This window comes from Ricinus communis, chromosome 2, assembly GCF_019578655.1.
Source record: "Ricinus communis isolate WT05 ecotype wild-type chromosome 2, ASM1957865v1, whole genome shotgun sequence".
NCBI classification, from domain to species: Eukaryota; Viridiplantae; Streptophyta; class Magnoliopsida; order Malpighiales; family Euphorbiaceae; genus Ricinus; species Ricinus communis.
The window spans coordinates 7982115-8121705 of record NC_063257.1 but is presented as its reverse complement, the minus strand read 5'-3'; the positions used below and the strand labels follow the sequence as shown (position 1 = coordinate 8121705).

Sequence of the window (139591 nt, the reverse complement as noted above, 5' to 3'; positions counted from 1 at the left end):
AGATGAGACATAGATTCTTTTGACTTGGAAATGGAATCTACCAATTCTACCAAAAATACTTCCTTCTGAAGAAGCTCTGATTGTGAGTAGACAACACTTACAATACTCACCTATAAACTCATAAACCACCACAAACCAAAAAGAATATTAGTTCGTTCAGCACGATTTTGGTTTAGCAAGGGGAAAAAGCCAAATCAATTCCGACATTTACAAAAGGCATAAATGACAAAGACTTCAATCCTTGTTAAGCCAAAGCTCAGGGGACATGAAAAGTTTTGTGCGTGAAATCATAATACAATTAATGCTAAAGATAGTCGTCGCCCAAGTATAGCAACAGTGCCATAGTTGGCTATGACAATGTTAAAGTAATTTTACCACAATCACCACTGCTTTCTATAGCCAATTATGACACTGTAGCTGCAGTTAGGCTAATACCATAGCAATACTAAGCATAAAATTAACTCAGAGACACATAATATGGTATCTCTTTTAATTTAAAATAAATAAATTTTCCTAAAATGTAAATCAAAATTCCAAACCAACTGTGATTCCTAAGAATTTGCTTTCTTTGAAATTTCAGTGAAACAGAATAAGAGTTTAGTGAATTAAGCAAAGTAATTATAAAGTTTTTTTTATTAAATTACCGTTTGGGAATCGAGAATAAGAACTTTCATGCCGGAAATGTCCTGTAGCATCCGGTTAATGTAATCGCGTACTGCCGTTACCAGCACCATTTTCAATAACGGAGGAAGATTGATCCTTTAGATCTACGGCTGTGATCGTCGTGGTAATGATGATGATGATGATAGCAATTTAGAATAAGTTGTTGGTTCAAAAGTAGAGGAGAGAGAGAGACTCCGTCAGATCTGTGTAGAGGGAAATTGGAACCCGGGCTGAGAAAGAAAGATACGCTGAAGCATTAATACGCACCGTTTGGCGCCATTTAGCACCAGCAGCTTTATGCTTTCAAGTCACATCAAAACGCACCGGTTTGCTTATTTCTTTTCTTTTCTTTTTTAAATATTCTTTTTCATTTTTAGTGTTTTTTCAATTTTTTTAAATATTCTATTTTTAGTGTTCTTTGAAATGATTTTCTTTTCTTTTTTAATTTATAAGTTGAATTATCACATATGATTTCTTGTCTTAAAAAAATCAATTAGCTCCTATATTATTATCAAAAGATTCATTCTTTCGTATTTCATTAAAAATACAAAATGGTAAAGAATTAAAAAGACCAAGATGTTAAAAGTTGATCAATTTATTTAAAGTGATTAATAATTCAACTTATGAATTAAAATTAAATCTTTAATATTTATGTTTTTTAAGATAGGAAAATAAAATGATATAAATAAACTTAAAATTTTTAATTAATCAGAAACTACTTAAAATAGTGACTCAAACTAACTAATTTAAGTTTTCTATTTAAATAGTAAGTTCTTTGATCTTTTTACTAAATTAAGTTTTATACGCTCAATGCATCTTTCAACATAAATAAAATGAAAATTAAAAATTTACTTGACTTTTATGCTCTTAAAAAATATTTTAAGATATTATAACTTTTTATATTCCTATTTTTATATATTAATAAAAAAAATATTCTTGTTATATTTTCCTTAATTTTTCATTTTAAGTAATTTTAATATATTTCTAGAGACTAATTCAATAATTAAAATTATAAAGTTAAATATATTTAAGTAAGACTCTTAATTCAATAATTAAAGGATCAGATTTAAAAATTAATTATTATATTTAAATCTTAATTTCCAATTTTATTAAACGTTATTTTAACTATCCATAACCACCATGTGCAAAATTGTCTGTCATGTATCCCTCGCGTTTAAATCTGTTCAAGTTATATTGATGTTATCCTATAAAAAAAAGAAATAAACATGTAAAGAAATGCTATACTAGCTTAACAGATTTTCTTTTATTTCTTTTTTTCATTTTTTAATCTTTTTCATTTTGGATGGTTGGGTTTTTACAATGGACAAATTTATAAATGACCATAATACATATAATCATTCAAGCAAATAGAAAATGGAAAGGACATAAAAGGATTTTGAGATAATATTATTACTTTTTACTTATTAGAGATTTAATCACGAATAGATAATAAAAACATCACCTTATTGTTATTAAAAGAAATGATAGACTCTCATGATACTAATAAATAATATGATTAGTTTTAAAGAATATTATTTAATAAAGCACTATTGAGCTTAGGCATATGAAAATTTGTTAATTCCTCTTCATAATAATGTCATTCAAGATGCCATTGCTTGCTTGAGGATAATATAATAACTTTTGAACCAAAAAACAACAAAAGTATGCCATCATTATTCTAATGTATCATCATTTGGTGTGTTGTGTTTGTTAATTGAAAAAAATATTTACCATAAAAGCTAAAATAACATGGATATTTAGTACAACTAAATCACAGTATAAGACTATTATATTTGTTAATTAAAAAAATTCGATAGAAATGATAATTTGATCAAGAAAGATAAATTATCAATAAGGTTTTCAAGTCTGATCCGAGCTCTGATATACCTAAAACAATAGTTAGAAAACGCTAGACGGGGTTGTCTGTCCACTCGCTCCGATAGCTAAGTTAGTAATGGTTTCAAGTTACAAAATATATAATAATTGTAGAATAATAAATGTATTTGACATATTATATCACTGTTCTTTATATAGATATTGAACGTATTCTAGTCCTATAAGAAATAAAATTTTGTAAATGTAAAATCTAACAATTCTAATAGGATTAATTTTCTTGGTCATACAACAGAATCTTAGATCGGGTTGAATTTCTAACTAGAGTTCGACTAAAACTTAATTTTCAAGACTTTTTATTTGGACGTGGTCAACCCCGTATTTCTTGGTTATAAGTTATAATAACTCAACATGCAATGCTCAGTTTATTCTTTCATAATCGGTCTATTCTTCGTGCTCAACCTATAATTTGATTAGTTATCAAGCTAAACACATTAACATATATATTTAATGAAACTAAATCATAATCTAAGACTAGTATTCTATCTCTATTTATGTAACTATAGATTTAGTACGAGAATATATGAATATGCATATATGTCAAAGTATCCAACTTATTTATAATAATAATAATAATAATAATAATAATAATAATAACAATATAATAATAATAATAATAATAATAATAATAATAATAATAATAATAAATGCAACAACAAATTTTACTCTCAAATTAGGTAAATTGTAAAATAAATAAAGGGGTGAAACTAGAAAAGAAAATAATTGATGGGTTAAGATTTGACTAGAAGAATTAGAAAAAGCTTTGACTAACCATACAACGACCAATAAATTAACCGCCTCACACTGTCTGAACTCTTTTTAATTTAACAACACCAATTACAGAAGGACTTAATTATGTTGCTGCTGAATAGATTCTTAGTTCGCTAGCTTCTCTTTCTCTCTCTGTTTCGCATTTTCGGTTTCCGCTTGATAATGAAATCGTAACCTAGAAGAAGAAGAAGAAGAAGAAGAAGAAGATGAGAGGATCTTCATCCTCGTCCTCATCATCACCTATTCCTACAATAGAGCCGAGACACCGACTCTCTTCTACCGCGTTAGTTCTCTCTCTTTGTTACTTGTTTATGTAGCTAGATTCAAATACTCTAATTCACTAAGATCTACCTGTTATAATTTAATGTGCTTGAAATGTTTAATTAATGTGTACAGAGAAGAGATAAGTGGCAGTAGCAATAGCAGAAGGAAGTTTCTAAGAGAAAGGGGTTTTAAAGATGTTGAGAAGGCACTTTCAGGTTCTTTCCAGTATCGGAATTTGAAGTGCAAGATTACAACATTGAAACTTGTGCTTGTTGTTATTGCATTAGCAACTTTGGTCACTTTCTTTCACTCTCCACCTGTTTATATTGCAGATCACCCTTCCTCTTCTGCATCTAGGTATTTTATTATTATTGTTATATATATGCTTTCTATTTTGCCTTACTTCTTATATATTATGCTGCTTGTGGACAATGAATAATTAGCTCCAAAAAAAATAAATTTACGAGCTTTACAATAATGCCTAGTTAAGCTCAATTTATGCCCAACTACTGACATTGTTGGTTGGATGTGAAATTGAGCCTAAATAGTCTGCTTGTAAAAAGTTATGGACTAATTAGCCAATAAAAATCAATTATGGAACAAATTGTACTTCAGAGAGCATTTTGTTATTGAAGCCGTTCATATACTACAAAATATTAGTTTCCAGCTCATAGAGTTTGGAAAGCCTAAAAATGTAAATTTAAAATTCTATTTAGTTAATTCTTATGTTTGGAAAGGTAATAATTGCCAGAACTCAGTTCTTTCCAATTTAAATAAAATATAATAATAAGGAATTTAGAAAGAAATGAAATCATGCAATACATTATATGATTTTGCTATAATTTGATTAAATTGAATTCTTACACATGATTCATCCTGAAAAAGGCCATTTAGGATTTTCATGCTGATGTGTTTGATTTCTTTACTCAACTTTACCGTGTATGGTTCAGCATTTATTTTCTTCTGTACAATAACTTCATTGAAACATGTATTGTATTTGCAGACCGGGTTATCTGTGGATAAGAGAGGATGCTGCTGATCCTCGTTATGTCTCAATTGCAGATGTCGACTGGGGTCAGATTTCTGATATTATTGACAAACTAAATGATAGTAATGGCTATCAGGGAATTGGGTTGTTAAACTTTAATGATAGTGAGATTGATAATTGGAAGCAGCTGTTACCGGATATTGATCATGTAGTTCTACACCTTGACCATCTAGCAAAAGACATAACTTGGGAATCCCTATACCCTGAATGGATAGATGAAGAAGAAGATTTTGAAGTTCCCACTTGTCCTTCACTGCCCAAACTTAAAGTTCCTGGGAAACCACGGATTGATGTTATTGCTGTCAAGCTCCCATGCAACAAGTTTAAAAGCTGGTCAAGAGATGTGGCTGGTTTGCACCTGCAGCTTGCAGCAGCAAGTCTTGCTGCTTCTGGTAAAAGTTATCATCCGGTCCGTGTACTTTTGGTGACTGAATGCTTCCCAGCCCCAAATTTGTTTACTTGCAAGGACCTTATTTTGCGAGAAGGGAATTTATGGCTGTATGAACCCAACCTCAATAGGTTGCGAGAAAAGATACAGCTCCCAGTAGGATCTTGTGAACTTGCAGTTCCTCTCAAATCTAAAGGTTAGTTTTCAATTCTGTATGCTTTTTTTTGTCATTTTTATTTCTTCTCAAGTTTCTGCTGCATTTCAAACCAGTTGATCTGATTTTATCTGCTTCTGTTTCCATATGCTTCCAGAATCTCTTTGTTAAGTGAAATTTAACTTTATTTAATTGAATATTTTGGCTAGTGCACTGGTTATTCCTACCAGCCTATATTGATATGGATACTAGCAAGATGGGGCATGTAAAACCAATAAATATAGAAAATTAGCACAACAGTTTTATAGTTTGCGTCTGTAAAACAGCATACTCAGGGTGAAGTCAATTACTTGATTAAATAAGCTAACTAAATGTTCTTTAACAGAGAATTTCTATTCAGAAAGAGCAAACAGGGAAGCATATGCCACAATCCTGCACTCTGCACATGTTTATGTGTGCGGGGCAATTACTGCTGCTCAGAGTATCCGCATGGCAGGTTCAATACGGGATCTTGTGATACTTGTTGATGAAACCATTAGCGAGTATCATAGAGGAGGCTTAGAGGCTGCAGGTTGGAAAATCCATACAATCCAAAGGATTAGGAATCCCAAAGCGGAACGAGATGCTTACAATGAATGGAATTATAGCAAATTTCGTCTCTGGCAGTTGACAGATTATGACAAGATCATTTTCATTGATGCTGACCTGCTAATACTGAGAAATATTGATTTCTTGTTTGAGATGCCAGAAATAACTGCTATAGGGAATAATGCTACCTTGTTCAACTCTGGAGTAATGGTGATTGAGCCATCAAACTGTACCTTCCAGCTGTTAATGGATCACATCAATGAGATTGAGTCATACAATGGTGGAGATCAAGGTTACCTGAATGAAATTTTCACTTGGTGGCACCGGATTCCTAAACACATGAACTTCTTGAAACATTTTTGGGAAGGTGATGAGGAAGAGAAGAAGCAAATGAAAACTCGTCTCTTTGGAGCTGATCCTCCAATCCTCTATGTCATCCACTATCTGGGCTACAAACCATGGTTATGCTTCCGGGATTATGACTGCAACTGGAATGTAGATATTCTGCAGGAATTTGCCAGTGACGTTGCTCACAAAACATGGTGGAAGGTGCATGATGCTATGCCAGAAAACTTGCAAAAATACTGCTTGCTCAGGTCCAAGCAGAAGGCAGCATTGGAGTGGGATAGGAGGCAAGCCGAGAAAGCTAACTACACAGATGGTCATTGGAAAATCAAGATACAAGACAAACGTTTGGAAACCTGCTTTGAAGATTTCTGTTTCTGGGAGAGCATGTTATGGCACTGGGGTGAAACAAATTGGACAGATAATGCAACTGTTACCCCATCACCTCCTCCTCCTCCTGCTATTTTCACCAAATCTCTCTCAACTTTATGATTGCTTATTCTTTTATACTTACAATTTTACGTACAGTTGACAAACATAATCCAATATATTGAGAGTTGAGCTATGCTTTTGGAAATTGTATCAACAAATAGAGGGTCAAATCAATTGCTGTTAATTCGATTGCTTTGTAACACACTTTAAGCATATGATCTAGTTGCTATCCTGTAAACCTTTTTCTCTACCTAGTTAACGTTTCTTAATTCTATTATTCTGTATAAACTTAACCAAGTTAGGATTGAGATTAGGGTTTCTGTTTGGGGAGTTCTTTGTTTCACTACTTAAAATCCCATATGCTACTTGCTTATCCAAGCCAAGCCTACCTAAAACCTTGACCGGTTCCAACGGCGTCGTTTGGAAAGAAATTACGCACGGGCGACGTCGTATTCGAGGAGACTATTTACCTTCTTCCACATGGAGCATACTGAAGCTCTACAAACTTCCATATCTTCCCTTAAATATCAAAACTTTCAATTCCCTGAGTATTTGCTTTCACTTTTTCACACGGCCTGCAATAAGGGGAGAGGGAGAAAAAGAGAGGGAAAGAAAAGAGATAACAAAAGCCCACTTCTCAAAAATCATGGATTTGCTTTCACCTCGGTGCATGAGATTTTCTCCACCAAGCACCAGCTTCACATACAGGTCTTCTCTTTCAAACCACAACTTCCCATTCCCATCCTGGAAACACCCATTTCTTGCAATTCCAATAAAGTCCTTCACACTTCATGCCAAGAAGAGAAACTCTCAGCCTGAACCAGTTCTCAAACCAACCATAATTGAAGAAGTATCAATGGATAATGAAGATGAAGAACAGCTTCTGTTTGATGACCTTGGTGATGGTACTTAGCTACCCATTTGCTTCTTCTTTTTTTCCCTTGCATTAATGAGTGACAGATATAATTTTTATATGCAATTCTTGCTTTTAAGAAGTTCGAGGTAGTTAATAACTGTTTATGAGACGAGGTTCTTTGGCAGTTTCTGGGTTTAACTGCAATGCCTGTTATTTGTAGCAAGTGTTTGTTAGGATCAAAGTAGTGGAGCTATTCTACTGAGTTAAAGATTGCAAATTTCTCTGAATGTGATTAGTATCTAAATGCAATTTTCTTTGTTTAGAGGCATTGATTGATGGAGAAGATGAGGATTTTGAGGATGAGTACCTGGAAGATGAAGCAGAACTCTACGTAAGTTTTTTGCAAAATCTAGTTGTACAACTTATTAATCTAATAGCTTGAAGTTAGACATTTGCTCATTGCTTTCTCCATTTTTTGAAGGTTGGAGATGGAGCTGGAGGAGGTGGAATTGCGCTTGCTGGGACATGGTGGGATATAGAAGTACTAAGATTAGCTGAAGAAGTTTGCAAATCTTTCGATGGTGAGCTAAAATTATATGCCTTTAAGACATTGTCAAATTCTACTATTCAAGTGCGCATTGAAAGGCTTACAAATAGGTATGCCTGTTTGTCTTTCTAGATTGTGGTTTTCCACTAATTTTTTTTCTGTAGCTGCTATGAATTATTTACTGAGCATGTGTCAGTTAGTATCAAAGTAATTAGTGGTTTGAGAAAAATGTATGTGAACTCTTCCTATGCCTTATGGAATATCCAGCAAATTAGAGAGTTAAATTAGCAGGTTGATCAGATTGCATAATACATTTTAACATTATAAGACAATCGTTGCAGTCATTTAGTGGGGATTATATCTCTAAAAAATTAGGAAAGAGATTTCAGTCAGTGTTCACACACACACACACACACATTCCACTTCCTCTTTTTGAATAAGCCTTCTGAAATATCTTCCTGCTTATGCCCGTAGCCTCATGAAGTTATCCCTTTTATATGGCCCTAGCAAAGTCGTGCTAACACAAGTCAACTTTTCATAGAATTATCAATCAATTTGGTTGTGTCTTATCAAATGTGAATTTCGAAGTACCTACCTAATAGTAATTTCTTATATTTTGAACAAAATTTTTGAATTTCAGTAAAGTTCTACTGAATTTTGATGGTAAAACAAAGGGTTGTACCCAATAACAAAATATTACTTGATGAAGCTTTTCTAAATGAGAAGGTGATTGCTTTAATTTAGGATTTCTTATTTTTGAAAAAAATATCAGGTCTTCTACGGCACAAAGTTTCTTAGGATTCCCGCCTACTACTTACTATTTCTATATTTTACTTTAGCAACTGGAATAAGTTTGAGATATAAGTCCAAATCTGATTAATAGCTTTATTTGGTTGCTTGATGATTCCAAATGTTTGTATTTCATACTCGTCACTAGGTGGTTTACCAGAAAGTAGTTTTAATATGAAGCAACAACAAACTGGTTGCATCTATGGAAAGTTATGTATTTGACTTGAGGGTGGAGACGAGACAATTGTTGATACTTCTCATTTAAAAAGTTGTCTCCTCACTATGCACATTTTTAATACACACTTTTTCTTTGGGAAAATTGTTTTGAAACTGGTTCATAGAGTTAGTGAGAGGTATAACTAGCTTTTAGAACTGTAACTCAAGCATGTACAGAAAAGGTGCATATGGAAAAATCACCTAAATTTTTTAGTTATCAATATTATTATAATTTTGTTTCTACTTGGAATCTCATTATGTTAACCATTTCTGGTAGTCTTTCCTATTAGTTATTCCTTTTCAATTATGTATGGTGTTAGCTTCTATGGAATGCTTCTTGGGGTTTAATTCAGAAAGATACATCATAGGTCTGGCTCCCCCACTATGGAAGATATTGAAGCCTTTTCCACAACCTATAGAACATGGTTGGATGAAGCCGAGCTTGCTAAAACCATACCAACTAATATAGCTTTGGAGGTAATGGATTTTACTAATTTTTCTTTTTCTTTCATTATTGCATATTGTAGAGGATGGAGTAGCTCCTTTTCAGATGAACCATATATGAACTTTAGTGTGCATATGCTTCAAGCTAACTTCATTTTTTCCCCTGAGAAGTGGATGGGTATTGAACCCATGTTCCCCCGTGGAATAACCTCTGGCATAGTGACTGAATAATTCCCCGTTGGCTGACCAATGATATCTTAATAAGAACAGCAAGTTGCTTACTTAAGCAAGGCTATTGAAATTAAATTGAGCTGATGACAGTAGATATACTTGGTTTTTGATTATTAAGTGGATCCTGTGATGGCTAATGCTTTAACGCCGAAACCAAAATGATGTTTGCATTATCAATAATTTGCTAATTTTAACAACTTAAAGGTCTTAAAAAGCTGTGTTTCATTTCAGGTGTCGTCTCCTGGTGTTGAAAGGATAGTTCGAATTCCAGAAGAGCTGGATCGGTTCAAGGATCGGTCTATGTATGTGAAATATGCCAGTGAAACATCTGGGATGGAATCACCCTCAGAAAATAATGGTGTTTTCAGACTCATTTCTTTTGACATAGAGACAGAATGTTGCACTTGGGGTTTGGCAGATGTGAGGATAAATAGAGAGAAATCAGGGAAGGGAAGACCACTTAGCAAAAAGCAAAGAGAGTGGCGCTTGAACACACGCTTTGATTCCTTGCTTTTGGTCAGACTATATTCTGAAATTTGAATGATACTGTTTCTTTTCTTTTTATCCCTGATCTTGTGCATACCTATAGGAAACTTCAGCATTACTCATTTAGCATAGTAATGGCTATTTCAACACAAAAATGTAGTTCTCAGTTGGCTGTGTCCCTGTATGATATTGTCCAATCTGTATCTTAAAATCTAAATTATCAGATATACTGATTCTATTTACTGTACATGTTTGAATAGAACTTGGTATCTTCTTCTTCTTCTTTCCTTTCCCCCTTCTTTTTTTTGTGTGTTTGTAGAGATGATTGTTACACAATAAAGTGAGAAAAAAGTTGGCAACCATGAGTAGAAAATCCTGGCTACCTAACCATGTATAATTTGGAGATATTCTGTGCTGGAACTGGCAAAACTCTTCTGAGCTTAAATGTTGTTCCCAGTCTTGCCAGATATTAAGAGAAAAAGCTTCTAAGAGTCGTCACCTGTTTCAGATCGAGTATGAAAACATGTGTATATTACTGTAGCCTGGTTCATATGAAGGTGTATACATTTTTTTGTTTGATCTTTTTTCTTATAACAATTTCTATATCAGGAGAATGTTCATTTTTCCAATATTTTCCAATGTGGAAATTAATATGGTGTATTTAATGTGGATGCTGATCTTTTTGTGATTTCTTCAATGAATCTGCTTGAATACATTCATCTCAACATGAGCTTGGTTTCTATATTATTAGCTCGAATAAAGGTTTCGCTCGTCACTGATTATGCATGGTCCAAGATTAGCATATACATCCTGGTAGCCACTCAGGTGGAGTATGGGAGGACAGGACTCGTGTTGCACTTGCACATTGTTGTCTAGTCCAAGCAATTCCAAATCTTTTTATGTTTTCGGCTTTCAATTGAAGCTAATATGCCAGTTTGGAATTTGGATCTAGAAATGTTTCATATTCCTGGGCCAGATAACATAATCTCCCAGATACAAAGATTCAACTGTGTCCTCATACATTAACGCTTTAGTTGGCCATGTCTACTGGGTGTTTTTGTTCTTGCCTCATTTCACTTTCCAAAAAGCAAAACACTTGTTTCACAGACATTTTTCCTGGAAACGAGTTCATTTCTGTTGACCAGTTGCAGGTTTCTTTTATTGATTATCTGGAAGGGATCATTCTGTTTTATGAGTGAAAAGTAAGATGCAGACTCTCGTCCTTCAATCTTAAGGTAAGATCCAAACAGGTTCATGTACGAGATGTGATGCTCTTTAATTTTCATTGTTGATGGCCTGGCATACTGTTTGTAATTAATTATTTTCTTTCCATTTTCCTTCTGTATAGTATAGCTGCATTATACTGTTAAAACTTCAGATTTTGATTACCTTAAGGGTTGGTTGTACTTGCATGGTGGCTGAGATGTGATGGTTACTGCCTATATCTAAGTTACTAATGCATAGTCAAGAATTACTTTTTCTCACCAACTTAAACATTTGCACATCAAATCCTCAGAAGTAATCGTTGTTCTTGAGATTGAAATTAGCCTTTCACTTAATAATCTCTCTCTCTCTCTCTCTCTCTCTCTCTCTCTCACACACACACACACACACACAAGCCCGCATGGACTGACACAAAGAGATACAGACACACTCACTATGTGGCCATAAAAATAGTCATGCTCTTACTGGTGCTAGAAAGATGAGAGAAAATTCCAGTCTTCCATCACTATCAGCTCAATCTCTTTAGGCTTTTTAATCTGTTGCATCAATTTTCATTACTGTTGTTCTCTCACACCAGGCATCTGTCAACATGCTACCTAGACTGAATTAATATATTATGATGTTTATGTTTGACTGAATTAGTTTTCCATTTTCCATATGCCCTTTTAACTTTTTAACTTTTTTGTCTTTCTTTTCCACTAAAATAGGGTGCAACTACACTTTGAACAGGAATGTTTGCTTAGGACTGTGGAAGGAAAGGAACAAAAAAAGGTGAACCATCTGCACTAAATGTAGGTCTTGGATGTAACCAATTAACCCTACAGCTTTATAGGATTCTTATCCACACCTCTGATATTCATTGTTGCTGATATCTGTTTCAAGCTATGCACGCTCATTCTGCTGGAAATGATTTTTCTCCCACTTGTTGGAGCCATTGAAAGTGAAAAGAAGAACACACACCTCATCCAATGTCCTGAGTCTACTCCTATCATTTTCCTAGGGTTCCATTTACTGGTGGTGGTGTTAGTGCCATTGTTGGTGCGATTGTTGTGGTCATACAGATGTTATCATGGAGACTCCAGTTTGCAAATGGCTGCCCAATTATTGGGGTCACCCATTTTGGCATTTCCAACCAAGTTGAGGAGATATTAACATGAATTAGAATACAAGTAAATGATTTCACTTTACAATTAGAGTAACAAGTGATTGACTTACTATTGGGTTAGTACAAGGTACCAACTAAGTCAGGGCTTATTTTTGAAAAAATTACTTCTAAACAAACATGTTTTGCTTAAATCTTTTCCAAAGATAAATAAAAAATAGAAAATTTAAACAATAACAATTGATAAATAATAGTACTTAGTTTAATTTATCCTTTTTTCAAAAAAAAAAAAATGTTATAGTAATTTATCTAGACATGCAAAATTTATTCTTCACTTAAAAAAGCAAATTGGCTGTTCATATTTCTGGAAATTCTCAATACTTTGTTTGCAAATTAATACAGTGATAATAGATAAAAGAAAATTAATATGGCATGTGTTTTTAGAACTGAATGAATGGCAGTTCTGGTGGAGTGATTAATGAGGTGCGATTTTCTCACGAATAGCTTACGTATGTGAGTGTCAGCAGAATCATCCTCAAATTATATGCAAATGATTCCAAATTCTGCAGAAGCTTCCAAATGGGAATTTCCATAATTAATTTATTATAAATATCCCCTCTCTTCTTTCTTTTTCCTCCTTTGCTCTGTCTGCAATTTATTTTATTTTTTCATACATTTAAATTTTTTATCAAGAAACCTCAACAAAAAAAAAAAAGATTGCAAAAATTGTTTTAATTTTTTAATTTTTGTTATAGGTAAAAAAAAGAAGAAAATTATATGGTTTTGCGATGAACCATTTTGACTTACGTACGAGTGATGGGCATGGGAATGTGATGCTTTCAATGGAACTTTGCCGCTTCTTTGCCATATTTTTAGGAGGTTTGTTATCTTCTACACTGTCCAAACTTGACCTAATCAAGTCAAACAAAATCACAGCCTCAGTCCTAAATTAAATCAATTGATTTTTTATTCGATTTTAATGTTAATAAATAAATAACAAATAAAAATATAACAATTAATAAATAAAATCGCATATTACTATGCTATTTAGTCTATGAATAGCGCAATAGACTGAATGTATTTAAAAATTCTAGAAAGATATTTATTTTGATATAAACATTAATTCATATTTATTAGATTTTACTGTCTAATTAAGTAAAATAAATGTTTTTATGTTGAGTAGGAAAGTTTAAATCGATCTAAACTGAACTAAATTATACACCTAGAGTTTTAATAATTTTTTATTTGCTCTTAATATATTTCACAACCAAATTGAATCAAATCTTTTAAATCTATTACCATTACTGAACCAATTAAGTTGCATGATTACATATTTGCCAAAGTTTTTTCTTTAAAGAATATTCATAAAAGTTTTAAAAAGTGCCAATGTGGATACAGTAAAAAAAATTTATAGTCAGAATTTAAAATCGGATTAAAATTATAATTTAATAAAGATTTGAGTATGAAAACTTTTTTTGGAACTTAATACTTATTATGTCAGTGAGATGACAAAATCTAAAAATAAAATATATTAATATCTTGTCATATTATATAAATAAAATTGTTGAGGTAAAATAATAATATAATAAGATAAAATATAACATAATATATATTCTTAAAATAAATATTACTAAAAATTATTTTTTAAGATGAAAATTTTAAAAGTGTATAATTTATTCTTATTTATAATTATTTTAAATGAAATCGAAATTTTATTATTACTATATAAAAATTATTTCTATATTTGATTGTAAAATATTTTTACTAAATACGTTGGCTGTTATCTTGATAAAATGCCACATATTTATTGTTAATAACGTTGAAATTCAATATAATGTCAGAATGCTATTAGCTGTTTTGGCTTTTTGCTGACATGATACCTTACATTGCACATTTTTTTGGTCATGTGGACATATCTTTTATGTTGCATTTCGTCTGTGCTTTATATATATATATATATATATATATATATATATATATATATATATATATATATATATAACAATTAATAGAGAATTAATATATATGTATATTTTATTTGTTTTAAATAAATATGTATAAATTTTTTAGACGTTGATATTTTATGATTCATATATATTTAATTATTTAAAATTAATAAATATATATTAATCATTATCAATTTCGTATATATATGAGATATATATCAAAGGCAAAAAAAAATTTCTAAGCATAAACACAGTCCATTTATATGTACCTAACGTAAATGCCATGTTTGCAGAATTAATATATGGCTACAAATTGTTTTTCAATAACCATGTACAGTAAAATTTATTTATATTCATACATTTGAAACTAAATAAAATTTATAATTATGAAGAGGTTATAACTTAATAGAAGTTTGAATATTAAATTTTTTTAGACTTAAAATTTAATCTTGTTAGTGAGATGATAGCAACTAGAAATACAGTACGTTAATATCTTACCACATTATACAAATAAGATTGATGAAACAAAATAATACTATAGGAAGATAAAACATAACATAACATATATTTTTTAAAATTATATATACAAATATTACTATAGATCAATATTTTCTTAAGACGGAACATAGAAAATTTACAATTTATTAAAATAGAAAATTTATTTCTATTTATAATTTGTCCAAATTGAGACCATAATTTTGTATCATTGTGTAAATATCACTCCTATATAGAGTATCATTATAAAGAGATTTTACTATATTATATAGATTTTCTTTAAAAAAAAAACATATATGAACACATAATATTTTGTTATAAAACTAAGTTTATTAATTAATAAAACTTTAAGAAACTAATTTTCTTTTTCATTGAATAATTAATATACTTTAGAAATATTATGAGTATCTATTAATTATTAGAAAATATTTAAATTGAAGATACTAAATATTTATATATTTTTTTCCTTTAGTGTTTATTATTTTGATATCAATACTTAATAGTAACTTTTAAATTTTAGAAGTTATTAAATAAAATTTTTTTGTAGATATTATAATATGCAAAGAAAGTTACTTTTTAGCATATGTTAATAAAGAAGTAAAATGAAAATTATAGTAAAAAAATACAGTTATTAGAGCATCTTTAATGGTATTTTTTATTTTAAAGAGCATAATTTTTATAATAAAAAGTATTTTAAGAAATATTCAAATTTAACAAGTAAAATATTTTATTTAAGTCTAATAGATTCTTTATATTTTATATTTTATTTTATTTTTATTTTTATAAGTATTAATAATTTTAATTTCTTTCTTTAATTTTTATTAATAAAAAAAAATTCAAATATCAATTATTTAGATATTATATATATCAATTAAATCAAATGCATAGAAACTTGTATACATTTTCTAAATATAGAATAGAGAGTGAAGTTTGACTCTCTATTTTATATTTAAAAATAAAGAGTGCATTGAAGTATTATTTTATGCTATGACTTTTTAAAATAAAGAGTTTAATATATATAAAGAATGCATTGCAGATGCTTTTATTAAATCATTTTCGAGCAATCATATAATTACTTGTTAAATTGAAAATTAATTATTTAGCTTATATTTTTAAGAGTAAACTTTAAAAAACTATTATGTTATTTGGCGTTTTTACATTTGAATGATAGAGATATTTTATTATATCAAAGAAGTATTGTATTTTTTTTGTATGCATTAATTTTTTTATTATATTAATATTTATAATTTAATAGTAATATATATTACTCTTTTAATATAATAAATACTTTCGTCCCTCAAACGTAAAACGCTAAACCACATAGTAACTCTTTTGAACTTTACTTTTTGTTTTACCATAGTAATTTATTGATTTTATATTTATATATGTGATTTTGTTCTTTTTTTTTTTCTAATTAAGTTACAAATAGATGGAGAAAAACTCACATTTAAAATTTTATTCAAATTCACATATAAGCACGTCAACGATCTAAATTATGAATGCTTATTTTGAATATATCAATTTCATATAATTTTTATATTTTTGAACTTAATAAATTATCTAATAATTTTGCAATCAACCAAAATTTACATTAATTATAAAAGATTCACCTATACATGTATATTCAAAAATTAAATTTAGCATATTAAATGATTCTTAATCCACTGAAAATGTGAAATTTTAAGAGTGTGTTGGAAATTTCATTCTTTTGAAATAATAATAATTAATCTAAAGTTGTTGAGATGCACTTTGCTTTATTATTAATAATAAAAAAATTATTTTATAATTGATTCATCTAAAACTAATTTAATTTATTTAATAATAAATAAATGCTTATTCTTTTCTATTTAATTATATAGCACAATTATTCGCGATATTTATTCATATTATATAAAAGGACAATTAATAATCGTTTTTCTGGATTTTAGATTTGCTATTCGATTTTGTATAATTTCTCTATTTGTTGATAGTATAATTTGAGATATTAAAGGAACTCAAATTCAACAAATTTAAGGAATTAAGTAGGCAATAAATAAATAAATAAATTATCAAGCAATTCTAAGCTTGGCTAGCCCTTGTCCTTTTGCTATATTACAATTAGTATGACCATTGAAGAGCTGCCTTAATAATTAAAGTGTTTAGAGTGTACCTTTTTTTTTTTCCCTAATATCTATAAATTATTCTGAGCATGGTTTTTAAATTAAAAAAATACTGTCAGTTTATTATTATTATTATTATTATTATTTCTGTCTGCTTGTGCTGTTGGTTTATCTCTAGAGAAGAATACACACAAAGTTAACCAATTAAGTACTCTACCAAACACTGCATAGTTTACAGTTCTTTCTTAGAAAGAAGTGCCATTAAAGGCTAATAATCAGGCTTTTTCTTTAAATAAAATATAGCTTTCTTTCTTTTTTCTTAAGAGAAGTTAATTAGAGGTTTAATGGCCGTCTTCTACACAGTCGAGTTACCTCATTAATCGCTTCACTTCAATTCGACCCAATTATTACTTAAATTATTTGGAGTTTTAATATTTTTTTAATATTTTAATTAGTATTTTGGTAAAAATGAGTATTTTTAAAATGAGCATTTTAAAAATATTAAAATAATTATATATTTTTTAAAAATATGTTATTTACCTTAATTTTTATAATCAGTTCGATTTTAAATTGAATCAACCTTTTTTCACAAATGTAAATGAAAAATTAATAAAAAAACCTTAAACTTTTAAATCTATCAAAATTGTTAAAAATGGAAATATCAATTTATTTAAGTAAGTTTTCTTCAGGGATTAAATATAAGAACTTTATTCCAAAAGAATCCGAAATGCAAATAAAATAAAAATTATTTAGTCAAAATTCACTTTCAGGACCAACCAACTCAACTTGGTTTGGTTTGGTTTGGTCGCTCATATTTTCAATTTGAGCCCCGCGCGTGCATTTATCCTTACAAAAATTTGGAAACTGGGTTCCACACACATCCCTAAAAGCCATCCCCACAAACAATAATAATAAAATAATAAAAAGAATTTATTGGCACAGCCAATAAGGTGAAAGCTTTTATTTTTTTTCTTTTTAGGAAAAAAAAAAATGTGGCGACTTCCCATTTAAAAAGTGAAAAATCTATGGAAGAGAAGTAGAGATTCCGCTCTAAAGTTCTATCTCCACTCATTATCCCATGCCCCACGTTAGCATTTGTTTTTGTTTTGACTGCAAGTGATGAGAATTTTAGGAAGACTCGCTTTATTTGTTTATTCTTAATTTTATGTGGGATAAGATTTGAAATTTTAATCAAGTCTTTTTATTATTATTAAAGAGTACGGAAATTGTAATGAAATGGTGAGGATTAATTTAAATTGCAGGTAAATTTAATTTTTTGCTACAGTGTTTAATGTTCGATTCTGTCGTAGGCAACAATTAGGTAATACTATCTAAAAATGAATGGATGGATGGAGAGTAGACTTGCTTAATGCCTACAATTCTGCTTGACTTTGAGCTGTGAACTCGTCATGTGATGATTCTTATCAATATTTAGCAGATCCTTCAAATGGATTCTTTTTGTTATTTCAACCTAAAATCTTACCTCTTTCACATTCCCAACGTCTCTCCCTCTCTCTACACAGCAGAAGATCTCTCCCCCCCCCCCTCTCTTCCCTGCCAGCCTCTGCACAGTCATTATATATACATTATAAACATATACAGTCAAATTCCATGTATAGATAGATAAAGCCCTGATCTTGAGCTATAAATTACATGGGGCAGCCAGCAGCCTTTTAGTTAAAGCAACCTTCAGAATTCACGTGCCTTCTCTTTCAAACAGAATTGGTTTCATCCTCGTCATAATAATATTACAGATAGGTAAAGGAAAAGTACTTATATTATCAGCAACACTCTACATGCAGCAACAATAGAGTACTATCATTATCAGGAATTCTCCTTTTCTTTTCTTTTCTATCTTGTTTGTTCTTTTTTTTTTCTTTTTAAATAAGAAAAGGTATTTTCTTGGAATGGATAAAGGGTGTGGGACTTCTACTACAACTACAACTATTACTACTGCTGCTAGTGTGACTTTCATGGGGTTTCGTGAGATGGGTAGGTGGTGGTTGAGTAGTGGTGGGGCATTGATTGTTCTGTTGTGTTTTGGGTTTTTGGTGGGTTATGAAGTGGTTGAAGGATACCCAGTTGAGGATCTGGTGGTGAACTTGCCCGGTCAGCCCAAGGTTGGATTTAGACAGTATGCTGGGTATATTGATGTTGATGTCAACAATGGAAGAAGCTTGTATTATTATTTTGTTGAAGCTGATAAAGACCCTGATAACAAACCTCTTGCTCTCTGGCTCAATGGAGGTTAGTTTGGTTTTAGTTTTATCCTTTACCTTTCTTTCTTTTTTATATTTCGTTTTTGTGTAATTTCAAATTTTGGTGTTGTTTGCTGTCTTGTCTTGGTAACGGGGTTCTTCTATTTTGTTTCCTTTCACTCACTTTTTAGCTCAAGATGTTTTATTTTTCTTTTTTGACTGTACTTGTTGTTGGTCTCTTGTCCTTACTCCCTCCCATTTTTTTTTTTTCTTTCTCTATATTTGAGTTAGATTTTTTTTTTCTTCCTTGGTTTTCCTGCTTTTCTAAATACATGATGTGCCAAATCTTTTAATTCTGTTATGTGCAAGGTTTATTTGTATTTCCAGATTCTATAATTTCGATACTTCTGAATTAATTTCTGGTCTTAGCTTTAAAGAGACTAACTGCATATTTGGATAATACTGCTATTCAACTGCTGTGTTTGATTTCTGATGTTCATTCCAAAACCAACTTTCACAACAGTACATCACAATACTGTTTGTAATTTTCAAAAATTTGTTCAAATTAGCCATGAAGCAGCTTTATTCAAAGCAAAGGTAATAGCTTTATTCTGCTTGTGTTGGCCTAAGATTGATGTTTAACTAAATATTAGAAAATAATAAGCTACGGTGTTGAAAGGAATGCATTCGTACATAAATTCAATCCAAAATTGTAAAAGAATGTACAAAATTATAATTTTTGCTGCGAAGTCCAAAAGTCTTGAACTTTCACGGATAACCTTTTTCTTCTGTAACTCTAAATATGGAAATTATTGACAGTTGGATCCCATGTTTAGGTCCTGGTTGTTCCTCCATTGGTGGAGGTGCCTTCACTGAGTTGGGTCCATTTTTCCCCAAAGGAAATGGCCGAGGGCTTCGAATAAATTCAATGTCCTGGAATAGAGGTAGCTTAACAATCCAATTTAAGCATCTGAGTTTTATTGACTTTGAAAATTGCATATTTCCTTTTTCTTTTTCTAATTTTTGTTAATCTTTGCAGCATCAAATCTCCTCTTCGTTGAGTCTCCTGCTGGAGTAGGATGGTCATACTCAAATACAACTTCAGATTACACTACTGGGGATGCTAAAACTGGTATAAGTTACTGCTTAATTACTACATTAATTTTCTTTCAACATATTTAAGCTTGTAATTAAGGAATTGAAGGACAATGGTCTGATGCAAGGAAAGAAGAAGGTTCTTGGCTCGTAGGTTCATGTAAAATACTGATATAAGATTCTCTGTACGTTTATTCTTTACAGCAAAGGATATGCACATTTTCTTATTAAAGTGGTATGAAAAGTTCCCAGAATTGAAATCAAGAGAACTGTTCCTTACTGGAGAAAGCTATGCAGGTTTGTCGATTAGCAACCAAGTTTCTTTTTCTGTTTTCTACCAAATATGGAGACTAAGTTTTTCCAAAAAAGCAACCCTTATCATTTGTTTTGAGAGAGAAGAATAGGGTAGTCTACCACAAAAGTTAAAATCATGACAACTCGAAAATGACTTTTCCATGAGGAGGGATCAATTCGAACTTTGTACAGGAAATGCAACTAAATCTGTTGACCATTAGCAAGATGCATCTTTTTTGGATTTCCCCTTTTTCCTCTTATTAACTGCTTTCTCCATCGGTTTTAATAGTTTTTCTGTTTATGAAATTTGTTAATAGGGCATTACATACCACAGCTGGCTGAGGTTTTGCTAGACCATAATGCCCATTCGACTGGTTTCAAGTTCAATATCAAAGGAGTTGCTGTAAGAAAACCGTCACTTCCAATATTTGAATTCAGTTTTCTGGTGCTCTTTGGTGTGTGCATATATATATATGCTGTTTTTTGCAGTTTCTCATCTGACTTTTGATTTCCTATGCTTAGATTGGAAATCCGCTTCTTAAGCTTGATCGAGATGTTCCTGCAACATATGAATTCTTTTGGTCCCATGGGATGATTTCTGATGAAATTGGCCTCAAGATCATGAATGAATGTGAATTTGATGACTACACCTTTGCAAGTCCACACAATGTATCAAATTCATGCAATGATGCCATATCTCAAGCAAATAGCATAGTTGGTGAATACATAAACAACTATGATGTGATCCTGGACGTTTGTTACCCATCTATAGTACAGCAAGAGCTGCTATTGAAGAAAGTGGTATGTTCTCTTTTCCTGTTTACTTACTCGCTTTATCATTCTTTATTGGAGGCTCATCCATGATATATCCGTCCCACTTCCATTTCTGAAACTACACAGGTTACCAAGATAAGTGTTGGGGTTGATGTGTGCATGACAATGGAGAGAAGCTTTTATTTCAACCTCCCTGAGGTTCAGAAGGCTCTTCATGCCAATCGAACTAGTCTACCATATAGATGGTCCATGTGCAGTGGGTAAGAGAACCTCACATTTTGCTTCCTATCAGCTTTAAGAAGCAAAGGATTCTTAAAGCTTCTATAACTTGTCCAAAATCCTGAAAATTTTTTGGTTATTTTCTTTCTGGTAAATTTAATCTGCGACATGATTTTTATAGTTTTAGTTACTCTATGAGCTCTAGTTTTTGTTATGAGTCATATCCTAATGCATGCATACTGGTTCACAGGGTAACTAATTTTTAATCTTGGTTTTTCGGACAGTGTTTTAAATTACAGTGATACTGATGGTAATATGGACATACTTCCCATTATCAAAAAGATTATTCAAAATCATATTCCAGTTTGGGTGTTCAGGTAAGTTTTATACGGTACAGGATCAGTTATGCATTCTTTTTCTGTGACCTTGTTTCACAATGTGGCTATTACATATCATAATACCATTATCGAACTAATCAAATGCAGTGGTGATCAAGATTCTGTTGTACCTCTTCTGGGTTCAAGAACACTCGTCCGCGAACTAGCTGATGATCTAAAGTTCAAGATTACAGTCCCTTATGGAGCTTGGTTTCACAAAGGCCAGGTACTCAAAAAACAAAAAAAAAAAGAGATACATAGTTCCATTACCATTTTCGGTGTGATACTAACGATCTGTTGCTGCTATGCTTATTTTCTGCAAATAGGTTGGAGGTTGGGCAACAGAATATGGGGACTTACTGACTTTTGTTACTGTAAGAGGCGCTGCTCATATGGTTCCTTATGCACAGCCATCCAGAGCCTTGCATCTATTCAGTTCATTTGTGCGTGGCCGAAGATTGCCAAGCACGGCACGCACTCCAATAGATGATTAAGAATTGTTTCATTTTCCTTTACATTGAAAACAATAAAAGGAGTGACCGGTTTTCCAAAGAATAATAGTTTCAACAAAGAAATAGGCAATTTTAATTGTAGTTAAATAGGGGGGGGGGGGGGGGGGGGGAGTTGATCATATTTGATTTTCATTTTCTGGTACTTGTTGTATCTAATTGGAATGCAAAATCATAATTGGATTTGATAGAGTTGAAACTTTAGTTTCAGTTTCTTGGTTTAGTCAAGGTGTGCGTGTGTATGTGTGTTTGAATATGTTTTTGAAGGGTTTTCTTTTAGATCTCAGAACCCTTGTAAGCTTTGCAAAATTGCTGTTTGTGCTTCACTAGTGCTGGTTTCTATATTCTTTTTCAAATGCATATTGTTCAAGTGTACTGAAAACTAAAGTTAACTAACTGCTTAGATATAAATTGAAGATTTATATTTTTAAAAAGTGTAAAAATCAAAAATTATTTATATGCGAGTTTTCTTTTTGAATTTTATGTTTAAATGCATGAAAATTTATTTATTTTTTTAATGTCTTCATAAATAAAGAAAGTTCTAAAAACTAGTGTTAAAAGTAGAAAAAAAATATGAAATTATTTTATAGACATGCATTAAGTGAAAAGTTCAAAAGAATAGTGCTAAAAATAGAGAAAAAAAGAAGAAAGTTAATCCTAAAAATAGGAATATATATATATATATATATATATATATATATATATATATATATATATATATATATATATATATATAGCAAAATCTCAACTCTTAATATTTCATCTATAAATTCAATAATTTTTGATTTAAAATATCTTTTAGTTGTTTATCAAAATAATATATATTTAAATTCAATTTAATTATCATCTAATTAAGTTTCAACTCAAAATAATGAATCAAATTAGCCTCACATATTATAATACTCAACTCAAATAATGGTAAGTTTAATTGAATATTTAATTTTTTAAACTATACTTAAATTGTATTTAATGTAAAATATTATTTGAGATTACCTGAATATATTCGAATTAATACGAGGTCTAATTTTAAATGAATAATTCTTTTTATAATTGTTCATTACAAAAATGGAGTTAAGCGAAGTCGAACGAGTTGAAGCGGCAAATTTTTGAATGGAGACCTGACAGTGGATTAACTCGAGTCGGGTGGTATACACCGCTGCGTGTAATGGCGGTCATCAGCTGTGTTCTCTATTTCCAGGCAATATTATTAATCGGTGGTCATCATTATATCAACTGACCTGTGGATGTCTTACATTAGAATCATACACCATAGTCAATGCGTCTCAAATTTTTCTTCAAAATCTCTCCGGCCTCCAGCCCACATTTTTGCCATCACCAACTCACCCTTTCAACTTTCTCAGTCGACGCAACTCACCTTCCTCAGGCCCCTGAGTACTACACATATACTCATATCTTGCGGTCGTGTCTCAGAAAATGCCAGAAAATCAGAAGGCACTGCATGTTCGACGAAATGCCTCATAGACTATCTCGCTTTTCAACAACCTGCAAAATTATTCATTCTCAAAGCCTTAAACTTGGGTTTTGGTCAAAAGGGTCTTTAGGGAATGAAATTCTTGATCTTTATGCCAAGTGTGGAGATGTTGATTTTGCAGAGAAAGTGTTTGATAGGCTTGGAAATAGAGATATTCTGGCCTGGAACTCTGTCTTATCTGTGTATTCTAAGTCTGGGTTTCTTGATATGGTTCTTAAGTGTTATGGGTTATTGTGGAGTCATGGGATGTGGCCTAATGAGTTCACTTTTGCTATTGTTCTATCTGGTTGTGCAAGGTTGGATAGTGTTGAATTTGGTAGACTAGTTCATTGTAATGTCGTTAAGTTGGGTTTTGAGTTTAGTTCTTTTTGTGTGGGTGCTCTTATTGATATGTATGCTAAGAATAATAGGATGAGTGATTGCAGAAGGGTCTTTGATGGTGGAGTGAGTTTAGATACTGTTTCTTGGACTTCTTTGATAGCAGGTTATGTTAAAGCTGGTTTGCCTGAGGAGGCATTGGAAGTGTTTGAACAGATGAAGAAGGTAGGCCGTGAACCAGACCAGGTGGCATTTGTGACTGTCATAAATGCATATGTGGCTCTAGGAAGGCTTGATGATGCACTGGGTTTATTTTTCCAGATGCCGAACCCCAATGTTGTAGCATGGAATGTTATGATTTCAGGGCATGCTCAGAGAGGTCATGAGACAAAGTCTATTGAGTTGTTTTGTAACATGAGGAAGGCTGGTATTAAATCTACAAGATCCACGTTAGGAAGTGTCTTAAGTGCAATTGCAAGTTTAACTGATCTGGACTTTGGCTTGCTAGTTCATGCAGAGGCAATTAAACAGGGATTAGACTCTAACGTATATGTTGGGAGTTCACTGATTAATATGTATGCTAAATGTAAGGAGCTTGAAGCAGCAAAGAAAGTTTTTGACCCTATAGATGAGCGAAATGTTGTCTTGTGGAATGCGATGGTCGGAGGGTATGCACAAAATGGATATGCTCATGAAGTCATAGAATTGTTGTCTAATATGAAGAGCTGTGGTTTTCATCCAGATGAATTTACCTATACCAGTATTTTGAGTGCATGTGCTTGCTTGGAGCATGTGGAAGGGGGTCGGCAATTGCATTCAATCATCATAAAGAACAAATTTGCCTCAAACTTATTTGTAGGAAATGCATTGATTGATATGTATGCTAAATCTGGGTTTCTTGAGGATGCAAGGAAACAATTTGAGCTCATGAAGAGTAGAGACAATGTTTCTTGGAATGCAATTATTGTCGGATATGTGCAGGAAGAAGATGAAGTTGAGGCATTCCTTATGTTCCAAAAGATGCATTTGGTTGGGATTCTGCCTGATGAAGTATCTCTGGCAAGTATACTGAGTGCCTGTGCAAATGTTGAAGGTTTTGAGCAGGGAAAACCGATACATTGTCTCTCAGTGAAATCTGGTCTAGAAACAAGTCTTTATGCTGGAAGCTCCCTTATTGACATGTATGCTAAGTGTGGCGATGTTGGTTCGGCACAGAAAATTCTGAAAAGCATGCCTGAGCATAGTGTGGTCTCCATAAATGCACTTATTGCAGGATATGCTCCTGTTAACTTAGAAGAGGCGATAATTCTGTTTGAAAAGATGCAAGCTGACGGGTTGAACCCATCTGAAATAACCTTTGCAAGCCTTTTAGATGGATGTGGTGGGCCTGAACAGCTGATTCTAGGAATTCAAATCCACTGTCTTATTCTGAAGAGAGGCCTTCAGTATGATGATGATTTCTTAGGTGTCTCACTGTTGGGAATGTATGTGAAATCCCTGAGGAAGACAGATGCACGCATTCTCTTCTCAGAGTTTTCAAACCCAAAAAGCACTATATTATGGACTGCCATGATATCAGGACTTGCTCAAAACAATTGCAGTGATGAGGCCTTGCAGTTTTATCAAGAGATGCGTAGCTGTAATGCTTTGCCTGACCAAGCCACATTTGTTAGTGTGCTGAGAGCATGTGCTGTCTTATCTTCTATCGGAGATGGTAGAGAGATTCATTCACTCATTTTCCGTACAGGGTTGGACTTAGATGAATCGACATGTAGTGCACTTATAGACATGTATGCTAAATGTGGGGATGTGAGGAGCTCCATGCAAGTTTTTGAGGATATGCATAGCAAGAATGATGTAATTTCCTGGAACTCGATGATAGTTGGATTTGCTAAAAATGGGTATGCAGAAAATGCTCTAAGAATCTTTAATGAGATGAAGCAAGCACATGTGATACCAGATGATGTCACGTTTCTTGGTGTCCTCACTGCATGCAGCCATGCAGGAAGGGTATCTGAAGGCCGTCAGATCTTTGATAGTATGATTAACTACTATAAGATTCAGCCTAGAGTGGATCACTGTGCCTGCATGGTTGATCTTCTAGGAAGGTGGGGTTTTCTTCAAGAAGCCGAAGAGTTCATCTACAAACTTAATTCTGAACCTCATGCCATGATTTGGGCTACAATGCTTGGGGCTTGCAGAATACATGGGGATGACATTAGAGGTCAACGAGCTGCCGAGAAACTCCTTGAGCTTGAGCCTCAAAATTCTTCACCTTATGTGCTTCTTTCTAACATTTATGCTGCATCAGACAACTGGGATGAGGTTAATAGTTTAAGGAGGTCAATGAAAGAGAAAGGAGTGAAGAAGTTTCCTGGATGCAGCTGGATTGTGGTAGGACAGCAAACAAACACTTTTGTTGCAGGAGACAAGTCTCATTCTAGTGCTGGACAAATTGAAGTAGTTCTAAAAGATTTGACAGTTCTCATGAAAGAAGATGGATATGCTACTCTAATTGATTCTTTTCTCCATGATGAATAGTGAAACCATCTTTTGTCACCGCCCCTGCCTGCTTAGTTAGAGAAGAAGTTCTTACAAAAGCTTATGCCAAAATGGTGGAGATATTTCGGTGGATAGAGAACAAATGGAGGCTGTCAAAATACTATGACTGGAAGGCTTAGAGATGGACTGTCAACATTATTTATTTTTAGAGGTAGAAATCTGCATGAAGTCTCCAAGAATAATCGACTTTTGGTCATTCAAGTGTACCGTTTGAGCTCAAGCTTTTGTAGGCATGGGCTTCTCTTTCGCTGGGGCATTATTTGAACATGGCTGATATGTGGTCACTAAGATGAATGACCAATTAATTTGAGCTCACTTTAATAGGAAGAACGAGTCCAGAAAATGCAAAGCGGTTCAGTGTCAACTTTCCAGTTGGCTATTCTTTTAGGCAGACATTATTTGGACGGTTTTTAACATGGTGCAATGAGTACCATAAAGAATATTTTTACTAATCTATTTATGTTTGATGAGATGGATAGGTTACTGTAGGGGTGAGTTATGTGGTAGGGAGCTACCCAATTGAGGATCTGGTCATGAGCTCGCCTGTTCAATCAAATCTTGGGTCTAGATAGTTTCCTTGGTATTCTGACCTGGATGTCAATAATGGGAGGAGCAGTTCTATTTCTACTGTTTTGATGGGAGGAGCAGTTCTATCTCTACTGTTTTGGCTAAGGACTTGATAAGAATGGCTTAATGAAGGTTACAGTTTCTCATTCTCAGGTTATTTACATTTGTTAAATGATTTTGACCACACTGGGTTTTTGTTAGCTGGCTGGTGGGCTTCATTTATTCTTTTCTTTCAGTAACTCTCTAAGTCAAGTTTCGTTCTGATTTTATTGGTTGTTTCTTTCCTTGCATTTCACTTTCTACATTCCATACTCGAGTTGTTCAATTTTAATTTTCCCTCTTTCTGTTCTCATCTTTTGGTTTTGGAGCGTTCAATTTTCAGTGTTGTTCTATGCAGCTAATGTTTTTTATCAACTATTATTTCATTTTGCAGAACTGTAGAGTGAGACAATCTTCAAGTTTGGAAAAGTGAACGAAGTTATCTCTGCAACCTGCCGAGCATTTTGGATGAAGCTAAGCTTGGTAAAAGCATGCTCGAGAATATAGCTTTGGAGATTTTTTTTTGGCAAAAGGTACTAAAATGCCCTTGAACTTATTAGAAAAGTTTAATGAAGTTCCTATTCTTTTTTTTTTGGGCTTAATTAAACTCATTGATTTTTATAAAAGATCCAATTAAGTTCCTATCCTATTTCTTGGTTCAATTAAACTCTGTTATAAAAGATCTAATTAATCCATAATGTTAATAGCGTCCAAAATGCCATTAAGTGTCAGGATCCTATTATTTTGAGAGCGTGAATAATAACCGCTCTAAATATTTTGAAGTCATGCTTATATCACGTGAAGGAGAGAAAACTATTCTTCTTTTTTATTTTTGTACAATTAGCATCTATAAATCCTAATTTACAAAGAAAACTAGTGATTTCTTTCCTCACCTAAAATTGTTGCAATATTTTTATCTTTTTTATCAAACTCATTTTTTGAGAGCGTGAATAATAACCGCTCTAAATATTTTGAAGTCATGCTTATATCACGTGAAGGAGAGAAAACTATTCTTCTTTTTTATTTTTGTACAATTAGCATCTATAAATCCTAATTTACAAAGAAAACTAGTGATTTCTTTCCTCACCTAAAATTGTTGCAATATTTTTATCTTTTTTATCAAACTCATTTGTAAATAGAGGTTGAGGGCAAATTATTGAGTTAGATTACATCTCACTATCTCTAATATTTTTTGCAATAAAACCACAAAGATGTATATTTCATGGAGGGAGACAAATCCTGAAAGGATGTTTTACAGTTGTAAGAGCTATGATGTAAATTAAATAAAGAATAAGTGGTTTTTTATCCCTCACGTGATGTAAGCGTGAATTTAAAATATTCAGAGTGGTTATTAGTCGCACTCTCAAAATAATAAGACGCTTACACTTAACAACATTTTGGACGCTTACACTTAACAACATTTTGGACGCTGTTAGCATTATGGATTTAATTGGTAAAAAAAAGATGAAGATTTAATTGGAACTTTTATAAAAATTAATGAGTTTAATTGAGAAAAAAAGAAAAGAAATTTAAGGGCTTTTTTATACGTTTTGCCTTTTTCTTTTTTTAGCCATTTGATATGTTCCATTTGTTTTTCTTATTATTTTCACCAGCGCATGTGGTACGAATGAGGACAGCCTGCTTGCGCCTATTGGAAACTTAAGGGGGCACTATTACCAAGCTGCCTGTACATTCCAATAACATTCTAACGTCAAACATGAGTCCCTCATTAGGCAAGGATTGATAGTAGTACGTAAATGCTTTTCTAAGCTAAAATCTGAATTATGTCGAGACATCTGTGTTCCCAGATGCAGTGATCTTGGAAAATGAGAACGAAGGCAGAACATGAAGGAACTAGAGAAAAAGTGAAGAAGGTGGCTGGATGTTGTTTGGTCGTGAGGGGACAAAAGACAAACCTTTTCTTTTTCGTTAGCTGAAGACGAGTCTCATCCGGTGCAAGTTTATAGTTTTATAAGAGTTGAGCAAATTCTAGTGCTGGGTTTAGTTGAGAAATCAATGTCCAAACCAACCGGCTGTTAGATTACACCAGTCTATGGCTACTCTTACATAGTTTTCATTATTGTGATTTTGTCCCTAAACACGCCTTTGCGTGTGCCTGTGGCCTTTGCTCTTTGCCAGTTATAATTATTCAGCAAATCAACTAACCGAGACTTTAATTTATAACGCCAAATCACAATTATTAGCTCTTTTGGCCACATTGCTATTAAAGTGTCTATTTTTTTCTTTCCAATTTATAATATATCCTATTTTTCGTTATATTAATGATGTGTTTGTTTGGAGCTTTTGATGATTCAGCTCTATTTATAAATTAATTAAATAAAATTTTTATTTAAAAGGTTTTGAAATAGTTAGATAAAATTGCAGAGTATGCAATTCAGATTTAAATGGCAATTAAGCTCATCTTAGAACCAGAAATGGACAGAAATCCAGTGTAACCATGTTTAGATGAACGTGAGGGCTAAGCGTTGGTCTTGTTAGTAAACCAAAGACGCACAGTTGACTTCTGTGGAAGAGACGAACCAATCGAAACACGTGTCGATATAACAACATTTTGTTGTTTCTGACTCGATTCACCGACAACCTTCTTTTGTGCTTGCAGTTGAACAGCTTCGGCCATTGCTTAAAGTCCATTAGATTTCTGTCCAAAACCAAACCATACAAGTTACATTACTTAAATGCTGCAGCTGCAAGAAATTCCAACTCACAAACTTTAGTTTCTTGCAGAACCCACTTCCAGAAACTGTAAGCTCTCTTTTCATTCAGTAGTTCAGAAAAAAGACTACTCTTTTACTTAAGCTTATCGTTGCCAAAGGTTCTATTTTTGATCTGATTTCGCGAATATATTGGTTTGTATTGCACTTTTGGAGCTCATTTTTGGCGAGTCATTTTTCATTTTTGTGGTTTATCTATGATTACCAATTGAAGTTCTTTATATATGTATAAGCTTGTGACAGAAAGAATGATTGAGATTATTGTTGGTTTTATCCAAAGTTCAGTTTCCCATTTGAAGCCCTCTTGCAAAAGGGTTTTGATTTTTGGCAAGGGATTGATAAAGGGTCATTGTAAATTCTGGATCTGTCAATCCTTCAATGGAGTTATTGCAGTTGGTTCGTTTTTGTCTTTCCTAATTGCCATGGCATGCACTTATTTGTTTCTGTTTCCAAGATTTCAACCGGTGATTCGTGATTTTGAGATTCCCAGGTCCAATAATGTTTCAGTTAATGAGTGTAATGTTTTTAAGGGAAGTTGGATCCGAGACGAAAGTTACCCTATTTATAATGCCTCGCAATGTCCTTTTGTGGAGTCTGGATTTAATTGCTTAGCTAATGGGAGAAGAGATAGAGGTTATACAAAATGGAGGTGGAAGCCTAAGGATTGTGATATCCCGACGTTTAATGTACATCATATCCTTGAAAAGCTACGTGGGAAACGAATTGTTTTTGTTGGCGATTCATTGAGTAGAACACAATGGGAGTCTTTAATATGTATGCTCATGACTGGTGTGGAGGATAAGAAGAGTGTTTATGAAGTCAATGGGAATAAGATCACTAAACAAATTAGATTTTTAGGAGTAAGGTTTAGTACATTTAATTTAAGAATTGATTTTTACCGATCTGTTTTCCTAGTGCAACCTGGTCAGACACCTAGGCGTGCTCCTAAAAGGGTTAAATCAACACTTAAGCTTGACAAGTTGGATGATATTAGCAATGAGTGGATTGATTCCGACGTTCTAATATTTAATTCAGGGCACTGGTGGACACCAAGTAAACTATTTGAAATGTAAGTTATATACTTCCTTGATGATTGATTCGGGATATTTGCTAATGTTGCTTGTAAACATCTTTTAGGATATCGATTTGGCTGTAGTAGATATAAAGGACTGTGAATTATTTGTGCCTTCTAATTAATAATGTGATACATGGATCAATAAATTTTATTCTCTTCTTCTATACTTTTGTTTAAGCCTTTCATAATGATGACTTCTTCAGTTGCATTTTGGTTTCATTAGGAAAATTCAGGTTACAGAATACAGTATTGCAAGTATACCATGTCTTGAGGGCCATTAGCTAGCTATTGCTGTGTTAAATTTCTTAACATGCGGGATTGAAGAATCAGAATTTTTCTTGTTTAACTTTTGGTTATTTGGAGATAAAGAAGTATCGTAGAAGATGGTGATTTTTCTTTTCTTTCTCCTAGATATCTCTTATGAATTAGAAAAGGTCTTGGACTGGGAATTTAACTTTATTTCTTGGTGAGATGAGAACCTCTGAATATATAATTTCATTTCAGTTAACCTATATGTATGAAACTTATTGTTAGTCTCCATAGTGTTTCTGGATGAAATTTTAAATGCCTATACTTAGCCTCAGCGATTAATTGGCAGAGCAATTCAACCCCTCTGATATTTGAAAGAGATGCCTGTGAAATTGAGTTTAAACATGTATTCTGATGACAAATCATAATGTGAGGAAAAAATTTACTTTTTGTCAATTTATTTGCAAGAAAATATAGATACAAGTTCAAGATATTTCCATCCAGGGTGACATAATTCATCCTTCATTCTCCAATTACTGCTAAACATGTATGATGAAGGTCTTATGTGCCTCCCTTGTTGCGTGTATAGCTGCCTAAGTAGCATCTGTAGTTTGATGACATTCTTATTCGAGACAAATCACTGGATATTACATTCTTTGTTTTATCTATTCCCCTGTTAATCAATGTGCGAGGATAGGATATTTTATGCATTTAGGGTTTCTTGGATCGTCATGCCTTAGCAACATACCATTGTCTGTCCAATAAGCTCTATATTTCTAAACCTAGAGAATCATTAGTATGTATTTTGCAATTCACAATAAACTTTGGTAAATATGAAGTGCTTCTAACATGTTTTCTCAGACAGGGGCTGTTATTTTCAGATTGGTGGTTCACTGATGCTTGGATTGCCTATCACTGCTGCCTTTAGAACAGCTTTAAGCACGTGGGCGTCCTGGGCTGAGAATTTCATCAATGCAAATAAGACAAAAGTATTCTTCCGGACTTTTGAATCTTCTCATTGGAGGTATGCTATCTTTAATTCTATTTGCTTCTGATTTTGGACTTGGTTTCTATATTTTGATAAATTGTCTATGGTTTTAATAAATCTAACATACTGTTTTTTGCTGATATTGTTTATAATCTTACTGCACTTGCTGGTTTAATAAAATGTTGGACTTTACCTTTTACTTCTACTGATGATCTATTCTCTAAAACTGTTGTATTTTGAACTTTTCTAGGAGAATTTCAATAAAACCCTAAAAAGCCTCTACCAAACAAAGAATAATTCCCTCCCGTTTTGGCCATTGCATATAGTAATCATATTCTTTGACCCAGAAATTTTCTACGAGTCAGTGAAAAGAAGCATTTCTGGATTCTCATAGATAGGTAAGAACATGCATATCCTTTGGCTAGTCCATTTTGATTTTTGATAGTAACTTGCAAAAAGTTTTCTATTTACTTTAAGGCCTAAACCTCAAGGGTTTGTCCTCCGTTTGCTTTTCCTTTTGATCTTTAGTTGACATTATCTATATAGTAGAAAATTCAAATTGTGCTTTTGTAGTATGATTTTCCCTAAAATGCTGTTGTTTTCATTGATCAGCATGAATATCATTATTCATGACTTTTTTCTGACCTGTAACATTATGTATCATATTTGTTAATTCATGGATAAGTCTATGCAAAAGTGTACTGATGATATTGGTTGTTCCTGTGCTAGTGGCCGGCACCGTCTTTCTTGCAAAGTGACGAGGCGCCCTTCATCGAAAACTGGAGGGAGGGACCAGAGCCCAGTTTCAGACATAATAATCAAGGCAGTGGAGAAAATGATTGTTCCTGTAACAGTTCTGCATGTGACACCCATGAGTTCATTCAGGAGTGATGCACATGTCGGTACCTGGAGTGACAATCCGTCGGTGCCTGATTGCAGCCACTGGTGTCTGCCTGGGGTGCCTGACATGTGGAATGAAATCCTCTTCTTATATCTGCTGTCCAAGAACGAGCTATTTGCTCCGTAACAACCAAAGCATGTCTGGCTCCTATACTTGTAGAGCTTCTATCCAACTAATTTCAGCTCACTCAAGATTTGAAGGACAGAAAGTTCAATAAAAATGAACCAATGAGCAATTCTGGAAATCCTGAAAATACTTGTATATTCCTTTGTTGCCCTTGTTCTTTTCATGATTGAGATGTTATTCCCACTCGGAGCACATTGTAGCTTAAGAAATGAGCACAATGCTGTTAAAGATTACTGCTTAGAATGGAGGCTGCAAATGGTTTGAATTATGTGCTCAGACTAACTTCCATACTATATAGAAAGGTTCAATTCGGAAAATGGGGCAGGTCTGTAATGATTGTATTAGTAACAGAAAACTCTTCATTCTTTCTTGAAATAAAAATTCCTTGGAATATTGTCTTGATTGTTTACTTGAATTTAGAACATATGTTAAATATGTGCGACAACGTATATCCGGTGTTGGCTACACCTTTACGGGGGAATTGGGATGGCTTGAAGTTCAATGAGAGTTGATATTTCGTTTGTTTGAAGTAAAAGGAAAAATGAGGGTGAAAAACAAAAGAAAACAGAACAAACGTAAGAACGTTGATCTTCAATCCAAGTATCATGCATCACTTCCACGTTGGTACAGGTAAGAAATGACATAAGGACACCTGAGAGCTTATAACCACAAAGGTAAGAACATTAATCTTTAATCCAAATATCAGAAAATGCATGGTTAATCGAGCTAATTTAGAATATATCAGAAAAGATCTTCATGAATAGTAAAATATTATCTCAGAAGTTTTAATTAATCATTTCATCTACATATTTTTATTTTAAGTACAAAATGCATACTAAAGTGCATATACCAACAAATTGAGAACAGTAGAGTCTTCCACATGGCAATTAGGAAATAAGTCAGCCACCAATTAGATTTAGCTGGATTGACTTCCTTGTACTATAAACAGTAGAGAATCTGCGAGCCATGTCATAATTTTAGAGTCTTGGATTGCTATAACCATATGTCTATCCCATCACCAACTGGACTACAGAACATAACCAATTCCTTTCACAAACTTGCAAACTAACATTTTCTCTGGAGACAAAAAAAGAAAACAGAAAGTATATTAAGATCCTTATAATTTGGGGTACAGAAATAAGCTAAGCTTGGGAAGAAAAAAAAAATCAAGGAATTAGAGCAGCAGTAGGGAAACAAAGAAGTGTTTTCCAATGCAAACAATCAATTGCACGAAACTTAGAATGAGAGCCAAGTCATTTAAAAACTTGTTATGAATTTTGACACTAATAAAGTAATCCAAACCCTTTCGCTACAAATAGCTGCTGCGCCAACACATTCGAACCATCTTCTTCAAAAATATCCAACAAGTCTAGCCGGTTAACTACATTTCACTACTATCCTTAACATGGCCTCTTCCAATAATTTTGACTTTCCTCGTTTTCCTCCACCACCAGCTCACTTCCAGCCACCACCACCTTCTCCTCCTAATGTACGACCACCTCCACCACCCCCACTACCACCTGCACCATCACCAAGCAACAACAGTACCACAGTCGTACTAGTTGTGTTTGTCTCGCTTGGTGGTGTTTTCTTTCTTGCATTCCTTGCTTTTGCTCTTTGTTGCTTCATCAAGAAAAGAAAGAAGAGGGTTCAAGAAACTGATGTTATTCAAGTTGATGAACACCTGAAGGTTAAAGAAGCCATCGTTGAAGGACCTAATGGTCCGCAATCTGTAGTGCTACAGATTGAAGATGATGTTCATGTTAATGAAGTAATCAAAAAACAAAAGGAAGAGAATTTTGGCGATGGTTTACATAATGCTAAAAACAAGTCTCTGGAGATTGGAGCATTGCCCTCTTCTTCTGCTTCTAGTACTCATTCTCAGCTTCAAAACAAGGCCTGATCATTACTTAATACTATTATTTATTAATTGATTCCTTTTAATTACATTGTTAATGTTGTGCCCATTTGGAAAGATTGTGTAAAGGCCGCTACCCGTTTGTAAAAGAAGAAAAAGAAAAAGATTGAAAATAAATAAACAAAAAATAAACAGTGACAGGCTCAAGTATATATAGTTCATTTGTGGTCAATTGAGTATAAACTCAAAATCTTGATGCTCTCTCAATTCATTGGGCCAGAAAAGAAAATCAACAATCAATAATCAATAATCAATTACAGTAAAAAGTAATCGTCATCACTGTCATTGGCACATAATTAAATTGTTGCACTTGCATCTGACCAGTGGTAAATTTAGACAAGTTTATTAAATGGGAGCAATAGTATATATGTATACACATTCACATGTATTACTATATCTATGCATATTTAAAAATAGTTTTATAATTTTTTTTAATACTATTAAATATTTCTTACAGATAATTATAAAATATTATAAATCACATTAAATAATTAAAATGTAAAATAAATAAAAATAGGATATTTAACTTTTTTTTAATTATAATCGGTAATAAAAAGGAATAATTTAACCTTTAGTATAGCCTAGTGTAGAAAATTGAGATGATGAATTGTTTGATTATATAATTCTGATCTTTTACAATTGATTGTGTTGGTATTTATATGTACATACACAACGGTAGCCTATTATACTTGGTTGCCTTGGTATCTCTGTCCAACGTCCCTTCCTTTTCTGGGAAAGGTTGGAGTGGTCTTACCCTGTCACAGGAATGGTTGTTCCCTTTCTCAGGGCCTGTGATGAACTGCCCTGCACAGACTTTTCTGCCTATGCAGTGTCTGAGGTCACTCTTTCTTCATTTCTTCTTTCAACACTTCCCCTCATGTTGGGTTCGTAGAGGTCGATCGAACCCATCTTGCTGGGAATGGTCTGATGACTAAGCTTATTTAGGGCTTTTGTAAATATATCGGTCAATTGATCATGACTCCTGACAAATGGAGTTTTTATTTTGCTTAACTGTACCTTCTCCCTGATGAAGTGACATTCTACCTCAATGTGTTTAGTACGTTCATGGAATACTGGATTGGATGCAATATGTTGGGCAGCTTGATTATCACAGTACATCAACATAGGTTCTTTATGATCAATCCTCATGTCGAAGAGTACTTGTTTGATCCAAGTAAGCTCGCTTGTTGTGGAAGCCATAGCTCTATATTCTACCTCTGCACTTGACCTTGCCACTACACTTTGCTTTTATACTTTTCCATGTTACCAGGTTGCCTCCTACAAATGTGCAAAAACCCGTTGTTGATTTCCTATCGCTACTTCCTGCCCAATCTACATCAGAGAAACCAATTATAGTTTAGAGTGATTATTTTTCATCCAAATACCTTGACCTGGAGTGCCTTTGAGGTATCTAAGGATTCTATCAACAACATCCAAGTCGCTGGTACGGGGAACATGCATAAATTGGCTTATCATACTTACAGCATAGGAGATATCAAGTCTAGTAACAGTTAGATAAATTAACTTTCCTACTAGCCATTGATAGTGCCCTATGTTATCTAATGGATTACCATCTTCTAAGTTGAGTTTGACATTAGTTTCCATTGGAGTGGACGTAGGCTTAGCTCCTAGTTTCTCTGTTTCTTTTAGGAGGTCGAGTACATACTTTCTTTGAGATAGAAATAGACCTTTTTGTGATTTGGCTATTTCTATTTCAAGAAAGTATGAGAGCTGACCAAGGTCCTTGATGTCGAATTCCCTTTTTAACCTTTCCTTAACTTTTTCAATTTCTTCATTGTTGTTCCCGGTTATGATGTTGTCATCAATATAAACCAAGATAATAATGGTGCATAAGTGACTGTGTTTAACAAACATTGAGGAATCTGAGGTACATTTATTGAAATTAATATTAAGGAGAAAAAGACTTAGCTTGACATACTATGCTCTTAGAGACTGCTTTAAACCATAAATTGCTTTGTTTAGCTTACATATCAATGATGAGTCTGAAGTGGACTTGTGACCTGGAGGAAGAGTCATGTAAACTTCTTCTTCTAAATTTCCTTGGAGGAAGGCATTCTTTACATCCATTTGAAATAGACTCCAACCTGAGTTAGTGGCAACAGATAATAAAATATGAACTGTGTTTATTTTTGCTACAGGAGCGAAGGTTTCCTGATAATCGACGCCATAGGTTTGAGTAAATCCTTTGGCAACTAATCTGGCTTTATATCGCTCGATTGATCTGTCACAGTTGAATTTTATCTTGTAAACCCATTTACATCTTACAGGTTTTCTATTTGATGGTAAGGGGACAATTTTTCAAGTGTTATTTTTTTCTAAGGCAGATATCTCTTCCTCCATGGCCTTACACCATTTTGGGTTAGTATTGGCCTCATAGAATGAGTTGGGTTCTTTGTGTGCCATGAGATTCCCTAGATAGGCTCGATAGTTATGAGACATGTGATCATAAGAGATGAAGTTGCAAATTGGATATGATACCTTATGGGATACGTAATCCCTTAACCTGACAGATGGTCTAGTTGTTCGAGTGGAGCGTCTTAAGGCAATCGCTTCTTGTGGAGTTGTAATTTCTATAATTTCCTCACTTCTAGCAATAGTGTCTCCACCTGAAGGGATTGGCCTTAAGTCGGAAGAAGGAGGCTCCCCCTCTAGATGAGGGTTCAGACTGGAACTGCTGAGATCTTAAAAAGAAAAAATATGCGGAAATAATGTGGATGGCCCATGAGAATGCTGCGGGTTAGTACTATAAATATCATGAGATTTGTAATATGGTTCGTGTTCCAAAAAGGTGACATTCCTGGAAACATAGACTTTGTGAGTGAGGGGATCATAACATTTGTATCCTTTCTTGTCAATGGAGTAGCCTAAAAAGATGGTTTTGGCAGAATTTTTGTCAAATTTGTGAAGGCGCTTAATATGAACAAAGGCAGTACATCCAAAAATACGAATGTGCCCTAGCTCAATTTTTCGACTTTTGAGGAGTTCTAAAGGGCTGAGATTGCGGAGTTTAGCAGTTGGAAGACGATTAATAAGATAAGTAGTAGTAAGGAGAGCATCGGATCAAAAAATAGAGAGAACGTTATTTTGAAAGAGTAGAGTACGGGTGACATTAAGCAGATGCCGATTTTTCCTTTCAGCGATCCCGTTTTGTTCAGGGGTATTAATGCATGTAGTCTGATGAAGAATGCCCTCCTTTTTAAAGAAGTTTTAAAAGTGATGATTGATATATTCTGTACCATTGTCAGATCGAAAATTTTTAATACTAGCAGTGTATTGAGTTGTAACAAAGTGGAAGAATTCTTAAAAATATGAGAAAACTTCATTTTTACCTTTTAATAAATAGACCCATGTCATGCGGGTGTAATCATTAATAAAGGTGACAAAATACCTAAAATGATTGTAAGCAGTGACGGGAGCGGGGCCCCAAACGTCAGAGTGAATTAATTCAAACGGTTTTTTCAGAAGTGCGAGATGAGAGAGGAAAAGGAAGACGAGTGTATTTGGAAAATTTGCAAATCTCACAATGACTGGAATTTAAATTATAACAGAATAATGTATTCAAGACAGACTCGGACAGATGTCCAAAATGTAGATGCATTAAAATGCCCTGATTGTCCCTTTTTGCAGACATAAAACATTGACTGATGGAGTTCTTAAGATAGTATAGACCATTGTCATAAGATCCTTCACCAATCATCGTCCCTGTAGTGCGATCCTGAAACATAACAGTAGACGGTGAAAAAATAACATTGCATTTGAATTCATTAGTGATCCGGTCGACGGATAAAAGATTAGATTTAAAGGCAGGAATAAATAAGATATTGTTGAGAGTTTGATTGAGTAATGCAGTATTGTCGCTACCTTGGATTGGAATATTGTGTCCGTTAGCGACTGTCACATGCTGAAGGGTTTTCCCGGGAGAGAAATTTTGCAATTTCATTAAATCCCAAGTCATGTGGTCAAAGGCACCGGAGTCAATAATCCAATCAGTAGAGCAGTGAGTTAATTTTGTTGGAACAGAATTAAATGAGTTAGATACCAAACCTGACCCACTGGGTTGTTGATTCTGAACCAGAGTCTGGATTTGAGACAGTAATTGGTTCAGTTGAAAGGAGATAGTCGGGTCGGGTTCATGAGGGCGGGTCAGGTTAGAATTGGAAGCAGCAGACAGGTGGGTCGGGTCGGATTGCTCGCTGCCGGGTTGGGTCGTAGAGTCGGGTCGGGTTGCAGTGAGGACGGGTTGGATCATGGAGTCGGGTCGGGTTTGTTTATTTGACCCGGTATGTATACCTGACTCCCTTAACCTAAAAGAACACTCTCGCTGCTCCCATTCTCACTCTCGATATATAACCTTGCTCGATGGTCTCTTCGGCCGCTACCACCCCATTTCTCTCCTTTGCCCCCTTTCTTCACTCCCCCAGGTCCTTCCCACCCCCGAGATGGCCGTAGGTGGGGGTAGAGGTGCCAACAACCATCGCGGGAGTGACCCTGCCTTTGGCAGTGGTCATAGCGTGTGATGGCGCTCGGTCCTCCCCTCGCCCGGGCTGATTCTCGACGGATGGTGAAGGCATGGCTATCTGCGAGGTCAGGACAGGGTTCATAGTGCTCCTTCAAGTCTCCTCACGTTGTATTGTTGCGATTACATCATCGATTTTGGGGAGTTCTCCTCCAAGGAGGATCTGTGATCTCAAGCTTTCGTAGCTTGAGTCCAAACCTCCCAGGTAGGTAAAAATGAGATCTTGTTCTGCTCGTCGTTGTAGCTCCTCTGGGTTGTTTGATGGCGGAAGGTAACTCTGCAACTCTTCCCATTTTGTGAGTATTTCTGTTGCATATTGAGATGAGTTTTTAGTCCCCTGTGTGACTTGTGACAACTCTTGCTTGAGTCTAAATATGTGCGTGAAATTGTGCTGGTGGCCATATAGGCTCTGCATTTTATCCCAAATTGATTTTGAAGACTCTAGTAAGATACAGAGTCTGGAGATCTGTGTCTCCATGGTGTTTGTAAGCATTGACATGACCAAATGGTCAGTCGTTTGCCATTCTTCCATTCTGTCTAGTTCTTCTTCTGTTGGGGCCTCCGGCCTTTCTGGCTTCGGCTGTGGCTTGGCCCAGTGATGAATCCCAGCTTTCTTTTGCCGCTGAGGGCAATGTATGCTGATTTCGACCATTCGAAATAGTTGAAATTGCCTTTAAGTGTTATGTTGGTTAATTTGTCATTTTGAGACATGGCTGGAAAAAAAAAATTGGTAGATGATGGGTACAGGTTAAACCTGCTCTGATACCATGTAGAAAATTGAGATGATGAATTGTTTGATTATATAATTCTGATCTTTTACAATTGATTATGTTGGTATTTATATGTACATACACAACGGTAGCCTATTCTACTTGGTTGCCTTGGTATCTTTGTCCAACGTCCCTTTCTTTTCTAGGAAAGATTGGAGTTACCTTACCTTGTCACAGGGATGGTTGCTCCCTTTCTCAGGGCCTGTGATGAACTGTCCTACACAGGCTTTTCTGCCTGTGCAGTGTCTGAGGTCACTCTTTCTTCATTTCTTTTTTCAACACCTAGACTGCTATACACGATATAAAGAAAAAGAAAAAGTTATGTTGCTTCCACCACAGATTCAACCTCCCTTTTATCTTTCATTCTACCCATGTGTCAAGCGTGAAAATTAATGACATAAACATTGTTTTATCATTATGTTATGTTGTAGAAAAGAAATATGTGATAGGGTTCTTAGGGACCAAAACCATATAGTTAGATGGAGCTAAAAATATAAAAAAGGATTTGTAAATTTATATATGTGACAACTAAGTACTGTAATACAACTTCTTCCATCTGAGAGAGATTGAATTGGCTAAGGTTACATTCCACTGTAATAGGGATTTTAAAAGATTGTGTCTTTGGTAGACTTTATTGATAACTCGCCTTTATTCATCGAGTTATTAATTGGCGCCATATGTGGGAATTAAGTTTTATTATTATTTTTAATTCTTCTCTTAACGCATGACTTTAAAAGATTGTGTCTAGTCAGAATCCAATCCAATCTAAAATTCTGTTAACAAATAAGAAAATAAATTTTAATATGAGTAGGACGATCTACAAATAGAAGAGTTTTTCTCGTAACATAACTAAAAAATGTCAATGCAGGAAGATGCTACCTGACACCTTTATACATTGTAACCACCCTCTTATATAAGAAACGAGGACACGGTATTACATGAAGATGTTATCTAATACCTTTACACATTTTAACCACTCTCTTACAAATTACAGATTTTATTATCAGAGTGAGTAGCCGAATATACAACTCTGTCCGACTTCTAACCATTCTTTCATATCTGTTGGAGATTAAAATCAGTTTTCAAAGATTTTGTTAAATAGCTTACCTTTATTTATCGAGTTATCAATTGGTGCCATATGTGAAAATTAAGTTTTATTATTATCTTAATTCTTTTTTTAACAACGCATGAGTTTGCATACTATTTAATTTATATATAAAAACATCATTGTCTAGATTCAGTGTATGCTTTCACCATACATTAGACAAATAATTCATATATATTTGTTAATTTTAGATGATGAAATATATATCAATCATCCAATATTAAAGTGTAGAATACTTATACATATATATATTACTCTCTTATTAATTATAATGTATATACCAAATCTAAATAAATTTATAAAATAATTGATATAACTTATCTAATTTATTAACAATAAGGACTAATTAAGAATGTGGGTGAGTATATTCTTGTTTTTGAAGATGGAATTCGAATTGTTTAGCCAACACTAAAAGATAACGTTTCTTTTATGCAGTATATATTCTTATAAATCGCCCGAAAATAATTATTTTTAATTGATAAAAAAATTAAATAAAAAAAAGTTAAACCCAAAATTAATAAATAGTCTGATTTAAAAACTAAAAAATCAATTAAATTACAATTTAGTTGATTGATTTAACTAAATTTATCAGATAGTTTCACTATCTTATTTATATAGATTTTATTATAAATATTTAAAATAAAGATATTAAGGTTTTATTAAATCAGTCGAATAAATAACTCTACTAATGTAATCAATTAGATGGGTGATCGAACTTTTAATATATTGAATTACCAATTCTATTTATTATATAACAGTGTCGATCTAATCTTGCTTCTGAAGGGGAGCAGCGTGCAGAAATTGCTATAGTTGTTGTAGCAAAATCCAAGCCTTAGTGCAACTTGAACTTTAAAAGCCTACCTAAAATCTACGACAAAAATCTAAAGCACTGCTGTCGATTAAATAATTTCTAAATTCATAAATGTCGCGTTTCGTTTTTTTTTTTTTTTTAATATATGTTTTGGATATTATTTAAGTTGAGAAATTTTGAGATTTATAGATTTAATTAGAATTTATGAATTTAAAATTCATAAATTCAAAATCTATAGATTTCTAAAATTTTAAATTAGATTAAGCATGAAAGCAATAAATTTTTATATAAAATTAAAAATAATTTTAAAACAAAATAAGTTTGTTAGGAATAACATTAAAATAAAGAATATAATAATATATCATTCTTCTAAAATAATAAATTTTATATTTTTTAATTACTAATTGAAAAGATTAAGATTTTAAAAAGTAAAAAAAATATTTAAAATCTATAAATTTAAACTACTTATTTAGTAGTGAAATGACAAACTCAAGTTAAATCGATAGATTTTATAAAACTTTTCGTGTAAAATTTTTCAATTCAATCAACCTCTTAATTACTCTTTATTTTTATTTTTTTCTATTTTCCTTTGACACCTTAGAATTCTTGAAAAGAAAAAGAAAAAAAAAAAGAATTGTTAAGAGTTTTGATGTTTCCAAAGAAACAATGTGTTTTTGTTTTGAAAGTGGAATGTGTTGTCGTCAGTATGTCAAGTCTCAGCATTCTCCCTCCAACTCACCTCTACTCCTCAATTTGACAATTTCTTTCTTTTTTCTAAAGATAGAATACCCACAGTTTGTTTTTTTACCTCTTTGGAAACCAGTGCACCCCTTGTTTTCTCTTCTTCTTAAAAGACCCTTCTACCCTTTTTGTTTTCCCTCCTCAATCCTGCTTCTCAAAATATATATTCTCAACTAACATTTGTGATCTTTTAATGAGATTTTATTAATTAGTACTGATAAAAATTTGAATAGGCCAATTGGCTTCTCCAGCCGTTTATGAGGTGATGTTTAATTTTGAAAAATTAATAATTTTTACATCTTATATATAAAAATAATGTATTTTCAGAAATAGATGATAGATTTGTAAGAACATGAATCCACAATGGCATAACTGGAATTTTGGTCGCTAAAAGAGGCTATATATGAAGACTAAAAGTCAGTCATTTCTGCTGTACAAATAAAGTTCCTTCCCTACATCAGTTGCTACTCCACTTGTACTGCTCCAAAACCAGAAGTGCACCAGAGTGTGCTGCAAAATGCAAGCCTCCCACTGCCTCAGCCTCAGCCTCAGCAGCCACCACAATTTTACATGGACCCGACACCACCACAGCCTCCAACCACCACAGCTCCGTCGTCTAAAACCCCTTGCTGCCGTGGCTGCACCAGCACAGCCGCTAAAGCACCAGACAAAGACCCACTCAATGCCACAAGAAAAAATAGAAATATTCAAGTCATTAGAGAATTGGGCTACACAAGAAGTACTTCCGCTCTTAAAACCAGTAGATAAATGCTGGCAACCCCAAAACTTCTTACCTGACCCTGCATTACCATTTGATGAGTTCACTGATCAGGTGAGGGCCCTACGTGATCGGACGGCTGAGCTTCCTGACGAGTACTTTGTTGTGCTTGTTGGGGATATGATTACCGAAGATGCATTGCCCACTTATCAGACCATGATTAATACACTGGATGGTGTTAAAGATGAGACTGGGGCTAGTAACAATCCATGGGCCTTATGGACCCGTTCTTGGACTGCTGAAGAGAACCGGCATGGCGATTTGCTTAGGAGTTTCCTGTATTTGTCGGGTCGGGTTGATATGCTCATGATTGAAAAAACTGTGCAGTACTTGATTGGAGCTGGCATGGTAAGGTTTTCCCATATGTTTTCTTTAATTTCTTCTTTAATTTTAATTTTTTAATATGAAAAAGAAAATAATTATTTGTTAATTAAAATGTGTAGGACCCGGGAACAGAGAATAATCCCTACTTGGGCTATGTATACACTTCATTCCAAGAGCGAGCCACATTTGTCTCACACGGTAATACGGCGCGTTTAGCTAAAGAGGGCGGTGATCCAATACTAGCGCGCATATGCGGCACAATAGCATCAGACGAGAAGCGGCACGAGAATGCTTACGCTAGGATCGTTGAGAAGCTGCTAGAAGTAGACCCCACAGGTGCAATGGTAGCAATAGCTGACATGATGCACAAGAAAATCACAATGCCAGCCCACTTGATGTACGACGGGCAGGACCCGCAATTGTTTCAGCATTTCTCAGCCGTTGCTCAGCGACTTGGGGTATATACGGCGGATGATTATGCAGATATCTTGGAGTTTTTGATTGGACGGTGGGGATTAGAAAAGTTGGAGGGCATGACGGGTGAAGGGAGACGTGCACAGGACTTTGTGTGTGGGTTAGCGCCTAGGATTAGGAAGCTACAAGAGCGAGCCGATGAAAGGGCTAAGAAGATGAAGCCACAGAGCGCCAAGTTTAGCTGGATTTTCAATAGGGAGGTCCCACTGTAAACTCTGTGGGTCCTTTTAGTTGGCTATATTTTCACTTGTGTTTCTTCTTTTTATCTTTACAGCTTAATTTACTCTTTCTTTACTTTTTGTGAAGTCTTGGAAATGAAAATGAAAACTTGTTGTGTAGAAGTAAAAGGATCCTTACATAAGTTACAATTAAGAATTTCAATATGAAATGTTGTTCATTTGATTTAGGGTTGACAAATTGAAGCTCATATTAGTATTGCAACGACTATAATTCAGTTCCTTGCCAAATAAAATTACAATAACTTAATAATTAAAAAGGTTTTCTATAAATTTGATAAGATTTTATAATTACGTGGTTGAATTTTTAATAATTATATAACATTCAAAATTATTAACATTTAAATATATATTATTAAGAACTGTTTAAAAATATTTAAATATTTAATTAGATAATTACAAAAATTTATTGATAATTATAAATTAATTTAAATATTAATAATTTTCTAATTTACATATTAAATTATAAATTATAAATTTTTTAATAAATAATAATTATTAAATTTTAATAAATTTAGATTTTATTTTGTAATTATTATTTTTAAACTGCAATAATATTATTGCCAAACAAGACCCTAAAGGGCAGGGTCATGGCCTCTCTGATAATGCACAGTCTTATCTTTTTCTTTTTTTCCATAAATATTTGAACTCTGAAAAAGAATATGCAACTAAAACCCGTTTAAGTGGTAATTTGTCTGTTGAACTTATTAGCCAGGTATAAATTAATTTATTGACCCAATTACTTAAAGGATTTGCCTCAAATTTAAGGAAGTGAATTTCACACACATTTATAGAAAGTAAGTATCAAATAATACTTAATTTCAATTTTGTTTCCATACTAGTGAATTTTTCTTTAAAAAATCTTTAAAATACAGTATCATGCAAACCCGTAAAGAATTGGGATCATAAATAAATTGATTCATAATTTAAAAATGTAAAAGAAAATTTAAAAAATGAATTCAATCTAAAAAATTAGAAGAAAAAAATAAAAAAGAAAGAAAGAGAAAACGCTATCAGAGTTAATTTTTTACTCGAACCATATAATGAGAGTCCATAAAATTGAAATTGAAAAAGAAAGGAGAGGGAACACCATTATAACTATTGCTTATTCCGCAACAATAATATTGAAATTTAAAAGGAAGGAAGAAAGAGTACCACTGTAACTAGTTCTTACCCGCAATAACAATAATAGTCCATCAAATTGAAATAGATTGTGAAAAAGAAATAAATTAGAAATCAAAATTAAGACTAGAAATCTTCAATGATTTTAGGTGAAATCACAATAAAAATCATAATCTATCAAATTAAGATAGATAATGACGAAAAAATCAAATTAAGACTAAAACGATTTTAGGTGAAATGCCAAACTTTTCATCATTTATTTTTCAATTATTCAAATTTATCGAATTCAGTTTTATAAATACGTCTATTTTCAATTCTAGCTACAATTTTTTCAATTTATAATTGAAAAATATGGTTTAGGTAGCAAATTGACCGTCTCCTTTCAAAAAAAAAAAAAAAAAAAAAAGGGATTTTCTTTTGAAAAGATGAATTAAAGTATTACATTTTTATAACTTTTCTTTGGAATGAAGGTTAGGAAGAAGTAAGTTTTCAGTTGATTAATATTTTAAAATTAGGGAGCAAAAAGGAATAAATTATTTCATTTTCATACTTAAAATAATGGGGTAATTTTCATTTCAGCTGTATTCCCATTAAGCCTAGTTGCATTGATTTCTAAATTTTAATATGTATTATAAAATTTTTTAAAATTTAATTTTGGTATTAGTAAAGTTATTTTAGGTTAATTCTGAGAAAACTTTTATTAAAATGTAAAGGGATATAATACAATTATAAATGTATCAAATTTATAAAAATATTAAATATATTAAGCTATAATGTCACATTTTATTTACAATGAGATATTTTCAAAAGAACAAGCAAAAATGATTTTAGAATTACTAAGAATACTAAAATTAAAAGTGCAAAGAGCTTTGCAATGAAATTAAGATTTAGGGACTATAATAAAAACACATTTATAGTCAGGGAGTACAGTTAGAAATTTACCCTTAATATGATAATACTGCTTTTCTAATTTAAATACCTCCTGTCTTAACCAAAAGAATGTAAATGTCAAGAATTCCATTGAATCATACCCTTATTTCCTTATGGTCTTGAATGCTTAGTAACTCAAATCCAATCAATTCGTGAAAAGTTATTGAGAGAAATTCTTGATGCGTGCAGGAAGCATTTTTCCTGAAGGAATAATCCTTCCTGTATATAGAAATAGGTTTTGTCCTTAACCAGACCCGTGCACGTATGGACACACCTCTGAAACAATATCAGCACAAGTCTTGCTCCGATGATGACTTTAAAACCCTCCTCGATGACTTGCACGTAATCTTAATTTTTCTGAGCTTTTTATCTGCTATTAATAGGAGTTGTGTGATTACCGAATCTCCTGTAGTTTCAGAAATCATAAAGTTTTAGTAAACATAAATATTACATTGTATACACGATGAAGATAATAATGAAAATGAAAATTTACAACACATAACTATATTATATGTGCTATAATTTAGTAAACTCTTGCACTGTCAGACAGACTCGACAATTGGATTATTACTCTAATGACTACCTAATCTTAATTATTGGTTGCATGATTGGTGAAAAAGGTATTGTTGAGTGCCAAACTTTCATGATACTCGATCGAGTTTGAATTCACGAGGCTAATTAACAAAATATTTCTTTCCTGCGTAAGGACAAAATAGTATCAAATTGTCTCTCTCTATATATGGTGATCAAATTGCTCCACCAATTCTAACACTTCCCTTTTTCCCATAGCAGATTCTGCATCCACTTTTCAATGACAGAAACTAAAATGTGGGTTTTGTTTCATGCAGTGGCACTGATTATCATAGCCATGACCCATTGGATATACAAATGGAGGAACCCTAAATGCAGTAGTGGAAAACTCCCTCCAGGTTCAATGGGCTTACCACTCATTGGAGAGACCATTCAGTTTTTCATTCCCAGCAAGTCTGTAGACATTCCTTCTTTTGCTAAAAACAGAATCAAGAGGTAATTAAGTAGCTTAAGGCAATAAAGTTATACTTATATAAACTTGTATTATATATGTGTTTCAGTTGTTTATTAATATCTTCTTAATAACTCAGATTTGGACCTGTTTTTAAAACAAGTTTAGCTGGTAGACCCGTTGTAGTATCATCTGATGCTGATTTCAGTCATTTCATCCTTCAACAAGAAGGGAAGTTGGTAGAATTGTGGTATATGGACTCCTTTGCCAAGCTTCTTGGACAATATGGTTCTCTTCAAGAAGGTTCAACTAATGTAATAGGAGCTTTTCACAAAAACATCAAGAAGTTGATTTCTGATTACTTTGGTCCTGAGAATCTCAAAGAAAAACTTCTTCCTGAATTGGAAGAAATGGCTAATCAAACTCTATCGACTTGGTCCTGTCAGGACTCTGTGGAAGTGAAGCTCGAATGTTCCAAGGTTGGATCATTAATTAAATTAGCATGTACGTTTACACATCATTAGTACGCTTGAATTACCTTTTTCAGTTACGTATTCTTGATTGCAGATGATATTGAATTTCACTGCAAGGCATCTTTTTGGTTATGATCCTATAAAGTATGGGATAGATATAAGTGAAATGTTCACCGTCTTCACACAAGGGCTCATGTCTTTTCCTGTGAACATACCAGGCACTGCCTTCCACAAGTGCATGCAGGTAATTATCTGTAATTTGCAACATGTAAAAGAAATTGCTACCTGTTCCAACCACTTTTACCAACTCTTTCATCGCGCCTGATATAGTATTATTTTATTTGTTGCATTATTTATCTATCAAAGAGTTGTAGAACGAAACACTGAGGTGTACGCAGAATATGTATCAGGAGTATAAACTTTGGCAAGAAAAAATAGTTCAACTTTTCAATAAAGATTGTTTTTTTGAAAAGGAAAATTTAATATATGCTTCTGAGGATTAACTTGGTTTGATTTCTACTTTGGAGTTCAGACACGGAAGAAAATTTTCAAGATGATAAGGGACACCATACAGGAAAGATGCACATGTCCTGAAGCAAGAAGAGAGGATTTTCTTGATCACCTAATTGATGACATGAAAACTGAGAATTTGCTGACAGAAAATCTCATCACATTTGCAATTTTTGCCCTTCTACTTGCCACTTTCGAGACAATTCCTTCCACTTTAGCTTTAGCCATTAAGTTATTGGCCGAACATCCTACAGTAGTGCAAGAACTATTGGTAGATTTCTCATTGAAAGATATGTATGTTCTTTGACATTAAAGACTTAGATAAATTTCTCCTTTTCACCGTTTGTATTGTATCAGAAAGAACACAAGGAAATTATTGAAAGCAGGGGAAATGAGGCAAGTGCTGGCATTATATGGAAAGAAAACAAAGCAATGACTTTTACGATGAGGGTGAGTGATGATATAAGAATATTAAGTTCTTTTGATTTTCTTGTGTAGTTGATTGATTATGATTCTTTTAATTGTAGGTTATTAATGAATCACTTAGGATATCTAGTGCTGCAGTAGGCATCTTAAGGAAATCAATTCAAGATATTCATGCGAATGGTATGTCAAGTTATCATCTATTCTGTATAATCATCATTCATCATCCATCATCCATTTTAATCTTAACATAATTTTGCCAATTTTAATTTACAGGATACGTAATCCCAAAGGGCTGGACAATTATTGTTCTTCCATCTGCTATTCACCTGAATCCACAGACATACCAAGATCCTCTTCACTTTAATCCATGGCGATGGAAGGTAATAACCAGGTTCATGTGCATCATTTCTTTATTTAAGCTCGATCTGATACAACTATCTCGGTCGATATATGTATGGCTATCGAAGGTAATAACTAGTTCACAATCTAAAGACAGTTTAAATGTCAATTAAATTACATTTTTATAAGCTTCATCTTTTAAATTAAGGAGGATTTTAGGCCCTAATGTTTATTTTTCTAACACAAACTTGATTAAATAAACCACAGGATAGGCCCTAATGTTAGTGCAAAAAACTTCATTCCTTTCGGTGGAGGACTAAGGTCATGCGGTGGAGCTGAGTTCAGTAAGGTTTTGATGGCAGCATTTTTCCATGTTCTTGTCACTAAATATAGGTATGAAATTTATTGGTTTTGCTTGTGCTTTCATTTCTTTTCACAAACCAGACCTGCAATTCATGTCAAAGCACCAATTGACTAAATTAAGGAAATTTGGGGATCTCAGGTGGATAAAGGTCAAGGGAGGAGAAATTGTTCGAGGCCCAAGTTTAGGGTTTGGAAATGGATATTACATTAAGGTCTCAGAATGGTCACAATGAAGGCAATAATGGAAAAACAAAGGGTATCCTACTTTCTAGTTTGTGTTTGTATAATAAAATAAATTATGGTTCTGTATTAAACATGTGATATTATAGAAGAATAGATATCATATATATAATAAATATATTGTTTGTGTTTTACATTTGTGTGTTCTTGAAATAATAAGATTGATAAATCATCATAATTTCATCTTTCTTATATAGAGATTTATGAATCTACATTTAATGAGCTTTAAATCCTACTATTATGAAACCATATTTTCCTCTTCTTGAAAATGAGAATAAGAAAGAAATTGATTCTGATTTTACTAAATTAGACTCATTTATAAATATGTCTAGATTTGATTCGTACTCTTATTAAAATAGTGATTAATAATAGAATTTTATTCTTTTTTATATGTATTTATTGTTATTAATTTTATATTTTTTATGATCAACTAAAAACAATTCAACTACCTAAATATTCAAATAAAATATATATGATTTCAATTTTTATTTATTTGTCATAAATCTAAAATTGAATATTAATTTAATAAGAAAAAATCTAAGAACATATAAATAAAATAGTAAAAATTATTTTTAAATTTATTTAATTTTAAAATTTGAATGTTAAATGTATAGTTCCAATCTTGAATATATTTAAATATAAAAGAAGAAAATTCAATAAAAAAAATACGTTTCTCTTGTCCCACTGAACATTAAAATAAAAGCCAGCAGTGCATTGACTTTTATAATTAATTAATTCCACTTGGGACAGAGCAGGCCAAATTTATAAATGAACACAAATACATAAAGTAATAATAAACTTGCTTTAGATTTGGCCTTCTACGTGAGCTTCTGAATTTGTGAGTGCATCACACCCAAAAAGATATCTCAGTTTATATTAATTCGCAGACGTACTCACTTCTTAATATTTAAAAATATATTTTTTTATCATTTTATTTTATAATTTTATCGTAGAGAATTATAGAATACCTTTGGAATCGATCTGAGTTTTTCAGGTTTAGGTTTTTGAAAATATGATTCCACCAAATTCGTTTAAAGAGATACAAAGTCTTTCTTATCGAAACAAGACGATCTCACAAAATATGCGGGGGGTGAGTGGCCTGACCTTCCCCACTGTATATTTTGTATATTAAAATTTTCTTATATTTTAAAAATTAATATAATTTAATTTTTAAACTTTTTATTAAAGTTACAATTTGAATATAATAAAATTAATAATAAAAATAATATCTATTTTATTTAATAATTTAAAGTTAAATTATATGAATTTTTAATATTTAAATAATATAAATAATTTTAAAATATTTAAATTTTATTATTCATTTAATTATGCTAAAAATTAAAGTAATTACAGAATACTAGTTAATTATTTTTATATAAATACTAAAACTAATTTTTATATAAAAATTAGACAATGAGGTTTTAGTATAATAAATAAACTATAAGAGGTAATTTATATATTATACCAAAGATTATGAGGCAAACAGTATAAAACTAACTCTAGTTAAAATTGACAGAAAGAATTTTTAGTATAAAATTATAAAATAAAAAAAAATAAAAAAAAATATAATTTTTAAATGTTAGAGGGCAACTAACATAATATGAAAAAATACATGGACCAATAGTAATTATTTTTTTATTATTTAATTTTTAAATTGAAAAATTTATGTAAATAATTAAAGAGTTGAAAAAACTTTAAATTCTTAACTCTGTTAATACAACTTCAGTAAATTAGATTGAAATGCTAATTAAGATGAGCGAATAAATTTGTAAAAGAAAATTGACGAACACAATAAAGGAAGAGCTGATGATTTTTATTTATAAAAATAAATGTAATTTTAGATTAAATTGAAGACCTGATATTGCTTCTTTTTTTCTTTTTCTTTTTTTTTTTTTTGTGACTTTGAGATTGTCATTTTTATATTGATAAATAGGAATTAAATATTTTTATCCAATTTAACTTTAGCTCAAATTAGAACACAAAAATTATATATGTAATAAAATTCAGTGAAATTTAACAGATTAACAGAAAATTCTGTGAAAGTGAAGATGTGATTCCTGGGGAACCGGATAAGTATCGGAGCAGAGGTGACCCATATAACCAGGAAACATGACTTGTCCTGCATCCGCTTGAGACAGCTAATTAGAAAGGATGGCTGCAGAGATGGGTCTCTAACGTATATCAATAAGAAGAAAAATGAGATCTCTTTTGAAACGCATTTATTCATATAAACGAAATCTGCCATTCATGTTTCAGTATGGAACCACTCTTAACTGGAGTAACTTAGGCTTTCACGATGGAATTTAATGTTATATATATATATATATATACATATCCTAATTGGTCTTAGACATTTGAGACGTGATGCCCTTTAAATTATAGGATTTAGTCCCATACCTAACTGTTATTGCCCTTATCCAAATAATTTACTGATGAATTTAATGTCACCCCATATAGTATTCGACTTTGGGCAGTTGGCTGCTCAGTTGATGAGTCTTCATCTTCATTAAATGAAATTTTTATTTTTATTTTTTGAAGTCTGGGTTATAAATGGAGCTCTCACCAATATCTTCAGGACCAGCTAAAATTGCACCATTCTGGCTGTTTGTTGTCCTGCCATATAGCTTGTCTCCATTCCATCTTTTAGTCTAAATGTGGCCTATGGGTATCTATATTTTTGCCTTTGCAATTTTGGTATATGTTGCTTTTTGGATTTTTAGATGGAGGAATCCTCCTTGTAATGGGCGGCTTCCTCCTGGTTCCATGGGCTTGCCACTCATTGGAGAGACTATTCAGTTCTTTATTCCCAGCAAGTCTCTAGACATGCCTCTTTTTGTGAAGAACAGAATAAAAAAGTAGGCCTAAAAAAGTATTTTTTAAATATTTTGGAAAGTAAAAATAGTATTCTCAAACAATTGCACTTGCATTAATTAATTTATTTCCTAGACGTTTTCTGTCAGATGATGTAACCGGTTGTAACATTACTTTGTTATTAGCAAATTATGGTTTACTAATTCATATATAATTTCAGGTATGGGCCAATGTTCAAAACAAGCTTGGCAGGACGACCAGTTGTGGTATCATCAGATGCTGATTTCAATCATTTTATCCTTCAACAAGAAGGGAAGTTAGTAGAACTATGGTATCTAGATTCTTTTGCTGAGCTTCTTGGCCAAAATGGTTCTCTTAAAGAGGGTTTTCTTGGATATGTACATAAGCATATCAAGAAATTGATTTCAGAACATTTTGGTCCTGAAAGACTTAAAGCAAAGCTCCTTCCTCAATTGGAGGAAATGGTTAATAATTCCTTGCAGGCTTGGTCAAAGCAGGAATCTGTCGAAGTAAAACATGCATGTTCCAGGGTATGTAATGATCATATGGAAAATATTATTTCTATCATGATAAGAATATCCTAGAGGAGGCCCTTCTATTCCTTATATTTCATTCGTACGTTTAAAGTTTATTATCATTTTCTTTAATATTATAGAGAATTCTTTAATGAAAGAGATTTGTCAAGTTTTAACCTTGGATACGCCTACTTTCAGATGATACTGGACTTCACTTCGAAGTTGCTATTTAGTTATGATACTGGAAACAATGAGGAAAGTCTAAGCGAAACGTTTTCAAGCTTCATACAAGGGCTATTTTCTTTTCCTTTGAACATTCCTGGCACATCTTTTCGCAAGTGTATGCAGGTAAATCAGAAAACTAGAAATACTTTATTTTTGATATATGAGAGCTTTTTAGAGAGAAAAGAGGTGCCAGGTTTTAACTATGCTAACCTACGAGACTCAACATCCTGTACAAGTTATTTGAAATTAGTCAGCATATATGAAAAGTTGGGTACATAAGTATATATCAAGTCTCAGCAAAATTTCCATGCATGTTTATCAGAATCAGAAGAAAATCTTGAATATGATAAGGGTTACATTGGTGGAAAGACGAGCTTTTCCTGAAACAAGCAGAGGAGATTTTCTTGATAGTCTTGCAGAAGACATGAAAGCTGATAGCCTCTTCACTGATGATCTTGTTACGCTTGTGATTTTTGTTCTTCTACTTGCCACTTCTGAAACAATTCCCTCCACTCTAACTTTGGCCATTAAGCTATTGATCGAGCATCCTCTGGTCATGCAAGAATTAGTGGTACTTGAACTCACGACCACTTTAATTAATTCTTAATTTTTGGTAGATTCTCTTGCATTATATATTTTCACATAATTGTTTATACATTCATGGATCAGAAGGAAAACGAAGAGATTATTCGAAGCAGGGAAAATAAGGAGACTGGTTTAACTTGGAAGGAATATAAATCCATGACATTTACGATGCATGTGAGTTGCAAATGCTTCCACTTTCTTCAGTTTTTTATTTTTATTTTTTAAAATTTATTCCGTTGATATTAAGCCAAATAGAACTTTGTACCATACACCTTAATTTTCATCTATAATCGATAATAAGTATATAGTAAAAATCGTTTATTTTGCCAAGTATAATAGTAAAAAATTATTTTTCCTTTTTAATATTTTAAGTTCTATGTTAAATTTATAATTACAATAACTATATTTATAGTTGTCAGTTTATTAATTAATATTATACATATATATTATAAATCTTTTAATTAATTTATATAATTAAGGAGTCACATATATAATATGTTCAGAAAAAAAAATAATATATTTCATATCTAAATACCAGATATTTAGTACGTCAACATTTTATCTAAAAGTTATTACATGTTGAATGGAAATTAAGGGACTACTAAGATAATCTCCCAATTAAAATACTGAACGAAATTCTTCCATTGATTTAGTTCTATTACTCCACATAATAATACTCGAATCTGAAACCTCTAATAATGTAAATATAGGTTATTAATGAAGCTCTGCGGATGAGTGGTTCAGTGGGGATCTTAAGAAGAACAATGGAAGATGTTTACATAAATGGTAACGATTCTTTTTTTGTCAATTTATAAAGATTTTCAGTATTTCTATAATTGTTACCTGAGGTTCTAAATCACTGTAAATTTCACAGGATATACTATTCCAAAAGGCTGGACAGTTATGATCGTTCCTTCTTCTCTTCACTTGAACCCACACACGTACAAAGATCCTCTTGCTTTCAATCCATGGCGATGGAAGGTATTATCTTCAAATTAAACTATGTAAACATTAAAAAGTGCAGAAAACCAGCTTTTTGAAAGAAAAAATATAAGGGAAAGAAACTGTCAGGATTGAGATAGCAAATTTCCATGATCTGATTGTTCTAATTAAAAATCAACAAACAGGATCTGGGACCAAATGTTCGTGCCAAGAATTTTATCCCATTTGGTGGTGGAATGAGGACGTGCGGCGGAGCAGAGTTCAGCAAAGTATTAATTGCAGTATTTCTCCATGTTTTTGTGACTAAATACAGGTGAATTTTCTAATTTACAGAATCAAACTAATTGTGCTCAGGGATTATATTCTTACATCCTGTAGTAATGATTGAAGTTTTGGTGGTTTCCAGGTGCACTAATGTGAAGGGAGGAGAAATTGTTAGAACTCCAATGTTAGGATTTGGAAATGGACATTACATTAAGGTCTCAAAGAAGCCAGAAATTATATAAAAATGAAGGCAGCGAAATATATAATTAGTTAGTGTCATTTGGGGAGTAATTCAAAAATTAAATTTCATAAATATATATATATATACGTTTTTTTCCATATGATATTATTGGCAAAATGTAACTGTACGATATAATAGAAATGATGTACATAAAATGTGTGAAAAGAAAGAAGTAACAGGATTAATGCTGCTAAGGTAGCCTGATTTTATTGCTCTTGTAATAATAATTAAGCTGTGATTACATAAGGAATGGGTTCTGGTTTTCAAAGAGGAAAAGAGTCTCATTATGTGACTTGCAATGCTATTTAAAATACCAAGATTTCGCCCTTTCATCTTTTCTTCCCTCGTTCTTAAACATGGAAGCTAAATGTGGCGATTTCTTAGGTGTGTTTTAGCGATAAATCAGTATTAGTTTATAGAATTTTGGCTTATACTAATAAATAAAATATATAAAAAAGAAATTAATGAACAAAAAATCCTGAAAAAACATGACACCTTCTTACCCTGGTCTTGATTAATAGAAGTGAACATTTCTATAAATTGTATTTTGGTTTTTAATATAAATAAACAAAACTTATTTAAAATTTAATTTTATTAAATCATTTGAATTGAAGAAAGATGTATGAAATTTGATAGCATTTTAAAAGGAATTCTAATTGGTTAATAGTAAACAAACTCAAATTTTATTAAATAATTTTTTTATGGCAAGTATAGTTTGTTCTAGAAGATCCAGTCTATTAGAATTCTTTATTAGATTTTAATTGATTTTCAAATAAATTCAAAGTCTCGAAATTATTGTTTACTTTTTTATTACACTCAAACTTAAAACTTTAAGAAGTGTCAGATTAAATTTATCAATACTTTAAAATTACTCTTTAATCATAAAAATAAGACACTTAATTCTTTTTATCTCTTCAGTTCAAAATCAATTTTGTAAATGGATGCCATCACATCAAATAAAACAATTTATTTGCAAGTTAATTATATTAAAAATTCATTAGCAAATAAAATAGATTATAATTGGTTATCGCCATCAGACAGTGTACTATAATGCATATAAAAGAAAATGAACCCATAACTTGGAGAACACAAGGAATGAGGAATACCAGCAGGAATAACAAAGCAAAATAATATATATATATATATATATATATATATATATATATATATATATATATTAAATTAATCACTCATCTCTACATAGAGAAAAAGCTTAATTTTGTTTTTCTTTTCCCTCCCTAGAGGCCATTCATAGGTGGAAATAGCGAAGCAGAAACTATTTATTCAACTCCTCACAAGCTCAAGAACACAACCTGACAAGAATCTATTATGGCCGCAGTAAACAACTGAATATCATGTAGAGTAGTACTCTAGTTCTCCATGGAAATAATGCACCTCAGAGACTCTCCCTTCAGCATGTAGTCAAATGCTTTGTTAATCTCCGAGAATTTCACACTATGAGTGATGAATTTCTCCACCTCTAGCTCCTGCATAACCACAGGCAGTTGGATTTTACGTACCAAGACAATTTACACAAACCATCAGTAACATCCTGACAGATAAACTTACCTTGTTCATGTACTTTTCCACAACAGAAGGAAGATCAGTGCGGGGCTTGTAATTGCCGAAGAAGGTTCCTTTTAAAGTTCTCTCGTTCAGCAGATTCACAGGATGAGTTTTGAACGCATCGTCCTTGTTAGGGACGCCCACTAATACAGCAACACCCCAGCCCTGACAAAATAAAATGTAAATGTGCTGAGAAGACAAGTACTTTTCTTTTATAAGAGTATAATGCAATGAGCTATGAGAAGTTACATCATGGACGCATTCAAAAGCTGAGATCATGGCTTGGATACTTCCAGTGCATTCAACACTCCGATCAACTCCTCCATCAGTCATCTCAGCAAGTACCTGAATAAGAATCATATCAATATCAATCTAGCATGTAATTGTCCAGCAGGAAGCCGTAAGTTAAATGGAGGATCAAAATTTTGATTTATTTTTGTTCAATAAAGATATCACGTTTGCAAGATCAGTGATTTCAAACATTCTAATATGAAAGGAAAAAAGAAATCGAAGTTTTGTAAGCATTTTTTTGAGTCTTATGATGTTCATTGTAGGGAAAAATGGCTAAACTCTGCCCTGGAAGACCAAGACAAAATAACATGTCCACGATTTCTTATTAATGAAATACTATACTTAACTTCAACTATAAAAATTTTACGGATAGGAAGAAAATGAACATAATGTAAATGCCAAACAAGAAACAAGATTGTCTCAGTACCCACCTGTTGAACAGGCTTGTCATAATCTTTTGGATTCACAAACTCGTTAACACCGAACTTCTTGGCTGCCAATAATGAGAATTGAACCATTATCAATTAAGTGCAAACTATCAAAAAGCAAAAGAGTATGTACCCTGGTGTTAAGATAATTGTACAGCTAAACTTTTGTAAAAGACACTCTCACCTTCTTCAAAACGACTGGGATTCAAATCAACACCAATGATTCTTGAAGCTCCACATAACCTTGCCCCTTCTGCAGCCTGAAATTTAGTGGAGAGAGAGAGAGAAAGAGAGAGAGAGAATAGCTCCTTACAAATCTTTTATGGTTTACTATATAGACCAAAATATGAAAGCAACAAGAACTACTTACAGCTAGTCCAACAGCACCTAGTCCAAAAATCGCTACAGACTGACCCTTCTTGGGTTTTGCAACATTCAAAGTGGCACCAAGACCTTCAGCAATATATTAATCAATAGGAAAGCTATCAAAAGAAAAAGTAGTACTATTGTTGTTATTAAAAGTGTGGCAAACAAAAAGGGGACAAGGGAGGAGTTTTCTTCTAAACCTGTTGATATTCCACAACTGAGAACACAAACTTTGTCAAGAGGAGCTTCGGGGTTGATCTTGGCAACACAGCCAACATGGACAACAGTGTATTCACTGAATGTAGAGGTGCCCAGAAAGTGGTATATTGGCTTCCCATTAATAGAAAACCTCGAGTTCCCATCAGTGAGCATCACACCCCTATCAGTATTGATCCTGAGGAGGTCACACATGTTGCTCTCTTCTGATTTGCAATGACGGCACTCCTTGCACTCCCCAGTGAACACAGGAAGCACATGATCGCCAGGTTGGAGATCAGTAACACCAGGACCAACACTCTCCACAATACTAAGTTCCACCAAAGTAAAGCAAAGCACAAAAAGAAAATCAAGACATTAGAATATGACAATATCTGAAGATTTTAGCACAATTAAATAATGTGAACCAAATGACAAGAATTTAGCACAATTAAATAATGTGAAGCAAATGACAATGTCTAAACAGAGTTTTCTGTTTAAATTTCTGATCTACTGTAAAGCATATACCAATGTGCTTACCCACTAGCTTCATGACCAAATATGCGAGGGAATAATGGTGCTTGTCCCTGCAATGTAGAAGATCAATTTTAATTTCAGTGCAATGTTAACCCTAGCTTCAATCACTTGGGAAAATACGCAGAGTAACATATTAAGTTCGCACTATATATTAAAGCATTATGTCAAGTTATAAGTATGAGAGCAGTCAGTCACCTTAGCTTCCCAGAAGTAAACATCAGTGTGGCATAAAGAGGTGAAGAGGATCTTCAAACGAACTTCATTAGCCTGTGGCGGTGCCACCTTCACTTCTTCAATCACCAGTGGCTTCCCTGCCTCCCATGCAACCGCAGCTACAATCCCATTTAAGGTCAACAATTTAAGAAATCAGTCATCAGAGTACCAAAACAGGCAAATAATTATGGAAGAAACTACATTATCAGTTAATCTCGAATATCATCATTAAATTCATCTCTGGCTAAAGCTGTCTTGGAAGTTGTGGTTACTTGTTAGGATTGTTGATCTGCTTGACAGATCTTTTTGATTATTGTTTTGAATTTTAAACTTTTGATCTGATCAGTCATGATCTTACAAGTAGAACCCCAGAAATCCAATTTGCACTTACAAGTGCCTAAAATTATTTGGAGAACATGAAAGAGGTATTAAAACAAAAAGAAACAAAGAATCAACTTCTGCTAAATGAATCCCATAGAATTGACTTACCCAAGATTGTAACATCTTAATAACAAAACAAAGTTTATTAGTTCTTTTAGGACCATCTATAGAATATGACACTCCACCACCCTATCATCAAGATAAAGGTAGAGTAAAAAAAAAAACTTAAATAAATATATGTCAAAATTATCAGCATAGAGAACCATTAAGAAACTAAACCATTTTCCAAAAAACAAATAAAAACCATATCCAAATCAACAATTAAATAAATCCAAGATCAACATATACATATGTGGGAATTTTAAATAAAAAAAATCCCAGATCAAAAGAAAGGACTGGAAGCTAGAAAGTGCTTACCTTTGCAACGAATGACCTGACCAACTGTGCTAGACATGGCTTTTTCCTTTTTGGGTATTAACTTCTAAATAGTGATTTTATTTTCTCTCTAAAGAATGATTGAATTGGAAAACAGAAAGGGATTTTGTTTGATATTTATAAGGAAAACCCAGAGAGGGCAAATGTACAAATATCCAATTCTGGTTCTAAAACAAATATTGCCAACTACAGAAATCCAGTATGCCGATGTTTGCCATTGTGTGCTACTAGCAGTTGTTTCTTAGCTTACTAGTGGCGCCTAAGGTTTTGTATTACAAGCCACGTGGGTCTATAGTTTCGTCTTAGTCGATGGTTTCACAGGAGAAGGATTCAAAGCTTCCAACTTTAGCAAGGACAAAATGGTCAAGATAATGAACTTTTCTAAATCTTTATTGGTATTAGTTACTGCAAAAATCCTCAATTTTGACCTTTTCACCAATTTTTATCTTTTTTTTTCTTTCTAATTTTAGAAAATTATTAATAAATGTTTAGCCATCATTTGTGCTAATGCCACAGATGGTTTAAAGACAAAAAAAATAATTAAAGATTTATGGGACTCTTTTAAATATCTTACATATATTCAGTTACTTTCTCTAAACTGTCATTTTTGGGTAGTGAACTAAATTAAAGAAACAAATCCTATAAATGTCTTCTTCTCCTTTACCGCTTATTGTTTTCTCTTTTACCAAATGCTGAAACGTGTAGATGGTGCCAACATCATCACTTCATAATTTCTATTTCTTATAAACAAAACTTTGGTTTCATCATCAATTCTTAGTTTCTTAAATTTGAGCAGTTTTCATTTTCAGTCTTTAATTTCATGGCTTTATTACACTTAGTTATAACTCTTCTAGCAACTCTACTGCTAGAAACTAGAGTTTTAAATATAATTTAATATTATATTAACTAATATATTAATTTTTTAAATATAATTTTTAATTTAAAAACTAAGATATATATTGCATCAAATTTATATATAAATAATAAATCAATTAATAAATATATTGGAATATTTATTATGTTGCTAAATATCTTAAATATAAATTCTTTTACTAATTTCTTATAAATTTATTTATTTTATTATTTATAATTAAAATAATAATTTATTATAGGCAATATGAATAAAAAAATAATTATTTAAATATTAAAAAAATTTAGACAGAATCATTCTATTACGTTATTTATAGACTAAATCAACTGTATTGCCCTTGTTTATTAATTATATTTAATCATAGTTATTAACAATAATAACTAAATTAATAAAATAAAAATATAATAATTAATAAATAAAATTATATATTATTATATAACTAATTTAATATAAACATGACGTAAAATTCTCCTTAAATATTACTCTTTATCCATATATCTTGTGATCAAGACATTAAATATTTAATAACGGAGATGACATATTATTTATCTTAATCTTTCCCTTCATGGTGAGCATCAGGGCGCGGCTGAAATGGCATATGGTGCGCTTCCAGGCCATATTCATATACTGAATCATGATGAGGTATTACTTATTTACTTTCTTAGTTACTTGTGCAATATTGCTAAAAAAACAAATAGAAAAAAAAAAAAAAATACTCTTGCAATATTTGTCCAATTCCTGACATACTCGTGAGAACGTTGGAAAAATTCTTATAAGCCAAAGCGATTTGTGTCAGAAGGAAAAACAGAAATCAGATACATGCAAATGACAGATGTCGGAAAAGAGAGGACAGTGACAGGTTTCAACAATGGTGAACATAACGCGTCTGACTCATGAATTAATTGGTGAACCAATGGCTCTGATGGCACTTGGACCCACCGTCCATTCATCTGAGAAGTTGCAGGAATTTACGCAGAGATCGGCCCATAAGTTGACAGGAGGGATCGGGTTCCTTCTTCAGTGTCCGTTCTGATGATGCTGTATTCACTAACTCCTAATAAATCATACACGCATTTCTATATATATTTGGAAAACCATGTTCCTGCTTTTCACATAGACACACAATTAACCCTACACCACATGAATTATGTTCCGATTCATGCCCAAGTAACAGCCAGCCCAAAGTCTGATTAGATTTCAGTTACCAAATTTGGAATTTTTAGTGAATTCCATATCTAATTTGATTAATGCTCACTGTTTTTATTAAACTTTGGTCAATGCCAACAGAATGAATATATTTGTCATGGTATTCAAAATTCACAAGAAAATAAAATTACAGTAGCAGCAACATAAAACAAAACTCAGCACATATGCTCACAATATAAAACTAAAAACTTATTCTACTGCACAAAACTTATTCGAGTCTTATTATTCAAAGCTAACCGGAGCACAAAGCTCTTCCTTGATCTAACAAAACTATAAGAAGTTAAATACTTTATACAATAACTCAAATAAGTTGCATAATACGAGCGATCAGTGATCATTTTAGACACGCAACATAATTATAATCAGTCCCTTGCGGTGTTAGGCCTAGAGTTCCAGACATATTGATGACACTTATGTTTAATGGTCACAGCAAGTGTTGAACAGCATCTTCCCTGTCGAATCAAAGAATCTGGTAAAAGAACAAAATTGTCGTAATCAGGGTTTTAATGAAAGGTCAATTTAGCTCTCAAACGTCTCAAGCAGGGTGACCTTTGCAGGAACGACATATCTTGAGGATAATAATTTATGACAATGGATAAGATAAGCAAACTACCTAGGGCCGAATGGCCATTTAGGCCCCATGTCTCACTAATGTTTCCAAGTTATTGGAGGCTAGGCTAAGTTGAAATCCAGCTCGGGCTATTGGAATGGTGGTGCATTTGTTCCTCATTTCACGTATCAATGGTAAGGAAAGTGTTGCAATAATACAATAAAATTTGGCCACGTTATTAAATCATTATCATTCGTCATTAACTCACATCTTTAAGCATGATTAGATTGTGTTAACATGGCATATATAATTATATCCGGTTAATCAGTTAATAGTTGAATATATAGAGAAAATATACAAAGGGATTTTAACATTAAGATTCCGGTTCTAAATTGGAAAAAATTGTAAATCTTCTCTTTTAACACTCAATAGCAATTTACAAAACAACCCACAAAGTACAAGAAAAACTTACCAACAATTTACTTATGAAATCCTTTAATTATCCTCATTTGATTCTAATTCTAAGTATTTTCTTTCTTTTTTTTCTGATTTGGAAAATTCCTTTTATATATACATTGAATTTTATGTCAAAGTAGTATTTGTTGAAGTCTTTTTTTTAAAAAATATTTTTCAATAATAATATTACTTACCATAAAAACTTTCACCAGTTTTAATGACTTTAAAAGACTCAAAGTATAAATACTATGAGAAAATCAACTAGAAAGGTTAGATCAACTTATAAATACTATCTTTTGAAAGAAACAAATCTCATTGATTAAACTTTCTGTTATAAATGATCGCTGATTTTCTTTTTCTCTCCTGATATACATCCTAAACATACCTTTGCCTTATTTTGTCATGAGTGGAAAGGATATGTAATGTAATACTTGTTACATTCTTTTATAGATGTTCGTGTCCTGTAATATAATTTTCGTTATCAAATTCAATCAGAAGCAAATCTAGAAAGTTTGTTTGCCATGGCAGATATGACATTCTTCCTTGCTTGATTTTGACTTTACAAGGCTCCATGGCCATTCAAATATATAAGTCCAATATGGAGGCAGACTGCAAGCTACATAAATGGTTTAGTTTGAAAACACACATATAAACAATTTCATCAAAACAAAGCAAATAATTATGTTTCGAGACTTATGCCACCACCATGCTTGAGGCTTTGATCAAGACTTTTAAAAGTATGCATATTTCCTTTTTCCTTCCATTCTTAATTATGAATGCTGTGTGTCTGACTTTTAATGTATTGGCAACAAGAAAAGAAATCAAACTTTTCTCTTGTCTTCAAGGCTTCAATCCTAAGCCAATAGAATCTTTCATTCATTTCACATATAAACTACCTTCAAAAGACCCAATACAATATATAAAAGAAAAGGTGAAAACTGTTTTGTTATGATTGTTACAAGCCTCAAAAGACAATAAAAACAAACAAAAAGTAGAAATGATACAAATTTTGCCTCTCTCTCTGTGTCCATATATCTTTAAACTGGAGTCAAAACATCCTTGGATGCAACAACTTTACCCACCTCATCACCTCTCCAACATGAAAGTTGAGTCTCCTACCTTCATCATAAGTCATGATAATTTCAGTTTTTCCTTTCGGCTACCACTACTCTATGTACTAGGGTATTAACCCCATATATATTTCATATGATCATAACCTAATATTTTATATATAAATATCATCTTGTCATATTCTAATTTGACCATGTTTTTAGGCTTTTTTGGCCTTTCAATCTTTTTCTAGTCAATCTGCACAGGAACCACTGATATTACTAATTAATGACATGGCTATATAATGACTGGATCATCAAGCGAACTCTATATAGTCTTTAGATGTGGACCCTTGGCATGGGTGAAAGTTAGAAGGGTATCAAGCTTTAACTATGAACTTCTCAAAATGCTGCTTTCTTTAGTGTAATGCTTTGGATTCTCCATATGCTTTTCCATTCATGATGAGCCACCTTCTCCTTTTTCCTCATAGGCCTAGGAATATATAATAGAGGAGAGTTACTGGTAAGGATACTAGCATCCCAAAGATAACCCTGCAATTGGAGAAGGAGAAATAGTTGATTAATACAATGAGCAAAACGCAGAACTTCAAATGTTCTGATATATTATTGGAGTCGTAGTCTAGTAGTCAAATGTTTGTCTGTATTGTAGGAGGAAACAAATGGTTCATCATAATGTCCAAAATATCCAAACTTTAAATAATTAGAAAAGTTGAAAACAAGAATTGCAATTTTTCTTCTTTAAAAGAATTAGGATCTAATGTGATGAGAAAGCTCCACCTAAAAAGTGGTCAGTCCAACAAGAAACAAAAGGGTAAAGAGTAAATTTTCAGTCACATATGATGTTATATCCACCTTCTACACTTGATTTTTACTTTACCTTTTCTAAGAGCCCCTCAAAATTATAGCTTTCATGATCTGCATTAAAAGGGCTTTCTTATTGGACAGAATAGGTCATAGGTTAAAAGGGTAGTTCCTTTTTTACTTTGAGTTGAAATAGATCAGACAGCACTACCTACCTCTGGAGAAAAGAAAACAATGTCTCTAATCCTGGATTACTTAGTGTTAAATCAATTTGTACATTCTTGCTTATTTCCTAGACATCAGTTTCTGCCTTTCATAGTATAGCATAGTAGTACAGCATGAACATTTATTTTAACCAATGACAGCAGAACAAGAACTCACCCTGTGCTTAAAATATCAGGATGCAATCCATATTCCCTTGCAAAAACAAATGGTACAATTCCTTGTGGAAGAGCTGCCTGAAATTCAGTGATTGTAACATAACATTTCAAACTCTGAAAGAAGATTTCTATACAACTAAATGCATACTGGCGCATCGGGACTAAACTATTATGTAGAAACAAACTAAATATGAACGCTTTTGCAACATATATATATTATGATATATGATGGTACCTGCACTATGGCGGCACGCAATCGGACTCCTCTTAAACCAACCGCGACGGATGCAGCTGACATTACTACAGGGCCACAAATGAACCGGATCGCCATCCCTATTGTTGCCTTTTTCTTGCCACATGCAATTATCCGAGGTTGAAGGGCCATGAATAACCCTGCAATTCTAGGATGTGTCAAAATTATCAAGTTCAAGATCTTTTTTCCTTTTTTCGGTTTTGCCCTTAACATTCATGTGTTGGTTGCGTGCATTTTTAAAAAGATAGTTGAAAGAAAATAAAATTATATGTACGTACCTAAACTGAACATAGCCATGCCAAGACCTGCATCTGAAATTATTTTTATGGAGTTTTTAACCAGACTGGGCATTCCCACATTCCATCTGCTCAACATATATACGAGTCAAGAATAAGCCATATGAATAAAATTAACATAAAATAGTTTCATAAGAAGTAAAATTATAGAAAAAAGGGGGAATTAGTAGCCTACTTGAATGAAATTAAAGACCAGAGAAGGCCAAGGACACTTGAGTATGTATTTGGATTGCGAGAGAGCTTCCTTCCTACTACAATGAGTATGAGTCTTATCATTACCAAGGCACCAGGCATTTCCTGGACATTGGTTGCATCCTTTGCAATTGTCTCCTCCTCGTCAGCTGCCGGAGTTTTAGAACTATCTCTGAAGCTAATTTCTTTTTCTGAGAGAGATTGATTGATAAAAATGACAATGCATCGTTAAGTACTACTCGTGCTGATTCCATAATTAAAAAATAAAGAAATATTTCATTAAGCAATAAACCAAATACAAATGTAAGGACTAAAGTGTTTGTCTTCTCAAAAGTTGAGGTCAATTTTGTTCTGTTTTCAAACAAGAGGGACAAAAACATAATTAAAATAAGAAATTTAAGGAAAATATAATAATTTGCTCAATTTCTTTTGGTATAATGGTAATTTGATATTTCATTCAATTTAATTTTTGGGGATATTTTGATTCTTTTTTTTTTTAAAATTTAATCCAACTTTAGGTAAAGGTATAGGGATGGCAATAGAATCATCATTTATTAAAATTCAGGTGACCATGATTTTGGTGCTCAGTCATTACCCTAATTTTTATTTTTATTTTTCTGGGTTGAGATATGGTGTTATGATTAAGGGGATAAAATAATTAGATTCTCTACTAAGAATTAGAGGAATTAGGCAACCAAAAACGTCATTAATTATCATTACACACGTGCTGTGACCCTAATGATGGTGCCTATCAGTTAAGGGGCTGATTAATTGAAGCCAATAATAGTTAAAGAATTTAATTGACCACTTGCTCTTTTTGTTCTCATTCTTTTCTTTTACTTTCTATAGGGTGGAGTCGAGGTCCTACCTGTCTTATTCTTCTGTGTTTAATCATGTGGTGGAAACTTGTAGTAAAAGAGACCCATTTTAGAATGTTTATAATATTTACATTTTTCATCTAAAATGATTAATAAAAATGTCGGTCTACCCTAGAACTTCAATTTTATTTTTTTTAACCAAAGGTATATGGTATTTTGCTCTAATAATTATTAAAAAGTAGATGGTATTTTCTAATTTATTTTATTATGTATAGTTCAATAGTAAGAAGAAAAGAAAAAAAAATAGAACTCCAAATTATTTTGTATGAAAAGATAAATTTTATATTATGATTGCAATAACTTTTACTCTAAATAATATTAGATAGAGTTGGGAGGGTACGTTTATATAGTATATCCCATCTTAAACTACAATTACATATAATTAGTGATCCTAGCAACATGGATGGATGGATGATTCCCCAACAACAAATATGATTTGAGTGGTCCATTTATCCATCATTTCCCTTCTGAATACTATTAGTTTTCCACCTTTCTTTTGTTTTCTTTTCATGATCGACCCTTCCATTTCATAAAATTCATTAGTGTTAGTTAATTCAGTTATTACACTGCCTCATATCAGATTCAATTTTGTTTAATAAATATATATATATATATATATTATTCGGTTAAAAATCGAAAATCAAATTGGATGACTCAGTTTTAATAAAACTCATTCAGTTTTTTTATTTAATTTTAAAAATCTCAAAAAATATCTATTCGGATTCAATTTTTATATAATATTAGATTCATTCAATTCGTTAAAAAAAAAAAAAAAAACATATTTATTATCATTAGACAAACCGTACGCTACAAACACTGCAATGGAAATAAAAGCTGCATAGATTGTCACCTAAACGACACCACAAAATAAAGAAAAATAAGAGATCATTATACATACCTGTAATATCTTTGCTGCCGGCACCACCATTTTGACCTTTCCCCGGTGACTCACCCCATAACATCCTGACATCGGGAACCGCCGGAGATGGCTGTCTGAAAAATTTCCCGGCTACCGGAGACCTGACCCAGTACGGTGTACTTGCTGCATTTATCACGTCCATCTCATTAAAGTTGGAGGCACGTGGCGTCGGCTGCAGTGAGTAAGCATCCGAAGACGCATATCCCGATAATCTTGGACTAGTACCGGACCGATAACCAAAACCCAAATCGCCATTACATATTATTATCTCATTATTATTTGTTCCTCCATGATTATTATTATAAAGATTATAAATATTGTTAGGGTTATGGATATTATAGTCGTGAAATGGCGCAGGGGTATTAACAGAAAATATTTCTGCGTTGGAGAGGTTAGAGGGTCGAGGAGTAAGGTTGATGGAGGATATTGATAGGGCGGAGTCTGGGGCGGAGGAAGTTGAACGGCGGATACGGACTCGGATTCGGCCGTTTCCGTCTGTTTCGGATTCTGTGCGAAGTGGGTCCCGGCCGTCGAGGGAGATGACGTCAGTGTCGAGTTCTATTTTGGTTATAGAGGCCGCTGTGGGTCCTGGGAACTGGGTTTTGATTAAGAGTGTTGCTGCTCTGTACTCGAAGAGGAACAGCAAGAGAGTGTACCTGCGATTTAACAAAATAACTTGGTCATGCTCTCATCACTCTCAGAAAGAACATACTCTATGCTCATGACACCTTTGCATGAGATTTTACGTATAAAAACATGCTTAAAAATAAATGTGCAGAAATTTATATTAGTTATGTGTATGCATTTAAATGATAGGAAAGAAACCGGTAACACCAAATCATTTTGTTTTTCGAGTCCAAGAAAAGAGATTTCCTGGGCAAATTTTTTTGGTAAAGGAAAGCTAAACTGAGTTAAAAAGAATCTACTTTTCATCTGTTATTGTTTCAATTTTTCAAACTTTTCAGCTTCTTTGCTTTTCGCAAAAGATATAAATCGATTGGACATCGAATTAATTAAAAAAATTAGAATGGTAATATTCTGAAAAGGAGAGGAATATATGAATGGACCCGTGATTCATCTTATGCACATGAATTGAAAGAAAATGGCACTAGAAAAAGAAGAAAACAAATTAGGTTGATGTGCATGGCGTACCATATGATACATTGAAGAACAACGACTTGCACCATAAGACTTTGAGTAAAATCACCGTACATAGCCATGAGCAAAGGGATGCCCATAACAAGAGTATTAGGCAAAGTAGCAACTGAGAAGAGAGTGATGAGCCAATCCAAACCTCCATTGAAGAAAATAGCCCAAACTGAGAGAACAGCAAGGACTAAGACTTTTGATAGAGTATCAGCCAGTATGAACTTGGTGTCCATTTGGTATGGATTGTTTTTAGATATGAAGTGGAAAGATAGTACTGGAACTGCAAAAACAGCCACAAATCTATTGATCCCTGAACACTGTTCTGGTGTAAATACTTTCCATTTCACTGACCCATATGCAACTAGCATTGCAAAATATAGAGGCACCATTGCACACATCACCTTATAGAAATCATCTGCAGTTATCATCTTCTCTCTTCTTTCCGCCTCTCTCTCTCTCTAAATCTCTTCTGGGTTAACGTTTTGAATGCCTATCAGTATATGCAACAACGGTTTACATGTTACTGAAGGGGTTATTCAGTGTTTAAATAGCAGATTTATGGACGAAATTACCCTTAAAAGCTTTCTTAATTTGCTTGAATAGGTACTGTAACTAGCGGGAATTGCGGTTGGTAACCTTAATGATTAACAATGTTAGAGGTGTTTTTGTTTTTTCCACGTGTCAAAAGAATGGATACCCTTTTGCCAAAAATTGTTAATTTCAGGCCTTTTTTTCTTTTTGTTTGGGCTACTTTTATGAAAACTATTTGCCAATGAGAGATGCCATGATGAACTTAGAAATACTAAACGTAAATTATGCAAACAAAATGCCTTTTTTTTAATGATAATTTGATATTAATTGAGTTAGTATTGTGCTTAGTGCCAGTTTTCTCTTTTTTAAATTTCTTCATTTGCTCTTAATTGGTTTCACTATAGCCAATTAGAGTCCACGGATTAGTTTTGGTATATATGATGATGTTGAGGTCTGGTCATTTTGGCATTCTCTTTATTGTAGTACTGTACATACCTGCACCCAAAATTATCACTGAACAAGCTGGTTCCGTGATGCATATTCAATCTGGATCACACGATTACCATTTTTTTTTATGTCATGATGAATCATCACGCATGCATGATCAGAATGAAACAGCCTTGTTGTTGTGTGATCATTCTGCCTCTGATAAATTGGAAAGCCATTTCTTTTCTTACATGACTACTACTGAACTTGGAATTGAATTTTAAATACATTTGATAAGTATGAAATGTATGAAAAGGTCATATCTTTGATGGGTCGGAGGGTGAGATTTGGTGCATTAGTTAAATTCTTATTTTATGAGAATGTGTATAATGGAAAAGCTCTTTGAAAAGGAAAAAGATAAGTGAAAAAGCATGTGTGGAACCACACAATCTGCTTTTAAATTCTTGTAAATTAAGTACCCTTTTAATTAGTATTCTTTTTAATTGAATGATACCAGAGTTTATTCCGGTGTTGTTCATTGGGATGTTATAGATTCCAGATATTAATAGAAGAGTTAGTAGTTTGTCTTTTTTTTTTTTTCGCAATCCTTGGTTGAAGCAAGAAAAGCCCTAATGCTTCCTCAGTGTACCCAAAGCCTGAGCTAAGGAGAACGACTGGTCAATCTGTAGAGACATCATTCAAAAGAAGAAACGGTACTTGTGGAACACATGAAAAGAAATGAAACGATGGTCCTTTCTGAATTTGTGCCATAAATAAACAAAAGAATTCTCCTGTTCTTGCATCACAAAAGATCATAGCTTCTGTTCTTTTAGTAAATGAGACACAAAAATAATCTCAAAAAGAAATCTTCAAAATCTAAATTCAATAATCACCCAATGTTGTGCAGTAAAAAGGGTCATTTTTTATAAAGTCTTGAGGAAATGAAAAAGAAAGGTTAACTTGGACCTAAGTCGGCCAACCCGAGCTTGATACCGTAGGGGTGTGTGTGAGAAAAGCTTATTAAGACAATTTAGGATGCCCTTTTTGCAACTCCCATAAGACGGGTGTATTCATAAAGTTCCATAGCTTTTCAACTTATTTATCAGTTGATTAATAGTTGATGATCTTGGGTTTTGTAGCTGATGAATGATGATGACGATGATATCCCAAGAATGAGCCTCATTTACCCAATGTCCTTTTCGTGGTAGATAAGATTAAAAGATGGAACGGTCTTGTCCTTTGTCGTTTGCCATATATATATATATATATATATAGGATTTCCATTCGATCAGTGATATACTGCAAATTGATTTGTTCCTTGTATATTGATAATTTAGGTATTAGACCATATATATATTGTGAAGAATTCTTCATGGAATTGATACAAAAGTTGCCATGGTATTTTTTTTTTAAAATTATTCAATTATATACGTCTTTCATAACCTTACACTAATATTAATCGATTAAAAAAATAGCTTTAAATTCAAACAAAAATGATAAATTGGATCATTTTTTGATGAATATATATGCCCTTTTGCATTAGTATAGAAATAAATGCAAATAGAATTTATCTTAATATTATTAATATTCTTAAAAAAAAAAAAAAGCTACAGCCCAGAACATGCTTCTTGCTTTATAGAATTTCTTTTTAACTTGCCAACACTCTGCAAGTTACGCTTATGTTCTTTCTTTGTCGTGTAAAACTTGGCCGTGCATTAGTTTCGACATTAATTGTTGTCCTAAGTAATATATATACATTTGGAGTCAATTATTAAGCTAAAATCTGATAAACTACAGAGAGTAAGTGTGTTAATTAATTTACTGAAATCAAATTAACAATCACGGGCATAGCATTTTGTCAACTTCCAGCAGAATTATATATAATATAATGCTGTCCTTTAACAAAGTCGACAACTTTCACACCACTTATTTATCATAGTAATCCCCTTTGTTTATTTTGTGTTAACGGATTTTAGGATCCATGTCTTGCAGTAATGTGACATTTTCTATCTTATAAACAATAATGATTATTAGCTTAATCCGAATCATTCTGTTTTCTTTTACTTGCTCGTGCACAAATATTTCTCCAGTTTCAATTGCATTAATCCTCATTTCTCATCATTGAGAATTTGCTGAATATGTCTTAGGACACATATGTGTGGTGCGTTCCATATTTTGAAAATTCATCTTCACATTTGCTTAATTTTTCACCTTACTACACATAATTTTAATCCTGAAAATCTAATGAAAGATATGAAAAGGCTAAGGGCTTGTTGGGTATCAACGATCAATCTCATTTACTGGTTTTTATTGCTCAGTTTTCAAAACAAAAATATTATTTTTGTTTTTTAAAATTAAAAAAATGGAATTTTACAACTCTAAAAAAATCATATATTAATTTTAATTTTAATTCAGCTTGCTTTCTACAAATAAACATTTTAATTAGAAGAGAACAAAGAACGATCATAAATGATACCTAACAGGCCATATAATTGCTGGATTAGGCTAAAAGAATGTGCCCCAAAGTAAGGCAAGAATTGGCAAAGCTATGGATTGGTTACTCGCGGAAAACTAATCATGTCTTATAAATCTAATTTTATCATAATACTTAAATCTTCATTTTCTATAGAAAGTTTGCAACACAATGTTCCTTTGTACAACTTAGAAGATTATTTCCGGTGTAGAAACTAAAAATTGTTACTTTCATATACATATATAAAAGTATATACGGATTGAAATCTAAGAGCATATAGATGGGATGGTGATAATCTCTTCTAGTTTAACTAAAATCTCGAGTTCGAGTATTGAATATGTAACTTATATTGGTTTTATCCGGCATATGCTGTAGATAATATTAACACTCAAAAACATAAATGAGAGAAAGATAATCAAATTTACTAAAGAGCTTCTAATAGTTATTTTCTTAATAGAATGTTATTAATTAATTTGATAATTAATATATTAATTATATTTATATAAATTAATATTAAAAGTAATTAGATTTTTAAATAAAAATTATTAACTAATTAAAAAATAAATAATTTACTAATTAAGAAGATTAAAAGATATCTTTTTATAAGAAGAATAACTTATAGTTTTTTAAAAAAGAGTAATTCTACTAATTGTAACATGGAATAAGGAGTCAGGAATAGAGTATATTTCTCTCTGTGAATAAGTCAAGCGGTCTGCAAATAGAGTTGTTTACTTGCTTGCTAGAGCTTCTTCCTATTCTATGTCAGATTGTATAGTCTGCGATTGGATCCTTTGCTATTTAATGTTTCTGCTTATTCAAGTATTTGCATTTACTTGAAGTTCGAGTTATTAGAAGTTAAAAGTAATTATTCTATCAGCATTAACGGTAGCTTTTAACTTTTAAAAATAATATAAAATAAATTTCATTATGACCTTAAAAATAAGAAAAATAATTTGTTCTCGTAGTCTTGAATTGAAGTAGCAAACCGCTTATAAAATAGATAAATTTTTTAAATAATTATATAAGAATAATATATATTTTTAACTTAAATTTGAATTTATATTCTATTATAATATATTCCAATCATAACATTTATTTTATTTGAAATAAATAAATTACAAAAACATTATTTAACACATCAAATTTAAATATAATTTTGAAATGAATTATATCTGAAAATAAAATAAACTCATTAATAAGTTACAATAAAAATATCTGTGAGAACGAAGGTTGAGGGTTGAAAAGTTAATAACTAGGTAGAACTGTATATGTGTAATATGTAGCAGTAGCACAATAGTACAGCAGTGATTAAAGCTTAAGCATCTTTTATTTTATTTTATGGAATATGACTTTTTCTGGGTCAGCTTTATAATCTAGTGGGTTATTATTAGAACTGAAAAGTGTAGCAAAACCTCCACTACGTTTAATTTATTACAGCCAAAGTCTGTTTTTCACTTTTGATTTTTTCAGATGCTCTTGAGTAGTCCTGATCGATCCCTAACCAGTCTGGAGAAATGAGAATTGCTTTCCTGTATATATGATGGTCAGCTTTATTATTATAATGTCAACACATTACAAATGGTGATTCCATCAAATTCAGGATAAAGAATATTAAGTAACTGATGGTGTCTTAATCTAATGGCATGGAGAAAATCATTTTTAGAATTTAATGTGAGAGTTTATACTTTATTAAGCTGAAAAAGAAAAAATCTGATTAAGTTTGCTATTTCAATTTACAATCGTCGTAAAATTACTTAGCATTCAAACACAAATGTTTTTGTGCAATTGATCTAGAATCCGAATACATATATATAGCGATGGTAAAAGAAAGAAAGAGAACATTAATGATATAGTGCGTGCAGAGAGGCATATGATTGATTAAATTTGGAGCAAAGGAAATAATTGCATTGAAAAACAATAGTTGGTGAATAATATGATCAGGTCGCACGAGTTGTGAAAACTGCAGCTGTGGAATGTTGGCATGGGCGTGCATGAATTTGAGTCAGCTGGTGTGGGTGGGAGGCCAGAGTTTGCTTAATCAGGATGTCTTGCTTACTTAGGCCTTTTGCTTTCCTAGGATGTTGCCTACTACCTATTCAGGCTTTGCCTCCGCTTTTTTCAATTAAGTGAATATAAATTATAGATTATTAATGAATTGGATTTAATCTCAATTAATCTTAAAATTACTAAAATTAATTACTTACGTAGTTGAATTTTAACATCAATTATTTTCTTTCTTTTTAGCAATAAGGAAATTTCTAACATTTTCTCTAAACTGTAATCAAAATTTAATTTTTACCTTTTTGTTACTTGGAATTAAAAAACTTCACTTAAGATGAAACTTCACTTAGTTTTTGTTCCTTTTTGTTACTTGGCCATCTAAACAAAAAGATGAAAAATTAAGAAACTAAATCAAGTCTACCCTAATACTATATTTATTTTTTTATTTCATACAACCTGTCTTTTTCTAAATTAAAAAATTATAATTATTTATTATTTTTATATATCTAATATAATATTAATATTTTTTCTATTTCATTCTTATTTTAGAATACGTGTTACAAACTTTGTAATATATATATAGATAGATATATTTTAGTCTAATTTAGTTAGTTTTTCTTAATACTTAAATATATTAAATACTTTTCTAATTTATATAAATTATGAAAAGGTGACAGTTAGTATAGAATGGAGAGCGTAATTAATTAAAGTAATAATTAAATAAAATATAATTAAAACTAGGTTCACTAATATTAAAATAAATATAACTAATCATTTATATATAAATTATTTAAATTAATAAGTTATTCATGTGTCGCACAGTCATTATTATTATTTTAGTTATAAAATTAAGTTTATAAATATAATTTAATATTTTTTTAATATTTAATATTAATTTATAATATTTTAAAAAATAATATCAAAATAATTATTATTTTTAAAAATTTTCAAATTTTTAAATTTTATCAGTATAATAATATAAAAATTTATTTATTAATTCTAATATTATATAAATTAATAATACCAATATAATTAATATTACTATTCACTAATAAAATTAATTTAATTAGTGAATATAACATTTAAAAATAATACCTTTTATAATTAAAATTATTATTTAATTAGAAAATTTATTTATTAGCTAATATATTATTAAAATATAATAAATATATTATTTTTTAGAATAATTATTATCTAATTAGAAAATTAATTTATTATTATATATTTTTTTTAAAATTAGAATGACTGGTTAATTAAAAATATAACTCATTAATTAATAAATAAATAAAAATTATAAATTATACATAAATTCTAATTTTATATGTCAAATATAATATATTAATAATTAAAAAAATCTATTAAAAATAATTTAAATATAAAAAATTAATATATATTTAGATTTTTAATTCAATCGTCGACCCGAAATCCGTTTCAATAACTGCACAACTCAAGTATTTTTTGTTTGTTGGTTTTGTTTTTTTGTTTTGTTGATAGAGACATTAGAGAGTTTTATAAGAGAGTGTGGGAAAGGTAAGAAGAATTGTCTGTCCATTTCTTGTAGCGTTGGTTAGAGAATAGAATATGATAGCGAAATGACATGTGGCGTGATGTGGGTCCCACCGGTCACCTGATTGAGTAGCAGCGCATGCCCCTTCACTCTCTGCACCGACTGCCTCTGTCTGCATCATATTATTATTATTATTAATTATTATTTTGTATAGTCCCATCCACCAAATCTCACTTCTCCTTCTTCTTCTTCTTCTTCTTCTTCTTCTTCTTTTCTTACTGGGCTTCTTTTATGGACCCACCACTCTTACATTCTTTCTGATTGCCATTTCAATTGAAAAAGTATTAAATATGGAATTTAATACTTTTACACATCTAAGCAAAAAAAAAAATTGTCATTTTCTTAATCCCTCACGAATTTTTTAAATTATTAATTTACTAAATATTGCTAAAAAATACTTTTCATCATTTAATAATAATATTATCTTTTTACATTTTATAATATCTACTAACGCATCTTAGCAGATATTTTGATTTAACTGTTAAAATGTAGATGCAAGTTGTTTAATTCCTAACAACTCACTATTTGTCAAATAATTTAAAAAAAATCAACAGCTAATATCTAATAGAAAGCTCAACAATTCTATTAAATATTGCCCAATTAATACATATAAAGTTTAAATTTTCAACTATGAGCTTTTTATAATTAAAATTTATTTCACATTTGTAGTGACTTATATTTAAGCAACAGTTTCTTTCTTTCATATTAATCAATTTTTATATTTATTCTCAATTTAAAATGTAAAGATTATTCACTAATTTCACAAACATATTATTTTCTTATTTAGATAAATTTGTATTTTTTTTAGTTAGTTTTCAGATTTAGGTAGTATCATAAGTCAATTTTTATATATATTATATTAAATTGATTTCTCAAGTTTTACTATTTTCTTTAAATGATTTGATTTTGGGAATGGAATCTCGGTAAATAAAAACAACTAAAAGAGTTAAAAAAATAGGATTTGGGTCCAGAAATTTTGAGATCTATTGATTTAATTAGAATTTATAAATTTAAAATCTATAAAGCTTAAAATTTTATTGTTTATGTAATACCTGAAATTTTTTTTAATAAAGATAATATTAATAATGATTAATAATAATTTTTTATTTAAGTTAATTTTAGCTTTATTTTTTTTATTCAGTTTAATTGGAATGATTTAAATATAAATTTTGAATTTTAAGGTTAGACAAATAAATGAGCTATTTTCCATATCCAATTAGTTTGATTTTTAAGGAGTTAATTAAGTAAATTATTTGAGGAATAAATTATATTTTTATTTGGTTATTCAAATTTTTTTCCAAATGTATATGTATATGTATAAATAAAATTATATATTGAAAAATTATAGAAGAAATTATAAAAGATGTTTTTATGAAAGAATTTTGGGAAAATTGGCATTTTAATTAACTAGTGATATTAAAATTTAAGTTGGAAGATAATTAGTAAATTGATTATTTAATTTAATTGTATATTTGGTATTTTTGTAAATAATTGTGTCAGCAGAGGTATTTTTGTAGTTGTGTATTTTTAATAATTCTAAATTAAATACTTAGAGGCTTAATTGAAAGACTAAAAAAAAGTTTAGGGGTTAAATTGATATTCTGCAGGATGAAATTGTAAGTAATTAAAAAAAATTTAGGGACCAAATTGTAAAATTTAAAGTTTGGGGGCCTAAAGTCGATATAGAGAAGAAGAAAAGAGAAGGGAGTGTCGGGGAGAGAGGACGGCAGAAGAAGCGGTAGCTTCGCAGGCGTGGGTGGCGATCACGGGCGCGAGCCGGCCAAGAGCGGAAGAGGAAAGGCGTGTTTCCATTTCCAGCTTGGCAGTGGGTGGAAATTGGCTCCTCTCGGCGAGGGCTCTCTTTCGGAAGCAGCGGAGACGCCTGTGGTGGCTGGAATTGCGAGATCCGGCAAAGTGAAGTTTGGGGGGGCAGTGGACGTTTTTGGGTTTTTCCGGCGATCTCCGGCAAGCTATGGATGATCGGAGGACGTATCCCGACTCTCCTCAGCTCAAGCTTCGCAATGACACCGGTTTCGTGGCGATCGAACTTCGTTTGCAAATCGACGGCCGAGATCGTCCGCAAATCTCTTCAGATGATCGGGTGTCGGATCGGAAAATCAGAAGCGGGTATCGTCATCATAGCATGACATGTATGGTTTGTATGACTTATTAATTATTTTAAAATTAAATAATGTGATATTGAGATGTTTGAAACTATTTTAGATATATGATTTTAACTCACTCTCGAGACTGACAGTCTCCATTTACTGTTTTTCAGATTCGTGACTGTTAGTCTTCCCGCTACTCTTACTCAGTAACCCGACTTCTTCATCATCGGGTGGTGTTTGATTTGGTATGTCAAATTGTAAAAATCTTAGATTCTCCGCAGTAGTAATAGTAGGGATATCAGTGGTAATGTAATTTTCTGTAGTTTCGACTCTCACCTAATTCTTCGAGCCGACCGATTTAATTGTGTAAAATTTAACGTTACTGTAAATTGTGGTATTAATAACAGTAAAATTTGAGTTGAGGTTGGTATGAGTTAGTGACTGTCAGGCTTACTACGGGATTCGGTAGCTTTACGCCTACCTATTTTCTAGTGCCGGTCACGGGCCCACAAGTGGGGTCGTGACAATTTAAATTAAACATAAAAGAATTTTGTTTAAAATTAAATATAATTTTAAAAAAGAATAAATTATTAAAGATAATATTAAAATTAATAAAATATTATAACAATTCATCATTCTTTTAAAATGGTAGATTTTAAACTTTTCCACCTCTTAAGTAGAAAATTAAAATTTTAAACAATGAGAAAAATTTTAAAGATGAAAGATTTATTAAGATCCATGAATTTAACATTTTCTTACGCAACAAATAATATATTTAAGTGAAATCTATAAGTTTTATAAAATCTCTTATCTAAAATTTCTTAATCCAAACAATCTGTATAGATAATTTAGTGATAAATATGAATCCTGTAAATATATATATATATATATATTTATATATATATGTATATTCATTTATTTATTTATGAGACTTAATTTTTTTAATATATATATACTTCATTCTTTTACATGTATACTTACTTTTTACATATAAAATTTAAATTTATGTGTATTTTATAGTTTTTTCTATAACACTAATTATAGTCCTAAAAATTAATATATTAATTATATTCTAATATTATATTAATTGATAAATAGTTTTCTAATAAGATAATAATAATAATTATATTTTCAAAAATATTATATTAATTATATTTTAATATTATATTAATTAATAAATTAATTCTATAATTAGATAATAATTATAATTTTAAAAAATAAAATCTTAAATTATATTTTTAATATTATATTTAATAATAAATTAATTTTTTAATTATATAATAAAATTTTAATTCTAAAAATAGTAATATCAATTATATTGATAAATTAACTTATATAATATTAAAATTAAGTAATAAATAATTTTTTTGTCACGACCCCACCCGTGGACCCGTGACCGACACTAGGGAATGGGTAGGCTTAAGGCCACCGAAACCCGTAGTAAGCCTGACACTCACTAATTTAAACAAATCTCATCTCAAATTAATATTATTAAAACCACAAATTATCTTAATAGCTACATTCTACAAAATTACTTCGGTCTACCAGAAAAACTAGGCGAGACCCGAAGCTCAGAAAATTTACAACTGATACATCTACTAATTACTACTGCGGAGAATCTAAGATTTACCAATTTACATACCAGATCAAATACATCACCCGATGATGAAGGAGTCGGGTTATTGAATAAGAGTCGCGGGAGAACTAACAGTCACAAATCTGAAAAAAACATAAGTGGAGACTGTCAGTCTCGAGAGTGAGTTAAAATCAAATAATCTAGGGACTATTGCTTCTTCTCAGAAAACATAGATTATTCAAATCATACTATAATCATACCCTACTATTTCCTTCACATAAAATATTAATCATTCGAATCAAAATATCAACCATGCACGTAAATACAAATCACATTATAATCAAATACCATAATAAATAAATAAATAAAAATATATATTTACTTTTACGGGACGAGTGGCTCGGTAGAACCCTAAACCCCAAATTCTAGTAGCCTTTCGGCTCTCTTAATCCAATAGGTCTGGCGCCCAGAGAGCAAGCTCGATCAGGGTCCTTACTTCCAGCCTGAACACTTGAATTCCAAATAAGTCGGCCAGAGAGCATTGCTCGATCGGGGACCTTAACTCCGCATCAATCGAACTCGTACCCTGCAGAGCAAGCTCGATCAGTATAAAATTCATAATAACCTTATATCCATGATCATTACCGGTGCGCACGCGGTCCTGATGTAACCCATCAGACGGCATGTTCTATAAGCCACATTTCCCAATTCACAATCATCACATATAATAAATATCATTATCTGATGAACTCAACCAACACATATCGAAATAAAGATTAAAGATTTAAGGTAAAACAACGTGCAATTTGTGAGGGGAAAAATAATAACGCTTATCTTATTATAACATACTAATAATAATATTTATATTATTTCAAATATTAATAATCAAGTGAAATCATTTATCTTGCGATACTAATAATCATATTATGCATGAACTTTCAAAATAGCATATTAAATTAGACTTAGCAATAGTGCAATGATTAAATGACTTTAACTCACAGGATTAGGCGACCTCCTAGCTCTGCTCCGGTGCCTCGGTTGGAGCGAGCCGAACAAACGGACAATCTAGTCACGGAAAACAATTTATCAAAACGCTGAAACAATCGATCTTTAATCCTAGGTCTAGACTCCTGTAAGAATCTCGACTCGGAGAATTCTACCGAAAATCCGTGAACCTCCCTACAACACGAACATTACCCCCCGTAAAAACGGGTCCAGGACCTGCTAGAAAAACACTCCAAATATCCAACAATTTAAACAACGGGAGTCGGGTCCCCAAACTTCACTATTTTCCGACTCCGCCACACAAAGACAAAATACGAGGCGTAAGTCGACAGACAATTATTTTTGACTCACAAAAATCATCAAATACTCAATATAATCCAATAAACACAAATAACCAAGAATTTCTAAAATTAACGGGCCAAAGAAAAATTACCGAGACGCTCGATCGCTCGGTCGACTCGCCTCCGGCCGCCGGAGTCCGATCGATGATCCGAACACACCATCAGACTCACAACGACGCGCTGATGACGATCCCTGCTTCCGATTTTCCGATCTGACACTCGATCGTCCGACGAGATTTGCAGACGATCTCGACCGTCAATTCGCAAACGAAGCCTGATCGCCACAAAACCAGTGCCATCGCGAAGCTTGAGCTGAGGAGAGTCGGGATACATCCTCCGATCATCCATCCTCCGCCGGAGCTCGCCGGAAAAGCCCAAAAATGCGGCTGGCTCCACTTCGCCGAAACTCTCTCCTTCGGCCACCAAAACCGACGCCGCTGCCGCCAAAAGGAAGCTCTCTCCAAGGGGAGTTGATCGCCACCGAGATCGGCCGGAAACGGCCGGAACGACGCTTCGGGCCGCCACACGTCGCGCGATTCCGCTACGCCGCCTGGCCGCTGTTGTCTTGCCAACAAGACGTCGCTCCGCAACGCCCACGCCCCACGACCGCCTGACCCCCCTCACTCTCTTCCCCTACCGACTCTCTCTCTCCTCCTTTCTTCTTCTCCGATTTCTTTCCTTTCAATATCGACATTTGACCCCTGAACTTTTCCTTATTGCAATTTGGTCCCTCAACTCTCTTAATTACTTACAATTTCATCCATTAAAATTCTAATTTAACCCCCAAACTTCTTTTTAGCCTTTCAATTAAGCCCCTAGCTATTTAATTTGGGCCAAAACAGAATTATTGAAAATACACAATTACAAAAATACCCCTGACCGACATATTTATTTACGAAAATACCAAACTCACAAATTTCCATTAAACCCTCACAAAAATAAAATTATATTTTTAATCTTTATTCCAAAATAATCCTCCAATTAAATCCTACACACAATTAAATTAAATAATCAATTTCCAACTCAAAATTTAATACTACTAATCAATTATAATACCAATTCTCCCAAAATTCTTTTATAAAAACATCCTTTATAATTTCTTCCAAAATTTTCCAATATATAATTTTACTTATATAAATATGCATTTGGGAAAATTTTGAATAACCAAAATATAATCATTTCTCAAATAATTTACTTGAATAATTTCTTAAAATTTCAAACTAATTGGGTATAGAAAATAACTCATTTATTTGATTAATATTAAATTTTTTATTAAATCATTTCAAATTAAACCCAATAAAAATAAAGCTAAAATTAACTTAAATAAAAAAAAAACTCATTATTAAATATATAAAAAAAAATTCCGGGTGTTACATTTTTAAATTTTTATATTATTATATTAATAAAATTTTGTAAGTCTCTATGCAAAAATAATTAGTTTGCTATTATTTTTAATATTAAATATTAAATTTTTTATTAAATTATATCTATTAGTTTGATTTTATAATCAAAATAATAATAACCACCGTGTAAAAAACGGGTAAATGGCTAATATATATTAATTTCAGAGGCTTAAAACTTTTTTGACATGTGTACTTATTTTTTTGATATATAGAATTTTATTTTGACATCTATACTTATTTTTTACTCATGAAATTCAAAGTTATAAGTACTTTTATAGTTGTTTTTTATTTATTTATTGACTAATAAATTATATTTTTAATTAAACACTGATATAATTTTAAGAAATAAAAATTAAATATATTTTAATATTATATTAAATAATAAATAATCTTATAGTCGGATAATGATACTAATTTTATTCTATAAACTTATATATTAATTATATTTTAAAATTATATTGACTAGTAGATTAAATCTTTAAGTAGATAATAATTCTAATTTTTGAAAATAACATCTTAAATTATATTTTTAATATTATATTCAATAATAAATTAAGTTTTTACTTTTACAATAAATTTTTAATCCTAAAAATAGTAATGTCAACTATATTAATAGTATTAATTTATATAATATTTAAATTAATTAATAAATATTTTAAATATTTATATTATTATACTAATAAAATTTTAAAAAATTAAAAATATTATTTAAAATTAATTAATTTACTATTATTTTTTAAATTATTATAAATTAAATTTAAATATTAAAATTATTAAAATTATATTTATTAATTTAATATTATAATTAAAATAATAATTAACTGGCGTAGAATAGCATGCGCTAAAAGATCCGATTAGTGTTCAACTTGTTGATGGATGGGCATTGTTCGTGCTTGCCTCCAATTGGGTGATAATGGGCTTATTGTCTTGGCGAGAGCTACAAGGAGCAGCAGTCATCGTTACTAAAACATGGTACCCAACAGAACTGCAATTTCTGTTAAGAACACTAAACCACGTCGCTCGCTTGCTTCTTTCTTCATTAAGCCTTCTAAATTATCTTCACCAAATTCCGAACTTGAAAGCAGAAACACTAAAAGGACTTGTTTGGGTCCTACCCAATTCGAATATGAACTCCGCAACAAGTGCAAATCAGGTCGAATTAACCTCAATGATGCAGTAAAATATTTTGATAAGCTGCTTCTGTCAAAGCCCGTTCCTTTAATTGGTACGTTTAATTATTTATTAGGTTCAATTTCCAAGCTCAAGTCCTATTCGGTTGTGTTTTCTTTGTATAGGAAGTTGAATTATGTTGGTGTAAACCCTGATTTATGTACATTAAATATTTTAATTAATTCTTGTTGTCATTTGAAGTCTGTAGCATGTGGGCTTTGTGTGTTTGGTAAAATTATGAAGAGCGGTTATCAGCCTAATTTGGTTACGGTTAGTACTTTGGTTAAAGGTATGTGCTTTGAGGGTAAAGTAATGGATGCGTTGGAACTGTTTGATAAAATGACTAGAAGTGGGTTTCAAGGAGATATTTTGCTGTATGGGTATCTTATAAATGCGCTTCGTAAAACACGCCAGGCACGACGTGCTGTTGAGTTGCACAGGAGGATGCTGAGTGAAATTTGCAGTGGAAATTTCTTCACTTACGGCCTGGTCATCGATTCTCTTTGTAAAGATGGATTGGCGATCAAGGGACTGAAAATGTTTAGGGAAATGATCAACATGGGAATTTGTCCTAATGTTATTGTTTATAGTTCTTTGATTAATGGACTTTGTAGGGTAGGAAAATTGAGGGAAGCAGTTAATCTTTTTGATGAAATGGTCAGTCAAGGGATTAAAGCTAATGTAATCACCTATAATTCGTTAATTCACGCGTCTTGCAGATTTGGATTATGGAAGGAAGCAACGAGAACTTTTAGTCAAATGGTGGGAGAAGGGATATTACCAGATGTGGTGACATTCACAACTTTAATCGATCACCTAAGCAAGAAGGGGAAGGTGCAAGAAGCTTACAAGATTTTTGAATTGATGATAAAGCAGGGGGAAGCGCCTAACATAGTTACTTATAATTCACTTTTGAATGGTTTGTGTTTGCACCATCAGATGGATCATGCTGTGAGGTTGTTTGAAGTAATGGTAGAGAGAGGCATTAAGATAGATGTTATCAGCTATAATACATTGATTAATGGCTATTGCACGAGTGGGAAGACCGAAGAAGCAATGACGTTATTTCGAAAAATGCAATATGAAGAATTGACGCCAAGTATAACAACATACACAATACTTCTAAAAGCATTATACCAAAATGGGAGAATCAGAACTGCAAAAGAATTGTTCAATAATATGCAAATTTGCGGCCAATCTCCATCACTTGATACTTACACAGTCCTGTTAGATGGACTTTGCAAAAATGGCTGTATTGAGGAAGCAATAGACGTGTTTCGGTCTCTCAAGAGTATAAAATATAAGCCAAGTATTCGTATATATAGCATACTCATTGGTGGAATGTTTCAAGCAAGAAGATGGGAATCAGCAATGGAAATATTTGATGAGATCCCAACAGTAGGTTTAGTTCCTAATATTGTTACTTACAATATAATGATCAATGGTCTTTGCAAGGAGGGGAAGCTACTAGAGGCTGAAAGATTGTTCGTACAAATGGAAGAAAGTGGCTGTGAACAAGATGAAATTTCGTTCAATTTCATCATACGGGGTTTTCTTCAAGAAAATCAGGTTCAGAAAGCAATGGAGTTTCTGAAAAGAATGCGTGAGAAAAATTTCTCTCCAAATGACAGTGTCACCTTGATGTTAGTGAACCTTTACGCTGCGGATGCACAATCATCCGAGTTGCCAAATAATTTCTTACATGAGTTGGTGCAAAAGAAGACCCTTAAAACTCAACAAGATGTGACATGAGCGGTTTCAATTTGTTTCCCTCATTATTGAGGCAGTTTAGGTGCAGGAATTAAGTTGTAAATTACTTTCGGGGTACCTATTTCTTTCTAATCCGTTGCTGTGTATTTTCTCAACAAGCATTTTACTTGTTATTGTGGGTGAATACAGGTTGTTTCTTGCAGATCTATGGATGTGTTTCATCCCTTTCCTCAAGATTTGAAGAATGCCTACTCTACTTGGTTGAGATTATGCTATCTCTTAGATCTTGTTTTTCCCTTTTTTGTCAAAAAGAGAAACCAAGTATTCCCAACAAATTACATTTTCTTGTAAACAAGCTTTACCCAAATTGGAACTAATGAAATCCCCAGAAGGTATCCCCTCATTTTAAATCCATGTATATTTCATCTGAATTCCTGCATTTGAACCATCAATATAACCTTTCAGAATTCATTAGATTTGTAATTAATTTAAATTGATAGTTCAAAGCTTAAAATTGAAAGTTCTAAAATTTTAAAATATAGAAAAATATATTCCACCGTAAAAATAAAAAAAAAATAAAAAAAAACTAACACTATTCTCAAAAGTCTGTTAAAATGGAGAAAAATCCAATTAAATAAAATTTTCACCATCAAATTCTAGATTTGAATAATAAATAAAAGTGTTTTAATAAGCAAAATGTAATGAGGGAATTATTGTCAGTACAACTCCTTTTTTAACAGGTAAAATAATTTACAACTAAAGAAGCAAAAACCAGTCACAGTCCAATGGCACAAACCCCATCTTTGCAATTGCAGCCATAGTTTCCTATTCATAAGAAATTTGACAAGTTGATACAATTCACAACTGTTTTTATTAAAATAGCCAGATGTGTTTGCCTTGAATAATCTAATTGGTGAATGCCTAAAGAAGAAATTGATAAATAAAAAAATCTTTAAAAATGATTCAGTAGCACATATGCTTTTTTTCTGAGCAAAAATTCATTAATATTTTAAATTTAGTGGGCTCAACGGCACACGCTTTTAACAATCTTGAAAGAGACAGGCTATTGACTCCTTTTATCTATTATATAAAGATTGAGGAAATAAACTAACATCTTAACAATGAAACCAGGGACAAGAATCCTATGAGCTAAAATCCAGAAATGATTTTGGCACAGCCTCTTGTATGCTTTAACATTTTAGTATTCTAATTAATTCCCACTTGTGCTACTGATGTAACCTATATTATACATTTTAATTATCTCAACTTCAAGGTATAAATACATATGTAATATGGTAACATATTCCTCACCAAAAATCAAGTTCTTAAAGCTTTTGAACTAGTTTACATTTCAATTATCAGTAAAGAAGAAAAAGAAGGAAAGATGACAAGCACTGTTGGCAAGGTCATTCATTGCAAAGGTAGTAAAAGAATTTGTTTAATAACTTGGTTTTGGGTACTTTGTTTTAAAAATATATTGAATTATGATTACTTGTATTATAGCTGCTGTGGCATGGGAGGCAGGGAAGCCACTAGTGATTGAAGAAGTAGAGGTGGCACCTCCACAGGCTAATGAAGTTCGTTTAAAGATCATCTTCACTTCTTTATGCCACACTGATGTTTACTTCTGGGAAGCCAAGGTAACTTTATTAACAAGGTTTCCTTAGTATCAGTTTCTGATTTGCACATTTACCTAACTGATTTACTTCTGTCCTGCAGGGGCAGAACCCGTTATTTCCTAGAATTTATGGCCATGAGGCAGGAGGGTAAACAAAATCACTGCTAAATTAATCATGATTATGCAGTCTTTCTTGTAAAGTTTATCTTTGATGCCTTGCAGAAAATGGTTGGTAAATCCTATATTATTCTTTTTCTGTTTGGCAATAGGATTGTGGAGAGTGTTGGTGAAGGTGTGAATGATCTCAAACCAGGTGATCATGTCCTCCCAGTATTTACTGGGGAATGCAAGAATTGTGCTCACTGCAAATCCGAAGAGAGCAACATGTGCAACCTCCTGAGGATAAATACTGACAGGGGAGTTATGCTTAATGATGGAAAATCAAGATTTTCCATTAAAGGCAAGCCTATTTACCACTTCGTTGGGACATCCACTTTTAGCGAGTACACAGTGGTTCATGTAGGCTGTGTTGCCAAAATCAATCCCTTGGCTCCTTTGGACAAAGTCTGCGTGCTAAGTTGTGGAATCTCAACAGGTACAGAACTCTAAAAATCTAATTGCAAAAACCCCTTTCATTCCACCAATTCTTTGTCAATTAATGGACAACTTTTTGGGATTTTAGGTCTTGGTGCCACTTTGAATGTGGCCAAGCCTCCAAAGGGTTCAACTGTGGCTATCTTTGGATTGGGAGCTGTAGGCCTTGCTGTGAGTATCTGATGTTTCACTAGAATTTCTCTTTCTTTCTCTTTTTCTTTACTGAAACTGAAGCTAATAAATGCTGAAAATATATATGCTGCATCTATGTGACTAGGCTGCTGAAGGAGCTAGGATTGCTGGGGCTTCAAGAATTATTGGTGTGGATGTGAATTCAAATAGATTTGAGGATGGTTAGCATTTAATTGGTTCTAGAAGCAACATAATAGCTCAGCTTATTTTTGACATTCTAGGTTGTATGATCTTGCTGAGTCCATTCTCCTTTGGTTACAGCAAAGAAGTTTGGCGTAACTGAGTTTGTGAACCCAAAACATCATGAGAAACCGGTTCAGGAGGTTTGCTTACGGACTGACCCTTCTTTACAACAGAGATCCTCGGTTCTTCGTTTGAAAAAGATTAACTATTTGTTGATATGCAGGTGATTGCTGAGATGACTAATGGAGGAGTCGATAGAAGTGTTGAATGTACAGGAAACGTGGATGCAATGATTTCTGCATTTGAATGTGTACATGACGTATGTTTCTCTATCCCTGCTTTTCATTGCAGAATCCAATTGTATGCTCCTACTCTTATCAGTTCCGGATTTGATATTTTTCTGAACAAACTGAAAACGATGATTCCAGGGCTGGGGAGTTGCTGTTCTGGTTGGAGTGCCACACAAAGAAGCTGTTTTCAAGACCCACCCCATGAATGTTTTGAATGAAAGGACTCTCAAAGGTACCTTCTTCGGAAACTACAAGCCTCGAACCGATCTTCCTTCAGTTGTGGAAAAGTACATGACCAAGGTAAAGCCTAAAACGGACAAGACCTTGCCATTCAGCGTTTTCTTTAACCTGATAGCTTGTCACTTAACTGACTTCTGATATACTGAATAACAGGAACTTGAACTGGAAAAGTTCATCACGCATTCAGTCCCTTTCTCCGAGATCAACGAGGCCTTTGAACTCATGCTTAAAGGGGAAAGCCTTCGCTGCATCATCCGAATGGAGGAATAGAGGCCCCTGTGAACAACTGCCATCCCCCACATGAAATAGCAAAAAGATTGGAAACAGTATTATGATAATTATACGTTTTCGTGTTATATAAATCTTGTGAATGTAAATTTATCACCAATTTCATGGATTTCTTGCTTCTGTTGAAATCTATAAATAAATAACGATGTAAATGATTAGACCATCGAATATTGTCCACATCTGCTGTTTTATGCTGTCCAGTCAATTTTCCTGTTATAAAAATCAGCTGAAATAGAGATTATTATACCAGCTACGGCTGGCGACAACAGTTTAGCCAAATGCGCCTTATGTTCTTAAACAATACTACAACATAGCACAAGTTGAAGGTTGTTTACCATTTGGATCCAACATATATATCCAATTGCATCCAAAAAGGAAAAATGAACCCTTTTGGATCACAAACTGCAAAATGAATCAAGAACTAAATTAGTAAATATACCACTGAGATGAAAAGTGAAAATACATTGACTAATTTTAAGCATCAATGGTTCACAAGATTTAGGGTATGCTTCAATCCACATTCAATATTTTAGTTTCTTTTGTTTTAGTGACAGATTATTATTTGATATTACAGTGATGTAGTAACTGAAAGAAGAATAATTCAATAATATCTTTTATATTAAACCCCATTTTAACAGCCACATACTTTTATAAATAAAACCTCAATAACCTTCAAACTTTAAAGAATTTGAATATTTTTCGCACTGTATGAAACTATGTGAAGATTAATTTGCAAAATGCGGTTATTTCTAGGGTTCATGTTAATGTTAACATGGCTATTTTTAATATTTTATTTAATTGATAAATACTTGAGCCAATTTTAAAGATAGAACATAGTACCAACTTTAAGCATAATATGGTTAGGATAATCTAAAATTGATAATTATATATTTTTATTCAAACGTTATTTTGCAAATTATCTCCACCATGCTTTATTAACTAAAAAAGAAAAAAGATTGAAGCTTTGACATCCTTTCTAAAATGAAATTCAAAGTTTAGGTACGAGTATCACCCGTGTGTTTCATTTATCAAAATAATATTAGCATCTGATGTACAAAATAATATCTTTGACATACTTCTTCCGATTAATACTGCGGTAAAACCGAAGCTACCACTTTCCGCTTTAAATTCACCAAGTTTTTAAATTAGGGTTAAAAGTCTTAATTTGAACTTAATAAAAAAGAAAAAGAAAGTAGATAATTTGAAAAAATCAAATTATTTAGATAATTTTGTACATTTATTTATCATTATTTTTTAAAAAATTATTCTTATTATTTTATTATATAAAAAAAATACCTAATACTATTATTAATTTTAAAAATTCTGACATAGACTCAATCTATTACGTCATCTATAGATAAAATTAATTGTATAATGAAATGTGATATTATCTATAGATTGTTGTATTTATATTGATTTATTTTAATCATAGGTAATTAATAGTAATAAATAAATCAAGCTACTTAATAAATACGTAATAGACTTATTAACCTATCTCTGATGGTAAATTACTACAAACCCTGGCGAGCGAGAAAAGTCCTTATGTCCCGGCTGGTCAGATCTGTGGTCTTGCTTACCACGGACTGGCCCTCCTATGAATGAATGCTCCCTTCGGGTGATCAAACAAAAGTATTCGAATTCTGCCAGCACTAAGAAAACTGTCTTATGGCTTTCAACCTTTGAAACTGCTGGGACTCCAAGAGTTACTAGTGTGGATGTGAACTCGAATAGTTTTGGAGAAGGTAAGCATTCAGTTGTCCAAGAAACAAGCTAATATCGTAGCTTACAATTTTTATTTTTTGTTTTTTTTAACCTTCTAGGAATGATCTTACCGAGTTTACTCTTTTTTGGGACTTTGGGTACAGTTTGTCGTACTCAGTTTATGAACCCAAAAACATCTCAGAAACCGGCTTATGACGTTCATCTCAAATGCTAGACCTTCTTTTCATTAAAACATACTTATTTTCAGCTTAGTTTTATTTTAAACCTACCACTTATTGCGAAGTTGCAAATCTTAATCCCACAAATATGTTTATTTCCGTTATTTTTAAAAGTTGACCTAATAGTTTCCGAGTTTTTCTTGCCAGTTGAGAAAAAGTTGGCAGCGAAGGCCTGGGAGTTACCCAAAGTCGCACATAGTAGTAAATATACAAATTGGTAGGATATAATCCATGATGGCCCCAGTTTGGCCATGACTCAAAAATTCTCCTCTAAAAGCCTGCGGGTGTTACACTAAAGCTATTGACACTTCAAATCAAATATTTGAATATTTAATAAGATCTTTATATTTGTGGTGGTAGATTCCTTAAACTTTTTAATCTGATAATTTCATATCATCACATGGATGTAATTGTTGATTGTCAGGATAAATGAGCTAGTAGATTAGCCAGAACTATTTGCTCAACAGAGAGATTCATCAGGACTTAACTGGCAAAACCAAGGAAATAATCGAACAATATCTCATCACACAAGTAACCACAAGATCTCAAGCCTGCTCAAATACCAGGTGCACTAGAAAAACACTGTAGTAATGAATGAGTGGAACCAATAACTTTCTTATATACAAAGCTGCTCGTCATGTCTTTGTTAACACTTCTATGATGCTCAATATTATCTTATTCTGGTTCATCATGCCCACTTGCCAGATGAAGTGATATTATGATAACCGAATATATAATGCCCAGAAGAAATTATAGAGTTGATTGTATAGGAAAGAGAGAAAGCCACATGAAATCTCAACGATCAATCATGTAATTTCATTTATTTATTATCACAATAATCATGGTTGAGCCAGTTTTGCCAGTATAACCATGTCTAATATCTTAACATCAAGTGTGTCATCTACTTTTACAATTCCATCTGTGCCATCAACACCAATTAACTTACCCGTGGCACCGCGATGCGCTCCACCCATGATCTTGATCTTATCTGATTTTCTCGGTACCACTATTTCAATTTCATTGGGAAGAGCTGTGATTGTTTCACCATTGCCATTTGCCCCAAGGACTACTCTACAGGACCCATCCTGCATCATACATCACCCATATTATTTGATTGATTACAGAAAGGTTCAATATGATTCCATTACAAAAAGGTGCAATACCAATGCTGATCATTCATGTTAGGTAGAAGAATATCCAAATATCTGCTAGTAATTATCACTTATTATTGTTTTTGTTATAAAAATGATGCTATTTGACCTAATTCACAAGCTTTTTCATTGAACAGTTTTCCTGCACAGCATGCAGCACTGTACAAGACATAATGAAGGAGAACCTAACATGACATCAAAATCTATCAACCAGAAACTTTAAACCCCCAAGAAAATTGGTTTCTTCACAGTAGGCCCTCCACATTAAAAGAGTTAAATAATCTGAAAAGAGAACACTTTATTTAGAGCAATATATAGAAGTTTTAAAAGGAAAGTAGAGCAGAGGGGGAAAGAATATAGAAGGTACACTTCCAATCGAGAGGACATATTCTGCCCTCCTGTTCAGGTATGAGGAATAGGCTATGCGGGAAGGTCATCATTTTGTTCACTTCTTTTTCCAGAAAAGTAATTGTTATATGAATGAAAAGAAGATTTAACAGCTCCCAATATAATAGTAACACGACGACTTCTCCCAATAAATAGTAACAGCAAGACATGTAGGCGGATCAACTCATAAAGTTCCCATTGAAATAGGATATGAACAAGGTAAAGCTTCCTCCTTTACTTAATATTATATCCCCTATTCCCAATTTCCTTTCCCCCTTTCTCCCACTGACTTTCATCTTTCCAGACATCAATAGCCAAAATCATAAAAGCCATACTAGAGCTCCTCTTCCCTCGATAACTATATATGTGTGCCACACAAGAATATGATGTTGTACCCTTTAAAGGACTTATAAGTTCTATAGGGGCTGGTTACTTAACATTATACTTGGATGGATCCCAAGCAAAAGCAAGCATTATACTGTGGACGCAAAAAATAAATTCTACAAGGTACATACCGCAAGCACATCCCTGATAACACCAATAGCAGAGTCATCTGCAGCCTTTCGTACATTAACCAATATATCTGGCATGTACCATGGTCCTTCATTGTCCCCTCCTGCAATAAAATGCAATGTCAACTCAACTTTGCAAGAGGCTTGAAATAAAATTTGAAGCATAAATAAGAACAAGATCACTGTTCATTTAACTTGCTACTAAAGCAAAATTACAACCTAACCCTGAATGTATAGCACCAGTGCCTTTAATTTCCTTAAAATAGCACAAGCAGCTTAATAATATTTCAATCAAAATACAAAAAGATATTCTACACATATAGTGAATGAACAAACAGATCTTACATGACCAAAATAGCAAAGGTGAAAAGCAGAAATCAAACCTATTACAGGGGACATGACATCAAGACCACCAGTCCCAGGCGTCATTGGCTGCCCTCCAGGAGTTCCAGGAAGGTAGGCTGCAGAGCTTGGAGTCATAGGCTGCCCACCAGGAGTCGATGGCAAGTACGGACTTGGAGCATTGGCTATAAGCGTACAGTTGGTTACAACAGAGTAAATTATCATTAAAATTGTAATCTAACCGATAAGATGTTTACCATAAGCAGAACTGCTATCCCTTGGTGTTCCTGCATCACTATAACTACCACCAGGAGTGTTAGCCCAGCCTGATCCAGGAGTTGGAGCTTCATATGCCCGAGAAGGAGGGCTTCCTGGCTGAAGAGTGAAGGAAAGGACAGTAAATTAATTGTACAAATAGCTGAAAGGAAAGATCAAGTTGTATTACAGCCAAAAGATACCAATTCCTAACCTGATAATGTGGACTTGTTCCCCAAGACGCTGGATTTCCATCTTCCCAGTTATCCCTATTTGACATTATCAGAATTCCAAGAGTCTACCATCAGTTAAAACAGATATTGAGAACATTCCCCAAGAATAATCCTGTTATGACATGCTATAAAATTTCAAGAATGCTTGAAAAATGATGCAAGCAAAAAGAACTGGTGACCTTTAGAGAATTGCAGGAGAAATAATTTCATTTCTGGCATTGATTAGTACCAGTCAACAAATATCCATAGCAAAACAGTTTTGCAAGAGAAAGGACCACAAAGACGGCCAAGTCAGACATTACATAGCAAAATCAAGCCATCTAAAAGTCTTCACTTGCCCCTATAACATCATGCAGCAGCTTTCTAACATCCCGGAAACATTATGGAAATAGGGACACTATAAAGTCAAAGACCTCCAGTTGTTGTATTCATGCATAGAAGATAAATCAATTGTATCAACAAAAGGCACAGCCATTGGAACAAGATAAAACTGACATCATATATAAGTCTCTGATTGCTCCTTTTTCAATATTTGTTCAGAATAGCTCTTTCACCTTCGACTTGTTAAGAGCTAACAGGCAAAATCATGCTTTATCTTCTCATGGTAGGCCTATTTCCAGTTTGTCCTTAAAGATGCAATTTGGTAAAATGATTTTAATTAGTATTTGTTAAGTGAGAAACAGCCTATTCAATTTGACTCAGGAACGTCGCAATTCAGCTCTCAGACCTCAGGTTTATACAATAGCAACAGACAAAATCTAGCAACATAAAATAAATGATATTTCCCTCATCACTCATCAGAAAGAGAGTCCAGACTTTAACCTATTTGTTCTTATCTCTCAGCAATGGCAAAAATGTGAATTTTCCAAGCGAGGTCGAAAATCAAAATATCCAATGTAAAAACAAAAAATACAAAAATGAATGAAATGCTGAAAATGAGTGCTTTTAACTGACACCATCAACCAAGATATCCAAAGTTAGCAAAGAAAAATTACAAAATCCATACAAATCATACAAAATTGATCTCATCAAGTAAAAGTTAGGGCATATTCTTCAAAGTGCCATAAAGGAAATAACAGTAGAAAAAGAACACAATAAAAGCAAGAATCATGATCAAAACCTGGGAGGACTCATCGGCGCATAAGGATTCCATGCTCGGTCACGCATAGGGGTCCTCATCCCATCATGAATGGGTGTCGCTGCAGACATAAGAGGAAGACCAAAATGAAACATAACAATCATTTCTTTTTCACAATTAATAAAAAACTTAAAGCTTCTATACAAACCAAAAAACAAGTAGTTAAAGAATGAACCTCCAGCATCTCTCATTGGTGTCATATATGGGTGCAGTGGAGTCCGAGAAGGATGCATGGGAGTTTCACTTCCCATACCATACCGAGATGAATCCCTGGTGAGAAAATATCAGTAAATAACATCAGAAGAAGAGAGTAATGAAGCTAGAGGAAAACTTTGATGCAGAAACATTAATTACCGGTGTGGAGTAGATATAACCACATTGTCAGAAATATTATTGCGATCAACTGCACAAACAACAATGATTAGTCAATAAAAAAAATAACAAAAAACCAGAACCAGCTGCATAATGAATTATAAAACACTTGCCTAAAATAACCTTCATCTGAGACTCCAACTCAACTCGAACAGATGGGCCTTTGATCTCTACAACCCGTCCACGATAACCTTTGAAAGGACCCAGACGTATCTTCACCGTTGTACCGACCAGAGCATCGTGCCCTCCTCTTCCACCACGATTCCTTCCTCCAGCTGTTGCATTGAATTTAGAAGTTGAGAACAGAATTGCAATACAAACCTTGTTTTCTTGCATCTTTACAACGGGAGAGAGAGTGTCAAAGTATATTCTTCACTAAGGCTAACTGTTCACCAGCAACTTACACTCAAATGGAGGACCACCTCTTGGAAATCTCCTTGGTGATTGGGGTACCCGAGGGGGAGTTTTAAAACTGCTAAATCTCGAGTAGGAATCACCCTGAATCATACATCAAAAAGCCAAGTCAACGTAACCTTACATGATCTAATCACCACATTCATTCAATTAGCATCTACTTTAAAATCATATTTTGCTTAATCCACATGAGCCTAATGGTCTCAATATATTTCAATTAACAGCCTCTTTAGGTAAATGATCGAGTTATGACTTATGATGACAATCAGCCAATTCATTGCATCTTAAACAATTAATTACTGACTAGTTATAACTGAATAGTAAAAAAAAAATCCAATAAAAAATTAAACTGACAGTTTAACTATCAAATAAGTTATTTGTTCACATAAGACTTACATTTCTATCGCCATTGGCTCGTGTTCCTCCCACAACAATACAAGAATGCGATTTAGCACAAATAAATCCAGCATGTTCAAGATGATGCCGATCATAAATGAACAATACTCCTTTGTATATGTGTTCTACAGGACCTTGTTTCCCCTAACAAGATAAGAAGGATAAATGGCACACTACACATAACTTTGATAATAAGACAAACCAAAGCAGTTTGTAATCTCACTTTGCAAGGGCCATCAATTATTCTAACAACATCCTTCACTGCTATAGTATTCTTGTACCGATCTTGCACATTAAATTTCTTCTCAATCTTGCATTTGATCTCTCTCAATCTAACAAGAGCAACCTCAGGTCTTTCTGGAACTCCCTTAAGAACCTGAAGTTAATGACAGCATCTAATAAGATATAAGAACTGATGGATAAGCACACAACAGGCCCTCCAGTAATTAATCACCTGAAAGGCTTCGCTTTCCACACGTATTATTACACCAAAGCTCATATTACTGCACCACATTAAATAATCAAGTAAGACTCCAGATGATAATAAGGAGAAAATAACAATCTGCAACACATAAGAGAGGCGAAAAAACATGTAATCAAATATGTAATGGAAAAACAATAAATGCTTTTGAAGAAGCAGCACTTACTCCAATAGCACCAGATCATGAAGCTCATAATCTCCAATTTTTGTAACGCCGGTGGTTACCTCAGAGCTTTCCACAACATCATCGGCAAAAACACGAATCTGAAGATAAATAATATTCATATAATTCGACACGAGTTTTCCACAAAAAGACTATTCTCTACAAACTCAATTGCTACACAAGAAACTAATCACTTACGTGTTCCTTGGTTGTATCAGACAGAATGATGAGCACATGTTGCTCGACCTTAACAACCATACCAGTTGCACCCTCCTGGGTACCAGAGACAACCTTCACGTGATTACCCGGTTCGAAGTACTTGCAAAGCTCCTTTTCATTCACTGCAATAGTTCTCTGCCAATAAAAGAAATGGTAAAATCATTGATAAATGGAAAACCAAGTGCATTTAATTAATCATAAACAACGGCTAAAAATACACGAGAGAACCAATCTCTTCCAATAATTCTTACAGGAAGGTCCTTCATTTCAGGTTTGATATGAACATTCTCTTCATCAACTTTCTCAACCCATCCCTTAAGGTTTTTCAAATCTCCTTTGACAATAATAACTGCATCACCTTTCACAAAATGGCCCTTCTTTCTGTTTGCAAATAAGGTTGACAAACCGACGATATCACCATCATTCTCACCAGGCTTTCGGAACTTCTCAAGTTCATCAAAAGTTGGTTTGATGTTCTGAACACTAATTGATTTCATTGACACAGTTTTATACAAGAATCCATCTTTAAACAACATTCCACCAATATTTTCAAAATAATCACCGCTCATAGGATCCCTTCTTCGCTCTACACGAATATGTAGTTCCCTGTGACCAAAACATAATATCAACAAAAACAATCACTCATTAAAATATGGAATTATACTGCAATGAGCAAGTGTAAAATAATCATTACCTTGCTTCATCTACGTTCATAAACCGTGGAGGGGGGACAAAAGCCTTCTTTTTTGCAACTTCTCTGCCCTCCTATAAGAAGTTCAAACATAAATCTAAAATATCTTATAATTATGAAGAACAGGAGCAAGACTATCTGTTACATTACTCAAGTTACAATCGTAGCAGCTCTTATCCTATATGTTCTTGGTCTTATAACCAGTGTGATGAGCTCAAAAGTGAATGAAGACAAGGGCAAGCACCAATTCATTTGCTCATGGGAGAGTGAAGAATGAGATTTCTACCAATATGGGCTCACTAGGCTAAAGACTTTAGGGGTGATCAAGTGGGAAGTAACACTAAATTTAAGTAATTTCCTAGTCATTTGTCCAAAAACAGAAAGGAGAACGGAAATCATTATGACAAGGGTCACCAAGAAAATGCACTAAGACGAATTCATATAAAACCATCCCATATTCCTTCATTTACGGATAACACAAAAATTCATATGCCTGTAAAATCTACCATGATCAAATAATATACATACCAGTTTATTTGCAAGAGCCTGCAGATCGATCCTTGGAATTAACTTCACTGTAACTCTCTGTCGGACATTATCTACATCTACTACCTTGTAAAAAGGAAAGAGACAAGAGACAGAGAATGAAGCTTTATTCATGAAAAAATATGAAACTAACAAATGGTATAAAGCATACTTTAGCAAGGTCCCCTTTGTATGTTCCAATCTTCATTCTGACCCAGGTATCCCTTGAAAGATCTATTGCCTTGCTTTCAACTGAAAGAACATCAGTCATTTCTTTGATTGGGACAAGCATTATTTTCTGGGCGTATATATTGCGCAGACCTTTACAAGCCTGAAGCAGCAGAAGATAACTAAGTCAATTCATAAGATTATATGTCCATTGGAAAACATCAAATTTCAACTCCACAGAACAGTGCTAAACTTGATATAAATGGCATACCTCCCTAACATGGGCCTCCTTATCTGCTTCAATATAAATATAATTCTTAAGATGATCAAGAGCAATAGCAGAACGGATTTGCAACTCAGATCCTTTATCAATATATTTTTGCATAAGGCATACAGCCGTTTCTCGTTCACGGCCAATCTGGTATGCATTAATGATAATTTGTTAAATATATTGAAAAGAAATAATATCAAGAGAAAAATGTCAAAGTTTATATAAACATCATGGAAGAACTGTAAACCATACCGCACATTTCACCATCCACAATTTGGGATCCCGAACAGATGGCAGAAGAGCTTGTTGCTCCACTTCTGTAGTCTCTTCATCATATTCTGTGTGACTTGACCTTGCATACCTTGCTTGAATTCTTCTCTCTAGAGCTTCCATATCTTCTTGATCGTCCTCCCGAGGGAGCAATGGCCTACGATGAACCCTTCTACCATCATCTTCATCAGGTAGATCAGCTCCATTATCGACAATAAAATCTGCACATATATAAGATAACCTCAGCCTTCACCATAAAAGGCCAAACCTCAGTCTTCACCACAAAAAGCCACAGCTCTACTTAAATGCCATATGAAGTCTCAGCATAACCCAAGCACTCCCATAACAAAGAAAATGGTCCATTTTTTGCATTTTAAAGCCTCAGAGTGTTTATTCACTACACCGTAGAATTTTCTAGTCATACAGAATTGACATTAACTACAATAGTCAAGTGAAGAAATGAAAAATTTTAGGTGGTTGCACAGACCAGTTTATGGAAAATGCAAATCACTAATCACACGAAGCATAACAGAAAATTAATGAAAAACAGAGGAAGAGCGGGTGGCGCATGGAGGCAAAACATAGCAGACCTAAGTATAGTTACAAACCATGACAGCTAAGCAAAGAAAAAATTATATCCAGAAGAATGCATGTATTACTAGGCTAAAGTAGTAGGTAGTACACTTATCATGCCATAAGCTTACTATACGATTAAGCTTAATGCCAAGAAGTACTAACTAAAACCCTCCAACTTCATATAACACATGAGATTCAGGATTACTGACTGGCCAACATAGAACTCCAAAAACAAAAAGCCAAGAGTACCAGAGGTTACTCAAACGTGCTGGTCTTTTTCTTCACACAAAATCAAATTTCCATTGGTGAAATGTTGAAAATACTTATGGTTGGCTGAAGACAAAACAACCATAAAACAGGCAGAAGGTGCACTGGAAAAATGATACACCACATGTAAAAGAATTTAAATTTGCAATGTAGAAAGAAACAAGAGCACATAGTACATTAAGATTTAGATGGAAATATGAGAGTTGAACAGAACAGAGACAGGTATCCACCAACAAGCATTACTAATTTGCTAAAAAAATTCAATAAGAAAAGTCGAGGAAAAAAAGGCAGCCAAATGCATGCTCTGTTACTGTGAGCAAGGGGTACCCCACGGCAGTAACACCTTTCTAGAATGGTCACACACTGCTAACTTCTGGCTACAGTAGGTGTTCTAACCATAATTTTCACTGAATTCAGCAACACTTTCTCTAAACCTGAGACTCGAACAGTAAGATACAACTAATCTCGGACCAAACCAAAAGGGTAAACAAACTCCAATAGGATCCATTAACAACACTAGATTCCAGAATTCTCAACAAGGGAATATCTTCATTAACCAAGCAATACATTATACATAAATACTTGTTAAATTAGACAAAACACTTAAGAAGCCCTAATATGTGAACAGATTTGCACCCAAACAATAAGAAAAAGTTAATTTCAATTTTAAAGTCCTAAATAGGTATTTTGTTCCCTAACCAAGTTCATATTTCAGACCTATACTTGCTTCCATATATCTTAATACTGACGATACAAAAGACAAAAATAATTTTGATGAAAGAATATGAACTCAGTAGCATTAAAAACAAAAGCATTGCAATTATTGCAATTCAGAGAGTATGAGATGGCCTCTTCATAACCCAATTTTCGAGCAAGTAAGCAACTCTTATCAAATTCAACTGCAGTTAAAATTCAGTAGCCAGCTAATGCATTCATCAAACAAACACATAGCACAAACTAACTAACTAATAAATCAACCATATGTCAAGTCTTAAAACCCTAATTTTACAAACACAAAATCCAAATGACAAAAAAACAAAAACAAGAAGATTACCATCCTCAGCATCATCATCTTCTTCTTCTTCTTCATCGCTATCAACCTCAGCTTCCAAATCAAAGAATTGCTTCCCCGAGCTTGCCTTTGCTTTCTGTCTCTTTCCAGCACCACCACCACCATAATCATCGTCATCTTCATCGTATTCCTCCTCTTCTTCCTCATCATCTTCCTCGGCAACATCATCTATAAAATCTGATCTCCTTCTCTTCCTATTCGATCCTCCTCTTACTTCTTCTTCTTCAATCTCTTCATCTTCTTCGTCCTCCATCACCTCTTCGTATTCTTCATCTTCATATCCCTCGTCGTCGTCGTCGGCTCTGCCACGAGCCATACTTAGTTTCGATTCTGCAATTGATTTTGTTTATCTATCTTTGTGTATTGAGGTGTGGTTTTGTAGATGTGTGAAATGTTTTTTTCCGTTTTCCAGGTCTGGTCTTTGATTTTAGGGGTTTTTATATTTTATAACCCTAACTGACGGTGAAGATGACGGAGATTTGGGGTTAATTTTGCTATCTTTTTAACAAATGAGTCTCAAACCGACATGAGTTAATAATGGAAGTTAACTTCAAACGCCGTCGTTTCTGAGCTATTGTAAACGACATACTAGAATTGTCGCTTAGTGCTCGGTTGCATGGGTTCTATGCAAAGGTCAAAAAAACGCGCAGTTGGGCAATTCAAATGTAAGTTTGCATTTGGTAACAGGCCTGACGGTATGGATCATATTTGTCCACGTCTGGAAACGAATTTCTAAGAAAAATAATAAAACAAAAATGAATTAATAAACAAAAGTATCTCATTTAAAATTTGTATACACATATTTGTTCATAAAAATCAAATATAAAATGCACAAACAATATTTGAGACAAATATTTGAATTATTTTCTTTTAATTCTTAAAGCAAATGTAGTTGATAAGGATTCATTTGTTATTTGTTTCACAGAAAATAACCTATTTTCTTAAATTTTTTTGACAAAGATATTTTTCAAGATAAAAACTTATTTTTTAAATTTGATTGTATATAAAAAAAGGTATAGAGAATTGTTTAATTTGTTTTTAAAAGATATTACTTAAAATCCAGTAAAACCTTATATATTCAATTTATAATTATACATGAATAAAATACAACAACATGGTAAATTCACCTAAAAAAATTTGTTTAGATCATATGTGACTAGTGTCGTCCCCTTCTTCCAAACTTTTACTTTTTATTTTGTTTTTTACTTAGGCCATCGGAGAAAAGTTTGTTATTTTAGTTAAAGTTAAGTGACGGTAATAATATTTTATCATTACCAATTTATTTATTTTCAATTTGATATTTTTATTATCTATTATTTAATTGATCGATTATTTATATTGAAATAGATTAAGAGTAAGACGTTTGATATTTTTTATGAAGATGACTCATATAATTTTGCATCATAACTCTGGATTTTTATTCATTCCTCGTAATAATATCTTGAGATTTATTATGACTATTGACTAAAATATGTTTTATGATTAACTAGTAAAATCTGAATTGTTGACCCATAAATTGTTTAATTTTTCTTTTAATTACAATAATTATATTTTCCATTTATCAAATAAAAAAACTAGCAATTTACTTATACTATTGCATGATTATTTAATTTATTTTATATTTAAGATTTTTATTTATGTATTATATATAATTTAATTTATAATAACATTAGTATAAAATATAAATTTTACTTTTACTTTTATGATATTTCTATTTACATCTATATTAGTTTTTTATAAAAATCATATGATACAGTCTTGTGAAATTTTTATATTTATAAAGTAAATAAATATGAAAAGTATTGTATATATTTGTCAACTTTAATTTTGTATCTATTTCATTACACTAATAAATTCTCTTATGTTCACATAATAATTATTTTTTAATAATTAAGTTGTTAAAATTCTTGTTATTTTATTATTATTATTATTTTTAATATCACAATATCTAGATTGAAACTTTTTTCTAATTATTATATTCGACCAATAAATTTCCAAACGTGTCACAAATTTCTTTTAATTATTCTTTTATAACCTAAATTTTAAATTTTTATTCTTTTACTATTTTATTGTTATTAATAAAATTATCGTTTGTTTATATATATATATATATATATATATATATATATGAACAAAAATCTTATTATAAAAATAATAAAATTTAAGATTTATTATTAATATGTAGCAGCTATGATAATTATTATATTTATTATAATTATTTTTTAAAAATATAATAGTTTTATATCTAAATAAGCCATAAATTTTTATCATATTCACTATTAGTATTTAAGATTATATTTATTCTTTTATAAATATTATGATTAACACTTTTATAATATATACCATGTGGCATTTTCTCATTGAAAGATAATATGACACGACTTCATAAAATCCTACTAGGTAGAGTCTCATGAAAAAACTTAACATTGTCTATATATATATATATATATATATATTATATTATATTATATATTTTATTAGAAAAATAATTAGATTTATTATTAATATACAGTAGTTATGATAATTATTATACTTATTATAATTTTTTTTTTAAATATAATAGTCTTATATTTAAAAATGTCATATATTTTTACCGTATTTATTATTAGCATTTAAGATAACATTTAATATTTTTATAAATAGTATAATTAATATTTTTATAATTATGTCATATATCATTTTTTATTAAATAATTATATAATATGGCTTTATAAAATTATGCCACGTAGAGTTTCATGAAAAAAATTATATAATATATGTAGATTATAGATATAGACTATAGACGTGAACTAGTGGAGCCTATTAAAATCCTTATCTAAAGAGTGATTAATTTGGTCAACGAACTAATTTCACGTCAGATATTGTTGGATGTATGCTTATATTCTGTTAAAATTATGAAGAATGCATCACATAATTATACGGACGAATTAGAAACCTCTGACCCTCGTCTTTAATTTGGCTCCTCAATTGTATTTTTATGTTAAATTGTAATATTTCAGCGTTTGCTAATGAACCAGGACCAGCAAACTTCCTGGCTATTTTTGTAGAGGCAATGGGGTGGGTACTCAAATGTTAAAACGCAAGGCAAGATCATTGAATGAAGAGAGTGGTGGTAATTTAATTAATGAGATTTGCACAATTACACTCCTGTACAGCTTCTTTTGACTCGATGTTATTGCGATTAATATTAATATTAAAGGATAAGTATAAAAGAGTAATTTGCAGTTTCATATTTTGATCATTTTAAATATACTTTTTAGATTAAAAGAATATTATAAATGGATATAGAAATAATTATTTATCCATTAAAATTTTTTAATTTATAATAATTTAACCATCGTCATTTTAATTTACTATCATTATTATATTATCTATATCTAATATAATATAGATTTAGAGCTTAGCAATGCATATTTTCGTTTCTTTTAAAATATTGTTAGATTGCGGTGGAAGAAGTCATTGATATGATAAAATTGATTTAATAATTAATCAATAATGTCATGAGTTATTAAGTTTTAAATCTGCTAAAGAATACGATAATTATAGTTGATTTGAATGATGGTAGTTAAATACTTGTGAGTTAAAAACTTTTAATACTAAAAATAATTATTTTTATCACAATTTATAATATAATTTTTTATGTCTAAAAAATTAAACATACATTATTTGTGAAAGAGTGAAAACTACACAGTATTTCTCATCCCTGATATTAATTGCAGTCAACTCCTATTTTCTTCATCCAATTATGTACATAGAAATTAAGATATCAATTTAGACAATTACATTATAGTAACTCTTAAAAAAAGATTTGTAAGAGCAAAAGTAAATCTCCAAAAAGGGTTCAAATTTTGGGTGTCTTTTTCTTCTTTCAAAGGTAGAGTTACAAATTTACTGTTTAATTGTTTAAAGCTCCATTGGTCTTGTTTATGGTAATTAAGGTGTAAAAAGTATAGGGTATGGAATTCATATTATCTGTTTTAATGATATTATGAGATTTTAACATTGTTATTAGGTAATATTTAGTATAAATTTAGAAAATTCTAACTGCCTTTCATTTCCTTTTTATTCTTTATTAATTATTTTTATTTTAGTCTAAGATAGAAATAAATTCGATTGAAGAATACAAAAATATTTTTTTTTTACAATTCAATTGAGAATTACTTTGTATATTTTTCTATTATACTTATTTTTATTTTTTTCATCTTTGATCAAAATGTATTTTTGTTTTTTTTTTTAACAAATAAAAGGTGACTATCTGTAAAATAAATTTATTAATAGGTGTTCCTCCATTTTCTTAAAGTTAAATTGCAGAGTGGAAGTTTTCAAACTTATATATCTATTTACAATGACTAAAAGTTATTTGGATTTTCTTATAAATTATTGTAATATGAACAAGTGCATTTTTAAAAGGAAAAACAAGAAAAAGAAAGTGCAAATATTTACTTTTTGGGGGTTGCATAGATAAAAAGAAGATTACTAATTTAGGTTACAGAAATATAAATTCCCCATGAGAAAAAACCATTTAAACCGAATGAATCATTTGCCATGCAGCTTCGACACGTCTTCTTACTATAAGCGCGCTTGGTTCCAATGATGTGCTGTTGTTGCTATTCAAGCTTGAATTACCATGGAAACCTTTATATACTCGAGGACAAAAAAAAAAAAGAAAAGGAAATTTACTAGCTCTTGTCCAGCTACTTGATTGACCTAACCAAGGAAGACTTGCAACGTCAATTAACCCATTAAAGGAAAAGTGTCTGCCGCAGGAATTAGATTGTCATTTGCAGCAGAAGAGAAGAGAAGAGAAGAGAAGAGAGAGAGAGAGAGAGAGTTATAGACTTATAATAGCCATTGCCAGCTGCTACATCCTAAAGATAGCACGTACGTCCCACCTCAAGACTAAGAGCCCTTCTCTTTAACTTTGTCGGTGCCAAGAAGAAACAAAAAGATGGTAATATGTGATTGATCTCATGCAAATACATGATCTGTACATCTAAACCAGCAGTAAACGTGAATCACAGTCCAAAATGGAACATCTATAATTGTGGGTTGGCATTTTTCTATTTTGGGCCAAGTTTGGCTGGTTATGGAAATTGGTCAAATTTCATGCTCTTGTTCTTGTTTGGTAGTCGAGAAATTCAAAATATTATCTTTTGAGAAAAAAGAAAAGGGCTTTGCCTTAAAACCTTAATCCCACCAGTAATTTCTTGCATGTGCACTAATTGGACTGACCACAATTAGCGATTTACTAATTCGCATAATCATTATAATCATCTTCAGTGATCAAGTGAATGAAAAATGATAATATTTGTTGGTCATCAAAGACTAATTACATACTATGAACGCGTAGTATGAAGAATTAGCAAAAACTGGCATAGAAAAGAGTGCAAGTTAAAAGAAGACAAGCAAAAGGTGGCAAGAATCATGAATGAAAAAGGCATGCAGTTTTTGGACATATCTAAAAGACGTAGAGAACTAGCCGTCGTCTATATATAGACCACATCATCGACCGCCATACAAGACAATTAGCATTTCTTCTGGACTTACTTTCTCAAGTGACCAATTTTTCTAAAATGCTCAATTACAATCTCAAAACTCTTGTTTTTTCTCTTCTTATAATCCATACTTGCTTTGGTGTTTCTAAAGGGAATTTGAGAACTGGGTTCTACTCTCAGACATGTCCCTTGGCTGAAGCTATTGTTCTCAATGTTGTTAAAACAGCTGTTTCTGTTGATCGCCAAGTTGCTGCAAGGTTGCTCAGGCTCTTCTTCCATGATTGCTTTGTCCAGGTCCATAAGCGAGCAATTTTTACTGTTTTTCTTTGTTTCGTTAAGTGGGCTGAGACTAGAATTTTAACTCGTAATCTCACACCTCTGAATACAACAATCTAGTACTATGGTATATAATGAAGTCTTAAAACTTTAGTTGATAATCTGATGTATTGTTCTTTTTATTTGTTTCAGGGGTGTGATGGGTCAATTTTGCTCGAGAATGGGGAGACTGGGGAGAGAAGTGCAAGAGGGAACTTGGGTGTTGGAGGTTTTGAAGTGATACAAGATGCCAAAACACATTTAGAAGGCATTTGCCCTGGAATGGTTTCCTGTGCAGACATTGTAGCATTAGCTGCCCGTGATGCTGTTTTCTTGGTACTCTATAAAACTAATTAATGTTCTGATTTTCCTTTTATGTATATAGTCCTGCATGTGCACGTCTGTCTTATAATAATGATGCTGTGATTGATGCATGATCCGAAGACAAATGGGCCATTTTTTGGGGTCCCAACTGGGCGAAGAGATGGCCGGATTTCAAAGATTTCATTTGCTGCTAATTTGCCTGAAGTTGACGACTCAATTGAGATTCTCAAGTCTAAGTTCCAAGCAAAAGGACTTTCAGATGAAGACCTTGTCCTTCTTAGTGGTGGTATGCGTACTTAATCTTCCATGCATTTTCATTTTTAGTTAACATTTAACAGTGGATCCATGTTTGAACCTTGGAAATAGACCATAGGGAAAGAAATACCTTTCTTGCATATCTCCTAAATGCTGACATGGATGATAATGCTTGACCCCAATACAAAATAAGCACATTAGTGGGTCTAAATTGAAGTGCAGTTTATTATTACAATGTCCAAGAAACATCATGAACTTAAATGAAAATTTTCAGGTGGGCATACAATTGGTACCACTGCATGCTTCTTCATGCCAAGAAGACTCTACAACTTTAGTGGCCGAGGAGACTCGGACCCTAAAATCAATCCCAAATTTCTGCCACAACTCAAAACTCAATGCCCTCTGAATGGAGATGTCAATGTCAGACTCCCTCTTGACTGGTCCTCTGACTCAATATTTGATGATCACATCTTGCAAAATATCAGACAAGGGTTTGCTGTGATTGCATCAGATGCCAGGCTTTATGATGATAGGAACACCAAACAGATAATCGACTCTTATGTCGGATCCACCGGAAAAGGAAGGAGGTCTTTTGGAGCTGATTTTGCTAAAGCAATGGTGAAGTTGGGGAATGTTGATGTTAAAACAGGTTCACAAGGAGAAATTAGAAGAGTTTGCAATGCTGTCAATTAGCACTTGAAAACTGAATTCTGTACCAACTCAACATATATAAATAGAAATCTTGTCAATGCAAGAAAAGAAACTTTGAATATCAAATCTGATTTTGTTGTCGAAACATAGATGATAAGAATGTTCTGGAAATTGAACTAATCAATCTCTAGATTAAGGACAACTGACATGGGTTGAAGAAATATATGATTGCCATTGACTTAACACAGCTACCAATCAAATGTTCGTTGCTCTTCTTTAAAGGAAGAAGAAAGAAAAATAATTGGTTCCAATTAAAAATCGAAAATCAACAGAAAACGGCTTGAAAATAAATTTAGTATTGTAATCCTAGAAAACAATTTCAATATTAATTGAGCTATACTGTTTTTGTAATTCAATCATTTTGTTGAAATTAGTAATCCAATTTCTGTTTTTTTTTTTTTTCCTGAAAAATCCAATTTCCGTATCTAGTATAAGAAGACTGATATTTAGAGATAAATAAACAAATAATATTTTTGTAGAAAATGGTGAGGATTCCCTGATATTGGTTATAGACGACGTCGTTTCCTCTCATAATTAAGTATCGGTTCTCTCCTTCTTCACTGCACAGTTGCTGAAACAAACTAAAAGCTAGAGGGAGCTCCAAGAAAACAACAGACTGATCAAAATGGGAAGCAGCTTAAACATCACTAACAGCAGATCACGAATGTTGATATCACATGGCCAATGCAGCCGCACACACCAGATCGGCGCTCTCCTTCTAATCGTTTCCACCTTCTTTCTCACTCGCCTCGTCGACCAGTCATTTTCTACTTGCACTTCCTACGACGTCGCATCCCAATCCCAATCACACGCGCAAACCCTAGTACATCTAATCAACGGCGGCTATGGAACTCACCCCTCGATGAAAATCTACGTCTACGAAGAGAAGGAGATTGACGGATTAAAAGAGTTACTTCGCGGCAGAGATGGTAAAATCTCGGCTGATACTTGTGTTAAAGGCCAGTGGGGCACTCAGGTAATCTTTATACTAATTTTACATTTAATTAATTTGAGGCTGTTATGGTATGCTAATGGTGCAGGTTTTTAGGTAAAAATACACAGATTGCTTCAAAATTCAAGATATAGAACGAGAAAAAAAGAAGAAGCTGATTTGTTTTTTGTTCCAGCATATGTTAAATGTGTGAGAATGTTGGGTGGTCTTAACGATAAAGAAATTAACCTCACTTATGTGAAGGTAATTTTAATTATCAGGTCTCTTCTTTACTTTAGTGCTACAAATAGATAAAGAAAGAAACTTTATATTATACTGTTGTTGTTAACTTTCAGGTTTTAAGTCAAATGCCCTATTTTAGGCGATCTGGAGGCCGTGATCACATATTCGTCTTCCCCAGGTATGCATGAATTATTCTCTGATTTTGAATTAAGTAAAATCTTTAGTAACAGAGTTAAGTATTTAAGTTCTAATTGCTTTCATATGTGTTTTGATGTCATAATAGAATGGGAAAAAAGTTGAAATTGGTTGGCATGTTTAGTTATTAATTAATATCAGCTGCCATGTACTCATGTTTTTGCTCAATTGCAGTGGTGCAGGAGCTCACTTATTTAGATCTTGGGCCACGTACATAAATCGATCTGTAATTCTTACTCCTGAGGTACCATTCGTGTTTCTCAACATGTTTTTTTTAGAGTAACCTTTTCCTTTTACCCCTTCTTTTTCTATTATCGGGGCTCAGGTTAATTTAACCAATAGCTTGAATGAAGCCATTTAACTCTCTTAGGTAGTGTGGCTTGTAGTCTCGATTCATTTTTTTCATTTTGCTTAGGTATTCCTCAGAGCATCAGAATTTTCCCATGTACTTTTAGATAATAGTTTATATTTTTTCTACTGTTGTTCCATTGCTGGGACTTGATTTCTGTCTCTTATGTGCACAAGGCAAATTTGTCATCTCTATGTCGCATTAATGTGTTTTAGAAGCTTATTAGTTAATCTTGCTACTAGTTGTTCTCAATGCTTGAAATAGGCTTTCTTCTTTTGGTGGCTATTCATATACTTGAGTGTCTTGAATACCATACAAGAATAACAGGTTGGATGGGTTAAACTGGGAACTAGACCAATGACCAGTTCAGGACAATGTATTTTGTTTGTTATCATTTTTTAACCAACTCAGACTTAGTATGTGAGTTGGTTCTCTAACTAGTCCTGTTTGAAATAAAACTTATATATTGCTTGTGCTCATAACTCTCTTTCCGAGCTAATTGTTTGACTCAAAGAATGTTGCTTTGTGTGCTAGTGTAGGGGGATCGGACTGATAAGAAAGATACGAGCGCTTTTAATACATGGAAAGATATCATTATTCCTGGAAATGTTGATGATGGGATGACCAAAATTGGGACTACAATTGTTAAACCCTTGCCATTATCAAAAAGGAAGTTCTTGGCAAATTATTTAGGTCGTGCGCAAGGAAAAGTCGGGCGTCTTAAGTTAATAGAGCTTGCAAAGCAATATCCAGATAAGGTATGTTATCTTCTGTGGCTGGTTTCTTGAATATTGGAATGAGATTGTCTTTTCACATGCATAAACTTCAGTTCATGTAGTTGAGGTAAAGATATGAATTTAAGTTGAAGCAATCATTTTCGGTTATGTTAAAGTTTCTGTTTTAAGCATTCTTTTTATGATAAAGTTTATGTTTCCTTTATTTCCTCCATGCATACACCTTCAAAAGTGTAAAGGCTCCTAGACCAGTAGGAAATAGATTCACATTTTATATATTTATTTTCATGCTTGAGTAATTAATGATGGTGCTTTGTTTGGTTTAAAATGTTTTCAACATATTCTTGCAATAAACAGATGTTATATTAAATTTATAGTGTATTTCTTCATTACATGCTTGGTTTATTGTTTTTTTTTTTTTTTGAGAGTCTGATATCAATTGAACTGGCTTGAAATTGTGTTAACTAGGCATGCAATTTGGGCAACATCGCTCTTAGTGACTTAGAATTCACGATCTTGTTGAACTGAGTGCAGTTGGGAAGCATTAATAGTCATATTTGTTTATTTACTGACTGAGCATATTTGTTTATTTTGAACAGTTGGAATGTCCAGAGTTGAAGTTTAGTGGCCCTGAAAAATTTGGGAAAATGGAGTATTTCGAACACCTGAGGAATGCAAAATTCTGTCTTGCTCCACGTGGGGAGTCTTCTTGGACACTTCGCTTTTATGAGTCCTTCTTTGTGGTATATCTGCCTCTCTCTCTCTCTCTCTCTCTCTCTCTCTCTCTCACTCACACTCACACACACATGCAATATGCCAGTTGAGGTGATGCTATTCTTCTGTTAAACAGGAGTGTGTCCCAGTTTTATTATCAGATCAAGCAGAGCTGCCTTTCCAAAATGTGATTGACTACACCCATGTTTCAATTAAATGGCCATCTACTAAAATTGGTCCTGAACTTTTGGAGTACTTAGAATCAATACCAGGTCAAACTCAATAAACTTGCATCAATAGCATATTGCACTGGATCATGCAATTGAACTTTGGGTTTGTTTTCAGATGAAGATATAGAAAGGATGATAGCCAATGGGAGACAAGTAAGGTGTTTATGGGTATATGCCCCAGAATCAGAGCAGTGTTCTGCAATGCAAGGAATAATGTGGGAACTTCAGAGAAAAGTAAGGCAATTCCACCAATCAACTGAAACATTCTGGCTGCACAATCGAACTATCGTGAATAGAAATATGGTTGAATTCTCTAGTTGGAAGCCTCCCATGGTTTTGCCATGATTGTTCTACTTTATAATTTGCTGTATATCTGGATACTCTTCACATATTCAATTCTTTTTATTCTATATGTTTGTCGACTGGCACTAATTCACAGGTTTAGAGCTTTTTGGCCTCGTATATGCAGGGAGGTAAAATCACATGTCATGTATAGGCACCCAGACAGTGTACACTAGCGAGAAATTTATAATGATCATGCTGTCCGTTGTATTTTTCTGAATCACATTACAGAAAGAACTCTTTCATCCATTTCATTCTTCAGATTTGGTGTTTGGATATCGTTATTCTTCTCTATGCTGAGCACGAAAATGGGCTATGTCACTGCAGATGACCAGAAAATTGAGTTCTTGCTATTGATAGGATAGGGATCTTCATTGGTCAAATAAGTTCACAATGAGATGCTGCATTGGCTACGGATTAAGATTTTGACCTATTTATCTTTCTCAGATACGGGTAAATAAACAGTTTATTCATGGGTCAAATAAAATAAATACTGTTCTCGATGGAGATCCCTGGAGTGTTCCAACTACTATAGATGGTTTCTAGATCTTTCAGAAATAGTTAAATTCCTAGATTACCCTAATCGGACATCTACAAAATTTGGAAAGCTTGGAACTGATTTTAGTTTTGAGGTTGTAATCTTACTACTCGATCTCTTCATTATTGCAATAAAGAAAATATATATATCATATATAATATGCCACGTGTGAGGCCAGAGTTGCAGATTTTTATCAAAAAGAATCCAAAACTTGCAAGGCTATAGTGCACCACGTCCACATAAACACAATTCTCTCAGCACTAAATATAACTAGCTAGCTCATTTCACTCTTGGCTGTTCCAACTTTTCCTGTTCACAAATATTTCTATTCTTTGATCAGTTGGAAAGTGCGGGAGTTTTGTTAATTACCATTTCCTCTACTTGTGCTGTGCATTAAGCTGTAGAGAAGATGGGAACTACCATATTTACTAGTTGTAGCTTTCCCTGGAAATATCATCATCAACAAATGGTTCCTTCCAGCCATTTGCTTGGTCATTCTTCACAGGAAACTGGAGTATCAAGAATTAGAGCGACCATAGAACCAAGAGAATTTGAGAAACCCATTGGACTTTTAAAGAGAAGATCAGCTTTGGTTTCTGGGATTTCCTTGGCGTCATCTACAATTTTGGGATTTCCAGGAGATGGACTGGCAGCTGTGAAACAAGGCCTTTTAGCGGGAAGGATCCCTGGTTTATCTGAACCAGATGAACAAGGTTGGTTTTCATAGTCCTATACTTAAAAAAGCATTAAATATTTGCTGCTATTTGCGCGCGTTTTGTATTGATCACTAAGGTTTAATTACTCAAGTACTGCAAAATTAGAACTCACAGTGCCTAACCCTACACTACAGGCAATAGCTGCTTAAAATTCAGTTACTTCATCAGCTAGCTTTAATCTCCTGACATCCAAATCTAACATAGACGCATAAATTCCACATGGAGCCTGAAATCATGCATAATAAGATAAATGAATGAAACCCCTGAGCTGTATCTCTTGGTCCTTATCATGATTGTAAGTGAATGGTCAACTTCGTTATGCAAAATATGCTCAGACAGGCTGGAGGACATACCGCAGGCCAGATGATAAATCTGGAGGTCATGGCGTCGGATGGAGTCCAATTATCCCTTATGCTTTTAAAGTGCCTCAAGAATGGGAAGAGGTAATGATCACCTCTATACAACTTAAAGCCACATTAAATTTTTTTAACTTATTCAAGCTGTTAAGAAAGAAGATTTCTCATTATGTTTTATCCAAACAATGTTGATGTTTCGCCTTAGCATGATGGGCTTCTAGAGCTTGACCGAGATCATGTAGATGGCAACCTTATTACATTCTCCAAAATTATTCCGTAACAGGTTCCAGTATCTATTGCTGATCTTGGCGGCACAGAGATTGATTTGAGATTTTCCAGTTCCAAGGAAGGACGTCTGTTTGTCATTGTTGCACCTGTTCTTAGATTTGCAGATGGTGAGCTTCATTTCTTTTATCTAGCACAGATCATTTTTCCTCTGAGACCAATGCCCCTGGGCGCTTGAACAGTTCCAATTGCAAAACTGTACACCCCATTTCTCCTTGAGATCTTTGGTGATCTCATTAACTCATACTTATTATGGTTGTCAGATCTCGGTGACAATGCAACAATCGAACGCATTGGACCTCCAGAGAAAGTGATCAATGCGTTTGGACCAGAAGTTATTGGAGAGAATGTAGAAGGGAAGGTTCTAAGTATGAATGTAGCAGAACATTCTGGAAGGATGTATTATCAGTTCGAGCTAGAGCCACCTCACGTACTTATCACTGCAACTGCTGCTGGAAATCGCCTATACCTTTTCAGTGTAACAGGGAATGGTAATGTACTTCATTTACTTCTTGTCATTAAGCAATAAGCATGAGCTTTAACAACATGCAAGATAAATTTATTATACTTTCTACAATTTTTGTAGGTCTTCAATGGAAGAGGCACTACAAGGATTTGAAGAGAATAGCTGAATCTTTCCGTGTTGTGTAGTCAAGCTCTGTTCATAAAGTAATATAGGCAAAAGTAGGATGCAGTTTTTTTGACCATATGATCTAATGTAAAGCAAAAAAATATGCAGATAGGAGAATGTATTCACAGCAAAATATATTCAAATTCCATATCCTCGTGCAGAGAACATTTACAAAATTCGATGTGGAGTTCAAAAATGAATTTACATTAGAATACATTCAAGTTATGTTTGAATGATGTCAAATTGCATTATAGATATTATCTTTGAGAAAAACTCCTTGTTGCAGCTTGACACATAGAAGTCTAAAACGTAAGTCTTGTTTCCCGGGCACTGCATTTTAAGCTAAATAGCAATTGCCTAACATGAGCCCGTCCTAGAGCCTGCAATACCAAAAGCGTCAGTGCACCATGGCATCTTTTCGCCCACTACTATACATTGGATTTCTCACCTCCATTGCACTTCGGAAAGGTGGCATGGCATCCCCATTTACTCAGAAGGCAGAGCAAGTACAAATCACTTACTCTGGTGATTTCCTACCATTTCATTGCACATATTGATGAGCAATGGTGCAACAATGTTACTGGAGCCCTTGCCAAGATGCTGAATCACATTCAGACCAGTATCTTTCAGTTACATTACATATTTCAAAATTTTATTCCTTTGACTGAAAAAATGGTAACCTTCCACCTAATGATGACAGTTACCATGGTACATGCATGATACTATCGCTCTGCGTTGGCAGGCACAACTGAACTGCATCCAGGAATCTTCTGAAGCCCTTTATTCACCATAACGATCCTCGTCCTTTCAGCCTTCTCCCAACTGTCAGAAGCAGCATATATATTAGAAAGTAGAACATGATGTAGATCATTGCCAGAATCCATACTGCAATCTCGTCTGCTAACCTCTTCCATCACCTGTTCTGCCATATCCATATCTGAATGAACATGACAAGCTCCAAGCAGAGCACCCCAAACCGCATTGTTAGGTTTCATTGGCATTCTCTTAATCAAATTATAAGCATCTTGTAGTCTTCCTGCACGTCCAAGAAGATCAACCACACAACCATAATGCTTAATGCTTGCTGCTAACTGATACTTCTCCATCTTAGAGAAAATCTCTAGACCTTCATCCATAAATCCCCCATGTGCACAAGCTGAAAGAACAGACAGAAATGTTATGTCATCAGGTTTCTCATTCGACTCTTCCATCCTCCTGAAAAACTCAAGTGCCTTTTTGCACTGTCCATGAATAGCAAAACCCGATATCATAGCATTCCAACAGGCATTGTTCTTATAGGTCATCCCTTCAAAGATTGATCTTGCTGTAGTTAAATCCCCACATTTTGCGTACATGTCAACTAATGCATTCATAATAAACTGATTAAGCTTTATGCCTTTATTATATGCCATTCGATGAACATCTTTACCAACATCTAATAGCCCCAACTGAGCACAAGCAGATAATACACCTACAACTGTTATTTCATCAGGTTCAAAACCATCGGCTTGCATATTTTCAAATGCTTCCAAGGCTTCCTCACAAAACCCGTTTTGTGCATATCCACAAATCAAAGAATTCCAATTTACCAAGTTCCTAATGGGAATTCTATCAAAAATACACCTTGCTTCTTTCACATCACCTAACTTGCAATACCCAGAAATCATTGATGACCAAACAAAATAATTCCTATCTGGCATCTCCTCAAAAAGTATTCTTGCATCCGCCATCTTTCCTTTGCTTGCATACCCATCAACCATAACAGTCCATGTTACCACATTCTTCTGTTCAAGCGGTACCTGATCAAACAAACACCTGGCAGTAACCAAATCTCCATTCCTCGCGAACCCATCAATCATCTCAATCCAAGTCACCATAGTTCTTATTGACATCTTCTCAAATAAACCTAACGCTGATTTCATATCTCTATTCCTAACATATCCACTAATCATCGCATTCCATGTTACAACATTTCTCTCAGGCATATAGTCAAACATCTTACGTGAATAAAATATATCCCCACATTTTGCATACATGTCAATCAAAGAAGTTCCAATAACTATATCAAAGTCCCCACCTTTCTTGATTGCCTCACTATGCAAAGATTTCCCATATGTTAAATCAGAAACACAAGCACAAGCCTTGAGAATTAAAGGCACTAAACCTAATATATAAGCTCCTTTACAACGAATTTGGTTATATAAAACTAAAGCTTCTCTTTGGGATCCTTGAGTGATGTGTTTCCTTATAATGAAAGACCAATCCGATGGATTTGAGATCGTATTTGTATGCCAAAAGTTCGAAATTTTTTTTGAGGAAATTTGATTTGGGTTGCTGTGGTTTTGTTGTTGAGGATAGTGCAGGGTAACTTTCATGTCTCATAGTCTTTCTTGTTTTGAACCCCGCATATTGGAGGTAAATTGAGCTGTTTCAATCACAATGGCCCAAGAGATAGCAATCTTGGTTCTAGGGTATTTGTCCACAATACCCCTTTTGGATCATTCATTATCTATCCATCAAAGGTTACCTAGTCCAAGACTGCCACCTTTGACTCCTCTCAATTCTCCTACATTCTCGCATAAAATATTCTATTTCTATCATATGCATATTGTTGTTTATGATTGTGATTTGCAAGTAATGAATTTAAGCCTTTCACACCAGTACTTGACTTCGAATATAGAATTGAAATCTTATTTTCTTACAAATTCCATGCTGTATGCCAATACAGTCCTGATGTGATATAGTATTTTGTTTCTGTTTATATCACCCTTTTGTAGAGTGAATATTATTACACCCAACATGGAAACTGGGATCTACATTTTATACTGGGGTTTTATCTTATTCATGGTTGATTTATAAGAAATCTAAATAGCGATATGTAATGTCCACATTCACTTTCAAAAATTGATTGTTCACTGTATTGAGTATGAAATCTCATGATGGGTCATCATTCAAAGTTGTGATGATCTGGCCTAAAATAATAAACATCCAAACCATGATTGAATCAAATGCAACTGGGCCTATAGTGCCTTTCAGCAGTTCCAATTGTGAAGTTTCATTTTTAAGGCAGTGACTTGCAAGTTGTGGCACTCTTCTTTTTTCTGATGCCGGGTAACAGTAGACGTACTTTAACTTGAAAAGAGACGTGGAAGAAACTGATAGAGCACTGATGGACATGGTCAATATCAAATCTAATGTTGGAAAGTGATGCTCTAGAGTATCATTTTATTGCCTGTCTACTTCTGCTCAAGGATGCAGTTAAATGGCTTTGTCGAAATTTGCCAATAACTAATGCTGAGGCCATGCCATCAGTTTCAACCTCCATTAAACGGCAGAGTAAACTTTAAAGCAAAGTGGATTCCCGGGTATAATGTAGCTTTTGATCATCTTCGTGTCATTCCTATGCCTTCCCTAAGTTCTGACAAATAACATCAGAACCAACAGAGAATCGGAATGTGCACCTAGAGAACTATTGTTCTTTAGTATTGTTGAAGCAAATATAGAATTAAGAAACGAAATTGCTCATTTTCGGTTTGGAATAAACAAATCTTGTCCATATATTTTCTGGAAAATGCTAAAATTCCTGTTGGTGATGGGATGAGAAAACCAACGAAATCCACAACTGTAAAAAGGCCTGCAGGCTGCACATTATTCAAGAAATGCTTGGGGTACCTCCGTTAAAAATCTGTTTTTGCACTTTACTCACCAAGAAGATCAAAACTTGGTGGTTTTGTGTGGAGATAATAGTTGATTAGTACTGCTATCTGCGTCCGCTAAGTACATGTATCAGTCTGTACTTGATTTATTCAATGTAGACAGTGATGGTATGCTCTCTGCTTGGTGAAAATTTGAAGGCAGTGATTTTCTTTTTGGCTGTTGATAAATGAAGAGAAATTACAGCAGGCATAAAATGACCAGACACGCGGAAGAGGGAAAGAACACAAATGAATACATGGCCTCTGTATCTCCACTTTCTTTTTTACGTCAACACCAGAACAAGGTGGCATCTTACATTCCAGTGTAAGATTGTCAAAGAATGATAGTGAAGTGCTGCAATATTACAGTCAGTTTAAAGCATATCCAGAATTGATAATAGCGACAGATATCACATATATATTTGTTTGCTATAGCTTTTTACATAGTGGAGGTACTGTAATCTTGGTCCCAAGTTCGATTGCTCGATACAGATCATAGATTCTTTTGTACTTTAGCCATGCATTGCAAAGTCCTTTGTTCTTTGAAGATCAAATCAATCAATCATGCTTTGAAGAATCAAATATATCATAACCAGTTATTAGAACGAATTAAGGAACGAAATAGTTTCTCAACAAACTTGCTGGTTTTCTACTGGTCAATACGACAAAGATACTCATGCCATATGCTCTAAGAGAGAAAGGGTAAGGTTTGATTTACTTGTATCTGATGCTCATGGTTTCAATTCTGTTTAAGCAATCCATTTAATTAATCAGATTTTGATGAGGAACTTGTAATCACGTATATGAGCTAGGCATCCAATGTCAACCCTGTAGCAAAGCATCAATTCCATCATTGCAGATTGAACCTTCCTTCTTGTCAGGTTACTATTATCAAACAAGAACAAAATTACCATCAGGTAAGGTTTTTTTTTTTTCTTTTTGTAAGTCCAAAAATGGCAATCCTTTTCTGGAATTAAGAAAACCGAAGAATACTTGTTTCGGTAAGGAAGGTTCAAACCAAATTCTTGCATAAATTCTTGAACCGACATGTGATTACAAACCATGCCAACTATACTTCACTTTCGGTGACAAAGAAATGTGGAACAACAAGATTAAAAGAAAAAAGAATAGAAAGGGGGGTTCTTGCAGGTAAAGGTTGGCAATTTTGTCTGCAAAGTTTCTCTTTTTTTTTTTTTTTCTTAATATTCAGGTTATATTTCCTTCCAAACCGGTATAATTATATCATCTAGAACTCACATGTCATTGTTCAAAAGAATTCCAATAATGAAGCATGGTTCAGTCATCCCCAAATCCTAGTCAGCTCAATCTTTCATTCTTATTAGAATATTTTTTTTTTGACGAAATCTGCTGGGAAAATGATGGTTAATGATTATTCCATCAACGTGGCATGAGGTTATTGAGAGAAAGTAAGGGAAAACAAAATTAAGAAAAAAAGAATGAAAAAGGGAGAATGATAGGGAAAAGTATATTGCACATTAGAATAGAATTCAATGTATGATGATATTTGAAAAGAAAAAAATGGATATGTTGTCAACCTACTTTCTTTTTTAAATATATATATATATATATATATATATATATATAAATTTAATTGCACTTACAGGTTAAGTCTAGTAGTAGATATGAATCAAAATTTGATTATTTCAGGAAAAAATGGAAATATTAATTTAATTATTTCAGGAAAAAAATAAAATTGAAATGGCTTGTCTGGGAACGCAACCATAGTGTTATGTGGTTCACCAACTTTGACAAGATTGATACAACAAGAGTTTACCAAACAAAAAATTGACAAGGTATAATTAATCGTGCATTAAGGATTTTCGCCATGATTAACTATTAATTTTGGTTGTTACATTCTGATAATTAGTAAAATAAGACAATGATGAGAATTACTGAAGAGAATATAAGAATTACCGAATTTCCTTTTTTTTTTTTCTTTTTTTCTTTTTCTGTGCTTATCATACCTTTGTTTTTGTATTTTCTTTTAGGGGCCGGCACCCTATAAAATTCTCTTGGATAACAGAATTATTGAAACTTAAAAGATTATTCTCTCTTCTTTATTTAAAGCAAACAAATGAAAGAATATATCCCACATACCTTAAAAAAAAGGTCTAAAATTCCAAAATTGAGATGTACCCACATTAAACCTAATTAAAGAACCATTTGTCTGACAATTATTAAGAATTTTGTAAGAAAAAGAAACTGGTGAGAGAGATTTTAATTTGAATGATACATGAATCTCATTTATTCCTAACAATTTATTAGAAAACAAATAATTCATAGACTTAAAACACCTAAAGATTTACTTTCCTTGAGGCATTATATACCTCTTTAATTGAAGTTTAAGATTGCGATTATAACCATATAGATGAAACGGTGAGGGTCTTTTCTAATTTAATTAAGGTCTCGATTTTAAATTTTAGATATGCAGCTGCATTAAAAATTTTAAAATAATATTTTATTATCTGTAAGAATTTTATTCAGCACACTCTAAATTAAATCAATATATATATATATATATATATATATATATATATATATATAAAGATTGCTTTTAGAATATGAGAAGCTTAACTCATATTTTTTTAAATTTCACTTAAAAAATTCAGTTATTTAAATAGAATATTTAAAATAATAACTATTTTTAGTGGCACTAGCAGGGATAACAGTTTCAAAAAATAAAATTATAGTATATATTGAAAACCTAATCCATAATATAATTTCTCCCTGTTTAAGTGCTAAGTGCCCTAATAAACACAGATTCCCTTGGGCGCAAGTAAATGTGGCGCTTTCACATCATTTTATTATCTTCTATATAAAATTACAGTCGCATTTTATAAGATAACAATGTTTTTATTTTATTTCCAATGTGTGACAAAATAAACTCTAGAACATCTGGAACTTAAAGAAAAAAAGAAAGATTTGAACAAGGCTTTTATCTTTGAAAAACAATTCTAACACAATAATATTCACCTAATATTGATGTTCTTTTTTGAGAAAGAATGTAATATTGATGTTAGTATAGAAATTATTTAACAAATTATTCATGCAATTCTATCTATTAACTCATGGATGTGCAAAGTGGACATCATTTATCAGGTGTCGTATAAGAATGCGATATAAAATCCTGTAATTACAAAATTAAGAAATTTTTCTGAAATTAAAGAATCCAGAAAAGTAGCCCTATATACCAAAAAAGAGAAAAAATGTAGTGAAGTGGTAGCTTGGTCTGTTAATCAAGAGACCCTCTGCTCATGGGCGGAGGCATGCGGAGACGACATAAATCTATGAGTTTTTATTATTTTTTATATATTTATATTTAGAAAGATATAAATTTCATTATCAGTCTCCATTGATTTCAAATTTTGCATCGGTTTCTGCTCTGCCATGTTGAAAAGCTAGTTGTTGGGTGAAGCAGTCCCACTAGCCATCTGCAGAGGCTTTCTGGACATCATAGTTGAAGGTGACGCCAAGTTGGTGATTGAGGGTTGCATAAAATGAGTGGTCTATTTAATTCTTGCTATTGTAATCGGGCAGTTCGCTGTATGGACTCGTTTGTGTAGATCTATATATTATTTGTAGCTTTCAGATGGACATCAAGTGTACCACATGAGCTTTAAATTCGATGAAGAAAATGGTTCATCACAATGACTAAAACCATCTTCTGAACACAATGAGTAACAAGCATATTTGGCTACGTGTTTGAAATTTTCATGCAGAGTTAACCTATATGATCGGGCACTACAATTAAGTTGGTGAAGAAAATAAGAACCAAAAAGAAAAAAGAAGGAAATCAAAAGCTTCATAAATAACAATAAATACACTGAATGAATTTGCGTCCACTGCTATAAATTCTTCTTTATAAAGATACAAAGTATAATAATTTGGATAGGGTTGCAGGGTTCTTGCCTCTATCCAAGATTATAAATGCTTGAAGCTGTATATGTGGCTAGATACCCATAACGCACAACTTCCTCCATTTTCCACCAGTAAGTACTAAAGTATGATCCCTTTCTTTTAGGGAAAATGAACATTCAAAGTATGATCCCTTTCTATTATGACATGCTAATTAATTTTGATGCGCCCTACTCTAAATCTTGTGATAATTAAGTTGGTCCCCTTGAAAATTATGTATCTTTGTCTTCTTCTCCTTATTTATTTATTTATTTATTAATAAAATAAATTTTCTCGTACTAGAGTTGCTTTTCTTTTATTTTGACCATTTATACGTGGTAAGCTTTAATTGATACTAAGGGTAGCAATTTTGGACATGATTTATTTAAATGACACGATACGTCTGTTAAAAAGCCAGATGTAAACATATTGATTTAATCAATCCATTTCAAATGTAAAGTGACACGTTTAATTGTTTGATTAAATTTATTGACATGTATACACGATATAAATCAATACTAAAAAACATAAATAGATACGTATATATTATAATTTAAAATGTATATATATATATATATATATATATATTAAAATTAATTTATTATATAAATTAGATAGATTATATTGTATATTCTGCTTAATAAATGTATTTATACTTAGACTTTAAAACTCTAATGTAATCCATTACAAATTGTATTTAGATCAATTATTTTTTATATTATACACACGTTTCAACGTGATGAAAACTTATCAGTCCTAATGATAGTGTCAAATTGCTTAATCAATCATATATATATATATATATATATTTATGTATAATAAGGAAATTGTTTTTACTTGCATAATGTGGATCCAGGATTAAGGTGAAAAATTTACGATTCTGGAAATAATTACAGTATGACGAAGTCGAAAATGGCATTCATCAGAAGGGGTGAGTTTAATGCTGTACTAAACTAAACTAAGCTCCAGAACCGAGTAAATGCCAGACGGTGCATCGGGTGCGATTATAAATACTCCCCCAACAACTTAAGCAAGAACACCACCTTAACCCATTATTAAGTTAGAGTTGGAATTGAATCCTGGCAGCATTCACAATTGGATTCATCTGCAGGTTTCTTTAGCTGGGCCTACCTTCAATTTCAATATATATTTAGTTTCTGAAGACATGGTGTGCTGTCGGAAATTCCTGTTTTTGACTAACTAACCATATATAAATGCTATACAAACCCTGATCATGAAAACTAATTGTATGTGATCATTTCTATATTAATTATGAAGATATTTTAAAAATTACTTATTATACTAATAATTTAAAATAAAACCAGAAAATTTAAAAAAAAAAAAAGAATAATTCTTTGGGTGGAACAAAGTTCTTACTGATGGTTATAAAAAAATATTACTAATTAATGCTTATTCGAGAGTCTTCAAAAGCCTTACTAATTAAATTAAGCAAATGACCCGCTAATAGTAAAGATCAATAAGTGGTCGATATAGTAGAAGCTACTTAATTTGGTGATCTTCAATTAAAGGCAAGATTAAAATTCCAGTATTTACAGGTTTATCATGGCTGCATGCAAGACAAAATTTTGGCTGTCGAAAACGCAGGCAGGACCACAGTTTCTATAGTTCAAACCAAGTGAACCCTCTTACAGATGAAATCTGATTAATTTTGAGGATATAACTAGCTACATTGTATACAGAATTTAACAATCAAAGTATGTTTTGCATATATATAATAACTCTCAGTTTAAAAAATGGAAAAAAGAAAAAAAGAAATTATTGAATGAGATGGACACTTGTAAATATAGACAGTCATCTCTTTTTTTTTAAAAAGAAAAGAAAGAAAATGAAAATTATGATGCATGTGGAAGGAAATTGTGGGATGCATGCAAGCAACTGACTGTGTTGAGCTTTTGATGTAATTGGATTGGTTAAATTTGGCACTCAGCATTGAAAGTTGCAGCTTCAATTGCCATTTGCCACAAGTCACAAGTAGAATTTGTAGTTTTGTAGAGTCATTATGGAGGACCATACCTTTGCCTTAGGCCAAGTTTCAAGATTCACTCTGAGAGTCCGTCCAATTCTCTACCCCTTTGCAATACTATTTGCCTTCCATATTTCATTTTGCCGACGAAAATCTTGGGAGACTCAACCAAACCAATCCTTTGTCCAAGCAAATTATCTACCACTTCTTCTATTAGGAGCCTCTCATATTGAGTTTTATAATCTCTACCATTAAATTTTAATTAAATAGTTGAAATTCTATCAGTGAGTGTCTATTTATTAAATAACAAAATCTCAATTATTAGATCCTAAGTCTTTTCCATTTATGTAAAGTGCAAAGAAGAAAAGTATTTCTCAAGCTAAGTAAATAGAAATTCGATCAAGGAAACATTGAATGGGAAAATGTTGAATAGTTTCATCTACATTAGGTATTACAAGCTAGTAAATAAACACATGTTCAAATTACAGGCCAAATTCATGACCAAGAAAATAAAGGTTGCCTTTTCGAATTTCATTCATAGGGAGGAAACTTGACATGTTTATGTGTTCAGATTGGGCCATTTCTAAGGGTGCAAACAAAAATAAATCAATAAAATTCCTAAATATGACAAAGAGAAGACAAAAATCCTTTTAGGGATGCAAACAAAATAAATTACAGAAACGATTGGACCATCTCCGAACCCTCTTTTTCTTTTTTTTTTCTTTTTTTACTTAGCCCAAATAGTAGAAAACAGTGACTGAAAAGAAAAGGGAAAACACCAAAAGAATCTTTTCCTTCTCTTGCATTCTATGTAATGGGTCTATCAATTATTTTGCTTCTGATATTCATCATATATATATATATATATATATATATATATATATAATGCTAAATTCTTTTTTATTCCTAAGCAAACATTTCTCAAACCCACCCTTTTGGATGCATGTATTAATTATTCTGTTGGATATGTTACTTAATTTGTCCTTTTTTTTTCAGTTTAGACTTGTCTTCATGTGCCAATTCTTGCAATAATTAATTCTTTCTTATGCTTTTTCTAATTTTCTCCATAATTACTGCTTCTCTTTTTAATTTTTCAATTATTCCACTTTCATATTATATATATATATATGATAGGCATATATATGCATGACATAAGTATTTGTCTTGCTTAAGGTGCCTTTTTTTTTTTCTTTTATCAAAATTAGGGTTTCAAGAGGGTGCATTTCTCTTTTGTTTTATATTTTTATTAATCTGTTTCTTGTTCTTCCAATAATAATTTAGATATGCTTTGGCAGACAGAATGGCAAATTTGTAAGACATCTCCAGCTGGCTTCATCATCCAAGACTTGTACTCGTGTATAAACAGTGCATTTTCTTGCAAATTTGTAATGCAAACAATACAGACAATATCGTACATTTTGATGGTTTGATGTTTCACCAGGCAGGCATGAATATTCACTCCTTTTGTCTTAATCTCGTTTCAGTCTTCGTTATTATTATTTTCTTTTCTTCATTTTCTATTTCTTGCACTCTACTTGATGCCATCATCGCACGCTAGCCAGCTCTTGTGTTTCACATTAATAACAATCTTAATATGTATACACACGTGTTATTCCTGATTTGAAGCATTATAATTGTCTCTATTTAAACCTGAACTCTGTAAATAGTAAATAGGAAATTTTTTTTCTTTTCTTTCTAACATATTATTTGGTGGTTATATACAATCCTATATTATATAATAAAGAAAATCACAAGTTAAATTATAACATGTAAGCAAAAAGGTTTAAACATTTTCTTTGTCAATTCTCTTAGTTAATCTGTTTAAATTAGAAAGCTGTATGACTAAAAGTTCAAATTGGCTTTGAGGAGCAAATTGTTAAAGGTTATAAAAATACTTTAAAAACCTTCTTTTAGGGGACCATGGCCCCCTAAAAGAACAGTCCAAATACACAGAATTCTCCCACCACACTAGAGTTTATATCATTCGTGTATGTATTCCATTTAAAACACTTGTTGTAGTGTTAGATAAAATAAATAAATAAATAAATACAATTTTGTAGTCTGAAGATAATGAAAATTCCCATATATGGAAGGGTTAGAAATTCAGGTTCTACTCTTGTGTTAGTCTACGCAATTTATGTATTCCACAATTTCTATTGTCCAACAATGAATAAGTGAATAATTAAAGAAATGATAAAACAATACCAATTACTAAAATCAGTAATCTGAAAAAATTAGAATTTTGAATTCGAACTTCATTCGGGACTGAATAATAAAAATAAATAAAAACAAACAATGTGAAAATTAATTTTAGAAAGACTAGATTTATAATATAAAGTAGATTGCTTAGTATTGACATAAAAGGAGATATTAGAAGCCGGCAGAATGACATAATTTCACCTGAAAAGACGCTAAGGAACTGGCTGGAAAATTGCCCCATCCACTAACTGTCTGAAGCTTAAAACATATCTCCTTATATTAATAGAATCAATATCAATGTCCATAGTCTTAAGCTTAATCCCAGAAATGCTGGAACCTAAGACACAAAGCCACCTACTGTATACTTTTCAACAGCTTAGCTGAAGCCATGTAGTCCATGGCATTGTTAATGCAAATGTGAGGATCAGGAAGGTCCCCATTTGAATTCTGATTCATGTTAAATTTTATAACTTTCCATAACTTGTTCTTTGCATAGGTCCAGTTTATTTGATTAATTAACACTGCATAATTAATAAATTTTGGTTTAGTTTTCTGGCATTAATTGTCTAGTTGTAATTAGTGATAGACCTTAATCGAACAATCAGTTGCATGTGCAATTGAACCGACTGAATTAACTGCTAATCTTTACCTTGCAAAATCTCTTTTATTGTGGTAGTTAATTATGGTCAGAATTCAATTACAATCTTTCTAGAATAAGTAATTAAAATTGGTCAGGTATTCTCAAAATGGGTTCCAATTATTGCATCTACTGGGTGCTGCCCAGATCTTAATTAGTAGGTATTGAACCTCGGGTGGATTAGCAAAGGTCCCAGCAGGTTCAACACATGTCATCATGATCATCTGCATTCTGCAACCCTTGCCAATGCCTTCTTTTTGTTCCCATATGGATTTGCATGTCATTTTTCTTATTTTGCTTTGTTCTTTTTCTTCTTTTAGTATTTGGGAAAAGATTGTGAATGATGATATTTATATTGTACACAGGGCTACTGAATTAATTTTTTTTAAAATAACAAAAAATCCATGTTTTTCATTTTTTATTAAATTTTTATAGTGTTAACTTTTTATTGTGGTAAAATATAAAAATTACAGTTTCTTAACTTTTTTTTAAAATTACGGTTTTTATTATATTTTTAGTAAAACGACTACAAACAACTAAAGAATAATAACTAAAAAAAAACTAGAAAGCAACCATATCGTAATTTTAAAAAATCATATTTATTTTTTATTAGTTCTAAGATATTTCTGAAAAATTCTAATTAATTTATTTACAATCTTTTTTAGCATCTCCCGTAATATTAATATTCTTCCAAATCTTTTCTTTCCGTAATGTAATGTAAGTATCAAACTGATTTTTAACATTATGATGTTATATTTTTTGAACATTATAATTATGTCAGTTGTTTTGAACGTTGTACCAAACATATTTGATTATTATTCTTGTAACATTAATTGTTACCATTTCTTTAATATTACACTAGTAAATTTTATCCCTCTATTCTTAACATGTACGGGGGAAGTACCAGAATTGGTAACCATAAAAAAATTAAAAAAAAAAAAAAAAAAGACATGCGTTGAGTTTTCTCTTTATAAAAGCAATAAAAAAATAGATATTTAATTTGATATCAACATGATTAATTATTATCAAAAATAAATTTCTTTATATGTTTGATATTTATTTTTATCTTTTATATTAAAATATTTATATTTTTTCAGAAAAAAATGCACAACCAGTAGCAACAGCAACTAATTGTTAACACCAAGGACAATGTATGCTAGTGAATAGCATATCTAGCAAAAATGAGCAAACAAGGAAGCATATGCTTTGCAAAGCTGAAATATTTGTAATAATATGGAAACTCAAGAAAAATATCTCCATATGTAATTAAGATCCTTTAATATCAGTAAATATAGAAGGAAGATTATCTTCTTTTTTCACCCATATTTTGACATAATATCCCAGAATAAAAAAAAAAATATGAATATCTCTATGGGGCAGATGTAGATTTGGTTTCAATGAGGGCTTAGGATAGATGAACTATCTAAGTGTCTGACTAATAAATGTTTAAAATGTTATATAATTGTAGGTTAAAAAATTTAAAAATCAAATTTATGAAGATTTATAGTATATAATTATAAAAATCAAAACTATTAAAAAAAAAAACATATGCAGCTAAATTTTGAGAAATAATTGAGGCCAAAATCTTAAATTCAAGGACAGTGATATATATATATATATATATATATAAAACAAAGCCTTCATTTTTTTTCTTTTTTAATTATGTAGGGAGAGGGAGGATTTTGTGCGGTTGGGTTTAGGTATACCTGTACAGTAACAAGACTTCTCCTTAGTCCATCACGCATTATGTATGCCCTTAAAAAAAATTAACGTACATTTTCTCATTCCAAAAAAGTTATTCTAATTAGAAAAATGTTACTCTTTTATTTTGCTATATTTACAGTATTAAATTAGATTTTCACTTTTGCCACTTCTAATTATTTCCTAAATAAAATTAATTTAGTTCTAATTGCTTTATTATTATTATTTTTCGTGAACTGAAGTGCTGGATATAAAAATCACCATATGTATTTTAAATTTGAATATTTAGTGTTTCACTCAGTAGTTTGTTTAAATCCATTATTAACTCATAAGAGGAAGACTGCCATAAAATGTCAGTTCCACAGTTCACAGACAGCAACTGAACCATCAAAGCCATTTCGGATTAGACCGAAATTTACCAAAACGTTACTGCAAGCGGTTATTGTTCATCTATATAACCACAATTGCCCCCTGCCATCTTTTCCTTACTCTACTCTTCGAACTTGCCATTTGCTCATTAGATTTCTCTCCGCCAAGCAATTTTCTCCTTCCTCTTCGTCTCCTTCATAAATTTTCCTTTCTGGGTTCACTCTCGATCTTCAAGTCTTTCTTTCCAAAAGATTTCTTGTTTTTTCTTTTTTTCTATCATCAGTTTCTCAAGGTTCAAGAAAGATACAACAATGGATGTTCTTCACTTCTTGTTTGGTGTTTTTGGTGGGTTTTTCAAGTCTGTTTCTTGTTCTTGTTTTAGTACTTCAGTTTCTTGATTTTGTTTTTGGTTGTTTTGTCACAGGAAATGCTACTGCCTTGTTCCTTTTTCTTTCCCCAACGTAAATATTTCATTTATCTCTATTTTTCTTGTTCTTCTTCTATCATTATGTTTCTTTTTATGAATATTATTTTGATTTGCACAGTATTTCTTGATCTTTTATCTTGAAAATGGCAGAGTTCATATAATCTTCCCTTTCACCATTCTTAGTTATTGTTTTTATTTTATTATTATTTCTCAGGATTACATTCAAGAGAATCATAAAGAGTAAATCAACAGAGCAGTTCTCAGGTATTCCATACGTGATGACCTTGCTCAACTGTCTCCTTTCTGCCTGGTATGTTTCTCGTTTCTTCAGCTACTGACACCTTTTTTTTCTATTTTACTTTACTTTGTTACCCTTACTGATTGAAGCCTGTCATGATGCCTTTTTCACTTTCTTGACAGGGCATTCTTGTAAATATGTTAATCTTTCAAATTATACTGTTCAAATATGTGTGCATTTCATGCTTAACCAATAAAGCAATTAATTAAAGACTTGTGTTTTTCTTTTTCTAGTCCGTTGTGGTCTGTTCTTGTGGCCAATTTAGTTCAATTAACCCTTTCCTTGATTAAAATTATTTGGCTCCTTTTTTAAATAATTTGACCCACATGTTATTTTCCTACAAATTAAAGGAATTCATGATTTATTATTATTGTTTGAGACAGGTACGGACTACCATTTGTGTCAAAGAACAACCTTCTGGTGTCAACAATTAATGGGACAGGAGCAGTAATTGAGACCATTTATGTGTTAATCTTCATCATCTATGCACCAAGAAGGGAGAAGAGCAAAATTCTAGGCCTTTTCACACTTGTGCTCACTATTTTTGCCCTTGTGGCTTTTGTATCTCTGTTTGCTCTCCATGGCAGCACAAGGAAGCTCTTTTGTGGCTTAGCTGCTACCATTTTTTCTATCATTATGTATGCCTCTCCTCTCTCCATCATTGTAAGTTAATCAATCTCTCTCTCTCTCTCTCTCTCTCTCTCTCTCTCTCTGTTTTTCTCTTTGTCTCTTTTCCTTTTTTGTTGGCTTTTACTGTTTGGCTAATACGACACCTGTATGTGAATATATTGTTGGTGTTGGTGAAATTTCTGATGGGGGGTCTAATTTTCTGATTAGAGCATAATAACTTAAATCACTCAATTATTTTACCCTTTGACTCAATTTCTCTTAGTTTATAGTAATTTACTTCTAGAATAGTGTCACATGCTCCATCAGAAATAAATTCTGATATTTGTTGTTATTTTCTTGCAAAAGGATAAATTATGCTGTCAAATGGGAAAAGAAATTTTGATGAAACTAATCTATTCCTGAAGGAAATAGTTATTGCCACTGTCACTTGCATTATGAAACTATACTAAACTAATCTATAATGGCAGTCAAAAGGGTAGTAATTATTAATACTATTCAATCCTATCATATGCACCGTCGTATTCCCTTCGGGAATTGGAGATAGAACATATGCAGTGGATAACATTAATATTGTTAATAATGAGATGTTTAAGAGATTTTTCTTTTGTATATATATGTACAGAGGCTGGTGATCAAAACAAAGAGTGTGGAGTTCATGCCATTTTTCTTGTCACTGTTTGTTTTCTTATGTGGTACTTCCTGGTTCATCTATGGTCTACTTGGCCGGGACCCTTTCGTAGCTGTAAGTATAATAGTGAGAATAACCCATCAAATTATTAAGTACCCATTTCTGGCACAAAATATTTGCTATTGCTGATGGTATAATCAAACATGCAGATACCCAATGGGTTTGGTTGTGGTTTAGGAACACTACAGTTGATCCTGTACTTCATTTACCGCAATAGTAAGGCAAGTGCTGAAGCCAAGAAACAACCTACATCTCAATCTATGGAAATGGGTCCATCAGGAAAGCCACAGAAAATGGTGGCAAATGGTTCTCAGGATGAACAAGTTTAAGAAACACAATACAAGCTTGTATTGTACCGTATACGGTTTATGTTCTCCAGCAAAATAGTTCATTAGAAAGAAAAAAAAATTCTGTCTCCGAATTGGCTTGGAAGTGTTTGTTTCCAAGTTTTCTTTCTCGTTATATGCACTCCAGGTGACAAATATTGCCAATTTTAGGTGATGGAATGGAATGTATACAAACAAAAAGCATTCGTAATACATCTTTCATAGTGATGTGTTCCATCATGTGAGTTTGAGATCACTGCTTTGTGAGTTTCTAATTAATTTTTCTTTTTGTTTGTTTTCATGGATGTAAATGCTTACAGATGGTCCAAAGAATTGGCATGATTGACAAGTATTAATTTTGCTTTAGAATTTTGTCCCATTTCGATGTGAATTTTGTAGAAAAAGACCCTGGACCTTTTGGACGGTGGATGACCAGGGTCCATGTACTCTAGTCATGGCTCAGACCTAAAATCACAACCAAAGAAAATGACCCATTAATTGTCCTTCCATCTAAAAAAGAAACGTTGCATTTTTGTTTTGAAATATAAGATTTAAGATCTCAATATGAGAATTTCAAATAATATCAAGTTAGAAGTTATTTGGAATTCTCATTATTTAGCATTTCTAATGTATCATTGGTTTGTTCTAACGTTTTATTAGTACAAACCTATGCACAGCCAAATCTCTAATATTTAATAGTTAATAAACTAATGAAGCTATTAATTGATAAATTTTTAAAAAATTAATTTTTTTCATTGGATAATTAATAATTTTATCAATAATTCATAAAATTTAGAAAAAATTATTTATCAATATTAGTTATTAGAGAGAATATTTATAAAAATAAATGCTAATATTTTTTTTTCTTTCGTTGTGTTTGGTTGAACTTGTAAATTTAAAATTTATATACTTAATTGAAATGAGAGTTTAATTAAATTTTTAATTGCATGAGGTGAATAAACTGTAAATTCTAACAAAATAGGTAAAGTTTCTAAAATAAATTTTATATTAATAAACTAATAAATTCTATAAAACTAAACTAAAATAGACTTTTCACTTCATCAATTTTTTTCTTTTTTGTCTTTTATTTATATAAATTTTTTATGAATGAGTATTCATTTTGAACTTCAATTTTCCCATTATTTGAAGTGAATTCTACCGTAGGACAAATCTAAGTTTGACAATAGAATTTGTTTAAAACAAATTTGAAAACAATTAGTAAAAGCAATGATAAATGAAAAAATTGGCTTTGCTAATGAAGAAATGAATACTCAATTATTGATGATAATGATTAATATGAAAAAAAATGTATGAACTCAATTAATGTATGTTGGCTATATTTACTGAAAGTTTTCATGTGCAAGAAGTTCTCAAGCAACGGGAATCGGCTATGTCTTCTCTTCTGGTTTCTTTTTCTTTTTTTTTTTTGGTTTTGCAGCTTTGGCACGGCGGGCAGTCGGGCTTCCACCGTTGTTGTCCCGGTGGACGGTAAGGGTGGCGTTGTTTTCGCCACTGCTGCTCGCCACTGTTGAATCTTCATTGAATAGAGCTTTGAATTCTTTTATGGTGCTAAAAATTTCTCTTTTGAAAGTGAGTATAAAAAGGAAATTGATCTTAATTTTTACTCAATTAAACTCGTATAAAATATTTTTTAGAACCCAAAATATGGCTTTACAAATCCATGATTATGTTCTAGTATTTAATTACCCTCTAAGTAATCAACTAATGCATGATATTTAAATTATGTCTCTTATAAGTTAAATGATTCTGTTGTAGCTGACATTATTAAAAAGCTTTTCTATTTTGGATCTTTTGTGATGGGTATGGGCTGGGGTGTCTTTGCCCTCTGCAATTGTATGGGATTGGGCAGCCCTTTATTCTTTGTCCCAAAAGAAACTAAAACTTGTTTTCTGAACTGAATTATGTCAACTACAATGCAAGCCTTCATTGTTAATTTAATTCTATTAACCCCCAAAATTAGTTACAGTACATAAATACTCAATTTAAATAAGACCTGAAGTTTAAAAGAAGTCTCTTTTCGTTCATATATAGTTTGTAAAAAAAAAAAAAAGATAAAAAAATTAGACTAACTCAGAACATCTTTTATTTTTTTCATGAGAAATTAGAATTAATAAACTAATGAGATTTATTAATTGCAAACTTTACATATTTATCGCTCTCTCGTAACTACTTTCCATGTGTACTTGTGCTGGTGCCTATAAAGTTGGGTCAAATCATCGTTTGCACTTTATGTTTAAATTATTTTGAACCGATCGAATTGATAAATTTATAAATTAAAATTATGAGTTTTCAAATCTGCGTGTGAATCCAATTTAGGAAAGATTTAACAGGGATTAGAAAATTAATGAAACAAAGTTTAAAATAAAAAAAAATACACAGTTTCTTGACATGCATACCTTTGCTCGTTGGAGTTGCTCCCTTGTGAGGATTTGGAGCTCGGAAGTTTCAGGCTTCATGGATGATGATGGCCTAGCATCATGATTAGGGTTATGAAGCTGCCGTTGTCGCCGCCTTTCCATAGCCTACAAAAATCAGGCTGGTAAGATTCAGACACTAATTGAGATAAAGAGAAGAGAGACTACTCCATAAACGTATATTTTATTTTGAACCATGCAGAGTAAGAATGGAAACAAAAAAAGAAATAAAGAGGAGGTTCCAGAGTGGAACCTGAAGAGGGAATTATAGGAGCAATTAATTAAACAAGTATGCTTGAGCTCGATTGAAATCCATCAAAATCTCAGCACATGTGGCTGAACACACCAACCTGAATGGAAACCATAGGGCATGGTATACATGGAATGTTAACAAGAATTAGATGAAGGAAACCATGGCCAAATGTTACAGGGCTTTTCTGTTTAGCATGGAGTTAGGAGAGTTCTATGTATATGACTGGTAATCTTGTCGCCCAACAATCACTCCCAAGTCTTAAAGTGGCCTCATTATCACTAGACTGAACTACTTTTAGGATTAATGATTGTGTTCTATAGTTTGATATTTCTCATTTTTCATTGACCCTTTTTTTCCAATTCTAAGCATTTTCCATTGATTCATTAAGAGTGCTCTCCAGCTTCGTTAGGAATTAGGAAACAGTTGTAGTTGATGTTCCATCTCTCAAAACCTTAGTTTAGTTGATTACATATAGCTTGACAATTAGTCCAAATGACTTACAATTAATCTTTAAGTTTAATGACATGTGGATCATATAATAACTCTCTCTCTCTCATCTTTTGATGAAAGATTTTACTCCCATTTAATCGCACATATTTTTATATAAAAAATTGTATAATTATCTATATTACGTGTGTTCAAAATTATTAAATAATATAAGAACATATGTTTAAGATTCGTTTCTATCTGAGAGCTTATGTATTAAACAAAGGCTCAAGCTAATTCGTTCCCATTTAATCGCTCAAATCCTAATTTATATAAGTCAACGATCACGTGTTAAACAATCATTCGAGATTATTAGATAATATAGTAAGCCGCCGCAAATCATAATAACCCCAACATTTTTGTAGTCTAAGATAAAGAGAGGTGATTTTTCCTCTTGTTTGGATTTAAACCATAAAAGTAAGCATGTCTTAACTGAACTACGATTGGCATACAACGGTTATCATCAAGAGAACAGACGCATAGTAGCACCTCCAGAAAGGAAGTGAATGTTCACGGCAACTAGAAAGATGAACAACACAAGAAATCTGCAATTCTCAACGGCCCATTTTAATGGTTAAATTAGCCTTGTATTCATCATAATCATCATCATCCGAAGCTGCCTCCCAATCCGTCTTCACGGCAACAACAGGCCTCAAACCCTACGTAAACAATGAAATAATCGAATTAATTATAATGCGATTACATCTAAAAATAATAAATATTCAATAAATTTTAATTAAAGAAATATGCGACCTCAAAAATAAATAAATAATTTTTAAAATTCAATTGTTTTTATTTTTTATTTTTTCTCTTCGAATATATACACTTATATAGAAGCTATACATAGTAAATAAGTGTAGATATTTAAGGATTGCCATTAACTGCAGTCATAGGAAATTAAATGCTTACCAATTTTCAACACAAATTTTGCTTTTGACAAACATTTTTCTCTGACGTTATGATTAAAAGTTCTTATAATGTGTCCCTTTTTTTTTCTTTAGATCTTTTCTCTTTCAATTTTTTCTCTTCTTCTTATCTTTTTTTTTTCTCTCCTTAGAAATTAAATCAATACGAGTTTTAACTTTTGAACCTTAAACTCAAACAGGAATTACTTAAGCCCTTCTTGTCTCCTAATTAAAAATTTAAATTAAATTAAATTAAATCATCTATCATTAGCGAATTTGTATGTACCTCCAGAAAGATATTCAATGCTTCCTCTTTGGAGTGCTTAGCAATCACTTCCAAAGCTGCCTCCTGTAACAGAAACAGTGTCAGTAACACCAGCAAGACACTTGATCAACAAAAAATTATTAATTAAATTCTCAAATGAGTTTTTTAAGAAAAAAGAACAAAAAAAGAGAGAATTCCATGACAAACCCTGGCAGAGTTCATGTCGTTAGCGAACAGTGTTTTTGGTTCAGCTTCTATAGACCGCTGCCTCTCAAGAGCAGAAGGTTGCGACTCCATTCTTCTTTCTTTCTTTCTCTCTTTGATCTTTCTTTCAAAACTCAACTAGATCGAATTGCTAGCTAGCTATATATATATATTTATAAAGTGCTGTTTGATTATATTGCTGACAATTAAAAGGTCATAAAGTTGAAAAGAAAAATATTCCTGGTGTGGACCTATCTACTCCTCCATAAGTACAAGAAAAATCCTAGCTGTGCTTAACTAATATCAAGAAACGTGGCAGCCATGGCAGGAGAGCTCAAGAACATGTGTATACACATGGCACAAGAGAATATATTTGTTCTAAAAGTATAACCTAGCTATATGTATGAATGGAGCAAGAAAATTGAGAGAGTTTGCAACTGCATAGTAATTCTATCGGAGTCTGGTGGTTTATGTGGCGGGGTAACATATATATTTACATGTATAAATTCTTTCTCCACTAGACAGCCTTTATATACAAAGACCCTTTAACTCTCTCTGTCTCTGCTTCATGATCATGAGCAATCTTCTGCAGACATATGTATACTGATGATGATGACGATGATCGTGGCTTTTGAGTTTTCGTTTTGGAGAAACTAATTGAATTATGGTAGGCAGGGCGAGCGCACATGTTTGTTACATCATTTCATTTTAAGTTTATGAGAAAGAGAATATATTATATTATGATATCTTCATTTGTTTATGTACTTATATGGTAGACGCCATATATATTTGTCATTGAGGTTCTAAACATTCGTCACTTCAACCTTACGGAATTAGTCCAGTTAATAAGGACGGTGGTCGCTTCTTTTTATCAATTAAGTTTTCATCTCCATGACCTATATTTTTTAAAAACTTATTTCTATATATAATATGAGAGAATTCTTAAATAAACTTAATTTACTATGTTCTATATTGACAAAATTAATTATATATTAACATTTATAATTATTCTATACGAATAATATTTGTATTGATTAATTTTTAATTATGAAGAGTTAATGATAATATATAATTTAGTTAATGTAAATGTTACACTTAATAAATAATACCTTGCATTAATATATAATTAAATTTATCTACCGATAATATGGTAGATTAAAACTATCTAAATAAATTTCTATTTAAAATAACACGTCTTAAAATCACTGATAACAATATTCTAAAACAATAATGACATATTAAATTATGGGTGTTATTATAGTATAAATCTCTTTTTCAAATAAAAAAGAAAAGGAGAGGGAAAAAAATTGTCATATCAGTCTTAATTTAGAGCATTAATTGGCAAGCAAGGCTATTGGTTATTTTCAAACCAAATAGATCACTATGATATCATGTATTTGTATCATTAACTCAATAAAAAATTACTATGATATCATGTATTTGTATCATTAACTCATTAAAAAATTATTTTATTATGTAAAATCACTTTGTAGTCATCTTAAAAAAATTATTTTATTATGTGAAATCTCTCTATAGTGATACATTTTAGACTAAATAAAATTTATAATTATGAAAAAAATCATAATTTAACGGAGGTTTGAGTACTAAAGTTTTTTTTTAAAATTTAATAACTAAATATTGTTGGTGAAATGATAGAAATGAAAAATAAAATACATAAATATATTATCATATTATTCAAATAAAATTTATCATAAAAAATAATATTATATTCAGATAAAATATAGCATAATATATCATTTTTAAAGTTATATATATAAATATTATTATATAAAAAAATATTTTCTTCAGGCGGAATTTAATAAAGAGTTGATTCATATTTATAATAACTCAAATTGAAATCTTAAAGAGTTGATTCATATTTAGATATTTATTAAAATTCTCTTGATTATATAAATAATGTCTTTTAAAATATATATATATATATATATTTTAATATCATTCTCTTAAAGAAGAGAGAGAGAATCTAGTGGCTAGGGCTCTCTCTATAGGTTTTGTATATGATTTGAACATTAGGTGATTGCTGTGGACTTGAGCCTGCCATGGTCGTTAATTGTGTACAAATTAAAGGCCACTTCTGTTACTTTTGTCTTGGCCCAGATGATGGAATCTGACTGCAACCATAACTAATTCTTCGCCCTTTTGCCATTGAGGGAAAGATACTTAGTATGACTCTATCCTATAATTAGCTTTGACTTAATCATACAATGTCAACTCTCATCATATGTATTAGACTCGAACTTGTTGCATTATAGCCATAAGAAGTAAATATGCTATCACATTATGGTAAATGACACTCGGACTTCGTTTATGTGAAAATTGCACTACCAACTTAATTACTATGGGTGCATTGTGTACAATTTTCTTAACAATTTATAATTGTATATTTAAATAATAAATAGTTTTTATTATTTTAAAATAAATTTATAAATATTTCAAAGATATAATAGAAAATTAGAATTGTAAGATCATTTCTAATAGTATTTTTTGTTTTAAAAATTATAATTTTCATATTAAAAATCAATTTCAAGAATATTTAAATATTAAGTAATTGGATCGCTCGGACCAGCCAACTGGTTATATCAATAAGCTTATATTATAATTGTTGATTTCAACATATATATTTTATACTAATGTATAATTCTAATTAATAGTATTTTAAAAGTGGGCGAAGTCAATTGCTTAAATTAAAATTTTTAAAAAAGATTATAAATATCACTTTATTTATTAATATTTTCAGTATTTACCTACTCAGAATAATTTATTTTCTAGTTCATTATTTGGCTCAGGATTCAAAATAATATATAAAAGAAGAAAATAATGATGGGACAACTTGTAAACACATAAATATGCGGCTGAAATTTTAATATCTGATGGAACATCTTTTGCTCCTCCTCCAGCCCAGCCCACAGGAGTTAAGTTAGTGACTCTCTATAATTTTAACACAACAGCCATATTTCTTGTATGTAAATATAATAATGATGGGTAATTTCATATTTATTGTTAAATTATATAAAAATAGCACTATTAATTATATGTTTTGGATTAATTTATAGATAACTTATTAATTAGGAAATATTAAAAAATAAAAGTATTTTAAAGTATTATAATTAATTTGATAATTTATTATTAGTTTTTATTTATCTTTTATAAATATTATATATATTATTTATAATTAAAATAATAAATAATAGTCTGCACACACACACACACATATATATATATATATATATATATATATATATATATATATATATATATATATATATATATATATGTATAATTTTAAAGTGGTTAATAATTTTGATATATAAATAACAGTTTTAATATATAATATAATAATGATCAATAATATTTGTATTTATCATATTTTAAATTAATATATTAATAGATAAATTACTTTTCAAACCCTAAATTTCAATGAGAAAAAGGTCCATCACAAATTTTGTTTGTTACTGTTTTTCTGTTTTCTTATTTTTGATAAGAGTAATGCTACATGGCACATTATCTTTTATCCGACTTCTTGTTGACTGATATCATATGGCTTTTATTACTTTTATAAAATGATTTTTTAATATTTTAAAATTAAAAATAATTTTATAACAATAATAGGGAAATGTT

The 139591-nt window shown here is 32.2% G+C and overlaps 19 protein-coding genes across 28 annotated transcripts in view; 14 read left to right on the top strand and 5 right to left on the bottom strand.

The window, feature by feature from the left end:
* The window catches only part of LOC8285110 (vacuolar protein sorting-associated protein 45 homolog), a 5065-nt gene extending 3960 nt beyond the window's left edge, over positions 1-1105 (bottom strand). The window contains exons 1-2 of one of the 2 annotated variants that reach the window (XM_048371170.1): positions 645-1105; positions 1-110 (exon numbers count right to left, since the gene is read on the bottom strand). The exon at positions 1-110 is cut by the window's left edge and continues 92 nt beyond it. In XM_048371170.1, coding sequence (XP_048227127.1) covers positions 1-110; positions 645-734 — 200 coding nt within the window. In that variant the 5' untranslated portion in view covers positions 735-1105. The remainder of the gene's footprint in view (positions 111-644) is intronic. The other variant, XM_048371169.1, reaches the window with a different exon arrangement.
* Positions 1106-3380: 2275 nt separating this feature from the next.
* LOC8285111 (putative UDP-glucuronate:xylan alpha-glucuronosyltransferase 3) lies at positions 3381-6800 on the top strand. The gene is made up of 4 exons (XM_002526111.4): positions 3381-3610; positions 3724-3948; positions 4595-5223; positions 5567-6800. Exons 1-4 carry the CDS (start codon positions 3534-3536, stop codon positions 6604-6606), a joined length of 1971 nt encoding a protein of 656 aa, XP_002526157.2. The 5' UTR covers positions 3381-3533; the 3' UTR covers positions 6607-6800.
* Positions 6801-6941: 141 nt separating this feature from the next.
* On the top strand, positions 6942-10398 carry LOC8285112. The gene is made up of 5 exons (XM_002526112.4): positions 6942-7451; positions 7726-7793; positions 7884-8059; positions 9323-9431; positions 9861-10398. Exons 1-5 carry the CDS (start codon positions 7193-7195, stop codon positions 10167-10169), a joined length of 921 nt encoding a protein of 306 aa, XP_002526158.2. The 5' UTR covers positions 6942-7192; the 3' UTR covers positions 10170-10398.
* A 7875-nt stretch (positions 10399-18273) lies between these two features.
* LOC8285113 (serine carboxypeptidase-like 42) lies at positions 18274-22670 on the top strand. The gene is made up of 10 exons (XM_002526113.4): positions 18274-19228; positions 20016-20123; positions 20219-20311; positions 20479-20571; positions 20886-20971; positions 21091-21369; positions 21469-21602; positions 21846-21938; positions 22047-22164; positions 22265-22670. Exons 1-10 carry the CDS (start codon positions 18889-18891, stop codon positions 22430-22432), a joined length of 1512 nt encoding a protein of 503 aa, XP_002526159.2. The 5' UTR covers positions 18274-18888; the 3' UTR covers positions 22433-22670.
* Positions 22671-23479: 809 nt separating this feature from the next.
* LOC8285114 (pentatricopeptide repeat-containing protein At3g09040, mitochondrial) lies at positions 23480-29641 on the top strand. 3 transcript variants are annotated; one of them, XM_048370865.1, is made up of 3 exons: positions 23480-27518; positions 27820-27958; positions 29039-29641. In XM_048370865.1, the coding sequence occupies exon 1, from the start codon at positions 23724-23726 to the stop codon at positions 26796-26798; it is 3075 nt and encodes a 1024-aa protein (XP_048226822.1). In that variant the 5' UTR covers positions 23480-23723; the 3' UTR covers positions 26799-27518; positions 27820-27958; positions 29039-29641. The 3 variants fall into 3 exon arrangements, with proteins under 3 accessions (XP_048226822.1, XP_015579060.2, XP_048226823.1); XM_015723574.2 differs by having other exon boundaries at positions 23480-27539; XM_048370866.1 differs by having other exon boundaries at positions 23480-27633.
* Positions 29642-29783: 142 nt separating this feature from the next.
* On the top strand, positions 29784-33898 carry LOC8285115 (protein trichome berefringence-like 7). The gene is made up of 3 exons (XM_002526115.4): positions 29784-31226; positions 32347-32505; positions 33199-33898. Exons 1-3 carry the CDS (start codon positions 30382-30384, stop codon positions 33494-33496), a joined length of 1302 nt encoding a protein of 433 aa, XP_002526161.2. The 5' UTR covers positions 29784-30381; the 3' UTR covers positions 33497-33898.
* A 923-nt stretch (positions 33899-34821) lies between these two features.
* LOC8285116 (protein TRACHEARY ELEMENT DIFFERENTIATION-RELATED 6) lies at positions 34822-35586 on the top strand. Its single transcript, XM_002526116.4, has one exon. It carries the CDS (start codon positions 34902-34904, stop codon positions 35397-35399), a length of 498 nt encoding a protein of 165 aa, XP_002526162.1. The 5' UTR covers positions 34822-34901; the 3' UTR covers positions 35400-35586.
* An 8309-nt stretch (positions 35587-43895) lies between these two features.
* LOC8277360 (stearoyl-[acyl-carrier-protein] 9-desaturase 6, chloroplastic) lies at positions 43896-45166 on the top strand. The gene is given in 2 exon segments (NM_001323745.1): positions 43896-44504; positions 44600-45166. Coding segments are annotated over 2 exon segments (1176 nt in total).
* Positions 45167-48020: 2854 nt separating this feature from the next.
* LOC8277841 lies at positions 48021-56218 on the top strand. Its single transcript, XM_048371237.1, has 19 exons — positions 48021-48268; positions 48364-48703; positions 48792-48941; positions 49230-49478; positions 49565-49657; positions 49735-49813; positions 49907-50024; positions 50240-50365; positions 50475-50547; positions 52596-52662; positions 53226-53430; positions 53607-53937; positions 54121-54270; positions 54470-54718; positions 54817-54906; positions 55443-55518; positions 55607-55713; positions 55860-55987; positions 56081-56218. Exons 1-19 carry the CDS (start codon positions 48054-48056, stop codon positions 56178-56180), a joined length of 2946 nt encoding a protein of 981 aa, XP_048227194.1. The 5' UTR covers positions 48021-48053; the 3' UTR covers positions 56181-56218.
* Positions 56219-57294: 1076 nt separating this feature from the next.
* On the bottom strand, positions 57295-60834 carry LOC8277844 (alcohol dehydrogenase 1). 2 transcript variants are annotated; one of them, XR_007214733.1, is made up of 11 exons: positions 60574-60834; positions 59758-59894; positions 59566-59612; positions 59031-59356; positions 58835-58917; positions 58649-58724; positions 58468-58529; positions 57995-58090; positions 57749-57910; positions 57358-57666; positions 57295-57327 (listed from the first exon to the last, which is right to left on the bottom strand). XR_007214733.1 is itself a non-coding variant. In XM_002526121.4 (10 exons), the coding sequence occupies exons 1-10, from the start codon at positions 60608-60610 to the stop codon at positions 57550-57552; spliced, it is 1143 nt and encodes a 380-aa protein (XP_002526167.2). In that variant the 5' UTR covers positions 60611-60834; the 3' UTR covers positions 57295-57549. The 2 variants fall into 2 exon arrangements, 1 of the variants encoding a protein (XP_002526167.2); XM_002526121.4 differs by having other exon boundaries at positions 57295-57666.
* Positions 60835-64529: 3695 nt separating this feature from the next.
* LOC8277845 (auxin efflux carrier component 6) lies at positions 64530-70765 on the bottom strand. The gene is made up of 7 exons (XM_002526122.4): positions 69616-70765; positions 68443-69119; positions 66650-66857; positions 66457-66542; positions 66161-66318; positions 65927-66003; positions 64530-65275 (listed from the first exon to the last, which is right to left on the bottom strand). Exons 1-7 carry the CDS (start codon positions 70038-70040, stop codon positions 65209-65211), a joined length of 1698 nt encoding a protein of 565 aa, XP_002526168.2. The 5' UTR covers positions 70041-70765; the 3' UTR covers positions 64530-65208.
* A 13143-nt stretch (positions 70766-83908) lies between these two features.
* LOC8277847 (pentatricopeptide repeat-containing protein At1g62670, mitochondrial) lies at positions 83909-86129 on the top strand. 2 transcript variants are annotated; one of them, XM_025158609.2, is made up of 2 exons: positions 83909-84268; positions 84422-86129. In XM_025158609.2, exons 1-2 carry the CDS (start codon positions 84013-84015, stop codon positions 85963-85965), a joined length of 1800 nt encoding a protein of 599 aa, XP_025014377.2. In that variant the 5' UTR covers positions 83909-84012; the 3' UTR covers positions 85966-86129. The 2 variants fall into 2 exon arrangements, with proteins under 2 accessions (XP_025014377.2, XP_002526170.1); XM_002526124.3 differs by having other exon boundaries at positions 84132-84268; positions 84415-86129.
* A 1062-nt stretch (positions 86130-87191) lies between these two features.
* Positions 87192-89491, top strand: LOC8277848 (alcohol dehydrogenase). 2 transcript variants are annotated; one of them, XM_048371366.1, is made up of 10 exons: positions 87192-87344; positions 87427-87500; positions 87643-87689; positions 87811-88136; positions 88224-88306; positions 88413-88488; positions 88589-88650; positions 88734-88829; positions 88939-89100; positions 89194-89491. In XM_048371366.1, exons 1-10 carry the CDS (start codon positions 87308-87310, stop codon positions 89308-89310), a joined length of 1080 nt encoding a protein of 359 aa, XP_048227323.1. In that variant the 5' UTR covers positions 87192-87307; the 3' UTR covers positions 89311-89491. The 2 variants fall into 2 exon arrangements, with proteins under 2 accessions (XP_048227323.1, XP_002526171.1); XM_002526125.4 differs by having other exon boundaries at positions 87427-87563.
* A 2567-nt stretch (positions 89492-92058) lies between these two features.
* On the bottom strand, positions 92059-101644 carry LOC8277850 (putative transcription elongation factor SPT5 homolog 1). 2 transcript variants are annotated; one of them, XM_048370670.1, is made up of 22 exons: positions 101154-101644; positions 99239-99477; positions 98987-99133; positions 98720-98878; positions 98551-98634; positions 98026-98096; positions 97583-97937; positions 97311-97466; positions 97116-97213; positions 96923-96971; positions 96692-96844; positions 96469-96612; positions 96063-96156; positions 95772-95933; positions 95641-95689; positions 95435-95556; positions 95269-95347; positions 94130-94184; positions 93918-94035; positions 93702-93845; positions 93322-93422; positions 92059-92353 (listed from the first exon to the last, which is right to left on the bottom strand). In XM_048370670.1, exons 1-22 carry the CDS (start codon positions 101485-101487, stop codon positions 92108-92110), a joined length of 3159 nt encoding a protein of 1052 aa, XP_048226627.1. In that variant the 5' UTR covers positions 101488-101644; the 3' UTR covers positions 92059-92107. The 2 variants fall into 2 exon arrangements, with proteins under 2 accessions (XP_048226627.1, XP_015579054.1); XM_015723568.2 differs by having other exon boundaries at positions 95462-95556; positions 101154-101642.
* A 5043-nt stretch (positions 101645-106687) lies between these two features.
* Positions 106688-108337, top strand: LOC8277851 (peroxidase 43). Its single transcript, XM_015723559.2, has 4 exons — positions 106688-106960; positions 107135-107317; positions 107426-107591; positions 107835-108337. The coding sequence occupies exons 1-4, from the start codon at positions 106745-106747 to the stop codon at positions 108251-108253; spliced, it is 984 nt and encodes a 327-aa protein (XP_015579045.1). The 5' UTR covers positions 106688-106744; the 3' UTR covers positions 108254-108337.
* A 414-nt stretch (positions 108338-108751) lies between these two features.
* LOC8277852 (probable beta-1,4-xylosyltransferase IRX10) lies at positions 108752-112232 on the top strand. The gene is made up of 8 exons (XM_002526129.4): positions 108752-109247; positions 109320-109466; positions 109559-109623; positions 109815-109884; positions 110529-110747; positions 111323-111466; positions 111574-111709; positions 111783-112232. Exons 1-8 carry the CDS (start codon positions 108897-108899, stop codon positions 112010-112012), a joined length of 1362 nt encoding a protein of 453 aa, XP_002526175.1. The 5' UTR covers positions 108752-108896; the 3' UTR covers positions 112013-112232.
* A 192-nt stretch (positions 112233-112424) lies between these two features.
* On the top strand, positions 112425-114771 carry LOC8277853 (psbP domain-containing protein 4, chloroplastic). 2 transcript variants are annotated; one of them, XM_002526130.4, is made up of 5 exons: positions 112425-113260; positions 113603-113706; positions 113903-114014; positions 114168-114395; positions 114491-114771. In XM_002526130.4, exons 1-5 carry the CDS (start codon positions 112957-112959, stop codon positions 114553-114555), a joined length of 813 nt encoding a protein of 270 aa, XP_002526176.1. In that variant the 5' UTR covers positions 112425-112956; the 3' UTR covers positions 114556-114771. The 2 variants fall into 2 exon arrangements, with proteins under 2 accessions (XP_002526176.1, XP_015579057.1); XM_015723571.3 differs by having other exon boundaries at positions 113564-113706.
* On the bottom strand, positions 114639-117183 carry LOC107261804 (pentatricopeptide repeat-containing protein At3g21470). 2 transcript variants are annotated; one of them, XM_015723570.3, is made up of 2 exons: positions 115441-117183; positions 114639-115357 (listed from the first exon to the last, which is right to left on the bottom strand). In XM_015723570.3, the coding sequence occupies exons 1-2, from the start codon at positions 116908-116910 to the stop codon at positions 115343-115345; spliced, it is 1485 nt and encodes a 494-aa protein (XP_015579056.2). In that variant the 5' UTR covers positions 116911-117183; the 3' UTR covers positions 114639-115342. The 2 variants fall into 2 exon arrangements, with proteins under 2 accessions (XP_015579056.2, XP_015579055.2); XM_015723569.3 differs by having other exon boundaries at positions 114639-117176.
* An 11801-nt stretch (positions 117184-128984) lies between these two features.
* On the top strand, positions 128985-131660 carry LOC8277855 (bidirectional sugar transporter SWEET1). Its single transcript, XM_002526132.4, has 6 exons — positions 128985-129380; positions 129460-129496; positions 129677-129772; positions 130144-130423; positions 131013-131132; positions 131228-131660. The coding sequence occupies exons 1-6, from the start codon at positions 129347-129349 to the stop codon at positions 131405-131407; spliced, it is 747 nt and encodes a 248-aa protein (XP_002526178.1). The 5' UTR covers positions 128985-129346; the 3' UTR covers positions 131408-131660.
* Positions 131661-139591: the final 7931 nt, after the last annotated feature.

What these genes read in the sequence shown, in the direction of transcription:
- LOC8277851 (XM_015723559.2), top strand. Translation starts at nt 106,745, where the DNA reads ATGCTCAATTACAATCTCAAAACTCTTGTTTTTTCTCTTCTTATAATC. An exon ending in TCCATGATTGCTTTGTCCAG is followed by an intron (nt 106,961 to 107,134) that starts GTCCATAAGCGA and finishes TATTTGTTTCAG; the next exon opens with GGGTGTGATGGGTCAATTTT. An exon ending in CCCGTGATGCTGTTTTCTTG is followed by an intron (nt 107,318 to 107,425) that starts GTACTCTATAAA and finishes CATGATCCGAAG; the next exon opens with ACAAATGGGCCATTTTTTGG.
- LOC8277852 (XM_002526129.4), top strand. Translation starts at nt 108,897, where the DNA reads ATGGGAAGCAGCTTAAACATCACTAACAGCAGATCACGAATGTTGATA. An exon ending in AAGGCCAGTGGGGCACTCAG is followed by an intron (nt 109,248 to 109,319) that starts GTAATCTTTATA and finishes GCAGGTTTTTAG; the next exon opens with GTAAAAATACACAGATTGCT. An exon ending in TTTATGAGTCCTTCTTTGTG is followed by an intron (nt 111,467 to 111,573) that starts GTATATCTGCCT and finishes TCTGTTAAACAG; the next exon opens with GAGTGTGTCCCAGTTTTATT.
- LOC8277850 (XM_048370670.1), bottom strand. Translation starts at nt 101,487, where the DNA reads ATGGCTCGTGGCAGAGCCGACGACGACGACGAGGGATATGAAGATGAA. An exon ending in GAGCCAATGGCGATAGAAAT is followed by an intron (nt 96,157 to 96,468) that starts GTAAGTCTTATG and finishes TGTATGATTCAG; the next exon opens with GGTGATTCCTACTCGAGATT. An exon ending in TCAGATGAAGGTTATTTTAG is followed by an intron (nt 95,690 to 95,771) that starts GCAAGTGTTTTA and finishes TTGTTTGTGCAG; the next exon opens with TTGATCGCAATAATATTTCT.
- LOC8277853 (XM_015723571.3), top strand. Translation starts at nt 112,957, where the DNA reads ATGGGAACTACCATATTTACTAGTTGTAGCTTTCCCTGGAAATATCAT. An exon ending in ATCTGAACCAGATGAACAAG is followed by an intron (nt 113,261 to 113,563) that starts GTTGGTTTTCAT and finishes CATGATTGTAAG; the next exon opens with TGAATGGTCAACTTCGTTAT. An exon ending in TGTTCTTAGATTTGCAGATG is followed by an intron (nt 114,015 to 114,167) that starts GTGAGCTTCATT and finishes TATGGTTGTCAG; the next exon opens with ATCTCGGTGACAATGCAACA.
- LOC8277844 (XM_002526121.4), bottom strand. Translation starts at nt 60,610, where the DNA reads ATGTCTAGCACAGTTGGTCAGGTCATTCGTTGCAAAG. An exon ending in TTTGGTCATGAAGCTAGTGG is followed by an intron (nt 59,357 to 59,565) that starts GTAAGCACATTG and finishes GGTGGAACTTAG; the next exon opens with TATTGTGGAGAGTGTTGGTC. An exon ending in TAGGTGCTGTTGGACTAGCT is followed by an intron (nt 58,725 to 58,834) that starts GTAAGTAGTTCT and finishes ACTAAATTTCAG; the next exon opens with GCTGCAGAAGGGGCAAGGTT.
- LOC8285115 (XM_002526115.4), top strand. Translation starts at nt 30,382, where the DNA reads ATGTATAAGCTTGTGACAGAAAGAATGATTGAGATTATTGTTGGTTTT. An exon ending in CCAAGTAAACTATTTGAAAT is followed by an intron (nt 31,227 to 32,346) that starts GTAAGTTATATA and finishes TTTCTCAGACAG; the next exon opens with GGGCTGTTATTTTCAGATTG. An exon ending in TTTGAATCTTCTCATTGGAG is followed by an intron (nt 32,506 to 33,198) that starts GTATGCTATCTT and finishes TTCCTGTGCTAG; the next exon opens with TGGCCGGCACCGTCTTTCTT.
- LOC8277855 (XM_002526132.4), top strand. Translation starts at nt 129,347, where the DNA reads ATGGATGTTCTTCACTTCTTGTTTGGTGTTTTTG. An exon ending in CCTCTCCTCTCTCCATCATT is followed by an intron (nt 130,424 to 131,012) that starts GTAAGTTAATCA and finishes ATATATGTACAG; the next exon opens with AGGCTGGTGATCAAAACAAA. An exon ending in GCCGGGACCCTTTCGTAGCT is followed by an intron (nt 131,133 to 131,227) that starts GTAAGTATAATA and finishes TCAAACATGCAG; the next exon opens with ATACCCAATGGGTTTGGTTG.
- LOC8285116 (XM_002526116.4), top strand. Translation starts at nt 34,902, where the DNA reads ATGGCCTCTTCCAATAATTTTGACTTTCCTCGTTTTCCTCCACCACCA.
- LOC8285113 (XM_002526113.4), top strand. Translation starts at nt 18,889, where the DNA reads ATGGATAAAGGGTGTGGGACTTCTACTACAACTACAACTATTACTACT. An exon ending in AGCTGCTATTGAAGAAAGTG is followed by an intron (nt 21,370 to 21,468) that starts GTATGTTCTCTT and finishes GAAACTACACAG; the next exon opens with GTTACCAAGATAAGTGTTGG. An exon ending in ATTCCAGTTTGGGTGTTCAG is followed by an intron (nt 21,939 to 22,046) that starts GTAAGTTTTATA and finishes AATCAAATGCAG; the next exon opens with TGGTGATCAAGATTCTGTTG.
- LOC8277841 (XM_048371237.1), top strand. Translation starts at nt 48,054, where the DNA reads ATGACAGAAACTAAAATGTGGGTTTTGTTTCATGCAGTGGCACTGATT. An exon ending in GTTCTTGTCACTAAATATAG is followed by an intron (nt 50,366 to 50,474) that starts GTATGAAATTTA and finishes TGGGGATCTCAG; the next exon opens with GTGGATAAAGGTCAAGGGAG. An exon ending in GAAATGGATATTACATTAAG is followed by an intron (nt 50,548 to 52,595) that starts GTCTCAGAATGG and finishes GAAATTTAACAG; the next exon opens with ATTAACAGAAAATTCTGTGA.
- LOC8285114 (XM_048370865.1), top strand. Translation starts at nt 23,724, where the DNA reads ATGCGTCTCAAATTTTTCTTCAAAATCTCTCCGGCCTCCAGCCCACAT.
- LOC8277845 (XM_002526122.4), bottom strand. Translation starts at nt 70,040, where the DNA reads ATGATAACTGCAGATGATTTCTATAAGGTGATGTGTGCAATGGTGCCT. An exon ending in GTTCTTCAATGTATCATATG is followed by an intron (nt 69,120 to 69,615) that starts GTACGCCATGCA and finishes GTTAAATCGCAG; the next exon opens with GTACACTCTCTTGCTGTTCC. An exon ending in CCTGATATTTTAAGCACAGG is followed by an intron (nt 65,276 to 65,926) that starts GTGAGTTCTTGT and finishes CTCCAATTGCAG; the next exon opens with GGTTATCTTTGGGATGCTAG.
- LOC8277848 (XM_002526125.4), top strand. Translation starts at nt 87,308, where the DNA reads ATGACAAGCACTGTTGGCAAGGTCATTCATTGCAAAG. An exon ending in ATGAGAAACCGGTTCAGGAG is followed by an intron (nt 88,651 to 88,733) that starts GTTTGCTTACGG and finishes GTTGATATGCAG; the next exon opens with GTGATTGCTGAGATGACTAA. An exon ending in CATTTGAATGTGTACATGAC is followed by an intron (nt 88,830 to 88,938) that starts GTATGTTTCTCT and finishes CGATGATTCCAG; the next exon opens with GGCTGGGGAGTTGCTGTTCT.
- LOC8285111 (XM_002526111.4), top strand. Translation starts at nt 3,534, where the DNA reads ATGAGAGGATCTTCATCCTCGTCCTCATCATCACCTATTCCTACAATA. An exon ending in CACCGACTCTCTTCTACCGC is followed by an intron (nt 3,611 to 3,723) that starts GTTAGTTCTCTC and finishes TAATGTGTACAG; the next exon opens with AGAAGAGATAAGTGGCAGTA. An exon ending in CCTTCCTCTTCTGCATCTAG is followed by an intron (nt 3,949 to 4,594) that starts GTATTTTATTAT and finishes TTGTATTTGCAG; the next exon opens with ACCGGGTTATCTGTGGATAA.
- LOC107261804 (XM_015723569.3), bottom strand. Translation starts at nt 116,910, where the DNA reads ATGAAAGTTACCCTGCACTATCCTCAACAACAAAACCACAGCAACCCA.
- LOC8277847 (XM_025158609.2), top strand. Translation starts at nt 84,013, where the DNA reads ATGGTACCCAACAGAACTGCAATTTCTGTTAAGAACACTAAACCACGT. An exon ending in AAAGCCCGTTCCTTTAATTG is followed by an intron (nt 84,269 to 84,421) that starts GTACGTTTAATT and finishes TGAAGTCTGTAG; the next exon opens with CATGTGGGCTTTGTGTGTTT.
- LOC8285112 (XM_002526112.4), top strand. Translation starts at nt 7,193, where the DNA reads ATGGATTTGCTTTCACCTCGGTGCATGAGATTTTCTCCACCAAGCACC. An exon ending in AAGATGAAGCAGAACTCTAC is followed by an intron (nt 7,794 to 7,883) that starts GTAAGTTTTTTG and finishes CATTTTTTGAAG; the next exon opens with GTTGGAGATGGAGCTGGAGG. An exon ending in ATTGAAAGGCTTACAAATAG is followed by an intron (nt 8,060 to 9,322) that starts GTATGCCTGTTT and finishes GATACATCATAG; the next exon opens with GTCTGGCTCCCCCACTATGG.